Genomic DNA, 144,179 nt, shown 5'->3' with positions numbered 1-144,179 from the left:
CTTAAACTTCCTTTATCGATTGTTGCACATTTTATCAAAACCCTTTATCTTCTTTGAACTCATAATGCAGAAAAGGTTACAACTATTATTGAAAAACCACTAGATTGCTAGTCAAAAGCATACCTTCCAGGTGCTCCACAGATATAGTCTTCAATCGCTATAAAACTGATGGTACAACTCTAGATATGCGAATAAATGTGTTGGTGTCGAGCATGAAGAGAGGTCATCGGATTATTGACCATTGATGAATGTCGTTAACCAATGTGAGGCAAACTCGCCATTATTGTCAACGAGTGCTAATGTACCTAAGTACATCTTGTGAAGGGCAAATAAATTAGCCGGTGTCGAGCCACTTGCAAGATCTAACGATCAAGGGACATTGATGTATTCCCATGATTGTTGGCGAGAGAGCCTGTCATTAAGGCATACAAGTCTCAAGGTACTAATGAGGACTCTAGCCTTGGACCTAGATAATGTGTCGATGTCGATAGGCCAAGGCTTGTTAGAAGGAAGGCCTTAAGGATTCCTCCATCATCTAACACGAGCATGAAACAATGATTTTGAAGGAGTATGAATGGAAATTTTTGCAGTGGATCAAGGTTTATTTAACGGAAAGGAAAATGACAAGTGAATGGAAAGTAAAAGGAAAAATCAGCATGTAAGCAAGCTGAATGTCTTTATGAAAATGGGTTATGAGTTAGTGAAAGCAAGGTAGGAAAAAAAATGAGCAGTGAAGGAAAATGAGATGAGAATTTTATTGATTGACTAAGTGAAATGCAATGCGACTGCAAAGGAAATGAGATGAAGGTTTTATTGACTGAAGGAGTATGGATGTAATGGAAAAACTGGCATCTGAAAGGCTTGCAACTATTATATCTAATATGCATTAGCATGTGCTCATGCATTGATGTTTCATCTCTGTTGCTGCTTTGATCATTTTGTTGTGAAATAAATGTGGTCTTTGAGAGACACTATTTGCTTATGGTCATCTGTTCTTCCTCTTGGAACCTGTAAAAAAATAGTACTTCTTCTCCAATGGATTGCAAGGTTATCAAAATAGAGAGGTGATCAATCTCTTTGTTAATGACATTTACATAAAAAAATAAGAATCGGTACTATTAAACAAGTTTATGAAATAAAACCAAAAGAGTTTATACCTGTGTCGAAAGTAGTGCCTCAAGTTACCTATTATTTCTTTTCAGCAATTTATTCATTCTTTACTGTTTCAAAATCTGATAATAGCTTTCTCATTTTTTAGATCTGGTCGAGATCTTTCTATCGACGCTTGAATCAATGAATTTTTATGTCGTATGAGAAAGTTAGACTATTTTGAAATTTTTATGAAACAATAAAAATTGTCATGTAAAATGTGGCATGGGAACATGATGCTACGGTGAGAGATGATGTAAGCAGATGAAATGACATGTTGATCATGAATTTCTGGTTAGAATGCATTGTTTGACAAATAAATCATTGAGTTAAATGCAGAATGTGCACAGTTTCTGTAGCTAAAATCCTGAACAAACAACCCAAGTTAGTAAATAACCAAAAATGAATTCAAAGAGCAAGAACAATGTTGTGGTTTACTGGAGCCAAAATCCAGTGATAATTGCAATGCATATTTCAGAAAAATTAGCAATTTTTATTTATTTATTATCAAAAATAAACTATAATAATGAAAATGATTTTTTTTTTTCAAAAAAAATTATAATAAAGAAAATGATTTTTTGTTTTTGTTTTTGTTTTTTTTTTGTTTTTAGTCATGAGACACATAGGGAATGAGACACGTGTCTAAAATCAACTTTATTAAATCAGATCAGACTCTTAGACCTCATGCCATGTGGAACAAAGTTTGTTATTCACTTGGATTTTTTTAAAATCAAATTTATTAAATCTAATTGGACTCTTAGGCCACATGCCATGTGGAGCAGAGTTTGTTATTTACTTGGATTTTTTTGCTTTCAACTTGCCATGTTAAAACAGTTCAAAACAAATAATTTTTCCCTCATGCAATATGCAAAATAGAGCTATGAAGAACCTTGAATTTCTCCCAAATGGTTAGGAATACGAGGAAACAATTTTTGGGTTATTAAATTCATCCCATTCCCAAAGAAACCCATGTCCCAGGTTTTCTAGATTTGCCCTGGTTTGCTCAGAAATTTTGTTTTAAAATCGGGTGTCAAGATAGTTTACGTTTTCTGCAAAAATCAATTTCAGATTTCTCCTAAATGGTTTCAAAATTAAGGAAATCATTCTTAGGTTACCTAATTGCCCCTGTTCCAGAGAAAACCCATGTCTTAGATTTTGCTAATTCACCCTGGTTTATTCAGAAAATTCGTTTTAAAATCAGGGGTCTATGCTGTTGCGTTTTCTAGAAATGTTCTCATGTTTTTTGATTTGCAGGTTTTGAAGGTTGGGCTTGTGGCTGCATGGATGTTTTTTAGCAAAGGAAAATAGAAGATCTAACTCTTGCATTACATAGGTAAGGATTTTTGCACATGGATTTTCAAGTCTTACAGTAGCTAAATAATTTTTATGATATACTAACAAAACAATTTCATTTTCTGATCCTTCAAGTCACACGAAGTGCAGAAGGAGAGCATACTTGAGAGATTTATTTTGTTAGCATAGTCAAGATTTTATCTATCGATTCTTTTGTAAATTTTGTAAAAATAAAATGGAAAGGCTTGATCTCATACCTTAAATTATCGTTTGTGATCTTCACTTGCGCTCCTTGTTCTCAACCATTTGTTTTATTGCAAATTTTCCCTACAAAGGGTTAGTAGATGGGTGGTTCTTACTACACCAAAAAAACATCAAATTTATCCTAAAAACTAAAAAAATTTATTTTTATTTTTCCTATCAATTTAAAAACTATATATATATATATATATATATATAAGTGTATTCATGCTTCCAATGAAGCCATTTACAGATTAGAATTTTTGAAATGCTCATATCCCAACTTGAAAAATATATCTGATTATTTGTAAGGATATGTGAAATCGACTTGAACTTTCGATTTGCCGCAAGGATATCTTGAAGAATTGATGAATATTGTGGCGTAACTGATTCTTGATACCATTCCTCAATGTAGTCTTTGGGCTGCATTCTAGATCCTTTGTTCATAAATGGTTAATATCGCATTTTTATATATTTATTTTTTATAAAAATGATATGTAGCGAAAGGATTTATGCATCTACATGCTTTAATCATGCATCTAGAAAAAAATGAAAAATATGAACTCTAGACTGAAAGCTAGTTCCTATGCACACTTCCCTAGCAACGACGCCAAAATGTTGGGGCAAAGTGATTGCCTATCATTTAATTGTCAACCCGGTGGTTTCATAAAACTTGTGAAGTGTGCGTGCACTATATATGCTAGAAATTAACTTCCAATTTAGATCAATCTAACTACTAAACCAAATAACGATAAACCAAATTCACCTATTCTAATTCAACAATCAATTCAAAGGAAATTATAGTACAATGTTTGGAATTGAAATCTTAATCTATCACACTTGTAGGAATTGAAATCTTAATCTACCACACTTGCAAGAATTGAAGTCTTAATTTACCACACTTGTGGGAATTGAATTTCAAAAATGAAATTGCATGAAATGAAATCTACTCTAAGAGATCATGTGTGCATTATTAAATCATGATCCTATGAAATGAATAATCAAAACCACATTATATGAAATGAAAGCAAAAACAATAATTCTTAACATCTAGATATGAAAGCAAATAAAAACAATCACTCTCAACCTCTCACACAAAAAAATATATGAAATAAATAAATCTTAATCTATGAAAGAAAATAAAAACAATCACTCTTAACCTGTCACACATGAAAATATATGAAATAAATAAATTTTAATCTATGAAAGCAATAAATCTTAATCTATGAAAAACAATAAATCTCACACATTATGATGGCCAATCCAAAAGCATGAGGGATGGAAAGTTGAGAGGCTCCAAATACAAGCATAACCAAATCCAAATTCTATATTCAAAACATGAGCATGGTGCCAAATCCAAATTCTATATTCAAAACATGAGCATTTCCCCAACTTTACACATGCCTTCAAAGGAAAAGGCTCTCCTATTTATACAAAAACATAAGAAGCTACCCTATTTAGTGAGGATCCACTAAAATCTCATATAGTTACAACCAAATAGCTTATACTGAGACACATATACCCTAGGAATCTCATAGAGTTCTAATCCAAATAAGAAATGATGAGACACCTCATCGAGTTACAATCCAAATATGACACATATCTTTCTTTGACCTTTTATCCAAATCTCCTTTAAAAGGAATTCGAATTTGAGCATTGGAGGCCACATAAGGGTGCCTTGGAAGCTTCCAAATAACCTACACATGTCATGACACTCAAGCCACATATATAGATACATGAAACCATGTTAATTTCCTAGTTTTTAATCATAAATTCACTTTAAACACATGAAATAAATAACTTTGGTAAATAAGGATCCTAACCCATATATTTATGAAAATGGTGGCTAATGAAAGGTTATATGGTTATGGACATGTGACATGTGAGTGAAATGGTGGCGATAAAGGTGAAAGTGGATGTCATTTTGAAGACATTTTGGAGGCCCAACAATAACTGATGTGATGACAAACATGACACTGATAACCAGGGATGGCCGACTGAAATATAGGTCAAGTGACACCGCAGAGAGGCCGAATCAGGCTTACTTCCCTTGAACCAAAGCATGACTCAATGATGACTATATGGCAGCATATGATAACTCTGTATAAGTTCGTCATGCAGGAGGCACGCGCGAACTCTCCATATGATTGGAAGAGGTAACTAATCGGAGGAGAACTGACTCAATAACAAGGTTAAGGCGTACCTAAGTCAAACTAAATCCCGCCCAAAATGGAAGAGAGACTTTCTTTTGAGTGCTTTGTTTAAGGACAACACGACTGACTCTAGCTACCAACAATATATGGAAATGTTGTCCCATTCCCGCTCTTTTTTGAATATATAATTTTTTTGTCTTTTTCTTTAAGTTGGAAAAAGAATAAAAGAATGCTATAGTATAGTGGAAAGAACGAGTGTTAGAGAAATAGATGATCTAGTTCCTGGGATGGGAACAATCCTATGCTCAATGCAGGGAGGTGAAATTGGTCAAAGACACTCAAAGGGATGTTCCTTCCATGGGTCAAAGGATGTGTCAAGTTGTAGAAGCTAAGTGATTGCATGGTTGATTTTGCAGAAGACATGGTCAAATAAGTGGCTTAAACACGAGTCCAAGTGAAGCTGGCTCAAGGCCAAAAGGTGCAAATAGTCAAAATGCAATGCAGCAGTACAACTCAACGCAAAGGAGCCTCTAGGATATGAGGCCAAAAATAAGCGTAGAAGCAAGGAAAATGTGTCTTCAACGCACAAGTCATGGCGGGACTAAAGAGGACTCTCGAGCCTACTCAGTATAACAGCATGGGCAACCAATGTCAGTGAAGTTATAACTACAATGCCTATGTAAAGGATGGCTCTACCATCGCATCATGATTTAAAAATCGGTGAATGAACATGGTTTGCTAACCAATACATGATGGGGTCGACCCTATGGCTAATGTATCACTGAACGAAGGCTAGTATGCAAGATGAAATGGAAAAAATGGTTTCCCTAACCTATATGCCATTAAGTGAACAATACCTGCCATGACAGGCCAATGGTCATGGGAACGAAATAAGATCTCGAAAAAGTGTCCAAAATACCTTGAAACAATAACCCATTCTCGAAAATCCAACCCCACAAGTCAAAAAATTCATGAAACGAAAAATCAAGTTTTGAGAAAAAAATTTGAAATTTAAAAGCTATAGATTGACTTTTGGACTCACAAAATTTTTATTGTTGTTTGGAAAGAGCTGTGGACCAAAAATGAGCAAACTTGCCTTTGAAGAATTGGACTGTTCAAATCGCATCAAAGTTATCAGGTAACCCTCAAATCATGCCTGCAATGTTTTGTGATAGTTTTTAGAAATTGTCATTAAGATTTGACCATGGGAATTCATGTCAAAAAATCCATCTCTGCGTACACGTGGGTTGGCAGTGACCAACCCGCGTATACGATGGGCCTACACATGACTGTGTGTAAAGGGAACCCGCGTGTACGCGAGTTGAAATTCAAACACAAAATCTAACGGTTGAAACTCATTTTTTTTAGGATGACCATCACATGGAGAGAGAGAGAGCATACCACAATTGACAATGAGGTAATGAATGACCAAAATGCACTAGATGCATTGAGAGGGTGCGGCTTATTGAAATTCTTCAAAATGCCGAACATGAAAGCCAACACACGCCTGCTCGAATTGTTGATCCACTACTAGAGTGTAGAGGATGATGCCTTCATGATAGATCAGATGCCCCTATGGATAGAGGTGGAAGACATCTACTTTATTACAGGTCTCTCCTGAAGAGGGGAGGTTATGCATTTGACCAGCAGGACAAGGAGTAGTCTATTAGTAGAAGACTATGTACATATATACTGTCCTGGGCATTCAGAAAAGATTGGAAGTCAGATTCCAATAAAACACGTGGATAGTTTATCTCTAAGGATTCTGTTGTTTACCATTGCGAGGGTAAATGGATCAACTTCACTGCATCAGGCTTCACGAGTGTCCATGAGCCTGGCAGTGGAATGCCTAACCACGGTTTTCGACTAGTGCACACCTCTTTTGACCAACATGAAGAGCTAGTTGACCTCCATTCAGAAAGGTCAGACAAAGAACTTTGGATATGGGACTATTTTATGCTCCTTCTTCTTCGAGAAGGTACCTGGGCTATGTCCTAAGGTATCTATCTCCATCAGCAGTACACGAGATGCTCGGAGGGGTAGATGGGCTGACTTGATGAAACACCTTGGAGGCGGGGACGTGCCTAGGACGAATTTCGATGATGAGTTTTTCACCTGGTGGGACCAACAGATCATCGCAGTCGACGACTACCCATATGTTGGTATGGATTTCCGAGGAGATCCAGACTTGGTGTTGCCACCAAACGTAGCATGGGGAGACATAGTTGACATTTTTTAAGTTTTTGTCAATTTTTAAGATTTTTTTCTTTTTTAAATATGAAATGAACTTAGAGATATTTTTGATGGGACAAAATATTGACAAAATGACAAAATATTGATTATGTGATTTTGCCGAAGATTACTAAACAATGTTATGGATCACAGAAGTCTAAATTCCTTAAAAATGACCATGTTCCAGATGTGAGTCCAATGAGATCAGATGGATTTCTGAGGCACAGGCATCGCGGAAGAGGTGCGGAAGAGGCAGCGGCTGAGATAGAGAGAGTCCTATATGCAATTCAAAGAAACTTAGTGAGATTGACTCACCAGGTACCGATGATAGCCATAGAGGATCTACCTGAGGATATGTAGCGCCGCATGGTAGGAGTACCACAGGATTGGGTCCGCATACTTCGGTGCGTGGCCAATGCAGTAGTTAACTTCTTAGCTGCTCATCCTAAGCCGGGTCGATAGACAGACTGGACATGATTATGGGCATTTAGTCCCAATTTTGTATATTATTTTTTGAACACTTTATGTATACACAGGTAGTTTTATGATATATATACAGATCCAAATTTTTGATGTTTTCTTAATTTGATGAATGATTGATATGCCAATCTAATTCTTGATTAGCGATAGAGTCCACTAATGAATTCTCAGATCGTGGAATGTGCACATATGTAATATAAACAAATGATTGTTGCAACAATCTCACTCTCAAAAATTGGCGATATAAATAAGGATCATGAACCTGATAAATATTATTTAATTGTGACACTACCAGCTATGAGTCAAGATACACTACCAACGAATCAATTCCATAAGAAATTGCTTCGGATAGTAAATTAATAACGGCAGTATATTCGGCAATGTTATTTGAAGCAGGACCAATACATACTCCCCTTGACACCATCAACTGACCAGATGGATAATAAATCACCCAAGCTACGGAAGCAAGATTCCGAGTGTGCCGACTAGCACCATCAGCAAATCTGAAATATATCAAGTCATCCATCAACACCTACCAAAGCAGATCAAAAAAAGTCGATATCACAAAATTCCCACCAAATATATGTACAAAAATACAATATATGCAAACAAGCAATTGCTCAGCTGAAACCTAAGCAAAATACTTCTTAAGGTAGAGCCCATCTAGGGGCTCCACCAGCTTGTTCCTAGAGATGTTTATAGGTACAGTTCTTGAGATAATCGACATATCACCTTCGCTAGATAATTGTGTTGGAGCCAAAGGGTTTGAAACTGTACAAACATCACTAGTAAGCAAATTGGAGAACCTAGATTCAACTTCATGCAAAGGAGGACAAAAATATGAACGATGATGTAAATCTTCCCCTGGTCGATCTACAACTGTCATTGCTTCAAAAATTGCTTCGTCAGATGGTAAAACTGTATCTAAGAAATCCAGAGTAGAAGTAGAGTCAAGGGTCCAAGCTGGAGCCACATCACCATCTAACTCCTCCTCTGAGAAAGGAGTGGGATGGTTGTCTGTAGAGTTATCGATAGATTGATAGTTAAGTTCTACTGTAGTCCTAGGAAATGCTATTCCACCATCCTGCCCTCCATCTAATGTGGTCGTAGATGAAGGTAAGGTCCAAGGGTCTGAAAAATAATGAGTTCGAAAGAACTCTTTCCGTGAAGGCCCTTTGGAGGATGAAATTGCATTGATTCTAGCTATAGGAGGGGGAAGGTCAAATATACCCATTAAGGAAGAGTACATCCCAACTCCTAAATTCTCTATAGGTTGATGGGGATTATCCACCAATGGAATGGTAGAATCCGAAGTTGCTCGAGAGTCACCTGGAGAATAATCTAATTGATCAATTTTAACAATTCTCCCCTCATGAGGAAAACAGAGGATGTAGAATGATGCAGGATGTTTTTGCTTATAGATGTATAGAAAATAATAACATATAAAATTGCAGCTTAACACGTAAATTTGAATATAAGAAAAGAAGAAGTAAACACATAAAAGGCACAAAAGAGGACATCAAGGCCTGATAATGGAGTTTGTCCAATTCGGACTATGTCTTCGGGCCCAGCTCAACAATGGGGAGGCCTTTCTTATTAAATGGCATGAAAGGAACGAACTACATTCATCAAACTGTCCACAAAGAGGCTTATACCTCCACTCGGCAAGATGGCTATGAAATGAATGCCTGATGATGGAGAGGTAAGCAACACCAAAGCATCCCACAACAAAGAAAAGGGCTGGAGTATGTAAACTATCCAAAATAGACCAACATGTGCTCTCGGCCTCCTGCGAAACAACGTGCTGCCACCAAAATTGCCTCCCTCGTTCTATTTCCATCGACTGTGTTTTATAATGGATTCTCGGACATGATCCCATTTAAATCAGGGCTTGCCTGGTTAACTATGGAGGTTGGTAGTGTGGAATGATTGGTGGGCGCAACCATTCCTGTAAATGGCCTTCTATCGTTTGAAATGATAAAACTTAAAAAAAATGCAGAAAAACACTGAAATCCGCCCAAAAACCATATACCCAAACTTCATAAAACATAAAATCGGGTTTATTTTCCATATTGGATCCACGCTGGGGTTGCAAATTGGCATATCGGGGGTGTCCCTGTCCTAGTTATCGGGAATGTTCGATCGCCGATTGCCGATCACCGATATCGGCATTGGCCGATCACGTCGGCATCCCACATATATATCGCCCTGGGTGTCCCATAGTGGTTCCGCGATCCGATCTGATCACCGATCACACCCTACTATCGCAGATATGCATATAGGTAATACCTCTGATTGTGATTGCCTTCGATCCGCTGATCCGATCTGATCGGAGATCGACGATCAGGGATTCCATTGCCCAAAGCTTAAGTCCACCTCTTTGCAACCTTCGATTGCGATTTGGCCTTAAAGGCTTACAACCCATTTTCAAATGAAATCCTCATTATCTTAAGGATCGAAGAACCCTTCTTTGTGCGATAACTTCATCATCCGGACTCGGATTGAAGTACCATTTGCACCATTGGAAACAGGAAGACGAAATATCCGCTTTGGTCCCGAGTTGACTTCATTCCGCTCACTTTAATTTCTGAGTTTTTCCATGCCATTGTATTTGAAGATCCACCTGGATCACAGAATAAAGATGAAATTATGGCATCCATCTCGTAAATCCAATTCCTTCCTAAGAGGAGTCTGTAATCTAGGTTGGAATCAATGATTTTTACCTCAATATTAATGACCTTTCCTCCAAAACATATAGGAAAAGCCAGGATAATTCCGTGTGGCCTATGAGAATGACCATCAAATGCTGTTAAGAGAGTCGGTGAAGGAACAAATGAAGGCGATCCAATGGCCTTCCAACATGACATGGACATTATGCATGTGGAAGCTCCCTCATCTATAACTGTCTGAAAAATATTATTTTTTCGGTAAGTAGACTTTATCTGGAAAGTCATATGGTGAGGAAGTATCTTTTTGAGATTCAGCATATCAAAAGTTAGCACTAAAGAATTTTTTGGATCCACTGCCTCGATTTCCGAAAGCAAAGCACTTCTCTGAGTAGGACACGACTGAAGTACCTCCAATGTAGACATAGCACAAGGACTTTGAGCCAGATCTTCTACAATCGAGTAGTTTTGGGCTGCCCTAGAATTAGGGTTAATAGTCGAGCGCTTTGCAAAACTTTCCGATATTCGAGGTATAGACTCAAGAGAGGGTCACTCAATATGAAGTGGGTATGTGGTTTCGGGAACAGATTTACCCTTATATGTTTTCGTTTCACCATAATTGGGTGCTTGTGTGGCAACATCGACATGAGAGTTCATCATATACACATTTGAGGAATTTTCCCCTTCTTGGTTGCCCCCTATTGAGGTACCAACATTCGAGTTCGTGCCAGCAAGTAATTGCTGCCCTTCGGGAAAAGGGTTAGTTAGGACGGCTTGGGAGCTAGAGGACCCTTGCTGCACTAATAAGCGCTGAGCATCTTGAATCTTGGGGCAGAGGTGAGTCAAATGATCTCCATTTCATAACTTGCATGGAAATTTAACCTTATTTGGACTCTTTTCTACCCTCACTGACACCGTTGCTGGGCTTGTTCGCATTACCCTTTCCTTCTTGGTTCTTCTTCTTACCTTGTCCCTTTTTCTTCCCATCGGATTGTTGATTTCCTTTGGGGTTAGAAGTCTGGACGACATTTATGGAGGTAGGTTAGGAAGGTGAAGGTGTAGACAGTGCTACCTGGTTAGAAGAAGCAGTTTGTAGAGACAACTACTGCAATTGGTTCAAAAGGTTCACCGTATTTGCGTCAATTGATCCAAATATACCATCAGTGTGAGGGATTGGCTTCAGTTTGCCTAAATCAACCTTGGATCTAGGAGCGTCAGGTAGGATTTTCTAAAGAGTCCCAGACTAAGAATATATCAGTTCTAATTGCTGGGCTCGAAAAATAGCTTGCTCTTCCGAATAAACACCGGAAAGAGAAACATCCTTTGAGATCTCAGGTTGTAGAGATTTGAGAAACCATTCAAGATGAAACTCTAGTGGAATTTCAGCTTTGATAAGCCTCTTTCTCCGTCTCCATTCCTGGATATGATCTGAAATGTGAGTTGTCATGTCTTGATGAAAATTGGCCAGAAGCTCAGTTCTAGCTTCATAGCGGATAGGCAACTGAAAATGGTTCAAGAAAATATTAGCCAAATCAGCGAAAGAAGTAAAGGTGCCCCCTGGAAACTCTATATACCATTTGGCCACATTCCCAGTTAGGGTGCGCTGAAATAACCTCAACTTGATCGAATCATCGATCAGGGAGTTGGATGAGCACCATAAGTGGAACGTGGTCACATGGTTTCTCGGGTCTTCACCATTCTTCCCTTCAAATTTTGGAATATCCGATGGAAGTTTAGTTGGGACCGGAGGCCAAGCCAGATTGTACCTAATTGGATCATTCGTCAATTTAGTCAAGTCTGGCAGATTAAGCGTGGCCAGAAAAGGAAGTCGTGGAGGACCTTGGGAATTCCATCCGGACTGGGCGGGGTTCCCATAGGTCTGAAAAGAATGACCTAGATTTTGAAAGGCACCAGGTTGCCCGAAGTAACTTGTAGAACCTACTAAACTAAAGGGTGATCCTTGTGGTCCAGCAAAATTTGGAGTTTGACCAACTCTTGCCGAAAATCCTCCGTAACCGGTGAAGTTACCCCCTAACAAAGTATTGAAAGGAGTTGACAACCCCTGGTAAGGGTTCCAAGCATTAACAAAGGGTGAAAAACTTTGAAATGAATTAACCGAGGAATACAACACATTCCGTTATTGGCCAAAAAATTGATTCCTAGCTCCTATCCCTCTAACCGTAGGGTTTGTCCAACTCTGAAAGGGGTTACTACCTTGAATTGTAAAAGGAAAAGGCATTGACCCTACTGTCGGATTGGAATGTGGTATATGACCACTTCCAAATGGGAAACCCTAAAATGAAGCTGATACACTCATCATGGATGTGGAGGTGGTTGATGGTATGTTCAAAGGAACTGAAGGAATACCTTGAGAGGGGATTCCAAAAGGGAAAAATTCAAAATTGGATGCATTAGGTTGAGAACTTCCACTTGTCGATGGAATGGAAGTAGACCCAAATATAGATGTGCTGGGAGTGTTAGAAGGAATGGAAATAGTTCCTCCCCCTTGCACAGATATGGGAGTCTGCATGCTCGCAACACTCGTCGTGGATGCCATGCTTCCAGCAGTGGTCATCGAAGGGATAGATGTATGTGGACCTGGGCTCGAAGGCCTGTGAGTCGGAGTTCCAATGTATAACAATATGTCTAGATGATCAGGAGGGAGAGGAGAATTCAAAGCCACAACCGACTCTGAAATCTCTTCTACTTCAATACTATCTTCCAACTGGAAGAGTACTTGAGAAAGAACTGGTGTGTTCCTCTCTAACTCTGTAGTAGTACCAGGTCTATCTTGTGAAATAATGCCCCCAAGTGGAGGATCAATCTCCAATGCACCTGCTGCCACTGGTTGGAAACCACTGGCATAATCGCTCCTACGCCTTCTAGGAGAAGGCTCTGGACTCGTAGGTGAAAGCCCACAAAGTCTTCGAGACTGTCGAGATGGTCGGTCAGCCACTTTGAATTATTTTTATAAAATCTACTTAAAGACTCAAGAAAATTAAAAGCTAGGCCAACTAGGAGCATAGAACACTCACTAAAATGTCCCTAAAGATATCAACAATCAAACAACTTCCAAGTATTTCCGCTCTGGGTGATTAGGACCAGACACCAAAATACAAGAAAGTTAATAATAAGGGCCTTCCAAAAATAGACTGGGGTAATTATGCCCCAGGCCTACTAGCAAAGGTATCAAAGGTAGTTACACTGACCTCCAGACAATAGCCTTTTCTAGTGCAAGTCCCCAAGCTTTGCAAGGGTGCCCTCCAGAAGTACTGTTGAACGTGATGCAACATCAACCTCAGGTGCTATAGGATTCCCCTCCACAGCCACCTGTGTGGATCCCTAGGATAGGAAACTATGGTCACCAACTCGTATCAGAAGCCGGGCAGAACAGTCATGAGGTAGGATCCGACAAGTAAGAGAGGGGGTATCTCTCATCCTTATCTTCACGAACCCTCATGCTTAATGCCTAGTCACGGAGCTTTCCTGGTCTCCCTAACACTATTGGATTTCTCTCTTTAATCAAACTTCTATGTTTTACAATTTAGAGTGGCCTTGGAGAGTTAACTCTCCTCTCGCCTAATCCAAGGCCCTAATAAACCTAAACTTGTTGGTGTATTCTGATAACAATACAAAAGTTCTAGTTTATTTTATTAAGCACTTGATTTTTAAATGGCTGTTCTTTTAAGTCAAAGGGATAAATGGAAATGAAACCAATGGTGTTTGTATGACGCAAAATAAACCAATGAAAAACTAACTTATATGAATGCAATGGAAAAAAAAATTCTTTTATTTTCTTAAAACATACTTCACACACACAAAAACTAAAAAGACTATTGATGCTTTAATAATGCAAAACTACCCTAATGCAAGGTGTAAATGAAGATGCAAGATTCTAGATTACTCTAAAAAGGAATGAAAGTAATTGTTTATAACTATTAATAAGTTAACTTAAGTGTTTGAAAAGAATACAAATTTAAATACAAAATCTTCTCCAAATAGGAAGGAAAAATCAAAAAGATCACATTCAATTTCAAAAAATCAAAAGAAACCAAAATCAGACTCGGCAAAAGAAAACAAAAACAACGTTTTTCAAGAAATTTTCTTTTTCAAGAAGAAATGAAAACAACCTTTTGAAAGCACTCAAAATACCACTTAAGACTCAAAGATAGAAAGAAAAGCAACTTTGCAAGTTACAAATTCGACAACGAATGAAAACTTGAACAAAAAAAAGGCTTCAACTTGCACTAAATGACCTAAACAACAGCAAAGAGATTTGACAAACTAACCAAAAAGTCAGGAAAGAAACACTTTCAAATTCGTCAAAAAGAAACTTTCAAAAAGCAAGAAAAGGTGTAAGGCCACAAAATGATAGAAAGCAAAGCAAGTAAACCAATAATCAAGCTTGACACTAAGATTGAAAACAATCTACTGTTCTTAGACCAAAACAATCAAGAATCTATATAAGAAGTCTTGTGTGCCAAAACACAAATCATAAAACTCACTCAAAAGCAAACCTAGGCCAAAAATTTTCAAAGCGGAAGAGATTTCAAAATAGTAAGCTCGTAGAATAACAAAATTCTAAAGACAGAAATTGACCACTCAGAAACCAAACAGACCAAGAAACAAATCTTTCTAGGTAGAGAGATTTGAAAAAAGCATGCAAAAAAGGGTATACACGACTGTGTTCAAGCACAGAGGTGTGTACATGCGCTTCTAATAAAGGAAACTCGCATATATGCGGGTTCACTTCCCAGAAACAAGTGTGTGTATGCTACTGTAAATAGACTAAAGTGTGTATACTGAGTTTTGCAAGAAAAATAAAAAACAAAGTCAGATAAAAAAGATCAGACTTAAGGTCTGAGTTCCTACTGGACCAAACAATACTGTCATAGCAAGCAAACCAAGAACTGAGCCCTGATTGACACTGAACAACCCAAAATAGGAATAACAAGATTGTTATCCCCAGTGGAGTCGCCAATTCTGTTACGGGAATAAGTACCCTAGGGCTTTGGGTTGGAACCCCAACAGAGCAAGAGAAAACTACAGTAAGAAACACTCATACAACTCAGGCAACATGCTTATATAAACAAACTATGCGATAGCGACCATACTCGAATGTCCTTCATTTGGGTAGTTCCAGCAGGGTTCAAACCCTTTGCAACTCCTGATGATATTCGAATATGCAAATCAACCAATTCGAACATACATAGCAACATATAGATAAAGCATTTTAATGAAATCAACTTTATATCATATAAGAAAATGATTAGTTATACATCAAAATAACATTCATACATGAATTACAACAATATCTGATGCATAAACAAAGTTAATCTCAGGAACAAGACAATGCTTCTTTTTATTATAGAAAGCTATAACTAACACGGAGATAATTCACCTGAGACTTCTTCTTCCGGCTCCAAGTGAAACCGTCTTCCAGATTCGTCCAGTCCTAGTTTTCAACAACCTCCTTCCATAACCAATACCATGATATCTCAAACAAGAGGGAGAATATCAACAATCAAGGAAACAAGAGTTTCCTAAAACTTGGGGAAGTGCTTGAAGCATAGGGATACTTCAGACTCAGTCAGGGATAATCTCAGTATAATAATTCTATCTCTTCTCCCCCCTAAGGCCTTCCCATAGAAGTCTATTTATACTTCTCGCAATTAGTTTTTTAGTTGGGAAACAGTTGGGCCATGGGCACTAGGAGGTAAACAACAGGTAAAACTCGTGAACTCTGCCCATAATTAAGGAAATTTAATTTTTTAAAGTGTTTTAACACATATACGCAGGTTGAGTATTGACTAACCCGCGTGTACACGCTTTTATCTTTGGGCAAAGTAGCGTACAAGGAATAAAACACTGTTTTTAAAATATTTGGACCAAGTCTGGAAGGAGGGGTTTCCCTAGGCCATAAACCAAACATCACAAGTACCAAGGGTGGTAAATGGAGCTATAACAAGCATTTACGAGAATAGTCATTGTTATGAAACCAACTCAAGAAAAGATAGAAAAGAGAGATCAACGCCTTAGAATTCAGCCTCTTCGAGGGGGCAACCTCCTTTACATTACATAAATGAACAATTCTTGGATGATACAAATGACAAAACCTCCTTTCTATATATAGGAGTCTAAGGAGTCACAATATAATCCAGCCGACCTAACAATAATAATATAAAGCCACAAAAATAACAATAGAGGGATTCTATGGGGCACAGAAATAACAATATGGGGGTAATAGGGGCACAACAATATAAATAAGGGGTATAACTACAATAGTAATGGGGTAATCACTAGTATTATAGGGACCCAACATGCCCCTCTCCTTCAAAAAAGTGTTGTCCTCAACGCTTGAGCAGTTCTGGATACTTCTGCATAAAATTCTCATCCTCCCATGTGGAATCTTCAGCGGATAAGTTCTTCCACTTGATAAGATACTCTGAAATTGATCGATTTCGTAGCTGTCGAGTTCTTGTTTCTATGACTGCTTCCGGTTCCAATATAATTTTTCCTTCCTCGTCAAGTTCTGGCAATATTGTTTGAACTGGGAGCTTGTCGCCTATAACCTTCTTTAAACATGAAACATGGAAAACTGGGTGCAATCGAGAAGCTGCAGGAAGCTCCAATTTGTATGCCATAGTACCAATCTTTTCCAACACCTTGTACGGACCATAATACTTTGGTGATAATTTATTATCCTTCTTAGCTTGCTTTAGGGACATTTGCTTATATGGTTGTAGCCGTAGGAATACCCAATCACCTACATCAAAACTTCTTTCACTGCGATGTTGATCTGCCTGTTGTTTCATTCTATTTTGTGCCAACACGAGGTTATCCTTTAAGAGTTGGAGGACTTGTTGTTGATGTTCGATGTGATGTTCCACTGCCTGAACCTTAGAATTTTCTCTTAAATATGATGTGATTGATGGTGGTTGATACCCATAAAGTGCCATAAATGGGGTCATTTTTGTTGCTGTATGGAAGGAAGTGTTATACCACCATTCAGCCAGAGGCAACCATTTGACCCATTGTGTCTGTTTATCAGATACAAAGCAACGAAGATATCCTTCCAAACATTTGTTTACTATCTCAGTTTTCCCATCAGATTGAGGATGATAAGATGAGCTATGAGCTAACTGAGTACCAAGACAAGAAAATAATTCTGTCCAAAAATTTCCAGTGAAAATGGGATCTCTGTCACTTACAATAATCTTTGGGTTTCCATGTAGCTTTTGAACTGTTTCCATAAATGCAGTAGAAACTGTACTGGCTTTAAATGGATGTGATAATGCACAAAAGTGTGCATACTTGGTAAGTCTGTCAACTACCACCATGATGACACTCTTTCCCTCAGACTTGGGTAAACCTGTGATAAAATCCATTGAAACCTCCTCCCAACGTTGGCTTGGAATGGATAAAGGTTGTAATAGACCCGGTGTCTTAATTGTTTCAACTTTATTTTGTTGGCAAACCAAACATTCCGCCACAAACTTTTGAATATCTGATTTAAGGCCATCCCAAAAAAATTCCTTCTTAACCCTGTGGTAAGTTTTTAAAAATCCTGAGTGCCCTCCTAAGGGAGAAGTGTGCAATTCCATAAGAATCTTTTGTTTTAGCTGGGAATTCTTACAGAGGTATAAGCGATCTTTGTACCATAACGAATCATTTTTCCAGCTAAATGTATCAGAAGTACTGGAATCTTGTTGTAGCTTTCGAATAAGTGCCCACACTTCTTCGTCATTCTTCCATTCCTCCTTTGCTTCGTTTATCCAATCTGGTTGGATAATAGAAATGGCACACAACAATGCTTCCACATCCTCATCCTTTCTTGAGAGTGCATCTGCCACCACATTTTGCTTCCCTTTTTTGTAGATGATTTCAAAGTCATAACCCAACATCTTTGTGACCCACTTTTGTTGCTCTTCAGAGGATAATCTTTGTTCTAAAAAGTATTTAAGGCTATCATGATCCGTTTTTACCTTGAAGTGTCTTCCCATTAGGTAGGGTCGCCATTTCTTAAGTGCATGGAGTATTGCCAACATTTCCTTCTCATAAATAGCTTTGCTTAAAAACTTTCCCTTGATTGGACGACTTTCAAAAGCAATGGGTCTTTCATCTTGCATTAGAACAGCACCAATTCCATTTCCTGAAGCATCACATTCCACAATAAAGGTTTTTGTGAAGTCCGGTGTAGCTAAGACCGGTGCTTGGCACATTGCCTCTTTAAGATGTTCAAAGGCCTTTGTTGCTTCCGGAGTCCATGAAAATGAATCTTTCTTCAATAATGTTGTTAGAGGTGCTGCTATTCTCCCATAATTCTTAACAAACTTGCGATAATACCCTGTCAACCCAAGAAATCCTCGCAGATGCTTTATGGATGTGGGGATTTTCCATTCCTTAATGGCTTTAATTTTGCTAGGGTCTACCTTAACTCCTTCATGAGATACAATATGACCCAAATATTCCACCTCCTGGACTCCAAAGAAACATTTGGATCTTTTTGCATATAATTGTTTCTCCTCCAATAGTTGTAGCACCTGTCAACATGTTCAACATGATCCTTCCAAGACTTGCTGTAGATTAGTATATCATCAAAAAATACTAACACAAATTTTCTAAGGAATGGTTTGAAAATTGAATTCATCAAACCTTGAAATGTTGAAGGTGCATTGGTAAGGCCAAAAGGCATGACCAAAAATTCATAATGACCCTCATGAGTTCTAAATGCCGTTTTCGGAATGTCTTCAATCTTCATTCTGATTTGATGATATCCCGAACGAAGATCCAACTTGGTGAAGTAAATTGATCCATGCAATTCATCCAGTAATTCATCAATGACAGGAATGGGGAACTTATCTTTAATAGTGAGCTTGTTGAGCTCCCTATAATCTGGACACATGCGCCATGATCCATCCTTCTTGTGCACCAATACTACTGGAGCTGAGAAAGAACTTTGACTCGGTTGAATTATACCAGCCTCTAGCATTTCTGCAACCATACGTTCAATTTCACTTTTTTGGACATATGGATATCTGTACGGCCTGATGTTTGGAGGAACACTTCCTGGAATCAGATGAATAGCATGATCATGATCACGCATAGGTGGGAGACCTTTGGGAGTCTCAAATACCTTGGAATGATTGTCCAGGACTTTTTGGAGATCTGGAGAAATAGATGATTCCAATGTGGAAACATCTAGCGAACATAATTGTGCAATTACACCTCTTTGCTCCTTTTTTAGAAGCTTTGTCATGCCATTAGAGCTGATTATCTTTCCTGGTTTCCCTGCAATACCCCTTAATTCAACTTCCTTTCCTTCCACAGAAAATTTCATGAAAAGTTCTTGAAAATTAAAAGCTATTGTACCCAAGGATTGTAGCCATTGGACTCCTAGTACAACATCAGCACCTCCCATTGGAATGGAAAGCATTGGGCTAGTCAATACATATTCTCCCATGGATAGCTTGATATTATGGCACTTTCCAGAACAATTTATTGTTCCTCCATTTGCAATCATCACTTGACACTCTGGTGCTGGATATAGGAAGCAATTCAATTCTTTTGCTACCCTACAATGAATAAAATTGTGGGTGCTTCCTGAATCAATCAACACTATTACCTTTTTCTTCTTGATTTGTCCTTCTATCTTGATGGTTTGAGGAGTGGTAATTCCCGCCAATGCATTACAAGATATGGTCGGATTTATTTGTTCTTCATCTAGGCTTTGTTCCTGGAATATATCCTCTTCTTTTGACCTTTCTTGCTCCTTTTCTTCTTCCTCTTCACAATCTATGTAGAATAATTTCTTCTCAGCACACTTATGACCCTTTGTGTATTTGCTATCACAATTGTAACAAAGCCCTTTTGCTCTTTTTTCTTCCAATTGTTGTGGTGTCAACCTTGTAGGTTGTGGAAGACTATGGGCAACAACACTTCCGTCTTTATAGTTGTGAATGGTATGCTTCCTAGTTGCCATAATTTTGCTTTCCATTTTTCTTGCTAACCTGAATGCCTTCTCTAATGAATCAGGTTCCCAAAGGCGCACATCATGTTGGATATTATCCTTTAAAGACCCTATGAACACATCAATCCTATGCTCCTCTGGAATATCTTTTACCCTTATGTTCAATTTTTGGAACTCCTCAATGTGCTCCATTATTGAACCCTTTTGTTTGAGACTTATCAATTGGCTAAAAAAAGTGTTGCTTTTTGTATCCTCATAATGTGCTATCAATTCTTCCGTAAAAATTGCCCAAGTGATAAATTGTTTACGAGAACAAAGCCATTGATACCATACAAACTGATTTGGTTCCAAATATAAAGTTGCCATACGTACCTTTTGTGTGTTTTGCACATTATTGAGATCGAAGAATTGCTCCATCTGTAATATCCATGTGGCGGGATCCTTGCCATCAAACTTCCTCATATCGATTTTTGGAACATGGTGAGTCTTCGATCCAACATTAGAGTCTATGGAATCATGATTAACATTTCTTTTGTTCTCATCATGAGTTTCCTTTAGTACTCTTTCACCCTTAGTGACCATTTCTTGTAGCAACTTATTCATATTTATTTTCAATTCTTCCATCTTATCATCCATGCCATCAATTTTAGTGTCCATGCCATTCACTTGAGCTTCCATGCCCTTTATCTTAGATTCCACGCCATTTATCTTAGCATCTGTTAGCTTTTGTGAGCGTGACATTTGTTGCACTTGTTCTTGTAATTTTGATATATCATGTAGCATTTCTTCCTCTTCTTCATGAGTCATGCTAGAGCTTTCAAGTTCCTTACTAGGTGTTTGCATTTTCTTTCCTCGGGGCATCAGTTACCGATAATAATGCTTTACTATGCCCTTTGAATTCCTTCAAACCAAGCTTATGCAAAAATTAAGAAAAAAAACTACACACCTTTTTTTACTTTGTAGAAGCCTGATATTGAATCTGATGTATCTCTGTAATTTCGAATCATCTAGTTCTAAAATTGTGACCTGTAGTAGCCTTCTATGTCTCTTTCCAATGCCACTAGTCTGATCCAAATTGGATTCTCCAAGAAAGAGTTATGCACAATCTCCCGCAGTGACCTGATTATAGACTAGTTCAGTAGAGCGAACTTGTATGAAGTGCCACATGTCACTGTTTCAATATTTGACTCTAAAAAATATATAAAAAAAAACTACAGTCCGTCCTCTTTTTGTACCTTCTTACGAAATTTCAATCCGATGCTCAGAAAGAAATTTATGACGATTTTCCCCAGGTCACCTGTTTTGAGTGTAATTCAGGAGTCTGCAAAAAGACCAAATTCCTCAGATCATATCTCCGAACATATCGCGCGAAAAGCTCTGAAATTCGGATCCAAGGTTCAGCGCGATTTCTTATCAAATGGGTTTTTTTTACGACTTCTGAAACATCACAGAAAAAAAGTTATAGCGAAAATGCCACGATGACCTGTTTGGAGCAGCGAAACCCTAGAATCCAAAGCTCTGATACCAAATGTTATGAAACCAGCTCAAGAAAAGATAGAAAAGAGAGATCAACGCCTTAGAATTCAGCCTCTTCGAGGGGGAAACCTCCTTTACATTACATAAATGAACAATTTTTGGATGATACAAATGACAAAACCTCCTTTCTATATATAGGAGTCTAAGGAGTCACAATATAATCCAGCCGACCTAACAATAATAATATAAAGCCACAAAAATAATAATAGAGGGATTCTATGGGGCACAGAAATAACAATATGGGGGTAATAGGGGCACAACAATATAAATAAGGGGTATAACTACAATAGTAATGGGGTAATACTAGTATTATAGGGACCCAACAGTCATCAATGAAAATCGCAGAATACCTTTGCTTCGTTGTGGATGCCGTCGAGAATGTTTCACACACATCAATATGAACTCGCTCTAAGATAGCCTTTGCTCGACTGTCTCGATCATGAAAGGAAGACTTGGTGTACTTTCCCAAGGTACAACCTTTGCATGTGTCAACTTGCTCAAGTTTACCTTTGGGAAGTCTTGTAGATATATGTTGCATTATCTTCAAAACCCCATGATGAAAATGGCCCAACCACCTATGCCACAACTCGCCAATGTCTTGGCTTTGCACCAATTCTACTTTCATACTCAATGCTGCACAATCATCTACCTCTAGTTTATAGAGATTCTTCACCCAAATCCCTATCCTCTTGGTCTGAACCATGGCTATGTGTCTTAGGAACACCTTTCCTTTACTGAAGACAACATCGTAGCCTTTGTCCTCCAACATTGTGATCGATACCAAGTTCTTCTTCAGTCCAGGCACATACATCACATTTGTCAAGGTGAGAGGAGCTCCATGCTCCCTCTGAAAAGAAACCGTGCCCACTCCTGAAACATTATACCTTCCATCGTCACCCATATCTATGTGCATCTTGAGGTATTTCTCCTCCAAGGCATTAAATAAACTTTTATCACCGATCATGTGGAATGAGGCTTCACTTGTCAAGATACCAGACACAGCCCATCATCGATGACACCATGCATGCAATGAGGGTAAATTCCATTTCGAACTGAGAGGTTAATGCCTCACCTTCTGATCCTTTCGAGGATCCCTTCTTGGACTTCTTCGATGGGAATTTAGTTTCATAATGTCTTATCTCATGACAATTAAAGCATCTCACTTTAGACATGTCACCCTTCTTCCCTCCATGAGAAGAATTCGATTTGGAATGGGAAGCCTTCCCCTTCCCTTTCCTTGCCTTACTTTCTAAGGCCAGGTTTTCTTCATCATCATTCTTGGCTGAAGAACCATCTCGTATGCTCCTCCTGATCTCCTCCTGCATAAGATCTGACCACAGTTGTTACCAATCCGATAGTTTCTCCCTTCCATTCACAGAGTCCTGGTAGCTATTCCAACTCTTTGGAAGGCCAAGGAGAGCGAGGCTCACCATATCATCATCGACAGTAGTTATTCCCACACTACCAAGCTCATCTTTGTAGGTGGTAAGCTTGTTCAGATATGTGGAAATAGTATCGCAATACTCCATCTTGATTCTTCGAAGCTTATCCTTGAGCTCCAATTTCCTCTGGTCGCTACTGTTTTGGTAGAGGTCCTTCAATGTCTTCCACATTGAAAATGGAGTAACCTTCCCATGGAGACTCGAGACAATATGGTCTCTAACTCCCTCAAGGATGATCCATCTTGCCTTTGCCACACACTTCTTCGACTCAGTCAACTCTTCTGCATTAGTTGAAGTTGGCTTTGGGATTTCTTGATCAATGAAATCCTTCAAGCGATTGTCTTCTAATACAACCTCCAATCTATCTTTCCATGCTATGTAATTCGAGCTACCTTCCAAGGCATACTCGAGTCTCAAGCCATAGAACGCCATTGGCCAACCTTGAAGTATGATATGAATTTGATTTGCACCTGCAACCTTGAACTTCAAACTTCGAATTATCTTCTTAGTATACTGTTCACAGCTCCGATACCATGTAGAAAATTTCTACAAATCCAGCTTTGATACCATGTAGAAAATCTGATGCTAGGTGACCTGATAATGCAATATAAATCAAAGCAAAATACTATAACCTACTTCTACTATCAATTTACGGAAGCTTAAAGATCGAGCTGAACAATATATCAAGAAGAAGAAGAATCAATCACACAATACACATGAAAATACTTTGGGGAAAGATTCAGCTAAAAACCCCACTATCTGTATTATCATACAAGGTGCAAATACATAGGAATTATACAAAGCCTTAGCTCTCACAACTAGCCAGATCTTAGTACCATCCTCACAGATGCTCACAGGAAATCTTGGCTTCTCTCCAACCTTCCTCTTTGCCCTCCAAGATCCTATTTCCTTGCGTTGTTCCTCTAGGATGATTCTCTCTTACCAAGTAGAAAACTCATCTACCAAGTGGATGATCACCTAATCTCACACATTGTCCGAACTACGCAATCCTCAAGGAATTGATCCTTGATTGCATGCATGAGTTTTCTCTTTGAGAAAACACATGCAACTAATAGCCCATTTTCCTTGACTTTAATCTCAACTGGGTCTTTCTCAGAATAGACATGCATGAGTTTCTGATGAGGGAATCTTCAGTGAACTGGAGTACACTGGTTGAGTGCATGCATGCATCAACTAACTGTTAACTCTCTATTAGTTCCTCAAAACGTTTGGAACTAATTTAACTGGACTTAACTTAGTAGAATGAGTTAACTAATTACAACTCAAATATAAGTCAATCTTATCTCCTTAATTTAAGGGATAACTCTTGCATGATTTCAGAAAGACTTCTAACTTGAATTTCTCCAACTAATTAATTCGAAATGAATTAATTAATTATTTCCAGTTAGCTGTTAAGACTAAATTCGATTTTAATTCACAATTTAATTCAAGGACAAATTAAATTATAATATTCTTATTGCCATATTTCAACACGGCGCAACTATGTTTAAAACAGGCGCACTAGCGCCATGGATAGGGAAAAACCCTATTTTCTCAAAAACTTACTGTCGAAACTTAAATTTTAAGTGCCAAGGATGATTATTGACCCAAATTAATGGCTTTTGCAGGAGAGAATCACTGAAAATGGTGGACTAGAAAGAATGGGAACATGAAGATGTTGACACCCATCCAATGAATGACCCAAATTGCCTAGAGGCTTTGAGGGCTTACAGGCTCCTCAAATTCTTTCTTACGCCAGGGATGTGGGCCCAGCCTGAGTTGCTTCGGTACCTGATTAGTCTTTGGTAAATTAATCGGGATATCTTTGTCATTGGAAACCAGGAGCCGGAGTTGGAGATTTCAAATATATAATTCATCACTGGATTGTTCCGAAGAAGGGAGTCGGTGAACTTGTATGGGTCACGTCTGATTGGGGAAAGCATATCTTCCTTACTTGCCGAACACTACCTTGAGGCCCTGAAATCCAAGACTGGGAAGATAGAGATCTCTAGTGTGTAGGATATGACACTGAGGGTGCTTCTGTTGACTATCAATAGAGTGGTGGGGTCCCAGGCGAAACATGAGACTAACAAGTCGAAGTTCTTTATGCTATTGACTGCACAACTCCTACGGTCTTCAACTAGGCAGAGGCCATGAATATGAACATCAAGCGCCAACTGTCCAAAGCTAAGGCAGGGATCTGAAGCAATTTGACTTCGGATCAATGTTTGTGACCTTCTTCCTAGAACGATTACCATTGTTCTAGTGTCATCTGACTGAGGTAGATCCTCCTATGCCACTTAATCTGCGGATGGCCTCTAGAGCCGTTTGATGCCCAAGATCACTGGGGGTCAACACATGTCATACCGACCCGCATTCTTTTCATGGTTATGATGACAAAATATCATCGTGGAGGACTAGCCATACAATGGCACTAATTTTTTAGGAGATCCAAACATGTTCTTACCAGATGGAGAGGACTTCGATGAAGAAGGTAAAAAACCAGAATTTTTAATTTTGAGATTTTCTAATTGTTTTTTGTATATATGTGCTTATAACATTTCTCTTGTAAATGTTGATGTTGGACTAGACTGGCATGCTGGGATGTCCCCAATAGCTAGGCACGTCCCTTGCCCTATCGATGATGTAGCTCCTTATCAGGAAGGTAGTGACAACAAGGATGAAATCGCGAGGAACCTTGAGGGGTTGACTCTTGGTATCCCGGAGTATGCTCGGGTAGGAGACATTCCTCGTTAATACCAGAGACATACTGTGGGAGTTTCGTAGAGGATCTGTCAATTTCTGACTCATGTTGCATGAGCCATTTCATGCTACCACGATCACCATGCTAATTAGTTCCTAGGTCTAACATTTACATATTTTTTGAGGCCTGCGTGCCACGGATATATGAGGCCTGCGAGCCGCCGATGTTATTTTAGACACACATATTATTTTTTGGGGTTTTGATGTATCAAACATTATCACCATATATATATGTTGTATTTTACTGTCTACTATGGTACAAATGGTTTGTTTTATCTTTTACATGTTTCGTAAATGTCTATCCAACACATGATTAGCTAATGCATCTGTTAATGTATTCATGCGTCTAGGAATATGATGATATGTAATGTAATCAAAATGCCTTTCCAATAGATGAATACGAAGATACATTCTCAATATTTGAGGGTTTCTGACAGAATATTGCCCATTGATTTGAATAACGATAAGCTGGAATCCAGGTTGACAACCAGTTCTTTGATTCCCAGAGCAATGGTTTATGACAATAGTTCGATGGCCGCATTGTATTCAACAATGTTGTTGGTTGTGCAACCTAGGTAGATACCTTTAAGGTCAATCAACTCACTGTTAGGGTCATAAATAGCCCATTCCAATGATGATAGGGTTTGGGTACTACGTTAAGCACCATCAACGAAACCAACATGAGGAGTTGCAGACATATGCAAAGCAAGAAAAACATAGTAAACATGAAAGTTGTTTGAAAACTAACACACAAAACCACGCTGTACAAAAATGAATCACACACTAATGTACACAAATAACCATGCAAGATGACCTTAGAATAGTACTTCTTGAGGTGGGAGTCCATGTTGGGACTCGAGTAATAAATCAACAAAGAAGGACACTAGAGTTTTACCATTTTCATGACGAGTAAGCATAAACTCATCCAAATAATGGAGTAGAACTGATATAAGGCTTTTCCCCCATGCCCCCTGGGCGAGGGAGGGTTACGAGTTAGATGACAACCCCATTGCAATAATGGGAAATGGGTAAAAACTCGGGGAGGGAGAAAAATCCTGAATCCATGAAGGGATAAAGGTGCCCTTAGTTGAAAGATCTCGATCATGTTAGGATAGACTGACACATCAATAGAAAACTGAGAAGATCACTCTTCGAAAAAGGTAGACATGACCACCAGGAAAGGCAGGAACGAGGAGCGATGATGAGTATTGATCCAAGGTAGTTCCTTGAGAGACATGATTTCCATGATGCCTTCATCATCAAGGAAGGTCTCGGATAAGAGATCAGGCGATTCCAAAGTGCCAAGCCATGGGTATTGAGAGTATGTATCAAAAGAGGCCTTGGACATGTGAGAGTGGGATGCAGAGTTTGAAGCTGAAACAATTTCCACGTAATTGACTTCGGCGGGACTAAGAGGCATAACCTGCCCCAGGTATCAACCAGATTCAGTGTAGGTATGACCCAAATATCAGACTTAACCGAGATCATGTTGACGGAGGCAACATGAGGAGGTGGAAGTGGAAAAATTCCCATTAAGGTAGAATCTTTGAAGAGACTTGCCCCCACACTCTCATAGGGAGCACCAGAGTGCTTGACGTACAAAACATTGCCATCTAAGGAGGAAGAGGCAAAGAAAGACAGTTGGTCGATAGTGAGAATATTCCTTTGATGGGGAAAATGAATCATGCGAAACAAAGAGGAGGCCACGACATGCATGGCATGAGTCCAACTTCGGCCGAGTAGAAGATTATAATTGATATTGGCATCAATAATTTCTACTTCGACTTGAACGTCTTGCCTTCTAGGGTGATGACAAGATTAGGTAAGACACTGAAGGGTTTTGAGTCATGCCCATCGAAAGCTTCCAAAGTGTTCGGAGATTGGTTCAGTGCAGGAGAATCAATAGCCTTCCAACATGCGGTTGACACGATGCAGGTGGAAGCACCTTCATCGATGACAGTTCGGTGGATGGTCTTCTCATTGATGATTACCTGAATAAGAAAGGAAATCTAAGGAGGGAGCTGTGGAACATGGCTTTCTACATCAGAACATATCAAATTGGAATTGGTGGGATCGATGCCCCCGATAGTTGACATCAAAGATTTCCGCTGTGATGGGAAGCTTTGGAGTACCTCGAGAGCTGACATGGTTGACGACGCCTGAGCCAAATCCTCAACAATATTGCAATGCTGAGAAGCTTAGGCGTGGGGATTATATGAGGATTTCCGCAATACATCTCGAGAGGGTGGCCGCATAGTGGAATCAGGGTTAGGGTGCTCAATATGCAGAGGGCCAGAACTCAGGGTAGAAGAAGAAGGTGCAACTTCTTTATCTTTCTCAGCTACTGGAGTAGGAGTTTGATAGTCTTTCGACTTAATAACCACATCAATAGCGTACTCATCATGAACACTTGAGATCCGGAGGAAGTGGATTGGGGTTGGTCTACCATTTGGGTCTGTTAAGACTGAAACGACTCATTGAGGATAGTAGGGATCCCTTTGAGTAAGAGACTAACTTTGGATCGTCGAGGAAAATCCTTAGTGTAGTGATATTCCTCAAAAATTAAGCAGGGATACTTAGGTTTCCATTGCAAAGATTTTCCAGTAGACGATTTGGGAGGACCCTGTTTCGGGGCATCGGCTTTAGCTTTGCCTTTTCCTTTTTTCTTTCCTTTCAAGGATTTGTATGTTGCGGTAGACTGGATAGCGTGGACCTCTGAGGTTTTACCAGGGCTAGGTGGATTCTGAGATGAACTATTAGGAACAATATTTGAGACCAACTTCTGTTTAGAAGAAGTTTTAGCAGGGGTCTGGGATACTGAACCAATAACTCCATCGACAGGAGGAACAATTGGTGACGGTGATGCCGTGAGATCGATTGATGGCTGCAGAGAATTAGGTAATAACTTGTACAAAGTGCTAGACTGAGAGTAAACTAGATCTAAGTACTGGGCACGACCGATGGCCTGCTCTTCAGTGACGCATCCACCCATAGATATATCGCGAGCAATTGGGGCTACGAATGATTTGGTAAACCATTTAGTGAGCAACTGATTAGCAATCTCGAATTTGATCAGGCGACATCTACGTCTCCATTCATGGATATGATCAGAGATGTGTGTCGCAGTGTCTTGCTTAAGTGATGTGATCAAATAGGTGCCAGTTTCATAATGAACCAGCAGTTGAAAATGCATGAGGAAAGCCATGGCTAAAGAGTTAAAGTCATACTTCGAGGTAGCTCGACATGCCACTTCATTGCAGCACCTATAAGGGTTCATTGGAAAATATGGAGATGAATGGAATCATCCACGTACGTGTTTGATGAGCACTAGAGGTTATATGTCATCACATAGGCTTGAGGATGTTCTTTAGTTTTCTCATTGAACTTTGGGAAATCACTTGGTATCTTGGAAAACACTAGAGGCCAGTACGATGAATGAAGGATTTGATCATTCGTAAGGCGAGATAAATTTGGAAACTTGAGTGTAGCCAAGAAAGGAAATTGGGTGTTAAAAGGCATGGGAGGTCGATAAGCAGGCCATAGGGAGAAGCCCATCCTTTCTAGTAAGGATTTTGGCTCCACAGTGGGGGATTCTGGCCATATGGCATTTGAGGTTGCCCCCATTGTGGATTACCTTGACCATAGGGAGGAATTTGATCCTGAATACCTTGGAACTGTCCAGGAATAGGTTGCTGATAAGCAACGTATGGGTTAAAATTCTATTGAGCTTGTTGACCTTGGACATATGGATATGGGACCTATTGTCCTTGAACATATGGCTGATGAACTTGTTATCCCTAAACAAGAGGATTTTGGACCTGCAGTCTCTGGGCATAAGGTTGATACACTTTTTGCCCTTGGACATAGGGATTTTTGACCTAATGCCCTTGGCCAGTAGGATTCCGAACCTGTTGACCTAAGACATGAGGATTTTGAGGCTACTTCTGCAGGACTTAACCTTGACCCTGCCCCTGCAAGGGTTGACCTTGTTGATATGTATACAAGGGTTGCTGCTGCCCTGGTTGGTTTTGCTGTTGCAAGGGTTGACCTTGTGGCTACAAAATTTGTCCATGGGGATGCAGAGGTTAGACCTATGAGGACATGGGTTAAGAGGTGTGCAGAGCATATTGCATCTGTTGCTGCGTGGTTTGCTACAAGTGTTGCAAGGGATGACCTTGCGGTTGTTGCAGTTGACCTTGCTGCATGATCATCTACCCTTGCTATTGTGCGGAGAGATCTTGCTGCAACAAAGGTTTCCCTTGCGGTAACAAAGGTTGCCCTTGTTATTGTAGAGGCTGTCCTTGCTGTTGCAAGGGTACTTGAACAGTGCCCAGGAAATTATCGAACTGAATCTGGCCATAGCCAGGCTGGATGTACTGCCCAGATTGGAGGGTGTAAGGTTGATTAACCATTCCTTGAGAACCATATGGAACGTAAGGATTTTGGTATTGGACCTAAGCCCCATAGGGCTACTGATACTAAACATTTCTCAATCCAAATGGACCAACGAGATTCTGAACCTGTTGGTACTGGACATTGCTTGACCCAGTAGGATCAACAGGGTTATAAATAATACCAGAAGAAGGCTGGTTTATACCAAGCATGTGAGCTTGTGAGTCGCTCACATTAGTGGCACCTGACACCATAGAAACATTCAGGTTCTGCCCCCTAGGTGGTGGCACAACTTGGCCACTGACTAGTGGGATGGAGGAACTAACAGAGACAATCTTTGAAACTGTCAGTTGTGCCTGATGGGTAACTGGGATTAATGATACAAGGGTATTCGGAATGGTGGGTTGCACCGGGACTGAAGTAACAGCCTGTTGGATAGTTGTGTTCGTAGCGAATGGAACTAATAAAGGCTTGGAGCTTGATGCCCATACATGATTATGGTAAAGTGATGAGGCACTAGGTGTACCTGAAACCAACTGTGCCAAAGACACATAGTTGGGTGGAAAACTAGCGGGAATACCTTTTGAAAAAGGGAAACCCTCGGGAGGAAACTACAATTACAGTTCTTCCCCCTCAACAGTGTGTGGAGTAGAAACTTCGGACTCATTCGAAGATGTGGCTGGAGCATTGCCTTCGGGTTCCAGCTCTGAAAAAAACAATGATGAATGGTCGAACGAGTACGAGGGGATAGTTCCAAAGGAACACCCGGCTGGTCGTACGGACTGTAAGGACGTTGCGGTGATATCACAACAGGGTCAAACAGAGGGTTCGAAGGGTAGATAACCAGTCCAAGCTTTCTGTCAATGGTCAACGAGTTCTTTGGTGTTTGAACAGGATTGTCTGGAGATTCCAGGCCAAGATCAACAGATGACCTAGTATCGAAAGTAGGCAGAGGATGAGATGACAAGTGTTGAATACTTAGAACAATTGTGAGTTCAACATCTTGGTCCTCAAGTGACTTTGGTAACTCAGGGAATAGCTCCTCAGAAAATATTTCAGATGGAGGAGAGGAAGGGGAATTGGGTGAACCAGATGGTTCAACCATGATGACCTTGTCTTAGTCGACTGAACAATTAACTTCAAAGCTTTAAAATTTTATTTTAAGGGGAAACTCACGATTTCGTCTCAAAAACGACTAACAGGGTATTTTTGGATTGTGGGCAATCAACTATTAAGACGCATAAAAGACTGGTGCTCTTTCATTTTTTAAGAGTCGAGAAAGAAACAAAGATGACTTTATCACTTTCGATTGGAAACGAGCTCGAAAGGAGAAGTGCTCAAATGATATTTTAAGTTTAATGAGTCAAAAATATCAAATGACTCCTCTGGATGGTCTAGGTAAACAGGATTACCAGGCAACTGTGAACTGTAGAATACCTCCCGGTGAATCAAGAAGTACGAGCAAGCAATCTCCTCGAATGCTGTGTTCGGTGCATCACGTTTGCAAGGTAGCCGAACCGACTTCCTAAGGATAAAATGATTGTATCCTAGTGGGGATGATAGATGCCAGTTTTAAAGATGCTGGAACACGTCTCTAGCCTATACCTTCTAGATATGATTGTTAATGTCAAATGTGCCTTAGGTTAATTGAATTCATTTTAAAGTTGACCTTGAGTTATGTTTCAGTTTTCAAGTCTTAGCGATGTGACTCGAAAAACCTTAAATGCAACTAAATGAGACAAGACCCTTTCAATTCGATGAAATGCCTACACTAGATAGGGTAGAAACTACTCAATCAAATGCAAACAATCAAGCAATTGAAAATGAAATGATCTTTCACTACCTTACTTTTTCAAAAAATAAACTAATGAAAAATGCATTCCAATTCCTAATTTCCTGATAAGAACTTATCTATTAGTCCTTTCAAAAGCAAACAATTTCTCTTCCTTTTTCAAATGCCGATGCAATTCTAGTCTTTTAATGATGCAAGTTATCGTAACATAATGATGCAACAAGCTAGAATTTCATACTTTTTCATGAAACAACGAAACAAACTTTTCGCATACAATCTTTCAGTGAAAAGGTTCTCGAGACAATAATATCTTCAAGAAAATGAACATGTGAAAAGAGAAGCTCATTCAGACTAATGAAACATTGAATTTACCAATCACAAGACCAACAATGTAATCTATGCCGAAAAAGAAACGTTTAGGCAAGCAAACGAAAACTTTTCAAACTTGTGTACAGGAGGTCAAAGTCGTAAAAGGACCAAAAAAAAATGCAAAGAGTAAGTACACCTACAACCCAACTTACTAAGTTCTCAAACTGCTGAATGGATGACTAACTAGATGCCCTAGTGTCGCTGGCCACTCAATGACTCAATCAATCAAGCAAAAATATGATAAGCCAACAATCAAACAAAACCAAATGAAAAGTAGCTTTCTAATTAGGGAGAAAATGGTCCAAAAGACTTACGGGGTCAAGACCACAAGAGCAAAACACACTGGCCAATATTGGGGTCAATCCCCAATCTTCACTTATAGGCATTGACGTGATTGCCTAACTGACAACAAGTGCCAGAGGCTGGTCGACGCGAATGTTTCTCAGTAACTCGCATTGGTTGGCATGACTGTCAGCGAATTAAGTGCGTTGATCGATGGAGCTTAGGAATTTTTTTTTTTTTTTGAAACGGGGACCAGATCTGCTACTATGAATTTTAGACTCAAACCAGTAAGCAAGAGAAAAGAAACAGAACTAAAGGGAAAAAGTGGAACTAAAAAAGTTCTCACGAAATCATGAAATCCAAGACAAACAAAAGGATTGGGGTTCCCCAACGGAGTCGCCAATTTGTGGTGAAGTAAAATTATAAGTGCGGACACGAACAAATTCCTCTAGCCCAACGATGGGTCTAGCCACAACAGATACATTCTATGGAAGATTTCCTTAGGTTAGAACCAAATAAGAGGGCCTACCTCTCAGTCCATTTATCCTGTTTGATGATTTCCTTGCTTTCTCGCTCCAGCTATCTCTCACTTCCTTCTTCAAACACCTGAAACAAGTAAAAAACAACAAAAAACAAACGTGACTGTAGACAAATTGCAATTCAACCTACTTAACAAGTCAAGAAACATTAAGCCATGTATAATATAACAAAACATGTAGGAAATCAATCGATAGTTGCATATATTAATATTAAAGAGAGATTATGTTGCAGTCCTCCTCTGACAAGACCATGTTCCCACACACTTTTGCTAGAATTCCATGATGGCCTCAAGCAACAATAGTTTTAAGGCTCTTCCCTTTAGGTTTCACTCCAAACCAAATCACACTTTCTCCCTCACACAAATAGATAGCTACAACTAGTAATAACTTGTTGTCTACTCCAAACCAAAATAACATATGCACACCAACATCAGCACTCAACACTAGCTTGTGCTTGGGAAGAAGGGAGGTTTATATAGGAAAAATGGATGGGATATTGTAGAAATTCTCATTGTAGATCAATAGATTATGCAATATACTAAAGCAAAATACAAGATCTACTTCTACAACAAACTTTGCGGAAGCTTAATAGAATATGAACAAGATCAAATAGAACACATACAATTGAGAATGAGAAATAATTCACATGAACACAGAAGAATAACCAGGGAAAGCCTCAGCCTAAAACCCAAATCTCTGTATTATCATACAAGTGGAAATATGTTCAGATTACAAAAAGAATCAGCTCACAATCTATCCTGCTCTCTCTGCAATCCAACTACTGCTCATAGACAATCAAAGGATTCTCACAAACATTCTCCTCTGCCCTCCAAGCCTCCTATTTCCTTGCACAGTTTCTCTTGGGTCCTCCAGCTGTAACTTGTGTGATTCTCACCTCACACACAACACTGGCCTCTGAAATAACTGCGCAATCCTGAAGGAGTTAATTCCTTCTGCATGGATGAGTTTCCTTTATAGGAAAATTCCTCCAACTGATAGTACATTGTCCCATCCTTTAATCTCAATTGGGTCTCTGTCTGAACTGACATGCATGAGTTAATTATGAGAGAATATTCAATTATCTGGAGAACACTAGTTGCATGCATGCATGCATTAACTAACTGAACTCACAATTAGTTCCTCCAACTGTTTGGAACTAATTTAACTGGACTTAACTCACTTAACTGAGCTAACTAATTACAACTCAAATACAACTCATCTTTATCTCCTTAATTAAGGGATAACTTCCTCAATCAAAGGGATAACTATTGCACGTCTTCATAAAGACTCCATGTTTGAATTTCTCCAACTAATTAACTCAGGATGAATTAATTAATTATTTTTCAAACACCTAGTGAGACTGAATTCGAATTTTAATTCTCAATTTTGATTGAAGGACAAATCAAAACTGGAATATATCCCGAAATGCTGTTTATAACAATGCTATTTTTAGCATTTCTATTTTTTGTTATTTCCAACAGAGTTGGAGTATATCCTAAAATGCTATTTATAGAAATGTTATTTTTAGCATTTCTTGTTTCTATTTTCAACACTCCCTCTCAACAAGAAAGGCATTCAAATCGAACCCGATTCTGGACCTTTGGAATGTTCTGTATGCAACACTTCTCTCAAGTGTTCTCGCTCCAACAACTCTAGAAACACAAAAAATATCCAACTTGAATCAGATTGATGCCTCTGTCATCAAAGTCTCTGATTGCTATTGCCTTTGTCGACTGAAAACTCTGCACCTCTATGCTCTTCAGTATCTGACTGCTCTAGCCTCTGTCACTTTGATCTCTAACTGAATCAATCACACTGATTCCTCTAGCTGCATTCATGCTATTGTTGGTCCTATCTCCCAGCATGCATCTGCACTGCACCTCCTCTCATCATGTTGCATCGTGATGCCCACTGCTGCACTGCAACTCAGTTACTGAGAAGTAAGTAACTGATCTCCCAACTGACCTCCTTGTTGGGCTAGAAACATCCTCTGATGCTAAATCTCCCTTTGCCACTGATAAGTGCTCCCTCGAAGACCTCTACACTATGTAACAACTCCCTGCATCTCGTACCGTTGCACACCTCTCTCTGACATCATGCATTGGTGCAACACACCTGTGCCTCTCACATTGCTGCAACTTGCTAGCTCTGCGCGGTCTTGGGACTCCTGTACTATATCTCTCTCTGCCTCTCCATTTGCATTCATCTCTACCCACTTAGCCAGTCCTGCTACTCCTCGTTGGAGCTCTCGTAGCAAGTTCTAATCAAAGAGGTTGGGTACCTCAATGATCCTACCCCTATTCCAGCCTTCTTGGGATTGTCACTCCACATCACCCCACCTCCTACCTGGAGGTATGGATGCATGTGATCCCTCTGCCCACTTGGCTCGAAATTCCCCCCTACTGGAGGTCTCTACATGAGTGGATACCTCCATTTGGTCTCCTCTCGGCTTCTCTAGTTGTGGCTACTCCAGAACCTCCTGAAGCTACTTCACCAATTGTGGCTCCTCCACTATTGTCTAAGAATTCTTCCAGCGCTGCATGTTGAAAGGTAATGTACTCTCCCTCTCAACCACCAAGTCTCCAATAGTTGCCTTGCTCCTCAAGGCTTTACATGAATCTTGAACCTCAAGAGCATACAGGTTCTTAACTCGTGAACCGATCTGCTTCACCTGTCTCATGGTGATGTATCTGAGGAAAACCTTTCCCTTACTAAAGACCACATCATAGCCTTTGTCTTCCAACATTGTGATCATCACCAAATTTTTCTTCAGTCCTGGTACATACTTGACATCGGTCAAGGTAATGTGAGCTCCATGCTCCTTCTGAAAAACAATCATGCCTACACCTGAGACACTATACTTTTCATCATTACCCATCGCTATGAGTATCTGGAGATCTTTCTCCTCCAAGGTACTGAACAAACTCTTGTTGTCGCTCATGTGAAATGAAGCTCCATTGTCAAGAAACCAACCACATCCCACCATGGATGAAACCATGCATGTAAAGAGGGTGAAATCCAACTCGAACTGTGAGGCCAATGCCTCACCTTCAGATCCTTCCTTGGATCCCATCTTGGATTTCTTCAGTGGACAATTTGTAGCAAAATGGCCCACCTCATGACAATGAAAGCATCACACTTTCGATTTGTCAAACTTCTTCCCACCATGGGAAGAATTCGATTTGGGATGAGAATCCTTCCCTTTCCCCTTCCTCACCTTACTGGCTAAGGCTAGATTTTCCTCATCATCTTGCTTTGATGAGGACCCATCTTTGGTGCTTCTTCTTATCTCCTCTTGCATTAGATCCGACCAAAATTGTTCCCAATCTAGTAGTTTTTATCTTCCATTAACTGAGTCTTGGTAGCTATGCCAACCCTTAGGAAGACCAAAGAGTGCAAGAATCACCATGTCATCATCGGCTGTCGTGATCCCTACACTTCCAAGCTCATCCCTGTAGGTGGTGAGCTTGTTCAGATATGTAGAGATCATGTCACCCTTTTCACACTTGATTTTCCAAAGCTTGTCTTTCAGCGCCAGCTTCCTCTGATCGTTGTTGTTCTGATATATATATTTCAATGTTTTCCACATCGAAAATGGTGTCTCCTTCCCATGGAGACTCGAGACTATGTGGTTTCGAACTCCCTCCAGAAGGATTCTCCTTGCTCTAGCCACACATTTCTTCCATTCCACCAATTCTGTAGCATCAGTGGGCTTGGGTACTTCTTGATCAATGAAGTCCTTTAGACCGTTATCCTCTAATACTACTTCCATGTGATCCTTCTAGGCTATATAATTCGAGCTACCATGAAGGGCATACTCAAGTCTTAAACCGTTGAACGCCATTGGTGAAATTGAGATGTGATAAGAACTCGATTTCTATATTCAAGATCCTTAAACTTAGAACTTCTCCCTTCTTTTATATTGTTCTTCGCTTCGATCACTTTTGCTCTGATACCATGTAGAAATTCTCACTGTATATCAATAGATTATGCAATATACTAAAGCAAAATACAAGATCTACTTCTACAACAAAATTTGCGGAAGCTTAATCAAATATGAGAAAGATAAAATAGAACACATATAACTGAGAACAAGAAGTCAATCACATGAACCCAGAAGAATAACCCAGGGAAAGTCTCAGCCTAAAACCGCAATCTCTGTATTATCATACAAGTGGAAATATGTTCAGATTACAAAAAGAATAAGCTCACAAGCTATCCTGCTCTCTCTGCAATCCAACTGCTACTCATAGATAGTCAAAGGCTTCTCAAAAACCTTCTCCTCTACCCTCCAAGCCTTCTATTTCCTTGTGTAGTTCTCTTGGGTTCTCCAGTTGCAACCTGTGTGATTCTCACCTCACACACAACACTAACCTTTGAAATAACCACATAATCCTGAAGGAGTTAATTCCTTCTGCATGGATGAGTTTCCTTTATAGGAGAATTCCTCCAACTGATATTACACTGTCCCATCCTTTAATCTCAACCGGGTCTCTTTCTGAACTGACATGCATGAGTTATTTATGAGAGAATATTCAATTATATGGAGAACACTAGTTGCATGCATGGATGCATTAACTGATTGAACTCACAATAAGTTCCTCCAACTGTTTGGAAATAGTTTAATTGGACTTAACTCAGTTAACTGAGATAACTAATTACAACTCAAATACAACTCATCTTTATCTCCTTAATTAAGGGATAACTTCCTCAATCAAAGGGATAATTGTTGCGTGTCTTCACAAAGACTTCATGTTTGAATTTCTCCAACTAATTAACTCAAGATGAATTAATTAATTATTTTTCAAATAGCTAGTGAGACTAAATTCGAATTTTAATTCTTACTTTTGATTCAAGGACAAATCAAAATTGGAATATATCCTGAAATTCTATTTATAGCAATGCTATTTTTAGCATTTCTATTTTTTTGCTATTTCCAATAGAGTTGGAGTATATCCTGAAATGCTATTTATAGAAATGCAATTTTTAGCATTTCTTGTTGCTATTTTCAACAGAGATGGATCCTCCTCTCATGGGAAAAGGACTTATCCCTTGAGGTAGTTCCATCATTATAGGGGAAAGGAAGCCAAACTGACATCCTTGACCCCATCCGGCCAAACCATTTACCAGACTTTCGTTACGAAGATTCTAGAGTTGGAAGCTTTGGCTCCAAATTTAAAAAGCTTTCCAAAACTGGACCGACATGACTAGAACATAGCTTAGTCACACCGGTTGGTGCGAGGGATAGTGCTAATCTCTGCACATCGGTGTGGGGAAGACAAAGGTCATTAGCGTCGGTCTTGTAAATTGGGAAAAACAAAAGTTTTAGGGGAAATGGTGCAAAAGGGAATTGATTTGCTCATTAAGGGGGACACAATGGGAGTTTCTTCATGAAGGCAAAGCATGTGGGGTTCACTATAGAGGTCCTCCAGGATCAAGGAAAGGGGAGTACAAGGACAATGACAAAATGTTGTGTAACAATGATGGCCATGGAAGGGGGTAGAGATCATGTATTGGATTTTTTCCACATGCTAAATGTGTTTGTCCTGACCATATTTTGCATTTTGTGGTACAATTTCTTATTGAGTGTGGCCAATTATTTATTTTCTTTTCTTTTCTTTTGCATCAACCTCCTGGCATCGTTTCAAGCCCGACCCAAGGTGCGAGCAAAGGGGAGGGGGTGGTTGATCCTTTGTGGACCTATGTGGGGGGAGTGATGAATGGGATTATAATGAGTAGAAGGGGGGTGATATATATGGATCTGGGAGTGGGACCACACAACCAAAATCAAGGTTTCCCATGTAGTACCATTCCTAATGCCCAAAAGTCAATAAAATAGATCCATGGTACTAGGGTCGAAGGTTAACATCCAAAAGAGACCTAGGGGACAAGAGCACAGACTTAGTCCACTCTTTCCACTAGATCCCCCCATTAATCCATGCCCAAGAGTTTCCATGATAAGTAAACTAAAATATTCAATCACCAAATGACAAGGCATACCTTTAGGTTTGGGAGGCCCACCTTCAAATAGATGATCATGACAGATGGGTGAGGGACCACATGGTTGGATCAAGTGGCAAAGAAACGACACAATGAGCTAGTTGGTGGCTACTAGCTGCCGATTGAGGACCATCACAGAGAAAGAATTTCTCTTATGGATATCACCCACAAAATGGTGGGTACAATCTGGCTCCAACTGGGACATGACCTCTCAAACAAGTGGGCGAAGCTACTCGAACGAGAGGTCATGTGAACAATAGCAATCTATGGTTACCATAGAAATATTACCTGCACATATCAAAGACTAAACGCATGGGGCAACATGTTTCTATGGTGTCTTATGATCACCCATGCTTAGTGTTAGGCCATAAAATCAACACGAAAGTAAATATAATGCAAATTTAATCTAAATGTATCTAATATTCCATAAGAAATATCATATTATGTTAGTTCTAATGAGAAAATGAGCATGCAATGCATCCTACCCTAACATGCATACGAAGAAGCTAATATTAAGTGTAATCATAAAACCAGTGCAACCAACATATCATCAAATAAATATAAATATATATATATATATATATATATATATATATATATATATATATATATATATATATATATATATATATATATATATATATATATATATATATATATATATATATTATTATTCATGCAAAAAATCCCAAAGCGAATGCAAGCCCAAACATATGGAGGATGCTGCGGGCGGGTGGTGGGAAGATATGGTATATATATATATATATATATATATATATATATATATATATATATATATATATATATTATTCATGCAAAAAATCCCAAAGCGAATGCAAGCCCAAACATATGGAGGATGCTGCGGGCGGGTGGTGGGAAGATATGGTTTTCATGGGAGGTAAGAGGAATCCTTAAGAGAAGGAACACGAGTCAATCTAGAAATGCGGAGCCTTCCCTCTAAGTACACAATGGTGGAATGAGTGATTATCCTCAATAAATTCTTATCATAATCATTACTCATAATCTTGTGCTTTGTAGTTTCCCCAAGGTTGTGATGAGAGGGGAATGAAGGGTGAGGGAAACAAGGAGTGCAAAAAGAAGGTTGCTCAAGGTGATGGTCACATTGGAAAGGGGAGGTAATGGAGTGATGACAACCCTGAGGGTGTGTCCAAGGAAGTAAAGTATAATCAATGAGGGGATCTTCCTCGACACTATAATTTGAAGGGGGAAAGGGCTCATGGTCACTCGAGATCATATGAAAAAGGGGTGAGGGAATCAATTTATGAAGACTCAAGATGATGAAAAATAGAAAAGAGCAAATGGGAGGGTGAAGTCTCAATGATATCCTTTTCCTAAAAATCCAACTCTAGAGGCTCAAGTGATTTGAATATACTCCTAGAATCATAAGGAATGTAGGTATGAGCAAGGGCCTTATCAATCCTATCATTGTTGGTATCAAAGATATAGTATTCCCTAAAAGGAGAATCAATCATCTCCAATTTCTCCCTTTCATGCAAGGGAAAATGATAATTCTCCTTCAGAAGGGTATCAATGGATATGTCATCATAAAAAATTCCCAGGAGAAAGGGGAGGACCGCTCTCAACCTCATCCTCCTTGTTGGTGCCATAAATGGGAGAAAATTCAAATTGAGGACCAATAATTACCCATTTCTCCTTTTCAATATGGAAATAATTTCCAATGTCATTTTCCAAGGGGCTAGTGGGATCACCTTCCTCAAGGTTCTCAAAAGTAGAATGATAAGGAGTACTATCCTTGAGAAATGTCAGGTTAGTCTCAACTTCACTTTCCATAGACTCATTCTTTCCTACACACATGTTGTTAGAATTATCTTTTTCATTGTGCAGACCCAACGATAACTCATGTTCCTACTCGTTACTTAGATTCTCAATGTCCTGATGATGCTCAATGAAGGATTCCTCTTGGATAATTAATGCATGGGTATACTTGAAAGTGCCTAAGAAATCCATCAATGAACTCCTCAATAGATGAGATGCTCTCAGGCGCATGACCATGTAACCATGAGCTACAACCACTGAGAGATCCCATGAAAAATAACATAAGGACATATTGTTGAACCACTTTCTCTTTTGAAGCATGTGCACTAAATCTTTCTACATGGTCAATTGCGGAGAGTGGATTGTCATCAAACACGGGCATCCCACGTACCATCCATCTTGTGACATATTTAGGGTGGCCAGGGATGCTAGTGATGTCCAAAGTGGGAAAATAATCAAAGTAAGACAACCTATTTGAGATATACATGTAAATTATGTAGGAGTCACTAGGGTGAATTTAAATATCCCTAAAAAAATGCTTGCTTCACTCTACAAGCATTGGCCTTAAAGTTCAATGAAAAACTAGGGCTTCATTCTTCCAATGGAGTCACTAATAATTATATGTCAATATGTTGTATGGGAATAAAACACATGTCTCATATCCTCGACAACGACGCCAAAATGTTACTGCTCAAACTAGTAGGGGTCTTAGGAGGGGGGTCTTATAGGGAATCTACTAGGTCAAGGGCAACAATGGAGCGATAACCCACTGTCACCTCAACTATGGCTTCCTGCTCTTTAAGGACTTTCATCGATGGGAAGAGACCATGTATAATGAGGATAAAAAAGATGAACTGATCAATGATAGGATGAAAGGTGATCCTAGAAGCCTATTCACAAGAGAGGCTCAAATGTATGACTTACTTGCTTAGAAAGCAAGATGAAAGGCTCTCTAAGAAGGGCTTAGGGGAATTCCAAGGGCTAGGATTTGAATATATGACTTGTTAAGGAGATTTCTAGCCCCTAAAATCCTTGTGGAAACATAGGTTCCAAGTGGTCTTTGTGGATTGATCTTTAAAATGTTATGGGACCACATAGGGCCAAGTGGACCTAGGATTAGGTCAAGGGGATGGAATTGATTGACCAAGGGTGTGATTGACATAATTGAGGGGGAGAAAGGGATTAAAGGAGAAATTTTCTTTGAATTTAATGCAATAATCCCAATGAGGTCACCAACCAAGGGAAACCTAGGGCAAGAAACGATCCTCGAGCTAGGGCTTGCAATATCGTGAGATCCCACCATTGTATTCCCTTCAAATTTTGAGGGCATCTAAAGAAAACTATAATGCAGTTGTGGACAAAAAATAGAAGTATTTGAATGGCTAGATTGTGAGATAAGTGATGCCCTAGGTGAACTATGCAGGTTACGACTAGAAAGAAAGGGAGAAGGTGAGAAAAATATGCTTTAAGGTGATCACCTATGGAAGACCAATTCCTATTAATTTTCGAGAAATGGAGTCAAGAAGATTCCAATGACTAGGATGGTTTCATTCAGTCAAGGAGGCCTCTAGAACAATTTCGCATGACAAATAAGGCATGCTAAAAATTGCTTCAAGGTCTTTATAATTCAACGTGCAATATGTGATGACTTATCAAGATAAATTTCAATGAAATATCTCTAGTAACATTCACTTATTTAAACATGGCCCATAACATGATGAAATGCTAATAAAAGACAAATTTATACCCTTTCACCAAAGAAAAGCAACAAAATTTTGGCCTAGTACATCGAAAATCCTAACATCATTTATGTGACATAGAAAAGAATGAAAAAATAACATTAAAATAACACTTACATGTGATAAAAATTATATCCAATCATCATTATATGCCCATATAGAAGCTCCAAGACAAAAATGAAGATATCCAAACATCAAAATTCATCCATCCATCTAATTTCGTCCTCCAAAAAGAATAGTGAAAATCCCTTAAGAGAGAATGATTAATCCAAGTGATGATGAGAGAATGAATCAAATCATCATCTATTTATACAATGTCTAATGAAATTGATTTAGCTTATTTTGGCCTAATTTATCCCCTAGAATAAAATAATGTGCAAAATAACAAGTACTTTTGGTGACAAGCCCACCAAATAGCTTAATAATAAAGGAGTGAGCCTCTCAAGAGGTTCAATGATCAATAACATGTGTCGCTAGGCCTTAGAGGAGGCCTAGTGAAGTCCATAGGTGCCATAATGTGAAATAGGGCTTTAAAAAGAGTGGACAAGAGGTTGGCCCTTTGTTCTCCAAGTAATAAACCTGTGGTGCTACAAATAGATGTGGGGGCACACAAATGTCCTCATGAGTATCCAAACATATTGAAGATGCCTGTAGACCATACATAAGGGATAGGATGATGATATAAATGATGCCACATTCTCATACAGATCCTATACCATTTTCCAAGTGTATGGTGCAATTGTGGAATCAGTGGGTATGATGAACCGGGTGCATCTTGTTTGTCCAATAGGTGAACCACGAGCAATCTCTGAATGAATTTGGGGATCCATGGAATGTTTTTTCTACCGTTGTGGAGGCCCATGGTTCTCTACGCACACTCTACATGTGCCAATGGATGCCTATGGAGGGTTAGGACCTCATATAGGGAGACCAAACCCAAAATGGAGACCATCTGTATTCCTGCATAAGATCCAATGCGTCCCCTTGCCCGCCAGTACACCAAGTGATTAAAAAAATCAAGTAAAAGAGTTTACAAACCATGGAAAACAGGTGATAACTTCATAATGGCATGCCCTTCCATAGTGGGATTTGGCATGTGTAAATGTCTCCAAGCTCAAAGGAGGGTTAACCAAGCACCCTATTGGATGGTTTTCACTTCTAAAGGGGGTGGTATGTCCATGTTACATCCTTAAAATGGAGGTGGTATGTGATAAAGTGATGGAATGGAATAGGGCATTAAAAGGGAAAACCTCGGTCACATGCCATGGTACAAGGGTATCCAATGAAAGGGAAGCCCATACTTGGGTAAATGGTGTGTCAGAGGGAGAAATCGTGGTACATGAGTTACCCCAAACTTGATTTTCCACCCTTCTTCATATGCTTTTTTAATTTTATGATTTTTCTTTGGTTAAATGCTTGAGGCTCAAGGCAAGATTTGTAAAGTATTACAGTCTGGATTCCCCTTTTAAGGTGGGGTAGTTCATCACCCACTAGGGGTTGGGACAATCATGGGTTCTTGAATGATAGAGGAGGCTCATATAGGGCCTATAGGAACCAGGGTGATGACAATGGAAGTGGGTAGAGATCATGTATTGGATTTTTCCCACGTGCTAAATGTGTTTGTCCCAACCATATTTTTCATTTTATGGTACAATTTCCTATTGAATGTGGCCAATTATGATTTTTTTTTCTTTTGCATCAACCTTTGGGCATCATTCCAGGCCCGACCCAAGGTGTGGGAAAAGGGGAGGGGGTGGATGACCCTTTGTGGACCCAATGGAGGAATGTGGACCCAGGTGGGAGGAGTGATGAATGGGATTATAATGAGTGGAAGGGGGGTGATATATGTGGATTGGGGAGTGGGACCACACAACCAAAATCAGGGTTTCCCATGTAGTACCATCCCTAAATCCCAAAGGTCAATAAAAGAGATCCCACGGGACTAGGGTCCAAGGTTAACATCCAAAAGAGACCTAGGGGAAAAGAGCACATACCTAGTCCACTATGTTCGCCAAATCCCCCCATTAATCCATGCCCAAGAGTTTTCATGACAAGTAAACTAAAATACTCAATCCCCAAATGACAAGGCATACCTTTAGGTTTGGGAGGCCCACCTTCAAACATACGATCATGATAGATGGGTGAGGAACCACATGATTGGCTTAGGTGGCGGAGATATGGCACAATAAGCTAGTTGGTGGCTACAAGGGGCTATCAACTAAGGACCATCATGGAGAAAAACTTTCTCATAGGGATATCACCCACAAAATGGTTGGTAACACTTCCCATTGCAAATTGAGAGAGAGAAGCACATTGTTGAAGCACAAGGACAAGAAAAGGACCCATCCCATGGAGGGTGAACTACAAACCCGTTTTATAATTTCTCCTCACCAAGTGTATTCATTAATAAAATTATCATTTTTTCAAGTCCTCCATTTGTTATATATTACTATTTGCACGATCTCTTCTATTGTAGGGGTTTCTCTCATGTTTTATTTCATATCTGAAGCATAAAAGCAACCATCTTTTTTTTTTAGGGTTATAAGTCACCTATAACTTAAGTAAGAGATTTTCGCTCACTTGCAGAATACTTTACACTAACAAATGGCGACTCCACTAGGTCTTTAACTACTTATTCACTAATAAATAACGACTCCATTGGTGTAGTAAGTTAAAACCTTGGTGTCTTCTATTTCAACTATTTTCAGTGCTTTCCTGGAATTTTTATACCTGTCAATTTCTATTTTTAGATCTCTTCTATTTTTCTAGAAAATTTTATGTTTTTGTTGGAGTTTCATATCTTTTGGCAGGTCATAACTACCAACCGAGCAAGAGTTGACATAATCTGGGTCAGATCTTCAGAGCAAAAGAAGAGGAAATAGAGCACACTTGTTGGCCCTTTTTTAGCACCCAACACATTTTTCAGCCCAAAAACCATGCTTGGCTGCACTATCCAGGTCAGTTTCTTCATTGCAATTTTTAAGAGAAGTTTTTAGATTTTCCAAATTTTGCCAAGACTGTTGCGTCTGTGCCGGGAAGTGTTTATGTTCTTTCCCAAGCTACCTATCAACCTGGATCCACTTAGTAGTTTTTCATTAAGGAAGGAAAAATCCCCCTAGGGTTTAGAGTACACCTCTATCATTTAGGAAGAAAGTTGTTGAGTTGAGGAGTCTAGATTGCAACATTTTCAGCCACTATTTTTTAGTGCTTTTCCCACCATTTCACAACTATTTTGGACTATTTTTTACAACACTTTATTCCCTTTAGAATCTTGTGTTTCATTTCCCCCTCAATATCCCCTTGTGTATCCTTACTTTTGCAACTTGCCTATCTTTTTCTAGCCTTTTCACCTTTGTTTCTTGTTGGTTTTATGCATCATTTTCAACAAATTTTTTCCCTTTCAATCCCAGTCCCTTAGACAGTAGATATTTTGGCCATTTTTGTGTCTTTGAGTTGCTTGTTTGCCATTATTTCACTTGTTTCTTTATTTCCTTCTTGGGTGGGGGGTTGTGTGCTTCAGTTTGCTATTTATTTTACTGTTCATTTTCAGTACTATTTACAGTTTATGCACTTTATTTTTAGTAGTATTGACATCATCAAAACATGCTTAATTAACTCATCCACTTAACACATTTTTCTCACACACACACCCTAAGAGAATGTGAACTTGATTATCACCACCAAGACAAGACTTGAAACACTCCACCATAATAAATTAACTCACATAGATTAAACCCAATTGGGCACCAGGGCTAAAACAATCTTTATAGTTAGGTGTAGTATCAATGGGATAGGCTTCCAATAACATCCATTGATCGCTTACATTGAGACATAGAAAGTTGACATATTAGGGATCTTAAAATCTTTCACCATCCCACGGTCAAATCCAAAGCATGTTAGAAACCCTATTCAGAGGGTGTTAGGCTAGATCACGGTGCAAGTGGTTCTCCTTGAGATTACCCAACTCATGGTATGGAATTTTATGCCGTGTTTGATCACCAAGAAGCTCAAGACTCAAATTCCCCCTTAGGAATAAGGTAACCTTAGTGGCCATTCATATGAAAACAACCTATATGACTAGTTGTGGGCAAGCAGTTGGTCCTCTACCCCACCTTCCTCTAGATAACTCTGTGAGTGGGGATTAGATTCTATCAAGTAAGAAGTCTCTTGGAAAGCGATATGAAACAATAGAACTAGGACTTGTTTGAGGATCTAGATCAACTTTAGGCTAGAGGTCATTTTTTATTTGATAGGATGTGTTTTCTTGAATTAGAGTAGCATATCATTATAGTTAGTTTAGACTTGGAACCACTGCACTAGGCGTTTGCTTGTTGTTTGTTGCTATTGTTTCCTATCATCACCCTTTAGTCTCTGTGCCATATTTGTCTTAACGCCATTGGGCCCCTTAGGCATTTTTCGCAGCGACTTCATGGCCTTCACCCCCAGTTTCCTTTTGACATTCTCTTACTCCTGCTCATCGAGTTAGGATCCATCCTCCTAGTCCTCCATTGAGTCCACAAACTGACTCTAGTTCTTATGATTCTTCTAGTTCTTCCTCTGATTCCGCATCTTCCCAACCCCAAATAGCCACCATGTTAGGTGTAAATTTAGGTGGTGGAAACCAAGGTCCTAACTAAGGTAACCCCATACGCAGAACATCTTGAACTATGGTCACTAATCCTCCATTTCATCCCTATATGGCTAGTTTGAGCCTCCCTAACTTAAGCCAATTCATCAATGGTCCTCTTCTCCATAACCCGACTGGGCCTTCCATGCCCACCAAACTTCCCTCTAACATTCCCAAGTTCAAAGGTAATACTGGATAAGACCACACCAATCATGTTTGCTCTTTCCACATGTGGTGTTCATAAATTCTATTACCAAGGACTCCATCCGCCTTTGTCTCTTCCAACGTACCCTAACTAGAGCTACTGCCAAGTGGTATGTCGATCAACCACATGCCTCTCATTCCACCTTTGTGAATTTTGCCAATGCCTTTCTTTCATATTTCCAACTACCTCTTCGATATGACACTGGTACCGAACTATTGATCTCTTTTCGTCAAACTTATACCACCTGCCTTTCTGACCATGTACAAGAATGACGCAAAAGGAGGAGAATTTGTAAATCCCCTGAGTTTGAAGACCGTGTGTATATGGATTGGTTTTTGAGAACCCTGTTGGCCCCCATAATTAAAGATGTCACGTTTCACCTCCCTTAGACTGAGAAATAAGCCCTCCAGATAGCCTTGAAACATGATCTGATCTATGCACAATTAAGTTATGTTTATATTGTCCTCCTTAATCTACCTCAACCCGGTGCTGCTAATGCACCAAGGGCATCTCATACCACTAATGATATCGTAGGATCTCTTTCCCACCCTCAACCATCACCATATCCACAACCTTCTTTGGGTTATGGTCAATTCCGAGGGGGGACCAGTTCCTCTTACACTTATCCCCCTCCTGATCCTTCGCGTGTCAACTCTTACCAAGGTACAAGCACATCATATGCATTTCCCACTTGATTCAGTCAATTCTAGGGCCATTTTTTGGTCAACCTAGTTACCAAAATGTTGTCATAAATCCTTATTATCCTTATGCACCTCATAGTGCTCCAGCCCCACTGACACCAGTGCCTCAACCTTCCATGCCTCCCCCACCTCTGCCACAATAACAATGACCTCCTCAAGGTCAAGTATATTCTCAACCGAGTACTACAAATCTCCCTAACCACAAGAGAAGGAATAAGGGGAAAGGTAAATGAAACCAACGACCTCAAGATAACCAAGGCAATTAATGCACACAACCTAATTCCCCTAAGGGCAGCCAGCCTAAATTCATAACCTAGCAACTGCGCAGAAAACCCAAGTAGAACAAGGCTCTTAGAACAAATAAACCTTGTGCTTGTTGGAGATTTTTTGGCCATTATACTCATGAATGTCCCATTTTACCTTAGATGCGACAGGCATGGGAAGCTCAAGAAACTACCTCTAGAGGAACTTGGCCTATGGCTCAACCTCCTCCCCCTCCTGCTTCTTCATAACTGATTGTGCTTATTAATCCATTTACTCATCAAGGATATGTGGGTTCCAAACCCACAAAAAGTATCGTAGCACCTTTGTAATATGGTAATAACAATTAACAAAATTTCATGATGGATTCTCTAGAAATCAACCTCCAGACTTAGCCACGCCAATTTGACACTCCTCCTGATAAGTCAACGATTATTTCCCACTCCAAGATTTCCACATAGCTTCTATCATCACCAAATGGTATCTTACAGATCCTTCTACCTAAGGTAGAGGTTCCTCCTAAGATCCCCAAAGGTCCATTACATCGAAATGCTGCTTCTTCTAAAGCTGCCCATACATATAGTATAGTAGATGACTTGGCACAATCTAATGCTTCCATGTGAATGCTAGAATTTCCTCCAGACGTGTCCTTCCCAATGAAAGGATCTACTATCTGCTCTGGGCACCGTGGAACCCTCCAACAATTGCACGATGATTTTTGATGTTGATAAAGTGGACCATCCTCCCCTTCCTTCTTCCATTTCTTTTCATATACCAATCTCAATTAAAAATGCCATTGTCCAACAATTTATAATTGACAAAGGCACCTCCACTTTGTGATGGCCACTAATGTGTGGAAGCAACTTGGTTCCCCCAACCTATCACCATCCACCACCACCCTTCATGCATGGGATGGTCACCCCTTACAACCTCTTGGTATTTATCAGAATTTCCCTATAAATGTCATTGCCAAGATGATCATGATTGATATCAAATTCATCGATGCCACTTTAGATTATAAACTCTTTTTGGATCGTAGTTACACTTATGCCATGTAAGTAGTTGCATATTCTATCTTCCACAAGATGTGCTTTCCCCACAATGTATATATCCTTACTGTCAATAAAATTAGTTACTGTGAACCTTAGTCATAGACATCTCGTCAAAATGCCATCTCATCGATGGCGAGAAACAATACTACCACTACCATTAATTCTATCTCCCATGGAGTCTATAAATATTCCACGCTATTTGGGGCTTATAATGGCCCTTCGCCCACCCCTTCTTAGACTAGCTCTTCGATTTTTTGCATGCATCAAGAGTCACATGCCACTAGAAAATGGTCTGGTACATCTTCATAGCAGCCAACTCCTCCACAACTCCCTGCTTCAGACTCAAATCGTCCTTAAGGTACAATTCCTCCAGGCTAGTTCTCGTCTACTGGTATCTCGCTTGATCCTTTCCAACCAGGAACAGTTCCCCTAGGTCTTAACCACCTAGGATTAGTTCCCCTAGGTCACTACCCCTCTGGTTAGATACCTTTCCTATTCCCTCCAATAGGAATCTTTTATACTCCTGTAATGGTTACATTGAGTCTTCCTAACATCACCTTGGGGATTCCAGTATGGTACATTGATCCTCTTGAAAACACTCCTCCCAACCAACTAAAACCCTATATTCTTTGACCTCAGTTCAACCAGTTCCCACCACCCCTTCCTTTGCTTCAGTTCCACAAAAAACTCAACAAGAAGCCCCTACTATTGAAAAATCATCTGGTAAGGGGAAAAAGCCCATAAAAAGGGAAACAAAGGCAAGGAATCCCGAGAAACTCCCACTCCCCCCTAAACCGCCAAAGCCTTCTCCTCCATGTGCTTTGTGTGATGTTTTTGGGCATGCCACCAATAATTCTCTTGAAATTATCCATATTAAGAATGTGGTCTCTGATACTTTCCTTGACCCTAACATTCTTGAGGTCCATATTACCTTACCCGAGTCTGCAAAGAAAAACAAAACCTTACACATGAATCGCCCTTGTGCTTTATGTGATAATTATGAACATTATTCCAATCATTTTCCCTATCTCAAAGATTTTCGTGATACACTTCAAGTGCTTCGTGAGTTAGACACTGCTCGTAGTGATTCCAATTTTCCTTTACCTGTAGGTCCTAGCCCCAATGCTTCGCTAGGATATGAGGTTTCTCAACCCACCATTGTGATTTCCCCTCCTGATATCAAGATGATCGATAGTTCATCCCGTATTCTCTACCTATCATCATCCATGGGATCGATATTTCATACTCTTTAGGAGATTCCTATTGTGCTTCTTTCAAACCTTTTTTGGAAGACACTTTGGTCTCAAGATCTTTAGATGTCACATCTATTAGTCGTCCATCCAACCTTTCTGATGATGTGCTTGTGAAACTTGTCTCCCATGATGATGATTGGTTTAATCACCCCTTACTTTGAACCCATGAATTCATACCACATCAACCTTATGGCCATTACAATACCACTCAACTTTTGGGTAAGGGGGCATCCATTTTTGAGAGTCTAGGAGAAGTAATTCTCCCCAATCCTCTTATCGCATATGGTAGTGTTGATTATAGTCCCATCATTCTTCCCTGTGTAGAATAACTTATAGAGTCCCATATCACACTAGATCACCCTGGGGATGATCCACTTAATCATTCCTATATCTTCCATCAACAACCTATTCCCTCATACATTTTTGTCGTGCAACCCCATTTTCGTTTAGGTGAGCATCAATTCCTTATATTCAAATCCACTCTTTGGTATGGTGACACCATGTATGTGAACCTATAAATCTAGTCCCTTTGACTTGTTGAGAAATCAATGCTAGTAGAGTTAGGTTTAGATTTCTATTTCTTGATAATTACTTGTGAATTATGTTGGCTTATTTTACTTATTTGTTATATTATCTTTTGTTAAGAAATTACCAAATTATGTGTGTATGAATATCACAAAAACACAAGACATAAGATGTAGGCACTGTTGGGCAATTTAATTGTCTATTAAATCCCTGTCATTTAATTTGCAAACCCAGGGTTTCATAAACTTAGAAGCAAACCAAAATATATGGTGTTAGATCCTAGATTTACCTCAGGCTGAAAATGCAAGGTTCTAGGTCCACATCAAACCACACTCAGCCTCGTAGCTAGCCCTACGAGGATAGGAGAGGGCTCTCTCCGGGTCAATCTCAGCAAAAGATAATCAAATGGGGCTTGAGATGAATGATTTAACAACTAATCTTAGGCTAGGTATGAAGTGCAAGGATTTGATTTAAGTTTTTAAGGGTTTTTTTTGGAAAAAAGGGACAGGCAAATTTGGGTCCGGGGATGAGGCCTAATTTTTGCAGAGTTCTGATTGGGGCAAGGAAGGCAATCGTTTTGATGCTTTGGATCGAATGAATGGATGGATCAGATTGGTGAGAAGATAAGGAGGGAAAGAGGGTCTCAAGAGTTCTCCTCAAACAGATGAAAACATGAAGAATTAAACAAAATATCCAGGCAGAGCATAACAGTCCAATGAATTCTACCTTAATCACTCATTTGTTTAATTGCAGAAGACAAGAGGAGGGAAAATGATACACATAAACATCAGTGAACTTAAAAATACATAGAGAAGTGCACCATCAAAACATAGAGCCACATGGATCCCAACAAGTGCTGCAAAACCCTGGTCTTTCCTTTGCCAAAATTGCAGAAATCAAATGTACAATAGAGTGCCAAGAAATCCCAAGTGTCCAACCTTGAAAACAACTGAGAAATTACATGATATAGATAAGAATAACTCCTTCCCATGCCTCTAGGGGTCGAGCTCATCATTCTAGGAGCTATTTGAACCAATTCTAAACAAGGAACTGAAATCTAGGTAGTCAAACAACTTACCCCTATATGCTAGGAAATTGATTCATTCATTTAATTTTCACTTTTTAGTGAATGAATCCTCTAGAACAAGTAAAAATGTGCCAATATTACATCATGTTTATCAAATTACATCATGAAAAGTCAAGAATAACATCAAGAAGCAAAACTGGTCAAAACTGGGCGAATTACTGAGCTGAATAGTGAAAAATAGGCAAAAGTCCTCTATGCGTCGCCCCTGATTCTCTATGCATCGCGCCACTTTGGAGCTGATTTTGAGGCACTTCCTGAAGTCCAAATTGAGCCCAAGTGTACTTTTTGGAAAGGAATGCCTATCTACTTTCCAACCCAAGTGTAATTTCTAGATTTGGATGTCATTTGCCCCTCCAAAACTTCAATCTCCCAAGACTGCTTCCTGTGTGTCAAAATAGGGGCAGTGAGGTCATTTTTGAGTGTTTTTGACCTCCTGAGGACTCAAAACTTGCCCAAATTTCTTGGCCATGCACCAGAAACCATGATTTTTCATGAAAAATCTAGAAATGTAAACTTTTTGTGATTTGGAGCTCCCTAGCAAAAGCGCGCACCACGTGGCACGACACATAGGAAGAAAAACTCTGTTTTTTGTGCCAAAATTTGTTAAAATGCCAAAAATGCCCCAATTTTTTTGAAATTTGGGCTAGACCTTTTCCATCAAGTGTCATGCTGGGCTAAAGAGGCTTTGGCCAATATTTGAAGACGATCATGGTCCTTTTTCCGCTTTTGCTTCCTTATTGCCTTCTTTAATTTTGCCTTTAAATTCCTTATTTGTGCCTTGCAAACCTTGTTCCGTGCCATGTAGTGGAAAGCCATGTTTCTAAAAAATGCCTTGTCCCTTTCGGCCTTGTCCAGCAGTCCCTCTAAGTGGATGTTGATCCTCTCGAGCTAAGACTCTCGATCATCATTAATCTCTTGCTCCAATGAAGTGAGCTCAATCCTTCTCCTTTGTGCAGCTTGGCAATTCTCGCGGATGTTTTGTAACTCCATGATTGCTTGCTGATCTTCAAGCTATTTGTTCCTCTGCTCCAAGTATTTCATAGTCCACTTAGCCCTCTCCAAGTCAAGGGATAAGGCTTTGATCTCTGTTTGTTGCTCCTGAATGATCTCCCTAAGTTTGGCACTTTCCGGGCCCATATCTGTATCATCATCATGAATGAGAATGAAGTCGGTCTCTTGTTCACCTGAAGGCCCCTCATCCTGAATTGGCCTGTTGCCTTTGTCCTCTACCTGTGGTACTGATGTCGGAAGTGAGGCCCCTTCCACACCGGGTGGAGGTAACACTCGCTTCGCTGCTGCAAACAAATATCTAGTGCCCCTATGATATGTGATGAATACCGACACACTAACGGTCTCATGGCGCTCATACTGATGAGAAGGTCCACCTGTGTCATGCCCAACCTCTGAAAGCCCCTGTGAAGCTCTGAAGAAATCATGGGAGATTGAAATCATCCCAAGTGATGCCCTGTAATCCGAGCTGATGAACCACCAAAATCTTGATGAGAGAAAAATGATAAACACTATTAAGTTGCTGCTGAGGGGTTTTGTGCTGCAAAAGGGTGGTCATCCTCTCTATGTTACGGAAAATGAAATACGGAATGTTCATCATCTGTACCCTAGTGAAATGCATGAGCAACCTGATGTGATAAGTATATAAATGAGAGAACCGTCCCTCACAACTGAAATACTTCATGATTAATTTCATTAGTGGAGCATATTCATCTTTAAGATATCGGAATGGAAACACTCTCTTGAGCTGCCTCAAGAAATCGGTTTTAATATATGGCACATAATGCTGCCGGTCAATCTTTTTCCTCTTGGTCCATGGTTCTCCAATGTTGGGTATGCCGGTTGCCAGTGAGACAGATTCTGGTGTAAGTGTGAAGGTGACACCAGCCAAAGTAACTTGATCTCCATGTAAATGCAGTACAAATAGATGAGCCAACTCATGATGAAATTGAACATTAGCCACCTTCTCACAAAACTCATAGCATGACTGATGTTGAAAATAGAAAATGGCTAGAGGGTAGGCCTGTAATGGTCTACCTCCTCTATGAGGCCTCCGGGATGCATGTTCCTCCATGGGTGAATCACTTTGGGCTTCCACTTCATAGTCAGATGAATGCTCAGATGCCATGACTACTGTACAAAATGCCTTGGAGAAAAAGATGCTGGTGTATGAAAACTATGTTGGACTGCTCTTTTAGTGATGTGCCTAAACTCTGTCACCAAGGGAAAAACAGTGAAACAGGGACTGTTAGGAAGGGGGAAAAAAATAGTAAGGTATTAGGGACTATTAGGACAAATTTTATTAGGGAAATGTAGGAGGGTTTGAGGGGTTTTATGTATAGGGTTAGGAGAGTTTTGTAGGGTTAGGGTTTAGGGTTTGGAATTTGAGAATTTGGGACAAAGAATTTGGGATAGGGGTTTGGTGATTTTAGGGAGTAGGAAAACTTAGGAATGATGAAAATAAGGGAGAAATGGGATGGGGGAATGAATTTGGTGAAAACCCTAAACAACAATCTTCATGTGAGGATTTTGACATGGTAGGGTTTGAGTTTTTGTTTAGGCATTCACCACATCAAACCACATAATATACACCTTAAACTTGGATGAATGAACAGCAAAGGTGGAGCTCAACCTACTTGAAATCAAGAAAATGCATGCGATTTTGGCAATTGGAGACTGTTCTGGAACTTTTTGGGCCAGCCAGCTGTATGCGCTGCACAGTTTTCCCAATGCACCGCGCCTTCCCGGTGCGCCACGCCCGTGTTAATTTACACTGTATGATCGTGCCCAATGCGCCGCGCCACCTGCTCTATGCGCCACGCCGACTTTAAATGCAGCTTTGGCTTGAAACTTCACAATTTCGCCCTCTCACCACTAGACTTCGACCCTATTTGATCTCTTGGATGCAAATGAATGTTTTAAAACCATGAGAACATCTTATAGTGATGGATTTGATTTTTGTTTCTCACAAACCCACTTTGTAATGTTTTGACTTGGCACTTTTTTTCACAATTAATACAACTCTGTCTTTTTTGTTTCCTCTTTGATTTTTTGGCTCGAATGATGTTTTCTTTTGGCAATTTTTGCAGGGATAGTAGCATGTCTTGACAAAGGAATACTAGGGCTGCACCTGGAGAATTCAGCAACTGAAAAACTTTTGAAAATTACACGACAATTTATTACAAAACGAAATGACGAATTTTCTTCAAAACAGAGTTTTGAAGAAAAGTCATAGTCGAGCATATGATGATGAAAATATTAAAAATGAAAACTTATTAAGGACCTCCCTCATGGGTTTGCTGGCATTATTGGACATTGTTGAGGACAAAATTGACTAACCCTAGACCTAGTGACTGAAATGACTCTTGCTGATCAATAGACTAAAACAGGACTGTAAGTGATTTTAAAACTTGATTTTGATGAACAAACCTGAGCCAGCATGGATAAGGCATGAGTGTTAATGAATGAAAAGACCCTTCCGTCAGATTATGGCATGCTCCTAACGGAATGCAACTGAGTGAATCGAGCGAGACATCTAAAAATGAAATGCAAAAAGAGAAATGATCTCTGACGGAGGGATGACCAGACCGACTCTAACATATGGGACCTCAGATGAAACAGGCGTAGGAAGTTTGTTTAGAATGGAAATTCATAATACAAATCTAAACTATCAGATCTATTTTATGAAAGCATAAAAATGTTTGATCAATGGAATTATTTTACTTTAGAAGATAGAGAAGAGTCTCTTGTTCAAGAGTCCTGATTGTCCTTCTACAATCTTCCTATAATAACATTGCCAAACACCTAAGAAAGCAGGAAAGAAAGCATATAAATGAAAGCAAGTAAATATTGCTTTCAGTTCAGTTCTTAGCTCATGGAGAAGAGTCTCCTAACTGAGGAGATCTTGGTTGTTCTTCTCACATAAAAACTAGCTATTGAAAGAAAATCAATCTTCACATAAATGTAATCTAGGAAGGCATATGAGAAAGTAAATCTTGTTTTAGTCCAGTCCAGCTCACGGAGAAGAGACTCCTAGCTTAGGAGATCTTGGCTGTCCTTCTCACATAAAAGCTAGCTACTGAAAGGAGATCAACCTTCACACAACAAAAACATGGCCATAACGTGAATTCATACTGAAATTATCTACAAGTATTTACAACAAATAAATAACATGAACATTAGAATTAAAATTAGTATATTTACAACATTACTCTACAACAAAGTGTACTTATCTCAGTATGAGGATCCTTCCATTCCTCAATGAACACACATGAACAACTATCACACCTTAAGAATCAAACAACAATCATAACTCATGATTTGGAGAAAATGATATTATTCATGTTGAATGAACAATCATAAATCTGATGCTAATGAATAACTGATAACTGTTCTCCCTTCCTCCTTTTCCTTTTAAGGATGCTCCTCTTATTTATACATGAATTAGGGATATCTACTCAATAAATGTAGATCCCTTAAATATATACTAGAACCATACTTGTTTCAACTTATCCCTAAATACTAGATACAAATCCCATGACACATCAAAATCTCCATGATCTTTCTCCTTGGAATATGGTCCACCTCTTGAGTTGAAATTCGAATTCGATCTTGGGAGGCCACATAAGGGTGCCTTGGAAGCTTCCAAATGATCTACACATGTCATCAAACTCAAGCCAATTTTAGGTATAAGCAAATACATGTTATTTCTCTAACTTTTAATCATAAATTCACTCTAAATACATGAAATTAATAACTTTGGAAAATGAAAATATAAACTCATATGGTAATGGAAATATAGGGTTATGTATTGATAATATGATGAAATGAGGTGACAAGATGAGGATCAAGGTGAAAATGGAGTGAAAATTGATGTTAATTTGGTGGCCCAACATAGCCCCCAACTTAAGTTATTGCATGTCCTCATGCAATCTATTACATTGATCATGATTTGATCTTTTGAATTTTCTTGCTTTTACATGAACTTTGGCTGATATTGATTTTTTTAACTTCACATAATTTTCTTTTTGACAACTTTTTTCCTTTTTGCAAAGTCTTCTCTTTGAAAAACATTTGATTGCAACATATTATTTTGGTTGGTTCTTGTGTGACAACCAAAAGTTGATTAGTATTGGTTCTTGTGTAACAATACTTTCATTGTTTTTATGTTGCATCAAAATACTTTGAAAACATTTAATCAACCATTCATTCTTTGATCATTATTTGCAAAACATGTAACGTTTGAATCATAATGTAATAGTAATTGTTTGGAGTAAGTGTGTTGGTTAGGATGATATGTGTAGAAAGGACATATATGACATATGGAAGATGATAATGGAGTATGAATGTGAATATGAACATGGTGATTGTGAATGTGAATGAACATGGTGAAACATTTTCCAAAAATTATAATTTTAGTATTAAAGGAATTGTTTGATAAAAAGCTAGAAAAGAACATACCTTTACTTACCTGAGTGGACAAACTGTGTATATGTAGAAAAGTGTAGCTTCTGCTGTTGAATCATGGAATGAAGAATACAAGAATGTGATCTGTGTCTTGGTTGCATATATGATGGATGAAGTGGTGAATGTGGATCCTTTATTACTGCTACTGAATCTGTTCCAAAGTATAAAATAATCTACTCCTGAATCATATAGTCTTCGTCTCATCCCATATCATGGCACAATTCTTTCCATGTGAATAAATGTGTCGATGTCGAACATGGAAAGAAGTCATTGGATTACCAACCATTGATGAATGTCATTAACCAATGCGAGGCAAACTCACCATTAATGTCAATGAGTGCCAAGGTACCCAAGTACATCTTGCGAAGTACGAATAAATGAGCTGATGTCGAACCACTTGCAAGATAAAAAAAAAAAGGGACATTAATGTATTACCATTGTTTGTTGGTGAGAATACTTGCCATTAGGGCATGCAAGCCTCAAGGTACTATTAATGACTCTAGTATTTGTCCCAGATAAGGTGCTGAGGTCGATGGGTCAAGACTTGTTGAAAGGTGGCCCTTAAGGGATCCCACATCAGTCAACGCGAATTCGTACAAAATGATTGGTAGGACTATAGATACACGATGTTATGGTCAATCATTTTTTATGGCAAGGAAAACAAGGCAATGTAGAGAGATGGTTGGTTTATTTGTGAGGGAAAAAGATGAACTGAAAAGGAAGCGAAAATGTATGCGACTCAGAAAAATAGACATGTATGAAGTCGTGATGGATAAGGCGTGGACTTTAACATGGATGACTGATGAGGCTTTGAAGGAGAAGTGTGGGTAACATATCATGACAACAAAACATTTCTCTGTAGCGACAAATGTCACAACATTTGTAATTAACTCCTTCAAGCTTTCAATGATGAATGCGATTTCTGGAGATCACATCTGCAAGGACTTGGATCGTCGTGCACCTGTAAAAGCTTAGTACAAATCCTGCATGAAAATTGTAAGAGCTTTTTGAAAGATATAAAATGTAAGAATGAGTATGAATGCTTAGCAAACAAAATGAAATGAAATTTTTTTACCTGTTGCTTTTGCGCGCAATTTCCTTTGAAGTAACTCCAAGAAAGTATAAATTGTTTTCAAGAGTTATGAACCTCCATTTGTAAAAATTTTAATTTTATTTATTTGTTTTGTTTTTCAATTGTTTTGTTGTTCTTTTTTAATTGTTTTTGATTTTTTTTTTTTAATTGTTTTGATTTTTGATGTTTTTAATTCTTTAATTTTTTTTATTGTTTTGATTTTTTTTAATTGTTTTAATTTTTTTTTAATTAATTTGATTTTTGAATTTTTTTTGTATTTTTTTAATTGTTTTATTATTTTTTTATTTGTTTTGATTTTTTTTTTTATACTGAAATAAAAAAAAATAAATAAAAAATAAACTAAATTTATTTTGCCTTTTTTGTTTTTAATTTGTGTTTATTACTTTGATTTTTTTTACCACAAGTGGAAGACTGTATGAAGAGGAGAATCAAAAACATGTACAACTAAATGGCATCAAAAGAAAATATATACATTAAAAATTAAATGGCATATAAAATAAAAATCTAAATAATATATAAAAAAAAATATTGAAAGCTAAATGATATATACGAATAAAAATGAAAAATACTAAAATCTAAATGGGTGTATACGTATGCTTGAGATTTTATTCCTCATTAAGATTAGTCCTCCCTCTCAGTGACAGAAAGGGTAAATCGATGACTTCCCGAGGCTCAACGATTTCTACCGAGATGATACCAAGGCCACATCCATGGAAAACGACGTTTAGCTCTGTTAATGACTGACGTTGCAACAATTAATACCAAATTCACTTCTGTGTCTGGGTACACAAGATCTGTAGGAATATTTCTTAAAATATTTTTCTTATTTGGGGAAGCTCCAGCTTAAACTTCTAAGTGTTCACCTCTAGCTGCACAATGAAGAGGCTTGAAGAACTGCTCGAAGATTATGTGTTACAGGAGCAAGAGCTTGGTTGAGATAATGCCTTCCTATGTCTTTGAGATCATTGGCCACTTCGTTGTTCACTTCGGCTCCGTCAAGGTAAAGAATTTCCTCTTCCTGCAATATCTCCTCTATCAGGCCAGAACCTGGAAGAAACAACCAGTGAAAAACGCATGACTTATTGCATGACTTGCCTCTTTCTGAATCTTTGAAGGGAGCTAAATGTTTGATAAAACTCGGAAAAAATCTTTGTGTACTATCAAACACAGAGTGCCAAGGTTGGGGTAGAATTTCTTTGATGAAAAATGATATATCCATAATTGAAGAGTACATCTATTTTCCAGGGATTCGCACTCTAATCTTATCTCATAATCCAAGTCTTACATCAATCCCTGAATGTTTTTTTACAATATGAGATATCTCATTGTGTTGTATTTTAAGAGATACTTCAATCAATTCATTACCGAAATCTATCGAAAATTTGAGGACCTTGAGATTCTTGAATCTATCCAACACACAAATTGAGATCTTGCCAGAGTCCTTGAAAAATCTCATGTACCTCCAGTTTCTTGATGTTGGTTGCTGCTATAATCTAAAAAGATTGCATTCATAGATAAGGAACCACAGATTTATGCTACATATGAATATGGAAGGCTCTATGAATATATAGTGAGCTGGAGAGTCCCACGGTGATCGGTACAAGTTAAATAAAAGACTCATTGGTAGCTCTTGATGTATGCAATGAATTCTTCATCAGCCTTAAAGCTCGGGATTTAATTGTCAACATTTTGGCAACGATGCCAAAATGTTGGGTGATTTAATTAATTTGTCAACCCAGGGTTTTGTAAACTTAGAAGCAAACCAAAATATATGGGACCTCAGATGAAACAGGTGTAGGAAGTTTGTTTAGAATGGAAATGCGTATTACAAATCTAAACTATCAAATCTATTTTATGAAAGCTTAAAAATGTTTGATAAATGGAAGTATTTTACTTTAGAAGATAGAGAAGAGCCTCTTGTTCAAGAGTCCTGACTGTCCTTCTACAATATTCCTATAATAACATTGCCAAACACCTAAGAAAGCAAGAAAGAAAGAATATAAATGAAAGCAAGTAAATATTGTTTTCAGTTCAATTCTTAGCTCATGGAGAAGAGTCTCCTAACTAAGGAGATCTTGGTTGTTCTTCAAAACTAGCTATTGAAAGAAAATCAATCTTCACATAAATGTAATCTAGGAAAGCATATGAGAAAGTAAATCTTGTTTTAGTCCAGTCCAACTCATGGAGAAGAGACTGCTAGCTTAGGAGATCTTGGTTGTCCTTCTCACACAAAAAATAGCTAATCATGTTAGGAGAAAATGATGTTATTCATGTTGAATGAACAATCATAAATCTGATGCTAATGAATAACTGATAACTGTTCTCCCTTCCTCCTTTTCCTTTGAAGGATGCTCCTCTTATTTATACATGAATTAGGGATATCTACTCAATAAATGTAGATCCCTTAAATATCTACTAGACCCATACTTGTTTCAACTTATCCCTAGATACTAAATACAAATCCCATGACACATCAAAATCTCCATGATCTTTCTCCTTGGAATATGGTCCACCTCTTGAGTTGAAATTCGAATTTGATCTTGGGAGGCCACATAAGGGTGCCTTGGAAGCTTCCAAATGATCTACACATGTCATCAAACTCAAGCCACTTTTAGGTATAAGCAAATACATGTTATTTCTCTAACTTTTAATCATAAATTCACTCTAAATACATGAAATTAATAACTTTGGAAAATGAAAATATAAACTCATATGGTAATGGAAATATAGGGTTATGTAATGATAATATGATGAAATGAAGTGACAAAATGAGGATCAAGGTGAAAATGGAGCGAAAATTGATGTTAATTTGGCGGCCCAACATACCCTCCAACTTAAGTTATTGCATGTCCTCATGCAATCTATTACATTGATCATGATTTGATCTTTTGAATTGTCTTGCTTTTACAAGAACTTTGGCTGATATCGATTTTTTTAACTTCACATAATTTTCTTTTTGACAACTTTTTTCCTTTTTGCAAAGTCTTCTCTCTAAAAAACATTTGATTACAACATATTATTTTGGTTGGTTCTTGTGTGACAACCAAAATTTGATTAGTATTGGTTCTTGTGTAACAATACTTTCGTTGTTCTTATGTTGCATCAAAACACTTTGAAAACATTTAATCAACCATTCATTGTTTGATCACTATTTGCAAAACATGTAACATTTGAATCATAATGTAATAATAATTGTTTGGAGTAAGTATGTTGGCTAGGATGATATGTGTAGAAAGGACATATATGACATATGGAAGGTGATAATGGAGTATGAATGTGAATATGAACATGGTGATTGTGAATGTGAATGAACATGGTGAAACATTTTCCAAAAATTATAATTTTAGTATTAAAGGAATTGTTTGATAAAAAGCTAGAAAAGAACATACTTTTACTTACCTGAGTGGACAAACTGTGTATATGTAGAAAAGTGTAGCTTCTGCTGCTGAATCATGGAATGAAGAATACAAGAATGTGACCTGTGTCTTGGTTGCATATATGATGGATGAAGTGGTGAATGTGGATTCTTTATTAGTGCTACTGAATATGTTCCAAAGTATAAAATAATCTGCTCGTGAATCATATAGTCTTAATCTCGTCCCATATTGTGGCAGAATTCTTTCCATGTGAATAAATGTGTCGATGTCGAACATGGAAAGAAGTAATTGGATTACGGACCATTGATGAATGTGGTTAACCAATGCGAGGCAAACTCACCATTAATGTCAATGAGTGCCAAGGTACCCAAGTACATCTTGTGAAGTGCGAATAAATGAGCTGATGTCGAGCCCACTTGCAAGATCCAACAAACAAGGGACATTAATGTATTCCCATTGTTCGTTGGCGAGAAGAATTGCCATTAGGGCATGCAAGCCTCAAGGTATTAATAATGACTCTAGTATTTGTCCCAGATAAGGTGCTGAGGTCGATGGGTCAAGACTTGTTGAAAGTTGGGCCTTAAGGGATCCCACATCAGTCAACGCAAGTTCATACAAAATGATTGGTAGGACTACAGATACAAGATGTTATGGTCAATCATTTTTTATGGCAAGGAAAACAAGGCAACGTAGAGAGATGGTTGGTTTATTTGTGAGGGAAAAAGATGAACTGAAAAGAAAGTGAAAATGCATGCGACTTAGAAAAATAGACATGTATGAAGTTGTGATGGATAAGGTGAGGACTTTAACATGGATTACTGATGAGGCTTTGAAGGAGAAGTGTGGGTAACATATCATGACAACAAAACATTTCTCTGTAGCGACAAATGTCACAACATTTGTAATTAACTCCTTCAAGCTTTCAATGATGAATGCGATTTCTAGAGATCACATCTGGAAGGACTTCGATTGTCGCGCACCTGTAAAAGCTTAGTACAAATCCTGCATGAAAACTGTAAGAGCTTTTCGAAAGATATAAAATGTAAGAATGAGTATGAATGCTTAGCAACCAAAATGAAATGAAAATTTCTTACCTATTGCTTTTGCGCGCAAGTTCCTTTGAAGTAACTCCAAGAAAATATAAATTGTTTTCAAGAGTTATGAACCTCCATTTGTAAAAATTTTAATTTATTTATATTTTTTTTTTTTTTTTGCCTTTAATCGTTTTGATTTTTTTTTTGTTTTGATTTTTGATTTTTTTTTTTAATTTTTTTATTGTTTTGATTTTTGATGTTTTTAATTCTTTAATTTTTTTATTTTTTTTTAATTGTTTTGATTTTTTAATTGTTTTAATTTTTTTTTAATTAATTTGATTTTTGATTTTTTTAATTGTTTTATTTTTTTTTTATTTGTCTTGATTTGTTTTGATTTTTTTTTTTACTAAAATAAAAAAAATAAATAAAAAATAAACAAAATTTATTTTGCCTTTTTTTATTTGTTTTTATTACTTTGATTTTTGATTTTTTTTTTACCACAAGTGCAGGACTATATGAAGAGGAGAATAAAAAACATGTACAACTAAATGGCATCAAAAGAAAATATATACATTAAAAATTAAATGGCATATAAAATAAAAATCTAAATAATATATAAAAAAATATTGAAAGCTAAATGATATATACGAATAAAAATGAAAAATACTGAAATCTAAATGGGTGTATATGTATGCTTGAGATTTTATTCCTCATTAAGATTAGTCCTCCCTCTCAGCGACAGAAAGGGTAAATCGATGACTTCCCGAGGCTCAGTGATTTCTACCGAGATGATACCAAGGTCACATCCATGGAAAACGACGTTTAGCTCTGTTAATGACTGACGTTGCAGCAATTAATACCAAATTCACTTCTATGTCTGGGTACACGAGATCTGCAGGAATATTTCTTAAAATATTTTTCTTATTTGGGGAAGCTCCAGCTTAAAGCAGCAACTTCACGACTTCTAAGTGTTCACCTCTAGCTGCACAATGAAGAGGCTTGAAGAACTGCTCGAAGATTATGTGTTACAGGAGCAAGAGCTTGGTTGAGATAATGCCTTCCTACGTCTTTGAGATCATTGGCCACTTCGTTGTTCACTTCGGCTCTGTCAAGGTAAATAATTTCTGCTTCCTGCAATATCTCCTCTATCAGGCCAGAACCTGGAAGAAACAGCTAGTGAAAAATGCATGACTTATTGCATGACTTGGCTCTTTCTGAATCTTTGAAGGGAGCTGAATGTTTGATAAAACTTGGAAAAGATCTTTGTGTACTATCAAACACAGAGTGCCAAGGCTGGGGTAGAATTTCTTTGATGAAAAATGATATATCCATAATCGAGGAGTACATCTATTGTCCAGGGATTCACACTCTAATGTTATCTCATAATCCAAGTCTTACATCAATCCCTGAATGTTTTTTTTACAATATGAGATATCTCACTGTGTTGGATTTTAAGAGATACTTCAATCAATTCATTACCGAAATCTATCGAAAATTTGAGGACCTTGAGATTCTTGAATCTATCCAACACACAAATTGAGATCTTGCCAGAGTCCTTGAAAAATCTCATGTACCTCCAGTTTCTCGATGTTGGTTGCTGCTATAATCTAAAAAGATTGCATTCAGAGATAGGGAACCACATATTTATGCTACATATGAATATGGAAGGCTCTATGAATATCGAGCGAGCTGGAGATTGTGGAGTCCCACGGTGATCGGTACAAGTTAAATAAAAGACTCTTTGGTAGCCCTTGATGTATGCAACGAATTCTTCATCAACCTTAAAGCCCGAGATTTAATTTTCAACATTTTGGCAACGACGCCAAAATGTTGGGCGACATAATTGTCTATTAAATCCCTGTCATTTAATTTGTCAACCCAGGGTTTTGTAAACTTAGAAGCAAACTAGAATATATGGGACCTCAGATGAAACAGGTGTAGGAAGTTTGCTTAGAATGGAAATGCATATTACAAATCTAAACTATTAGATCTATTTTATGAAAGCATAAAAATGTTTGATCAATGGAATTATTTTACTTTAGAAGATAGAGAAGAATCTCTTGTTCAAGAGTCCTGATTGTCCTTCTACAATCTTCCTATAATAACATTGCCAAACACCTAAGAAAGCAGGAAAGAAAGCATATAAATGAAAGCAAGTAAATATTGTTTTCAATTAAGTTCTTAGCTCATGGAGAAGAGTCTCTTAACTGAGGAGATCTTGGTTGTTCTTCTCACATAAAAACTAGCTACTGAAAGAAAATCAATATTCACATAAATGTAATCTAGGAAAGCATATGAGAAAGTAAATCTTGTTTCAGTCTAGTCCAGCTCATGGAGAAGAGATTCCTAGCTTAGGAGATCTTGGTTGTCCTTCTCACATAAAAACTAGCTACTGAAAGGAGATCAACCTTCACACAACAAAAACATGGCCATAACATGAATTCATACTAAAATTATCTACAAGTATTTACAACAAATAAATAACATGAACATCAGAATTAAAACTAGTATATTCACAACATTACTCTACAACAAATTGTACTTATCTCAGTATGGGGATCCTTCCATTCCTCAATGAACACACATGAACAACTATCACACCTTAAGAATCAAACAACACTCATAACTCATGATTTGGAGAAAATGATATTATTCATGTTGAATGAACAATCATAAATCTAATGCTAATGAATAACTGATAACTGTTCTCCCTTCCTCCTTTTCCTTTGAAGGATGCTCCTCTTATTTATACATGAATTAGGGATCTACTCAGTAAATGTAGATCCCTTAAATATATACTAGACCCATACTTGTTTCAACTTATCCCTAAATACTAGATACAAATCCCATGACACATCAAAATCTCCATGATCTTTCTCCTTGGAATATGGTCCACCTCTTGAGTTGAAATTCGAATTTGATCTTGGGAGGCCACATAAGGGTGCCTTGGAAGCTTCCAAATGATCTACACATGTCATCAAACTCAAGCCACTTTTAGGCATAAGAAAATACATGTTATTTCTCTAACTTTTAATCATAAATTTACTCTATATACATGAAATTAATAACTTTGGAAAATGAAAATATAAACTCACATGGTAATGGAAATATAGGGTTATGTAATGATAATATGATGAAATGTGGTGACAAAATGAGGATCAAGGTGAAAATGGAGTGAAAATTGATGTTAATTTGGCAGCCCAATAGGCACTCTGCTAGGGAAAAATCCCTATCTAGGGGAAAACCTAGTCAAAATATCTTCCTTCAATAGCCTTGAGACTCTTCAACCTAGACGCAAACCTCCTCCAACCACCAAGTCAGCCTCTCCTTCCAGCAACTTGGATCTAGATCTTCGACCTTGCAACAACAACACTTCGACCAAACAAATCCAGAATTGTGGCCTTCCAACAGTAGAATATTTGACCCAACACTTCATAATTTCAACTCTTCCAGCAGTAAAACTTTGATAAAAAAATTGGCCCAATAACTTTGCATAAGAGAGAGAAAGAGATACCCAAAACCTTTGACATTGATCCTTCAAACACTTCTTGTTCTCTTCCTGGAATTTCACACTTTTTTTCTGCCTCCTTTTCTTGGATATCAAACTTGTGAGAGAGATGCTCCAAAATGAATTCGAATTTCCTATATATATACCCTTTAGGTGAGGTTGAATTGCCCAGTTTAAGGCCGAATTGATCTCTGAGAGGCCGACTTGGTGTGGAGGTCTCAAATACCTAATTTGACTCGATAATAATTTTTTTTACGTGATTCAAAAGCCCAAGAAGGGTCTCATAAAATGTACAATGACTCTAATGACTCAATATAAATCCTAGGAGTCCACAACAGGGAATTTTACTAATAAAAGATGACCCAAGAATGAAACCCATGCTTTAATAAGTCATCGTAATAATAATAGTTTTTTTTCTTTTTCATTCGTTTGACATGTACATTACATAATAACTCAAATACATTTATGAAGACTGAACTTAGTTACATTCTTCAACACTCCCTCTTAACTGGGGAGGTATTCATAATAACAATTACAAGGAAGATCTCAAAACATATGAATTATGAAGAGTTTAGGCACCGTAGTGCCATGGACTAGATTCCTTACTAGGGAAATCTATCCAAGTGGGACTAAGATGGACTAAAGCTTTCAACCTCTCTAGGTACCATCATACTTGCTTGCTAACCATCAACCCAGGGATCCAAGTGCGTATCCAGGGTCATAGCTCTTTGAAAAATGCCACCCTCCTTACTTCCTGAAAGAGCAACAACCATCTGCAGATCTTCCCCCCAAACACAAACTTATTGACCAGGTATTTTAGAGAATAATGGTTTCTATACATCTTGAAGTGCACACCTAATAGATAGTGCTGGAATATATATAGCACTTACACCATTGCCAGTCCTTCGCACTCTGTAGTTGAGTAGTTCTTCCTTACCTTTGACAATTTCCTACTCGCAAACTCTATAGGATGATCAATATCGCCTTCACCTAGTTGGGTCAGCACCGCACCTAGCACAATACAAGAAGCGTCCACATGAACATGAAACTCCTTTTTCCAATATGGGAACACTAGAATGGGTGCAGTGACCATTTTCTCCTTCAAAATGTCTAAATTGTTCTGACACTCTTCATCCCAACAGAATGTCGCATCCTTCTTCAATAGTTTCTCCATTGGTGCAGTGATTTGCACATATGCCTTGATAAACTTTCTATAATACCCCGTATGGCCCAGTGTCATGCACAACTATTTTACATTCTTCGGGGCCTCCAAATTGAAAATAATAGCTATCTTTGTAGGGTCTACCATCAATCCCTACTTGCAAACCACATGACCCAACAATATTCCATAAGGAACACAAAAGATGCATTTTTTCAGATTCAGGGTGATCTGATGTCTGCGATAGGTATCCAACATAAGGCACAAACTTGCAACATGGTGCTTTACCAACCCAAATATAGTCCAATCATCAAAGTAGACTTCTAAGAACTTATGGATAAATTCCTTAAAAGTTGCAATTACTACCCTTGAGAAGATCGTAGGTGCATTCTTTAGTCCAAATGGAATTACTGTGTATTGAAAACACCCCCATTCCATTGTGAAGGTGGTCTTGTTGCGATCCTCTAGCACGATCTTGATCTGATGGTACCTCGAGAACCCATCAGTGAATGAGTAGGCTTCCTTCCCTCCAACATTCTCCAGGACTTCATCTGTAAATGGCGTTGGAAATGGGTCGTGGACGCATGCATCATTTAGCTTCCTCAGATCAATGCATATTCAAATTTCATCTTGTTGCTTCTCTTCCCAGACAACCATAGGAGTCACCCAGTTTGATTCCTCCATAAGCTCAATGATCCCAGCCTCTAGCATTTTGTCCAACTCTTTGTGCACCTTTTCCTTGTATTTGGGATTCAAATGGTAGGATCGTTGTTTTACAGGTTTCACATCTGGCTTCAAAGTAATATTCATAATGTCCAGGCCCCCTACTATCCCCTTCAGATCTGAGAATTTGGTGGGAAATAGGTATTGGTATTCGCGCAACAATTTTGCAACCTTATCAACTGTATCCTCATCCCAATAGTCGCCTATTTTTGCAAACTTCGGTTGCGCATCTGATCCAATGTTTACCTGTCTAGTATTCAAAGGCTCTTCTATGTCAGGAATTGCTTCTTTGGGTCCTTCAACTTCACGCTATCCCTCAAACTCCAGAATGCTGATATTTCTAGGGTCATCTTCTTCTTCTTCTGCAGTCACGTTATAACATTCCAGCGCATGGTGCAACTATGTATTCCAGTCTGGTTGAACCCATTCTACTGATTCCTCAGGCATTCTAAAGATTGCAGCCTTAATTTCTTGGAGCGCCTCATCAATACATTCAAATCCATCCTCAAAGATGAAGGTCAACAGGAAAATTTCCCTCAGGATAGCCCACTCAGCTGTCCCATGGCACAACTCATTTTCTAGGTACCAGTTCATCAAAATGGTATCCAAAGTGTGACAAAAGATGTGCACCCATTCAAGTTGAGGTTCCTCTCCCCAAGCTTTAGTCCACTGCGCCAATTTCTCACGTGGATCATATCTTCTTGCATATTTCTCTTTCATACGGGTATTTTCATACCTGAACATCAGCTTCATCATTCGATTGTATTCTTTGCAATCAACAAAGCTACCCTTATGTGTACCCCACCAACGGGTAGGTGTAGCACGCAACGCCAGATCTAGTGCTTGGAACCGATGCTCTTCTGGCACCTCCATTTCAAACTTATCCAAAAACAAGTTAACATCATCTAAACCATCATAATGAGGTAGATTTTGTACCTTCATGGATATGTAACGAAGCAATTTTGTCAACATGTTGCAGCATAGCGAGGAGACTTCATGTAATATTTTCTGCCAATCCTCAAGTTCTTCGTCGGAATTTGAGGTGAAAGAGTTATCTCTATCCCATGTAATTCATCCATCTTCTGTAGGATTGATCCATTCCTCATCATGCATAGTAATCTTATATTTATGAACCAGATCGTCCTCTTCTTGATAGTCACGGACTAGTTTCGTGTATTACGCACCTTCAGTTGGATCCAATGGAACAATAACTCAGAGCGCCTTCCTCTCAAATGTCATCCTGTGCTTCTTAAGATTAATGATCACATCCATGTCGAAGGCCCAATCAATGCCCAATAGCACAGGGTAAGGATTACTATTGTCCACTATCTCGATCACTTCAAAGTCAGCAAGGCGCTTCCTCCTTCAATATCCACGGTAACCCCATATAGGCACCCCATAGGAACTATCTTCTGTTGATTTTCCATGAGTAGTGGGTAGGTTACCACTGCAGCGCATGTATTCCCATCCTCTCCCAAGTTTATTTTTGTATCACATTCACATCGGATCCTAGATCGAGAATTACCTGATCCATTTCGTACTCTCTAATCTGTGCAGTTAGCCTCATTTTGTGACCTGTTCATTTCTTTCTTTCGCCCACTTTTCGTATGGCAGGCTGTTTTGGAGGATTCTTGACCTTACCTGTATAATTATCAGTTAACTCTTGGAGCCCTTCTATCGCTTTTCTATCTCGCAAAATATTCATACAAGTCTTCAAAAAGGTAGCTAATAGCGAAGGATCTATATCCTACGCTTCATTATTTCCACCATACTTCTTCTGACTTCTTGAGGTAGAGGCCTCACCGAAGCTCTTTTTGGCTTTCACAAAGGTTTCCTTAACCCGGTTTAGATCAAATCCAATTTCCTATTCGGTAGCCTTACGTGCTCAACCTTCAATTTCCGGCCGCTTTCCTTTATCTTCTCCAATGGCAATACCACTTTGCATCACTATATTAATGCTAATCTCTTCTTCGCGAGGCTCTTCCCTCATCATCTAAATATTATGCGTAGGTGTTCGATCCTTTTTCTCCTGCATCTTGGCTATTAGTACCAGACAATATTCTATAACATGATCAAACTGTCGGCAATACTGATAGGAGGGATGCATTGGGTTCTGATAGTCGCGCGCAAAATGACTTGCCTCCCCACAATTATGATAAATGACATGTTTGCGACCCCTTCTATCCCCTCCTCCTCGTCCTATTCCTCGACCATGGAATCCTCCGCGCACTGCACCCGCGCCCTGATCTTGAGGCTAGTTTTCCGCTTGCATTATATAGGTAGGAGTCTGCTCCATCATCAGTTTGTAGCTTCAATAGTTGCACTCATCATGCCCGACTAATTTATAGAAAGTACAAAATAACTAATGCGGATTTTGCACAAACTTTTATAGGAGATGACAGTTATTAGTCACTTTCTTCCCAGCTATCTAACACATATTGCACCATGAGGCTACCCCTGCGCTTGGTTGAGTGATATTTTTTGGCTTTAGCAGAACAAGACCTCCCCAATGAGGTAGTTCTGATAGATTGGATAGTGGTCTTTATCATGACCATGGCCCTTACATTTCAAGCACCAAACTTATGCACGCACCTTAGGGTGGAATTCCTTTCCTTTCTTAAGGCTCTACAACTCCATGTGAAATATTTCCAGCTACGACTGAATCTGTTGTACCCCTATATTCGTGTCCTGCACTGGTGAAGCTTCTAATCTCATGGAAATATCCATTTCTTCTTCTTACATTCCTATTTTCTACTGTGAAAATGGTAATCTCAGATGAAGTAGGAGCGAAGCAATGTACCAGTCTCTATGATGAGTATCTATAATGATCATATTAGCTTGTTGAATATGACACTTTAATCTTTGATCGAAGTCCCACGCAGAATCGTTTACCCTCTACTGAATCTCCTTAAGCTCTGTCACAGACTGGGCCTGAGATTTGGGCTTCTTGAACTCATTGTTCAATGCTTGTTGGGTTTCTAGCATAGTCGCGTTGGGTTTATCTATGCAGAACTTGATGTACCAACTCAGTGCTTTATCCTGCAACACTGTGACTAGTTGTGCTTTCTTCATATTATCATCAGTGATCTGTTGTGCCTTCCATACAACATCTACAATGAACCAAAATTGTTCGAGGTCTTTGGTTCCCAAACCCCTAAATACTGAAATCTTCATTGTGTTCGCCATGCTAAATGGTTGAGGTGGGGGCGAAGGTGTAGGTGTGTGAGGCAGAGGTGGAGGTGGAGGCAGAGGTGTAGGTGTGTGAGGCAGAGGTGGAGGTGGAGTGGATGGATGAGGTATCCCTGTGATACCCTGACTTACTATCTGCAGCATACTTCACGGTGTTCTCAGAATATTACCTTCATCGTCGCTATTAGGAGATCCTAACAACGGACTATATTCAGAGCCTGATTCTTCATTCCTTTTGAATGCTCTCCCACTTCGCGTAGTCCCAAACATCAATTTAAAGGCATAACCCTCTTTTCACACAATAACATCTTAATCCAGGTCTTCAGAGATTTTAGGTACTTACCTCTTGGTCCCTTGAAGAACTTGCGCTCTGCTTCACTGTAACTGGTGGATGTATCGATCGTGAACTCAGTGATGAATCCTCCTAGAATACAATTGATCCAGTGGTCGACGACCTGCATGATGTTATTTTCTGAAGCCTCCAAGAACTTCACCAGTTCTAGGGTCCACACAATAAGGTCGTCAAGCCTCCGCGTACCCTAACTACTTGCTAATTTGGACAACCACTTGTGAAAGTCACAAGGGAAAGAGCAGAATAATATTTTGTATTAATCTGTGAGTATGTATTTATTCAACCACTCTTCCTTTGACAAGTGCGGATTTCTATTCTCCTAGGATGCAAACACGTGAAACTTTTGATAGATCCACTTTTCAATTTATTTCTTAGTGGGGAACCATTTATCACACATTCCTTAGCAAGATACCGGTCTCGACAACATAACCATTTGTTGGCTTGATGGGCCCTGACCCAGGTTCAAAGTTAGCTGCGCCAACCAAAAAAACCCTTAACTGTTGGCCCTTTCGACAACAACTTGCGTAGCGCAGGTCGGAGTCTCACTCGAAGCAATATTGGGGGATGACGAACCAAGTTTTTTCATCCATAGGTTTGTGTGATGGTTTCCTGTAGCTCTTAGGGCTTTGTTCTGTCTTCGTGAACCCTAACCCTTCTGGAATAGTTAACAACAGTAAATCTCAACAACAACAATTATATCTTCGTGAAGGTCATTAACTAGTCATAACATGCATAATTTATACTGATCTACCACTTTCGTGCATTAGATAAACATTTATTCATATACTTTCAGATATAGAGCGAACACACATAATTGTAGAAATAAATACAGATGAACAAATATGCAAAGTATGGATCAAAATTGTCTTTATTAGATGTGATCTTCAAAGTATAGACTCTTCTTCCCTGTGCACTTAGCTACAGGGGCCCACGCACTCAGCTTGCGGACTTACCAAGGTCTCCGCGCACTCAGCTGTAGGAACCTTCCCCTTCGCCTAAGTATAGGAAACAAACTTTCCTGCCTTAGCTTACTTTCCCAAAACAATAATCTTCTATTCTTCGATGATCTCCTAGACTCGCTATGACTCTTCTATTTATAGCCTTTCCTTTTACAATACCATGGTCCACGGTCCATGGGCAGGTCTCAAAACCTTCTTAACACCTAACAACCTAAGGGACTAAATCCCTTTTGAATCTTACTATATTCGCGCTTTGCTTCCACAAATCGCAGAGAATTTACACTTAAAAAAAAGGAAATACAAAATTTAATCCCAGGGACCCCATCCCAACACGATCCTTGAAAGAGTTCACTCAAATGTGTGTGGACCATTCTTAACAACCTCCATGACCAAGCACAAGTATTATGTAATATTTGTAGATGATTTATCATGTAAGTGTTGGATTTTCTTCATGCAAAAGAAATGCTAGATGTTCTCTAAATGTTTTGAATTTAAAGCAGTTGTTGAGAAATACCATGGCAGGAAAGTGAAGGTTCTCAGGAGTGATAACCATGGAGAACATGTGTTGAATGAATTCAAGAAATTATGTGCATTAGAAGGCATTTGATGGGAGTTAATAGCACCCCATAAACCATAACAGAATGGGGTGGATGAAAGGAAGAAAAAAAGTATCTTGGGAGCTACACGAGAAATGTTACATGATCAGGGCCTATCGTTGCACTTGTGGGTTGAAGCATGAAACATAGTTGTATATGTGCATAACATGATTCCTCATCGGATTATGGGGATGAGTACACCAGAAGAAGATTTTTCAAGTAAGAAAACAAATATGGCACACTTCAGGATATTTGGTTCACCAGTTTACTGTCATGTTACCAAGGATGCAAGGAAAAATCTAGAGCCAATAGCTGAGTTGGGCATATTTGTGGGGTACACTGATACACCTCACAACTATCGGGTGTACCTTCCATCTCATAGGATGATATTTGTTCATAGAGATGTGAAGTTTGATGAAGAGAAGGCCATGAGATGTTCCCTTGAGAGGGAGCTTGAGTTACATGCACATGAAGAGCTTTTAGCTCCAAAGGAAGAACCTTAGGATGATGTGAAGTAGCCACATGCAACAGAGCAAAGAGTGGAAGCATCCACTCATGCAGAGACTTACAGAGATGGAATGAAGCACACCAGAGAGATTGACATATTTATGTATGATGCTAGAGAGAATGTGGGAGCACCCACATCACAGCGCAGGTAGAGGAGGTCACTAGATTGGTACATTGGATACATGGCTCTGATGAGTGAGAGAGTAGATATTGAGCAATCCTCATTCGAGTAAGAAGTGAAGAAACCAGTATGGGTTGATGCCATGGTAGAGGAGTATGACTCCATTATCAGAAATAGTGTTTGGGAAGTGGTCCCAAGACCAGTAGACAAGTCAGTGGTGAGTTCCAGATGGCTTTACAAGGTAAAGCAAGCAGCATATGGGAGTGTGGAGAAACACAAGGCCAAATTTGTGGCTAGAGGGTTCTCTCAGGTGGAGGGAATTGATTACGAGGATACCTTTTCTCTAGTAGCAAGGTACTCTTCAATCAAATCTATTCTATCACTTTTAGTGCATATGGGATAGAAGATACATCAAATGGATGTGAAGACAGAATTCCTCATTAGAGTGATTAAGGAAGAGGCGTAAATTGAGCAACCGGAAGGATTTTATACCTTCAACAGAGATTCACATGTGTGTAGACTCAAGCAAGAATTTTATGGATTGAAACAAGCACCTCGTGCTTGGTACACCAGAATTGACAATTATTTCACCAGGTTGGGCTTCACAAAAAGTGAAGCAGATGCAAACATTTACCATATTGTGGTTGAAGGTAAATTGTTGATTATAGTATTATATGTCAATGATTTAATTCTAATAGGTGATGAGAAGCTGATAAAATATTGCAAAGAGGATATTGCAAGAGAATTCGAGATGAAGGACTTGGTGTTCATGCATTATTTCCTTGGTATGGAAGTATGGCAAGGAGATGACGAACTATTTATCTCTCAAGGAAAGTATGCCAACGAGATACTAAAGAAGTTCCACATGTAGAGCAACAAACCCATGGAGACTCCTCTAGCAGGGAATTGGAGGAAGGAAGATGCTACTTTAGGTGAAGCAGTGGAGGCTACTATTTACAGGAAGCTTATGTATTCACTTATGTATTTGGTGAACACATGATTGGACATATGTTTTTCAGTTAACCACCTTAGTCAAGAAATGGTTAAGAAAACCAAGCTCTATTGGAAGGAAGCTAAACAAGTGTTGAGATACCTCAGAGGCACCACTCAATTTGGTCTTTGGTACAGATGGGCAGAGGGGGTAAAGCTTCAAGGATTCACAGATGTAGATTTGGCAGGGATTCCATCCAACAGGAAGAGCAAATAAGGGGGAATCTTCACTATTGGGTCAGCAATAGTTTCTTTGTACAACAGGAAGCAGAGATCAACTGTACTCAGTTTGGAAGAAGTAGAATACATGGTTGCTAGTCAAGCAACTTGTGAGGCTATCTGGATGAGGAAGATCATTGTTGGGTTACTAAGTTATAAGATGGATCCTACAGTGATTTACTGTGACAATCCGAGTTGTATCAAACTCTCTAAGAATCCAGTTTTTCATGATCGGTCCAAGCATATTGACATCCAGTATCACCATCTACAAGATTGTGTGCAGAGGAGAATCATGTTGTTGGAGTACATTACTACAGAGGAATAGGATGCAGACATATTGACTAAGGCACTGTCAAGAGGAAAATTTAAGTTTCATAGAGGCAGGATTAGGGTATCTGATAATGAATTTATTGTTGAGAGGGAGTGTTGAAAATGCAATAATAAAATTCTAATTTAATTTTTTTCCTTGAATTAAATTAGGAATAAAATTGTAATTCCACATCACAAGACAACTTGTACGAGTTAAATAAGTTATATTAACTTAGTTGGATCAGTTAATTCGAGTTAAGGGTCTAAATTGAGTCATGTAGAGTGTCTCCTACATTATACGAGCCGTGATTGAGTTTGTTTTGAGTTGTAATTAACTAATTGAGTTTAACTAAGTTAAAGCGAGTTAAAATAGTTCCAATTGATGGGGGAACTAGTAGGAGGTTAGATGGTGGGGTGATGCTTCACGTGTTCAACCAGTTAACTAATGATCCACTCATAAATAAGTCATGCATTTCAAATATTAGAGTTACCCAAATGAGATTGGAGTTTAAGGATAGTGTACTATTATTTGTATAATCATCTGAGTTGTACAAGTGGTGCATGCAGTCATAGGAAGGCCTACGAGAATTGTGAAATTCATGTTGAGGTATTTCCCTAATTAATTGGGGGCTAATTATCAAGGGAACACCGTAAGGAAATAGGGACTTGGGAAAGCCAAAATTTAGTTAAGTATTGGCCTGGGCCCTTCTAGGAAGAAGTGAGACAGATAGATAGTGCAGAGGTTGCTTGGGCTTGAGCAAAGCATCGTAATCTTCTCATATTTTTTTACTAATGCAATATACAAATAACAAGGGTTTTTAGCTATGGATTTCCCTAGGAAATCATTGTGTAATGTGTTAATTGAATTATTTCTCGTGTATGCTTCGTGATTTCATGATCGTTTAATTGTTTCCGTTGATGAGTAGAGTAGATTCAAGTCTATTTTTTTAGTAAATTACCGTTAGAACTTTGAATCTACAAGGAATTTATACACATTCAAATTTAATGATCATTTCCTTTGCCTCATTGTATGTCTTGGAATATTTTTACTTAATGATGTATGAGAAAGGTCCCTTAGCATCTTGTGTAAATTTTTCCAACACAATTTCTTCAGTGGGATTCAACTTATCCAACATGTCCCAATATGCACTTTCAATTCTTAGAAAAAGGTCTTGTACATTTTCATTGTCATTTTTCATGATATTTAGGAACTTGCGAAGTGCCATGGATCCATCAAGGTGATTAGCCCCCCACTTCTTAAAAAATCATTCAAATGTTTTAAAATTAGGAATACTTCACTCTGGTAATCATGTGCACCAATCCCTAACTTTTCCCTCCAAAAATGAGGCAAAAAGTATAAGAATAATGCCTTCTACCCCTCATTGATGTTTTTGAAACTAATTTCCTATATGAAGTTAGAGACATGTTTTTCAATACTTTTTGTACCATCCCCACTAAACTTAGGTAACCGCAAATGATATTTTTTAGGTAATGGGTGAAGAGCATTGAGATATAGATCAAAGTTCAATGGCTTGAAGGATACCACATGCCACCTTTTGGGTTTAGGATGGTTTTGATTAGAATTATAATTATTGGAAGTGGCATTTGCATTTACATTTGCATTCATATTGTGGTTATTCATGTTGATGTTTGCATTATTATCAACTGTAAAAATTGCAAGAAATTTCCTACTGCTAATGAAATCGAACTAAAATCAAGAGACAAAAAATTATTCTACTATTCTTCTTAACATAAAATCCATGATAGAAACACATGAAATAATACGAAACCATCAAAAAACAAGGAAAAACATGATTTTATAGGGGAAACTAGCTAGGAAAAACCCCTCCACTGCTTTGCATTAATTTAGATGAGAATATGGATCAATTAAAATGTCTTCTTTCAATCTTGAAGCACACCCTGCACTGCAATTTTGATCTCCCGCTCTGACCAAAACTTATCTAAAATAAGCCTCTAATTTCCTCCTATTTTGTTGCACGATCCTAGAGGTAATTAACCCCTAAAAAATATGAGAAATTCTCATGTCCTTACGTAAAGCCTAAAGGAATTGACCACCTGCTTAATGCAAAATCATTGTACACTCAACTAGTCTAAAATTAATAATCACAATGTGCCTTTTCATCCACTCCAACTAGAAAATTCGAATTCCATGCATGAATGGGTCTAGTTTTAGTAAATTGATCATTTAACTAAGATATTAGTGAGTTAAAAATTGTTATAACTTCTCAACTGAAGTCCTATTGTTGTGATAAGGTCCGTAGGGTCAGTTTGGGGGTTAGTTAACCCAAATTTTGTATATGTTTTTGTAAAAGAAGTAAAGTCTTCGCGATATGTGGATGCAGAGCGTGTAGATAAATAGGTGTCAACGGGGTCTTAGTCCCTTGTTTGGATACATAGTTAAGTTAGTTTGGAGACTCACCCATGGTCTGCGGACCATGGTACTGTATTGAAAAGTCTATATATTCGAGTCATAGCAAGTTTAGAAGAAACTAGTAGATAACGAGGAATCAAGATAGGAAATGTTTGGAAAGTGCTAAGGCAGGAAGGCTCTGTTTTCTCTACTTAGGCAAGAAGGGGAAGGCTCCTGCATCTGAGTGCGCAGGAGGACTTTGTAAGTTCGTAGCTGAGTGTGCAGACCCCTACAACTGAGTGTGCAGGGTAGAAGAGTCTGTAAATCTGAAGGTTGAAGATCAATAAACACTGATTTTTGAGAAACACTGTGCATTTCTGTTGCTTAATGATAGGTTTTTATGAAATAATGAATGAATGTTGTGCGAAATCATTGGATCTGTCTTATTTATGCAGGATATGAGTAGTTATCTATTTTCGTGAAGTTAAAATCTATTTCTGTTATGTTTTTTGATAAATTAAGTAGATCTGCATGAACTCAGATCTAGGGTTGTTTATTGATGTGTGGAAGTAAATAAATCATCTGGTCAACACCGTAAAGATTGATTGTAGACCTTCACAAAGGTCTAGAAGCCATTTTAACTTAGTTAAAGTGATAAGCCATAGAAGAATATCGATCTACACGAAGGCAGATCTGAACTATCAGAGCCTAAGAACCGTTTATCACATGTCCCTGGATGCAAAAACCTAGTTCTAGCATCCCCCAATACTACTTCAGGTGAGACTACAACCTGCGTTATGCAGGTTGTTTCTGAAAGGGCCAATAATTAGGGTTTTGTTGGTTGGCGTGACAACTCTAAACCTGGGTCAGGCCCCCTTAAGCCAAAAAATGATTCCGTTGCCGAGACTGAGATCTATCTAAGAGATGTGTGATAAATGATTTCCTACGAAGATAGAGCTTGATAAGTGGATTCATCAACAATCGCATGCATCTGCGGTTCAAGAGAACATAAGCCCTAAATTATCTAAGGAGTAGTGGTTACAGAAATTTTTAGACACGGATGAGACCGATGTGTTCTTCTGTTTCTTCCATGAATAGCTATATGAGTGGTTGTCTAAGTTAGATGATATTCAAGGGATGTGGAGGCTCGAAGGCCCTACAGTGTGGACTCCTAGACTAGTGTGACGTATGGAAGCCTCAAAAAGCAATATTGTGCGGGCTGTGGATCACTGGGTTGATTGCATGTTAGGGAGTTTTGTGACTTATTTTGCGATTGACAAGAACATAGTCTATAGTGAAGCGGAAAGAAGGATCTTTAAAGGAATGCAAGGTAAGTATTTAAACTCACTAGAGACTTGGATTACAATGATGTTATGTGAAAAGAGGGTTATGCAGTTACCTTGATGTTTGGGGCTATGTGTAGTGGGAGTTTCTTTAGAAGAAACATAGGATCCAGGCCAGAATATAGTCCACTCATTGAACCTCCTTCAAGTGATGATGAAGGGATGGTGTTGATTATTCCATGAAGTGCAGTTCAATTAATAAATCAAGGTATTATGAAGATATCTCATCCATACACTCCACCTCCACCTCCGCCTTTGCCTCATACACCTTCACCTACGCCTCCACCTCCACCTCCACCATTCAACATGGGAAATGTGATGAAGATGCCGATTTTTAAGGGAACGGGGGATGAAGATCCATAACAATTTTGGTTTGTTGCAGGAGTTGTTTGGATAGCGCAACAAATTACTTATGACAATATTAAGAAAGCATAGTTGGTTACATCCTTACAAGACTACGCATTAACATGGTATATCATGTATTACACCGATAACCCCAACACATCATTGGCAGATACCCAACTAGCTTTGAACAAGGAGTTCAGTGAGCCTAAGTTAGAGGTGCAGTTAGTAATCGAATTTAAGGAAATCCGATAGAAGGTCGATGAGACACCTTGGGACTTTGATCAGAGGTTGAAATGCCTGATCAAGCAGGCTAATATGAAAAACTTGGATTCCAAGCATCGTGACTAGTTTATAGCATTGCTATTGCCACATTGGAGAATACCTCTGTCACAACAGAAGATAGCAACACGAGCAGAAGCCTTGGAGATCGTGATGAGGCTACATGCATCTCCTATTCAGGATACGAACCTCAGAGTTCAACAGATTCATTCGCAGCTAGAAAGCCTGCACTTGGAGCTACAGAGCTTGAAGAAAGGAAGGGAAGCTCAGTCGGAGGTGCACGCTGAGATCTAGTGTCTGAAATGTAATATCCATTGACATGATAAGGACCATTTCCCAGTCTTTAAGAATTATATTATAGGGGGAGGGCATGTGTCCTTGAAATCAGAGAATAATGTTGGGACAAGCGCGAGAGCTACATTGTGGTTTGCCATTTATCAGTTTACAAGACAACATGCTACTGATAACTGCCATCTATTGCAGAAGTTTGTACAAACCACTCAGTAGTCATTTTTCAATTTCTGTAAATCCGTGGGGCATGATGAGTGCCATTGTAGAAGTTATGAGTTGATGATGGACAGAACCCCTACCTACAGAATGTAGGTATAAATTCGGCCTCTGGATGAAGGAGCGGGAGCTGCGCACAGGGGATTCCAAGGCCGAGGAAGAGGAAGAGGCGTTGGACTAGGGTGAGGGTGTGGGTAGGTGATCTGCTATAACTGTGGCGAAGCAGGGCACTTCGCACGCAATTTTTGAAATACCACTCATCCCTCATGTCAATATTGTCAATAGTTTGACCATTTCATAGAGGAATGTCTAGTCCTTATGGAAACAATGCAAGAGAAGATGGCGTAGCCCATGTAGAACATTCAGATGATGAGGGTTGAGCCCCGCGAAGAGGATCAAAACCTAAATATCATGCTGAGAAGTGGTATTACAACTAGAGAAAATAAAGGTAAGCAACCTGACGAAGGTGGATGGGTACGTAAGGTTGTTGAGAAGGAAGTTGACATTGATCTGAATTGCGCTAAAGAAATGTTCTTAGAAGCAAAGAAGAACTTCGCTGAGGCCTCCACCTCAGGAAATCAGGAGGAATTGCTAGAGACTAATGCGATGCAAGAATTAGATCCTTCAATACTAGCTACCTTTCTGAAGACTTGTATAAAGATTCTGTGCAATCATAAATTCGTCGAAGGATTGCAAGACTTAATAGACAAATGTGCCAATAAGGAGACGACGCCTATCGAACAATGCATAGTAAGAAAGATTGGTAAGCATAAGGCATGAAAAGGGAGCGAGATGAGGCTAACCGCGCAAATAGGTGAATATGAAATGGACCAGGTAATCTTGGATTTGGGGTTTGATGCGAATTTATTGCCTAAGCAAACATGGGAGAGGATGGGGAGACATGTGCTACAGTGGTATCCTATTTAGTTGTGCATGGAAAATCAGTAGAATATTATTCCAATGGGGTGCTTATATGGTGTAACAGTGGACATTGAGGGTGTGGGTGCGTTGGCTGACTTTGTGTCATTGAGATAGTGGATGGCAGTAACCCATACCTCGCATTTTTATGAATTGACTGGGCTATTGATATGAACAGAGTAATCAACTTGAAGCGGAAGATGTCATTTGAGAAGAAGTTGCTTAGGGTCATAGTGCCGTTAGACCCTGCAGAAGGATCACGTTACACTGAAGGTGTGCGTAACTATATAGAAAGTGACAATGATCTCGATCAAATATACAAGATAACAATGCGAGATGTAGATTGGATCAATCCTACAATAGATGGACAAATCGTGTGGGACAGGGATAGCTCCTGCGCTTCCGATTCAAATGAAGAGCTTGAAAACTAGCAGAATAGGTTGCATGAAGTATCTATGCTCTGCTGCAACATGATGACCAAGTTGCTAAGGTGTGTTTCGACTGAGGTAAGAAACCTTCCATATTATGATGGGTTGAATGATCTGGAATTGTTTTTAGATTAATTTGAAAGAGAAGTACCGGAAGAGCATCATTCTAGGCACTGGAATTAGTGCTGCGCACTACGCTTGCCTGTTGGTGGGGTACGCACAAGGAAAGCTTTGTTGGATAGAGGGAATACCATAGAATGATGAATTTAAGGTTCGTCTATGATAATACTAGAATGACAAAAAAATATATTGGGAGGGATGATCCACGCGATCATTTAGCACGATAGACTAAGGTCTAGGGAACAAAACCACAACAAGAATGGGTGCATATATTTTGTCATACACTAGATATGATCCCAATGAACTGGTATTTGGAGACAAAGCTTTGCCATGGGACTTTTGAATGAGATGTGTTAAGGGAAATTTTTCTATTAAACTTCAGCTTCGAGGATGGCTTTGAAAGTATTGATGAAGCATTGCAAGAAATAAAAGTAACTATATTCAGAACGCTGAAGGAACCGGTAGAATGGAACAAGCCAGATTGGAGTACACAGCTGCGTCATGCGCTGGAATGCTATAATGTGACTATTGAAGAATGCTATAATGTGACTACTGAAGAAGAGGATGATCCACGGAATATTAACATTCCTGAAACTGAAGGACTGCGCGCAGTCAATGGACCAAGGTGGCGAACCCAAATATATCAGAGCCTTTGAAAACTCAATAGGTAAACATCAGATCTGAAGAAGAACCTAAGATCACGAAGATTGGAGATTATTGGAATGACAATAAGGTTGATAAGGTAGCTAATCTATTGCATGAGTACCATGATTTATTCCCCATAAAGTTTTCAGATTTGAAAGGGATTGTCGGAGATTTAGGCCTTATGAAGATTACTTTGAAACCATATGTGAAGCCTATTAAGGAGTGACCTTATCGATTGAATCGAATGTCTAAGGACAAGGTGCGCCTAGAACTGGATAAGATGTTAGAAGCTGGTATTATTGAGCGTGTAGAAGAATCTGATTGGGTAAGCCCAATGGTGGTCCAGGAAAAGAAACAAAAAGGCAAAATCCATATATATGTAGATCTAAGGAAGTTGAATGATGCTTATGTGCATGACCTGTTTCCAACACCGTTTACTAACGAAGTATTATAGAATGTTGGCGGACAGGAAGCATATTCATTCACTGATGGATTTTCGGGTTATCATCAAATAAATATTGCACCAGAGGATCGAAGAAAAAAAACCTTCACGACGGAGTGGGGTTTCTTCCAATATACAGTTATGGCATACGGATTGGAGAACGCGCCTGCAATATTTTCCTGAGTAGTGATCGCAGTGTTCAAATAATTTAGTCATAAGTTCTTGGAAGTATATTTTGATGACTGGAACGCATTTGGATTGGTAAAGTGACATGTTTCAAGTCTACTCCTCATGCTGGATACGTGTTGAAGATATCCGATTGCGCTGAACTTAAAGAAGTGTGTATTCTGTGTGGCTTTTGGGATTTTTCTCGGCCACATTGTATGTAAGCAAGGATTGATGGTGGACCATGAGAAGATCATCTTTATTATGAATTTGGAACCCCCTAGGAACGTGAAACAGTTGCGTGTGACATTGGGGCACAATGGGTACTACAAGAAGTTTATCAAGGCATATGCCCAGATAATCGCGTCGATGGAGAAATTGTTAAAGAAGGAAGAGATGTTTTGTTGGGATGAAGACTATCAATGCAGCTTGGATGTTTTGAAGGAGAAAATGGTGACAATGCCTATCTTACTGTTTCCAAACTGTAAAAAGGAGTTTCATATGCATGTTGATGTTTCTTGCATTACGCTAGGAGCAGTATTAACACAGGAAGGAGAGGGAGAGATTGATCATTTGATAGTTTTCGTGAGCAGGAATTTATCCAAAGCTGAGAGGAATTACTCCACCATAGAGCGCAAAGGGTTGGTGATGGTCTACGTGCTACAGAAGTTTAGACATTATTTGTTTGGTGGACACTTCAAAATGTATACAAATCACTCTGCGTTGAAGTACCTAGTCAATAAGCCTGTGTTAGGGGGGGGGGGGAAGATATGCTGATGGTTGCTATTGTTCTAGGAATATGACTTTGAGGTGATTGTGAAGCATGGAAGGTTGAATGCAGGCCCAAACCATCTATCAAGGATTGAAACAGGTGAGGAACCCAGTAATTTGGAGGAAGGGTTGCCAGAAGCACAACTCTTTGCGGTGCACGTCATGGATGATATTTTGCCGACATTATTCAGTTTTTAACGACGGGTAATGAGCAGGGAAAATTTTAAGAACCCCCCTAAATTTATATATATAATAAATGGGCAAATCCCCATGATACATAGGAAAAATGGAAGGCGATTTTATCAATAATATAATATGTATATATAATTTTGTTGGCGAATCTCTCACCAAATTATATTATCTTGTAAAATCATGGTGAATCTTTCATTGGATCATAAAATCTTGTAAGATCTTGGCGAATATTTCACTGAATAATAAAGGCTTTGTAAAGGGCTAACAAAGTTCATAATGAGTATTTCTTCTAATGGCTTGAAGCCTTGCTAATCAATCCATCAAGAACCAAAACAAGTATATTCCTTATATGGAATATAAAGATATTTCTCATGGAAAGTCAATTACGTTTAGCGCAGGTGGTAAGGAGAAATCCTACATGTGACAATGTGTTGGACTCATAATGAGTATTTCTTGTAATGACTATGAGCCTTGTTTTCTAAGCAATCCCTCGAGGACTGCAATATGTATATTACTCATATGGAATATAAATATATTTCTCATGATTTGGAATATAAATATATGAGTGATAAATGGGAAATGAGCCATAATAAGTCCTTAGAAAATTGACATGAAGAAGATAAGTGCAAAAAATAAAAAAGGTGAAAATGGAAAAATTGAGAAGAAATACAAGGGAAAAATGGTGAAACAACAAATTAATAATCCATGGGAGGAATAATGATTAGAGATAGTGGGGGAAGATGTTCCCTCAGCCTAGGGGTAACAAAGGTAGACATTAGAACTCTCACTTATGCAAGTGTAGCTAAACAAACATTAAGCTCTATGTCAGTCATGAGAGGGAGGAAATCTGGGAAAAAAATGTGAGAACAAGAATTTAAATGGAACAAAGCATTGGGATTACAATCCTTTCTCGTTGAGTTTGGGTACTTCCTTTGAGGCCTATTAAAAAATTAGGAATGATCTATCTATGTATCTTGTTATATAATTAGTTTGTAAAATAGTTTCCAAGTAGATATGTTAGAGCATGGATTTTGTGAAATGTTTTTTACTCATCCTACCTATTTTTAGATGGATATGAACAAATACGAGTATTGGAGATAGAATTCTCCGATTTTTTTTGTTGTAACAAATTGTATAGGTATAGCCATGTCCATCATTAAGTATGCCCCAACCATTTCGACAATATTCCCAAACCAAAAACTTTTTAGTACTAAAAAGCATAAAAAATCCAACATTACATACTAAAAGAACATATTAATAAAATCTGCATGGTGAAAATCAGCACGAAAGGTTATAGCGCATAAAGGTTTGCAATAGAAATCAGCCTTAAAACTCCTGCGGCCAAGCAAAACAATGATAATAAGCCCGCGTCTCCCTTGGAATTTTATGTATCAAGATGAAACCCCAAAACACAAAGCCCTAGCCAAAAATAAGTGAGAACCCCTCGCATCAGTCAAAGAAGAGGTTTCTGCCCTGCAAAAATGCTCAACATTTCAAAGTGACGTCCTTAAAATGTAGAGCCCTACATATATTCGCAAGAGCTAAGAAGGAAGATGAGATTTTACTATTTGCGAGCAGGTAAATAGCCTGATCATGATTTAAGTAATGTTTTGTTAAATTTCAAGGGTTGCAGCTTGCAATTCAACTCAAAAAAATTATAATGTAATTAGCTTATTTATTCTTTATCTTACAGTATTTTTTGAATTGCCAATTTTTACATCTTAGTATCATCCTCTCAGCAATCTGAGTGCAAAGAAGCCTATCATGTGGCAAGGAATCTTTTTTCTACTAGGGTTTTGGATTTTAGACCATCATTAGAAAACTTGGCTCGGTGTGAATAAAAATAAGTTTTGAATATTTAGTTTTTAAATATGTACTAATTAAAAAAGATTTTATATAACATTTGAAACTAAGGAGAGATTTAGTTTTCAGTTTTGAATATTTATTTTTTAAATGTATATTAATTACAAAAGTCTAGGGAGGGATGTAGTTTTGAGAGAGATTAGTAGATAAGTGTTGTTATGATTTTGCATAGTGAATTTCAATTTTAAAATTGTCTATATTGACAAAAATTATTACAAAATATTTAAATTTTAAATGAATATACATTGTCACATTAGGTACTATGATTGCTTCCTTAACATGATAAAAAATGAACTAGCTAGAATCTAACAACACTTTAGGATACCTCTAAGGACACATAAAATAATAATTATAGTTATCATATTAAAATAATAATTTATGTTTTAATTTAACAGAGTCAACATAATATTATATAGCATGATGGTTAGTTTTCATATATATATATATATATATATTAGACAAAACCTTGTAACTTGAAATGACCTCTTTAGTTTTTGAATTAAATAATATATATATATATATATATATACATATATATACATACATACATACATACATACATACATACATACATATATAGATATATATATATATATATATATATATATATATATATATATAGATATATATATATATATTATGTTTTGTGAGTGACCTCCTTGTGGAAAAATATCATGTTTGAGTGATGATTATATAAATAAACCATTACAAATTTAATTATATCTCAATTCAGAAATCGAATCGAAAATGAAGATAATCATTCACTCACAAATTTGGACAACTTGTAATTATAATTATCAAATCATTTTCCCTTTATATAATATTGTCTCATCAATAATTTTTATATCAAGTTAATTAATTATAATTTAAATGAATTTAAAAAAAAATTAACCATTAAGATAGAAAGTGATTAAGTCGTTAATATACCATATTTTACTGTACACAAACTATAAAATATAAAGCAACAAAAAAAAACATTTTTCTCATGATATTAGAAAACCTGAAATCTCCCAACAACTACTAGTGTTTCTAACTTTTTTTTAGCCCCATAATTGATATTTTCATATTATTGATTTTTATTTTAATTTAAAATGAAAAAAAATATTAATTAAGTGGATAGATGCCTTTGTTTTGGAATAGGGTTTCACAATCATGATCAACCTATGCAAACCTCCCAAGTGATATGTAGAATATGGGCACTTAATAGGCAAGGGTCATAGATGCTTCACCTGATCAAAACCATAATCAAAAGTAAACCATATCCCTATATAAAAAAACCTTACATTTTGCAAATCAGAGTATACTACTTTAAGAATTCACAATATACCTCTCTTTTGATACACACCAACCTAGATCCATCCTTAGTTAAGGTGAATGGGAAATGAGAATCAAAACCTAGTGAGTGGGAAATGAGAATCAAAACCGAGGGTTTCGAGGGATACCCAGAGGAAGAGGGAGAAGATAGATCTAGGCTAGTTTATGAGAATCAAAACCTAGCGAGTGGGAAATGAGAATCAAAACTGATGGTTTCGACACATAGGAAGAGGAAGAGGGAGAAGATGGATCTAGGCTAGTTTAATTCCCCCTTTAAAAAGACTATATTCCACATGAATATCATGGGAAATACCATGGGTTCTCATAAACCTGGAGCTCAAAAACCACTGGTAACTTCACAGAACAAGACAACATCCTTGGATGCAATAAAAAAACCTCCCAAATGATAGCTAGAATATGGGCACTTAATAGACAAGGGTCATAGACGCTTCACCTGATCAAAACTAGAATATAGACACTTAATAGGAAAGGGTCATAGATGTTGCACCTGATCAAAACCATAATCAAAACTCATCAAAACCAGAATATGGGCACTTAATAGGCAAGACCATAATCAAAAGTAAACGATATCCCTATGTAAAAAAAATATTACATTTTGCAAATCCAAGTATACTACTTTAAGATATCCCTATGTAAAAAAAATCTTACATTTTGCAAATCCAAGTATACTACTTTAAGAATTCATAGCATACCTCTCTTTAGATATACACGAGCCAAGATCCATCCCTCTCTAAGCTTGAGAGATCGACAATTAAGGCTAATGCAAAATGTGAATCAAAATTGAGGGAGAGAGAGAGAAAGAGGGAGAATGAGAAGATGGATTTAGGATGGTATAATTCCCCCCTTTAAATAGACTATATTCCACATGAATACCATGGGTTCTTATAAACTTTGAGCTCAAAAACCAGTGATGGACAAAACAATATCTCTTGATATAATAAAAAAAATAATAATGTAGAATTTTCATTTTACAGAGTTATTTTTATTTTTATTTCAAGTTTACCTTTACTCAACAAAAATTGATCAAAAAAAAAACCTAAATTTTTTACATAAAATAATAACGTAGACTTTTTATTTTAATATAGTGTTATTAATTATCAAATCTCTAGATAGATCCAAAGTTAAAATGGATCTAGGTTTGTTTAATTATTAATTATTATAATTATTAATTTTAATTTTTTAATGTAATTTCTATTTTTATGTAATTTCATTGAGTCAAAATATTTTAATTTTTAATTAATTAATTAATCATTTTTTTTTCAATTTGATTGAGTCATAATGTTTAGATAACATAACATGACATTACAATATCTTTTCCATACCAGAAATGTAATAACATTAAATTTCAAAAAAAAAAAACTATAAAATATTTTGATTGTAAAATAAGAGACGGTTTTTGGGCATGTGGTATTGATAAGTCATGGTATTGCCCCATGGTATTGTAACAAAGCATGTTCACAACTTAATATTGTCCATGGTAAAGTGGGGGTGAATATCCACGGTTAAAAAAATTGTTATATTATAAGTATTAAATTTTTATGTGCTTATTAATAAAGTTTAAATATGATTACAAAATTATTAGACTAACTTATATGGTAAAATGGATCTTAATTTATAACTATTATTTATATCACATATATTTGAATGTGATAAGGGATTTAGATATATCTTTAAAGTAATTATAATATTTTTGCTTTTAAATTTAATTAAAAAATGTTATAAAATTAAATTCAAATAAAATATTTATAAATATTTTGATTGTGAAATGAGAGATGGTTTTTGGGCATGTGGTATTGGCCCATGGTATTAAAAAAAATTGCACTCAATGTAAGGTATTAAATCATTTTAATCTCCCAAACCAGGGGCAAATATCAAAATTCGACAATTTTAAGGGAATACACCAGCCAATGGGGCCAAATGAAGGTTCGGTTAGTTTATTGGCCCATTTTTTTTATTTTGGGCTAAAATAAAAATAATAATTATTTTTTAAATAAAATTGGGGTTAATTATATGAAAAGTGGTTTTAATAAAAAATTCGCTCTCTTGAAATGTAAAAAGCCTCAAATTTCGCCTTTGGGCTATAATTCGCCCCTAAAATTTACCATGGTGATGAGGCTCATCAATGGATAAATTATATGGACCTTAATGCACCTCCAGCTTACTAAAATCAACTTTTCTAATCATTCTTTACATGTTTTAACTATGTTTTGATTAATGAGGAGAGTAAAGATGAGATGTCATGTCTAGTGGTTTAATGTGCATTGATTGCAGGTTTTGGAGAAAATTTTGGCTAATTAAAGTGCAGGAACTCGAATGAAGACAAGCAAGAGGGATTATAGGAGATAGGATCTCCCTCAATGTTGAGAATAGCAACAAGAAATGCTAAAAATAGAAATGATAAAAATAGCATTCAGGATATTCCAATTTTAATTTGTCCTTGAATTAAAATTCGAATTTAGTCTCACCATCTGCTTAAAAAATAATTTATCAATTCATCTTGAGTTAATTAGTTGGAGAAATGCAAGCTAGAAGTCTTTGTGAAGTCATGCAACAGTTATCCCTTAAATTAAGGAAGTTATCCTTTAATTAAGGAGATAATGATGAGTTATAATTGAGTTGTAATTAGTTAGCTCAGATAACTGAGTTATGTCCAGTTAAATTAGTTCTAAAAAGTTTGAGGAACTAATTGTGAGTTCATTCAGTTAATGCTTGCATGCATCAAACTAGTGTACTCCAGATAACTGAGGATTCTCTCATAAATAACTGATGCATGTCTATTCAGAGAAAGACCCAGTTGAGATTAAAGACAAGGACATTGTACTATCAGTCACATGAGTTTTCCTATAAAGGAAACTCATCCATGCAGAAGGAATAAGGTTCCTTGAGCATTGCATAGTTTTACAGGGTGTGAGCTCAGTGTGAGTGATCAATGTTACACTTGGTAACAATAGGATCACCTAGGAGAAACAACGCAAGGAAATAGGAGGCTTGGAGGGAAAAGGAGAAGGTTTGTGAGAAGCCTTGTTTTCTTGTGAGCATCCAGTAGAATGTACTGAGAGTTGGATAGTTGTGGGAGGTAAGGCTTTGTGTAATCTTGATGTATTTCCACCTTGTATGATAATACAGATAGCAGGGTTTTTAGCTGAGGCTTTCCCCAGAGTATTCTTTTGTGTTTCATGTGTGATTGATTCTTCTTGTTTGTTATACATGTTCTGTTTGATCTTGCTCAAATCGATTAAGCTTCCACAAGTTTGATTATAGAAGTAGATTAAGTATTTTTCTTTAGTACATTGCATAATCAGATTAATCTATAGTGATAATTTCTACATGGTATCAGAGCAAAGGTGATCAGAAATGTGAACAACATATTGAGAAGGGAACAATTTGAAGTTTGAGGTTCTTGATTGTAGGTACAAAATTGAATTCTTATAACACCTCAAAGTTCACTAATGGCATTCAATGGCTTGAGACTCGAGTATGCACTGGATGGTAGCTCGAATTACATAGCATGGAAGAATCACATGGAAGCGGTATTAGAAGACAGTGGTTTGAAGGATTTCATTGATCAATAAATCCCTAAGCTAGCAGTAGCTAATGCCCAAGAATTGGTGGAATGGAAGAAGTATGTGGCGAAGGCGAGGAGGATTCTTCTGGAGGGAGTTCGAGACCATATTGTCTCGAGTCTCCATGGGAAGGAGACTCCGTTTTCAATGTGGAATACATTGAAGGACCTATATCAAAACAACAACGACCAGTGGAAGCTGGCGCTCAAGGACAAGCTTCGGAAAATCAAGTGTGAAAAGGGAAACACTATTTCTACATATCTGAAAAAGATCACCACCTGCAGAGATGAGCTTGAAAGTGTAGGAATAACTACTGTCGATGATGATATGGTGAGTCTTGCTCTCCTCAGTCTTCCTAAGAGCTAGCATAGCTACCAAGACTTAGTGAATGGAAGAGAGAAATTGCCGGATTGGGAACGATTATGGTTAGATCTGATGCAGGAGGATATCAAGAGGAGCACCAGAGATGTTTCTTCATCTAAGCATGATGATGAAGAAAATCTAGCCTTAGGCAATAAGGTGAGGAAAGGGAAAGGGAAGGCTTCCCATTCAAAATCGAGTTCTTCTCGTGGTGGGAAGAAGATTGACAAATCTAAAGTGAGATGCTTTAATTGTCATGAGGTGGGCCATTATGCAACTAATTGTCCATTGAAGAAATCCAAGAAGGGATCCGCCAAAGGATTAGAAGGTGAGGCACTGGCTTCTCAGTTTGAATTGGATTTTACCCTCATCACATGTATGGTTTCATCGATGGTGGGTTGTGTTTGGTACCTGGACAGTGGAGCCTCATTCCACATGATCGACGATAAGAGTTTATTTAGTACCTTGGAGAAGAAAGACCTCAAGATATGCATAAATATGGGTGACGATGAAAGGTATAGTGTTTTAGGAGTGGGCACGGTTGCTTTTCAGAGGGAGCATGGAGCTTCTATCACCTTGACAGATGTGAAGTATGTACCTGGACTGAAGAAGAACTTGGTGTTGACCGCGATGTTGGAGGACAAAGGCTATGATGTTGTCGAAAGTAAGGGAAAGGTTTTCTTTAGACACATCACCACGAGACAGGTGAAACAAATTAGTTCATGGGTACAGAACCTATACGCTCTTAAGGTTCAAGATGCATGCAAAGCCTTGAGGAGCAAGGCCAATGTTAGAGACTTGGTGGTTGAGAGGGAGAGTAAATTACCTCTCAACATGCAGTCCCAGAAGAAGTCTCAGACAATTATGGAGGAGCCACAATTAGAGTTAGCAAAGGGATCACATGCAACCATACCTCTAGGTGTGAGGTGGGGCGATGTGAAGTGATAGTCTCAAGAAGGATGAAATAGGGGCAGGATCCTTGAGGTACCCAACGTCTTTGATTAGACCTTGCTATGGGAGCCCCAACAAGGAGTAGCATGACTGTCTGAGTGGGAAGATACATATGTGGATGGAGCAACAAAGGGAGCTTCAACATCAGAGGGTGTTTCTAGCCCAACAGGGAGGTCAGTTGGGAGATCAGTTACTTACTTCTCAGTAACTGAGTTGCAGTGCAACAGTGGGCAGCATGATGCAACATGATGAGAGGAGGTGCAGTGCGGATGTAGTGTTGGGAGAAAGGACTAGAAGCAACACGGATGCGGTGGGAGGAATCAATGGGATTGATGTAGTCAGAGATCAAAGTGACAAAGGTTAGAGAAGTCAGATATTGAAGAACACAGAGAAGGATTGACAACAGTGCAGAAAGGCCGAGTCAGTAGAAGCGTAAAGTTTTCAGTCGACATATGCAATAGCAGTCAAAGACTTTGATGATAGAGGCATCATTCTCATTCAGGTTGGATATTTTTTGTTTCTAGAGTTGTTGGAGCAACAACACTAGAGAGAAGTGTTGCATGCAGAACATTCCAAAGGTTCAGGATTGAGATCGAGTTGAATTCCTTTATTGTTGAGAGGGAGTGTTGAGAATAAAAACAAGAAATGCTAAAAATAGCATTCATGATATTCCAATTTTAATTTGTCCTTTAATTAAAACTGAGAATTAATATTTGAACTTAGTCTCACCAGCTGCTTGAAAAATAATTAATTAATTCATCTTGAGTTATTTAGTTCGAGAAATTCAAGCTAGAAGTTTGTGAAGTCATGCAACAATTATCCATTAAATTAAGAAAGTTATCCTTTAATTAAGGAGATAAGGATGAGTTATAATTGAGTTGTAATTAGTTAGCCCAGATAGCTGAGTTATGTCTATTTAAATTAGTTCCAAATAGTTTGAGGAACTACTTGTGAGTTAAGTCAGTTCATGCATGCATGCATCAAACTAGTGTACTCCAGATAACTGAGGATTCTCTCATAAATAACTCATGCATTTCTATTCAAAGAAATACCCAATTGAGATCAAATACAGGGACATTGTACTATTAGTTGCATGATTTTTCCTATAAAGGAAACTCATCCATGCAAAAGGAATAAGGTTCCTTGAGGACTGCACAGTTTTACAGGGTGTGAGATCAGTGTGAGTGATCGGTGTTACACTTGGTAACAGTAGGATCACCCAGGAGAAAAAACACAAGGAAATAGGAGGCTTGGAGGGCAGAGGAGAAGGTTTGTGAGAAGCCTTGTTTGCTTGTGAGTATCCAGGAGGATTGTACTGAGAGCTGGCTAGTTGTGGGAGCTAAGGCTTTGTGTAATCTTGATGTATTTCCACTTTGTATGATAATACAGATAGTGGGGTTTTTAGTTGAGGCTTTCCGTAGAGTATTCTTCTGTGTTTCATGTGTGATTGAATCTTCTCCTCTGTTATATGTGTTCTATTTGGTCTTGCTCAAATCGATTAAGCTTATGCAAGTTTGATTGTAGAAGTAGATTAAGTATGTTTCTTTAGTACATTGCATAATCAGATTAATCTACGGTGAGAATTTCTACACTTAACTCCTTACTCACTCGAAGATTCCTCAATGAAATCTCATCAGCTTGGAGTTGCAAGAAGCCAAGTCATGAGGTTCATTGGTAGCCAAGCCAGTGATAGTTAAAGACCATTTAATCTCGAGATTGGGAGCCAAGCTTTCCTAAATTTAAGGAAGTTGTTGGTAACTTCAGTTATATAAATCAAGAGGCCTAGAGCCTCATTAGGATTCAGATTTTTTTGTGCAAGATAGCTAAGAATTTTTTGTGTTGAAGCATTGTAACCAAGCACTGTTGTGTATTTCTGATATTTTAATGAAAATGAGCAAAATTCCCTTGATCCAGCATTGAGTTGACTCAGAGGGATTAATCTCTTGGGTTAGGGCCCAACCCTAGCAGCAGGGATTCTTCTTGTTGTATATGTATGGCTAGGTTATACTCATAGTTAGTTGCTAAATTGATTTTGGTGTTGTTAATTGGCAAGTATTGGTAGGTTTAATTAGTTTTCTTCCATTTGTGGATAGTTCTAATTGTAGCATTGTAGTGATAAGAAGATATTCCAAAAAGCCTGAAAGAAAGTGGTTTTCACCTCATTTCTCCCTTTCAGGGATCATGGCTTGAGGAACACTTCCCATCCAACCCAAAAAGACAAAATTCTTGCTTTTCGTGTAATCTAGGGTTTTCCTGCTAATTAGGTCATTATCTTATAGTTTCATAGGATAAGTTGCAATTGGTATTTCTAATCCATTAGGTTTTGTACTGATTTCATGTCGCTTTTATGTTGGTTTCAAGCACTTCCATGCATGAACTTGGCAAATAAATGGTGATAATTCTGTTTTCTTCTATTTTGAATAAACCCTTCTTGTTTTTAGATGAATTTATGTGTAAATGAAAACACTAATGTGTGTTGTTGCAGGAGTTTCTACATTGCAGGGAGACCTCGTCTCATCAGCCTCATCCAAGCCATATCCACCCATGATTGCCAAAAGTCACTAAAGTCTCAATCCGAATTCTTGATTTATGATGAAAACTTGCCATTTGTGTTGAGTAAAGCCAGCCATCTTAAAGATTTAGCTTGAGTTCCGAGTAAATTTCTACCACTCCTATGCCTTATTCCCTACTTATTCACCTTTTCCAAATTCCATCCCACCTTTTAGACCACTCCCTAAGCTTTCGGCATGTTCCTGTAGTAAAATAGGGGATCCTGTAGATGAACTATTACATCCTGTAGGGAAACTTGTAGCAACCTTTTTTGAGCCCGAATTGTGAAAAGTCATCACTAAAGCCAGGATTAAGCCCCTACTTGACCTCCAAGCCATTAGAACCATTTTACTCCTCTTCCTCCACACCTGTCTCCCCTGCCAAAGAACCAAGAAGGATCAACATTTACATTTTTCAGGAAAAAAGATAATAGGAAAAAAGTTATATTATATCTATTCATGCACACAATAGTTAGTACTCTCTAGATTAGAATTCATGCTTAGATTAGTTAAAACCTCACATGTGTTGAAGTAGGGTTCTTTTGCAAGAAAGGTATGTTAGCAAGTAGATAGAGGATTTCATGTTATTTTGCAAGCATTTCTTTCATTCTTTCATTCTTGCAATAGGCAACATTTATTTTCTCCCAATTAGGCTAAATTTCCCCTCTCAAGTTGGTAATCAAACTTCTTCTAGTCAATAGAAAGCTGGTTTGAGAAACCCTAGTGGTCTATCACCCCAACTTAGCAGTGGAAAAGAGAGACCAATTACATCTATTTTTGTATACAAAATTGTCACCTTTAAGTTTGTACGAATCCCAGGTTGATGAAGTAAAGTCAGTAGCCCCAGGAGTTGCAGCATCCTTATTGCAATACTGGTACTCATCGTTTTTTGGTGCCATTTCCGGAAAGGTGTCTGAGTAGATATGATTTATGCTTTCTTTCTTCCTTTTCTTATCTCTTTCATTCTGCAGTTAGTTTCATTAAGCAAATAGTTGCAATTTTGTTATGTTTTCTTTCAATTTTGCAAGTAGTTTAAAACTCTAAAAAAAAAACACTTCTTTCATGCCTCGTAGGAATAGGGATAACTTGAGGAAGTTTCTTCCAAATACCCCCACCACTTCAAACAACCAACCTTCCCTCTTCTTTGGTGGCTGTGAGCTAGAGGACCCCTTAGGCGAACAACTAGAGATTTTTGAAGAGCCTATAGGGGAAGAAGAAGAAATCATTCCACCAACTAACACAATGGATGAAAATAGAAGTGAAAGGGGAGATAGGGAAAGAATTAAGGGTGATTTTCCCATCAGGAAAACTAATGGGGATGCTAAGATGAAAAACATAAGCCCCTCTGCTCTTCCTCACTTCCATGGCCTGACCTTAGAAGATCCAGATATTTTTTTGTTTGAATTTGTTTTCATATGCAGAACTTATGATTACATCTTTGATGATCAGAAGTTGAAATTATTCCCATCCACTCTCAAGGATGTAGCTCTGCGCTAGTTCATGGGTTTACTTGGGGATAGTATCACCACTTGGGCTTAGATGCAACAAGCTTTCAACAACAAGTATAGGGACTACTACAAGTCTAAATATACAAAAGAGGAAATTTTTAGAATGACCTTAGGACATGATGAGTCCTTAGAGGATTATGAGGAAAGGTTCCAACTCAGCTACAAAAGGGCTAGGTGCACCCTTGATCCTGAATCACTTAAGTTAGTCCTTCTCAGGGGGATCAAGGAAGATCTCCTAGAAACCATAAATTTATTGTCAGGAGGGGACATCTAACAGTTATCCTATGATGATATCAAGACAGTTTTCAAGAATATTTCTAGGGAAGCTAGAAAGAAGCATAGGGCTAGTCAAGCGGTGGCCAGTTCATCCTCTTCCAATACATCCATAAAAAGTGAAATTGGGAACATGTTGGAAGATTTTAAGAGTGAAATGTTGCAAACCCTTGCTCTACAAATAGACACTATGCAGATCAAAAGAAAGCAAGAGGAAGAAGAGAGAGCATTAGCCATCTTATGCCCTAGATGTACAAGGAGGCACCCTAGGAATGAATGTCCATTTAACCTTATAGAAATATTCTCGGTCTATGAGGAAAACCACTCCACAGATAAGTTCCCTTCTCTGTTTGGATTAAAATTTGTGTATTAGGGAACTGAAGGGGTGACTGAACAACTTTGCTACATAAATCAAAGGAGGCCTCATGGACCTCGACCATACCAGCAGGGCATGCAAGGGTCATCCTATTCATATTACAACCCTAATAAAAACACATCCATTCCCCCTTGGTGCCCCCTGCTTATCCTTCCTGGTCTACACCTTCTCCTTGGTCTTTTGCACCTCAATACCATTCCCAATCAGCCAACCAACCATTTCATCCATATATTCCTCCACAACCTTAGTGGAATGCACCACCCCAGGGGTGGAGGCCCCATACAACCAAGCTCCAGCTCTATTGCCTTCACCTCCATCTCATCCATAGCTCCTACACCTTGCTCCACCTAAACAACCTCAGATGCATGTTCAACCAAACCCAAACCTGAACAACAGACAGGCACAACAGGTCTACAATGGAGAAACATCCTACCTTGCCTATGATGTGGAAATTCATGAAATTAACATTAGGTCTGGGAGAGTGCTCCCAGATAACCAACCTCCATCTCCACCTAGGGAGAGTGAGGAGGAAAGAGAGGAAAGTGTGCTTAGAGTGAATCCACCCCTCTTTCTTGAAAGGTTAACCCATCCAGTCCAGCACACCCTAGAAGAGACTGAACTTCTGGGTGAGTTGAAAAATCAGTGTGTCAAAATCTCGCTTCTCCAAGCTATCAAAGATGTCCCCATTTACAACACTTGGATCAAAGGGAAGTTGTTCAAACATCCATGAAGGAAAAATAAAGACACCCCTACCATTAATGTCATTGGACATCTGTCTGACTTAATGCTGGGGCAGGTAATTTTCCCAAAGTATCTAGATCCTCGGAGTCCTATAGTAGATGTACATATTGATGGCACCATTGTTCCCTGTACCTTGATTGATCTTGGGGCTGCCATCAATGTGATGACTAAGGACACTATGCTCAAGCTGAACCTCCAGGGATCATTAAGGAAGACCACAACACTCTTGCAGCTTGCAGATCAATCCACAGTAGCTCTTGAGGGAATTGTTGAGGATGTGATGGTCTCCTTTGATTCATGGGAACATCCTGCTGACTTCTTATTTCTCCAGTCTAAGACCAAATTCATTGGTTATCCTCTCATCCTTGGGAGGCCTTGGTTAGCCATTGTCGATGCCTACATAATCTGCAAGGCTGGAAATATGACCATAAAAAATGGGCATCTGTCCAAACAATTAGTCATGTACCCTCCTACTCAACCATCCCTAGAGCATGACATACCTTTATGGCTAGACGAGGAGGAAGAAAAAGAATTCTACTCCTCCCAAATCTATACCCTAGAAACTATCATAGGAGGAGGATAGCTTGATCAAGATGACTTTATTGAACACATCCTCCAAAATCAAACTCCCAACACCATGTCTCTGGAGGAAGTAGTGAAGGAAGCCAAGGAAAACCATTGGATTGATCTATGTTCAGTTGACTCAAACCTTACTTGTGTCAAGACAATAGAATACGACCCTGAAAGAGCATTGAAAATCAACCCCTCTCTCTTTGTACACCAAGAAGAGGAGTTATGTAACATGCTAAGAGAGCATTTGGATTCCTTTTCTTGGAATTACAAAGAAATGAAGGGAGTGCACCCTTCGGTGTGTAATCACCACATTTACATCAAGAATGTTGCAAGCCCCGCCAACCCCAAAGGAGAATGAATCAAACCCTCAAGGATATAGTCAAAGAGAAACTGTAGAAGTTGTTGGATGTAGGATTCATTTACCCTATCTCGGACAGTGAGTGGGTGTCTCCTCTAGTGTTGGTTCCAAAGAAAAATGGAAAGTGGAGGATCTGTGTGGATTACCAAGAGCTAAACAAAGCCACAAATAAGGACCATTTCCCTCTACCTTTCATTGACCAATTATTAGATGATCTGGAAGGAAAGAAGTTCTTCTCTTTCTTGGATGGATTCAACGAGTACAATCAAATCCAGATTAGCCTAGAGGACTAGGATAAAACCGTCTTGACCTGTCCTTGGGGTGTTTTCTCTTATAGGGTCCTTCCTTTTGGTTCATATAATGCCCCTGCTACTTTCTAGAGAGCAGTCCTCAGCATCTTTGCAGAGCTAGTCCATAATGCAGTAGAAATTTATATGGATTATTTCACCCCTTATCGGTGTGATTTCCAGGAGGCTCTCTCTAACCTGGGAAATGTGTTAAACAAATGCATTGACATGAAATTATCCCTTAGTCCTGGAAAGTGTGAATTCTTAATGACTGCAGGGACTGTTCTAGGCCACTCAATATCCCAAGAAGCACTGCAAGTAAACCCAAATAATATATCCATCATAAAAAGGGTCCCTACTCCATAGAATCAGAGGGATGTCAGAAGTTTCTTAGGGTTAGCTGTATACTATAGGAGATTTATAAAATATTTCAGAAAGTTAGCCTCTCCCTTATTTGGATTATTGGCCAAAGACTCTGAATTTTTATGGTCAAAAAGCTACGAAAAGGCCCTAGAGACCCTAAAGGACAAATTTACTACTGCACCTATCCTCCGAGGCCCAAATTGGGCTCTTCCTTTTCACATTCATGTGGATGCCTCTCACTAAGTTATAGGAGGAGCTCTAGGCCAGGTAGATGACATGATACCTTATGTCATTTACTTCATCAACAAGAATTTATTGAAAGCCGAGCTAAACTACACAGTAACTGAAAAAGAGCTCCTAGCTATTGTCCATTCATTGAATAAATTTAGAAATTACATTATTGGATGCCAGACATTTGTACATACCAACCATGTTGCAATTAAATATTTGATTAGAAAACCTAATGTAAATGCCCATATTATTAGATGGTTACTTTTATTGCAACAATTTGATCTAACTATTATTGATAAGCCTCGCAAAGAGAATGTAGTTGTAGATTTTTTATCCAGATTGACTTTGCCTACAAGGGAGGAAGGAATGGTTTATGATCAGCTACCAGATGAACATTTATTCACCATTTTAGTATCTCTCCATGGTTTTTTGACATCCTTCTGGCCTGTCATGATGGGCCTTGTGGAGGTCACTTTGCAGCCAAAAGAACATCATTTAAGGTACTACAAGTTGGCTATTACTGGCCCACTCTCCATCAAGATGGAAAAAGGTGTACCAGCCAGTGTGATCGGTGCTAAAGGATGGGGAAGCCTACCCCCAAGGATAAAATTCCTCTGCAACCTCAAGTGAATTTTGAGCCATTTGACAAGTGGGGCATGGATTTCATCTGGCCCATTAACCCTCCATCTAGACAGAAGAAGTACATCATTGTGTGCACTGACTACTTAACAAAACGGGCTGAAGCCAAAGCCATCAAGGTAGAGACAAAAGAAAAAGTGGTTGAATTCTTGAGGGAGAATGTGTTTTATAAGTTTGGATACCCTAGAGAGTTGGTCCTTGATCAAGGCAGTCAATTTACATATCACATGATTGAAAATATGTTAAGCCAACATAAAATCAAGCACATAAAGTCCACTCCTTACCACCCATTGGCTAATGGGCAAGTGGAAGTCACCAATTGAACATTGGAAAGCAGACTGACCAAAGTGATTAGTAGCAACATAAAGGATTGGGCAGTCAGATTGGTGGAAGCCACTTGGGCCTACAATACTACTTGGAAGAGCACCACTAGCTTCACTCCTTATGAGATGGCCTATGGGAATAAAGCCATGTTGTCCATTGAATTTGAATACACCACCTTAAGGATGACAACACAATTGGATCTAGATGTCACAAGGGCACAACAAGAAATATTGCTCCAACTGAATGGGTTAGATGAATTTAGGATGCAGGCCCTCCTGCACACAGAAGTGACTCAAGTACAAAGGAAAATCTGGCATGACAGAAATATCAAGGAAAAATTGTTTCAAGAAGGTGACTGGGCCTTGTTGTATGACTCCCAGTACAAAGATTTAAAAGGCAAGTTAATGACCAGATGGTTGGGACCATATGTGATAGAAAAGTGCCATGATAATGGAACTATTCAAATAAGAACCATCAATACAGAAGGTATTCCTTTGCTTGTCAATGGGTATAGGTTAAAGGTCTACAAAAAGCCCTTATCAAAGCAGGAATTTGTCAGTAGCATCAACAAGGTAGTGATGGTGATTGAAGAATCCTCAACTTCCACCTCACCAAGTTCTTAGAAAAAAAGAAAAAAGAAAATAAAAATAAAAATAAAGGGACCTAGGTGAAAAATTCCATGACGCACCTAAGTCCAACTTTTGGGTTGAAAACCTCTTGAGGCAGCCCAAGAGTATTAAAATAAAAATAAAAATAAAAATATCTCTGAGTGAAAACATCTTTTGAGGCACCCAGGGTATGGAACAAGGATGAAAAACTCCTTTGAGGCAGCCCAAGAGTATTAAAATAAAAATAAAAATATCTCTGGGTGATAACATATTTTGAGGCACCCAGGGCAGGGAACAAGGATGAAAACCTCCTTTGAGGCAGCCTAGTTGTATTTTAAAAAAAAGAGAAAAACATACAAAAATAACAATTATGTTTTTTTCAGGTTTGCAAGAATATGATGAGCACAAGATACAGAGGACAACAAGCCCTACCACAAACTATGTTTTCCTTCATCCATCTCATCCCCTCCATAATCCCCGTGTTCTTCCATCCATACTCAACTCCAGATTCCAATTCCAAGCAATTTTGTGTTTCCTATAGGATTCCCTATAATACTACAGGAGTTTCCTGTAGGTATTACTGGAGGTCTTGAAAAATTATAGGAAGGGAAGTCCAATGGAAAAATGGTGACACAAGCCTATTTTTGAATATGAAAAGATCCATTAACCTCAACACACCTCAGCCAACACCCTTCATGACAATGTCATCCCTGTATCCATAAAAAAATCAAGTTAGAAAAAAAAGGAAGAAGAGAAATAAAAAGAAAAAAGAAAAAAAAGGGGCATGCCAACAACAACATACCTCATCTTCCACTCCATAACCACATCCTCCACACATTGAAATACCCATTCCACTTCAGAGCAGAGAAAAATGCGAAATTTCAAGAAAAAGGCAACTACAGGACATCCAGTAGGAATTCCTATAGCAACCTATTCCACAAAAAAGGCCACAACAACTTCAACTCACATTCAACACAAGGACTACAGGAATGAGGAAGCTCCTCCAGTTCTCAACAGCAACAAGAAGCCCAACAAAAACAAAATCTAACACCTGTAGATCATTAGAGGAGAAAATCATCAACAAAAGAAGAAAGAAACACAGTTGAGAATATGCAGCTAGGAAAGAACAACAAATTGACACCACTCTCTAGCATGCATCAGCAAGGCAAAGGACCCACAGGTATGTCATCTCACCAATACTCCCTCATAGGTACGAATATGATTAAACTGTAGGAATATGCAGGAAGTTGATTTTATAAGCGAAGGTGACCAGTTAACTTGGCCACCCTCGGTCAGATAACAAGAATAAAAAGGGTTAGTCAACTACATACGTGGCAAGGTCACATAAAAAAAGGGGAATGAATAAAAAAGTGGTTAAGTTACGATGAATAGAAGTGGGAGATGATTACGAGGAAAGGTGATATGATGAACTTGTAGTGGGACCAATGGTCCAAAAGGAGGTATTCGTACTCGGCCAGCCAACACATCACCCAACGAAATCATCCACAAATAGAAATAACCACTGATTCCCATGCTAAGTATTGGTTATTTTGAAAATATGAAGGCAAAGGAAACCTTGAGGAGTCATCGAAGGAAAATTTACTCTCGGCCTCCCTGCAGTTAGCACCTATAGGAACAGTCAACACCTACAACAAAAAAGAGCACCTACAGGAAACTACAGGAAAGCTACAGGATACAGGGAGAATTATCACATAGAGTTGTAAGTGGACACCAAGGGCAATCAATTCAAGAGTTCTCATCACCAGAGCATAGAAAAGGGAGGTAGGTGCCATACCTTCTGTGTTTCTCATGTAAAAAGAAGAAATCCTCATTTCTTTTAAGTATTTGCAGTATGCATAAAGGTAGAAATATTTATGTGAAGGTCAATTAAGGATAACTCTGAAACCTCATCACCTACCAAAGTTCTTAAACTATAACCACCCAAAACTCACTCAGAAAAGAATTTCCAGAAAATATGACAAGAGGTTTCAATAAAAGAGATCCCACCAACACAACCAGAATACACCAAGGCATCAATGGATGGGGTTCTTTGTGCTACTGAGGGGATACGATGATGATGTGGCTAGAGAATTTACAATGTCACTCATACCTCTCACTAGAGCCAATGCCACTGCTGTAGTGAAGGGTTTTTCAATAAAAATTATCCCTGAGAGTATTAGTAGGATAACTACACTCCGCCTAGGGTTGCAATGGATAAAAGAGGACAAGACTAAAAACATTATTGAAAAGAAAGGTTTTTTCTTGGAAGGAGAAGAACCAATTGAAGACAAAAATGGGGTTAGAAGGGAAAGCATTCCATATCCTTGGAATGAGTTAAGTTATCACATCATTAAGTATATTTCTCATGAAGGTAGATATAGTGTAGTGTATGGGTACCACTTTAGACTCCTCCATGAGCTAATATTTGGAGAGGAGACACCTCCTCATAATAGGCTTAGCGTACCTTATTTTCTGTTACAATCAATAATAAACATGAGCATCAAGGTACAAGAAGGGAAACATCAGCAGCTAGCACATCATGGGTTGATCAAAATCATCTTGGAAGATGCTTTAAAAAATTTAAGAATCCCCATTGCATGGTCAACATTTGCAGACACCATCACTTACGGTTGAAACACGTTGATGGAAGCTTGAGAGCTCTGCAGCTAGGGTTCTGACCTAATCCTCAGACGGCGCAGATTGTACAGACGAGGCAACCATCACGGGCTTGACCTCTAGTTCTCTTTCGATTGAGCAGTACCGGGTATAATCGCAGGGCACATGGATTCCTCCCAGGGGGGCATCAATGCCCTCCCCCAAAGCAAATACCACGCAGCCAAGGCCTGAAAGGACGATCGTGTTCGGTTCTATTGATGAGGAGGCAATTAAAAAGGAGATCCCGCAGCGCTACGGGTATAATGAGATAGGTAGTCAGGCGAACAGGACAGGCGTTACTCCTGTAAAAAGGACAAACCAGAGGAAGGATCGAAGATCTCTTTGAATACCTGCAAACCAATAGCAACCGAACGACCCAGAATAGAGTTGCTAGGCTAGAATATTGACGAACGGATCCAATACATGAGGGATCATGCCCTCATCGGGAAATTTATAGGGTTCTGGCCGACAGAAAAAGCCCTATATGGATGGATCGCAACTAAATGGAAGCCCAAAGGCGACGTAACACTGCAGCTAGGACCAAAGGGGTTCTTTACTGGATTTTCTTTTGCCTAGAAAACAAATACAGAATCCTGGGCGAAGGGCCATGTTTTTTCAACTTAGCCTGTTTGTATCTAAGGGAATGGGTAGCAAGATTTAACCCGGACAAGGAAGACCTCACCTGGGCTCCAGTCTAGATCAGAATGTATTCACTTCTAGATGAATATTGGGATGAATATATTCTCAAAGATATAGGAAATGGATTAGGGGAATACATAAAAGCAGCAGAAGAAACAAAGCTGCATAGATATACATCCTATGCTCGCATCTGTGTTTTCATGCACCTAGACAAAGCCCTACCAGACTCGGTAAGTCTTTCTCACCGCGATAATGAATGGATTCAACCCTTGGATTATGAACATGTTCCTTTTCGTTGTCGAAAATGCCATGTTCTCGGGCATTTATTTAGGGACTGTCCCGTGAATGCCAAAACCAATGCTCCTGAACCCTCAGACTCTTTGACCCATGATGGCTTCACCAAAGCACCCAGCCGCAAACGAGCGCACAAAAAGCCTTCCACCAGAAAAAAGCCCCAGTAAGACAATGTCTCTGGCCCTGCTATTAGGAACAGCTTTGAAATTATAGCTCAAACCTTGAAAGATAAAATCGTGTTCTCCAAGCTCAGCTCTGCACCCACCTCCTCCTCCTCCTAGCCTCCTCTTTCGAACTCCCCTTCTGAACATCAAACCCCCAGAGCTGCTCAGGCTAACCCCAAGGACATACAAAAGGAACCTGCAGGAAAAGATAATGATATGGACGTGGATGGAACTCCTGATCCCCCCAAAGCTTAGACATATCCATAGAAGGAATAAGCCAGGTGCAACAGATGGAAGAAGAACCAGAAAGTATAGATCTGAATGGACTAGACATTTTAGAGCTAGAGTTAGCATGCAAAAAGAAGGATTACGACAGTATCCCAGAGCTTCAACTCAACAAACTGGAAGTGGTCATCTCAAGGGCTTATCAGTAGAAACAACTAGGCATCCAGCCAAGAAGCCATTGGGATGGAGGCCTTCCCCCAAAAGACTCCAAAAAAAGGGGAAGAAGAACTGATCTCCAGCGAACAATAGAAGTAGGGAAAATCCTGGTGGACTCAGGTAGGTATGCAAAATTGACGAAGTACTACAAACCCTCTATTAATAGTGAATCATGAAGCTCATTTCATGGAACTTAAGGGGGCTCAACAGCCCAGGGAAACTCAGAATGTTAAAAAATATGATAAAAATGGAAAAGCCGCAACTATGCTTTCTTCAGGAGACCAAGTGTAACAACTCTACACTAGGCAGCATCCTTTCTAAAGCATGGCCAGGCTGTCAATCGGTGGCAGTGGATGCATCTGGAGCATCAGGGGGGCTTGCGGTTGCATTGGAACACGCAAGCGCTTACTCTCTCCGACTTCCACACTTCTCATCACCTCATTCAGGCTGCCTTCCACATTTTAGGCACCAATATACATGGAAACCTCAAAAATGTTTATTTCCTGCAGGAAGCAAGAAACAAAATAGCTCTTCTCAATACTATAGAAGCTCTGAATAACAACAGATTGCATCCTCTATGGATCATTGGAGGGGATTTTAACATGATCACCAAGTTGGAGGAAAAGCTTGGGGGAAGAACCAGGTTGGAATAGGAAAACACCCACTTTAAAGACTTCATCCAGAATACCTCTCTAATAGACCTGCAATATTGTAATGGCACTTACACTTGGAGTAATCGGAGAGCAGGAAAACATCAAATCGCTTCCAAACTGGACCGATTTCTCATATCTGATAATTCGGTTAACTTAGGAGGAGACATAACTGCTGCTACTCTACCCCACTCAGGCTCAGATCACTGGCCAATCACCCTCCAGTGGCAACGACCAGGCAACTCCACTAGAAGGCCCTTTCGCTTCGAAGAGTTCTAGCTCACCCACCCCACTTTCAAAGACTTTGTTAGAACAACTTGGACAACCTTCACACCGCCAGAAGGATCCAAGATGTTTCAGTTCCAACAGAAACTCAAATATTTAAAATACCATTTAGAGCGTTGGAACAATGAGACCTTTGGAAACATATTTAAGGCACAACATGACTTAAATAAGGAAATGGCAGATCTCCAACAAAAAATAATCACAGGGGGTCACACAGAGGGGACCCTAGAGCAGGAGAAACGCATCCAAAATCAGCTGGAAGAGAGGAGAAAGCAGTAGGAGATTTTATGGAAGCAAAAGTCCAGGATCAGATGGTTGAAAGAGGGCGAACGAAACACCAAATTCTTCCACCAAACCACTGTTCAACGAAGACTGCACAACAACATCCCCTTCATTCAAAGGCAAGGGGGGGCAAGAGTAGAATGGCATGAAGAAATTGAGGAGGAGTTCCTAAATCACTTCAAGCAAGTTCATCTAGAGCCCAATGCAGACAGGCGACCTGCAATAGAAAGAATAACACATAATGTGCCAAAACTAATCACTGAGGAACACAATGAACTTCTCCTTCGTCCTATACTAACTCAGGAGGTGGATACAGCCATGTCCCAACTCAAGGGGGGCAAAGCCCCTGGTCCGGATGGCTTCACCACAACTTTCTTTACTTTCTGGGAGCTGATAAAATTGGAGGTCTGGCAAGTAGTGGAGGAATCGAGAGCTCTTCATTGGCTGCTTCCTTCTCTCAACTCAACTTTCATTGCCCTTATACCAAAAGAGCCGGAATCCATCACCCAGGACAAATTCCGTCTGATTGCTCTCTGCAACGTCATATACAAAGTTATCTCCAAAGTTATAGCCAACAAGTTAAAGCCCCTCTTGCCACTGCTCATCTCTCTGGAACAGTCTGGATATGTGGAAGGGAGACAGATCATGGATGGCATTATCCTCTCGCATGAGATCATACACTCCCTCAAGCATTCCAAACAGGCAGGTATGATTCTAAAGCTCGATCTTTCTAAGGCCTTCGATAAGCTCAGTTGGACTTACATTCAGCAAATGCTAATTGCCTTTGGATTCTCTCCCATGTGGATCCGTTGGATCATGAGTCTTATCTCCTCCTCCTTCTTCTCCATTCTCGTGAATGGGATCCCATCACGACCCTTTAGTCCCTCTTGAGGAATCAGGCAAGGTGACCCTCTCTCCCCCTTCCTCTTTGTTTTAATGGCTAAAGGCTTGGGTCGTCACATCAAACAAGCCCTCCTCTCGCAAAAACTTAAAGATCTTTCCATTCACCACTCCCCAGCTATATCTCATCAGCAGTTTGTTGATGACACCATGCTCTTTGGCTACCCATATGTCCAGGAAGCCTCCCGCTTCAAAGCCCTGTTCAATGACTTCTCTGAGGCCTCAGGAACCAGCATCAATAACTCCAAGTCACAGATCTTTTTCTTTCACACCCCTCCTGTCGTTAAGACTATTGTTGCTTGAATTTTGGGATTCCCCATTGCCACTCTCCCTTCCAAATACCTTGGATCCCCCCTTACTGCATTAGCCATCAAGCATTCCTCCTGGCGTACTCTCATTGAGAAGCTCGAATCCCGCCTCAACCTTTGGATGCACAGAACATTGAACTTAGCCAATCGTGTAGTGCTCATAAAGTCAGTTCTTCAGGCAATGCCACTCTACTTATTCTCAATCCTAGTGGCGCCTAAATGGGTTCTAAAAAGAATTCAGGATCTTCAGCGAAGATTCCTTTGGGGAAACTCAGCTACAAACCGCAAATGGGCCCTGGTAAAATGGACCACTGTCTGCACGCCCAAAGAAAAAGGGGGCATTGGCCTGAGAGATCCCACACACAGAAATTCCATCATGAGCGCAAAAATTTGGTGGCAATGGCTCTCTAACCCAAAAAAACATTGGGCCACCATTTGGACGGCCAAATACGCCAATCACAGACCCCAGGAGGAGCTCATCGGATTCACTCCCAATGTCAGAGGCTCACTAATTTGGAACGCGGCCAAACATCACTTCCAGTTGATACAGCAGCATAGTTTTTGGGAAGTAAGAAATGGAAGAACAACGCAATTCTGGACAGATGCCTGGAACCAAATGCCACATCTTAGCCACATTCTTAATCCACTTCCAAACTCCATTGGAGAGGAACAACAACAAGAAAAGATTTGGCAGTATTGGACTCAGGAGACAGATCAAGGCTTCAGGAAATGGAAACAAGGTAACCAGCTCATTGGAAATGAGAATTACCAAATCATTGAGGATCTGGAAAGGGAGCTACGCAAAAGGATCATCAGACATGCCGAAGGCAGAGACATTCTACGATGGGGGTACTAGCCTAAATGTGCTTTTACCACTTCTGAGGCTTATAAATTTATGTGCAATAACCCTACTCCCCCTGACCCAATTTGGAGCAAAATCTGGGGGTTAGGTTCTTGGCCTAAAGTCTCCTACTTCCTTTGGTTGGTAGGACATCAGAGAATCCTCACCTGGGATAAACTTAGATGCAGAAATTATCATGGCCCCTCTATTTGTGTTAATTGCAAATCCCAAGAGGAAACTCTCCAACACCTCCTGGACTCTTGCCCCTTAGCCAATCAGTTGTGGGAGAAGGCAAGCTTTAGATGTCAAAGAAGATGCAGACTTGAGGAAGACATAACCAACTCATTGCGTCATTGGCAACAAAATCCATACAAAAGTGAAGTTCTCAACCATTTATGGAACATAATCCCCGTGCTCCTCTTATTGAGCGTATGGAAGGAAAGGAACAAACACATATTCATATATCAATGCTCCCCAATAGATAGTATCTGGAGCACGCTCTGTGGGAATCTGAAAGAGACGTTGATGCTCCGCTCATGGACAAAGGAGGACCTTCCGACTCTAGACAATGAGAAAACCATTTTGGAAAACTGGCAAATGCAACTCCCTAAGGAATCTCACAATAAAGGCCCTCCTAAAAGCAGCAACCTAAAAATGGTCTCCTGGACTGCCCCTCCAAAGCATACCTTCAAGCTCAACTTAGATGGCGCCTCAAAGGGCAATCCTGGAAATGCAGGCTTTGGCGGAATTTTTAGAAATCATGAAGGCACGCCCTTGCTGCTCTACTATGGAAACATTGGGTGGGACACCAATAACTCAGCTGAGTTAGAGGGACTATGGCAAGGTCTCCTTCTCTCATGGAGACACAACTTCCAACCCTTGGAGGTGGAAGGAGACTCTCAAATCCTTATTAATATGGCCAAGCATCTCCTAAATGGATCGCATGCAAGGAAAATAGCCACCAGTTGGAGGCTCGAAGCAAGACTGGAAGCCATAGAACAAGCGCTCCACAGTAACAGGGCCATCACCTTCAATCACATAAAGAGGGAGGGAAACAAGGTCGCTGACCTTCTGGCCAATTTAGGGGTGGAAAATGAGAATACCCTACTCATAGGAACTCTGGACATTATATTGAATCATGATCAGGCACAGGAATGCACTCGTCTGGTCCAAAGCGATGCTACTCCCCCGGATGCGGGTGATTGAAGGGATGGGATGGGTGATTAATTGTGGCCACCTGCCAACCATGCGTAGTAGACCAGATCACACATGGGGGTAGGATCGTTATCAGCTGTGCGGGAGTGGGTTTTATGGCATCCAGCAGGGGAGCATAAATGCTCCGTTCGCCTTAGCACACAAGCCAGGGTCCGGCTCCTCGGCTCACATGAAGGCTGCAGTAATGGCGGGAGGGCCTCGAGGCGCAGGCAGGTGTGATATATGCGGTTGTGGGTTGGGCTTCACGGCGCAAATTCATGGTCTGTTCACTATGCACATTCATGGTATGTTTATGCAGTCTCTGGAGCTGCGAGCAGCTCCAAGCGTTTGCCTCTCTGTTTGGGCTAATCCCCCGCCTGCTTTTGGTCTCCCCGGGACTGTTCTGGAACTCAATTTCGCATTGAGCTCTATTCATTTGGGCCCTGCAATCATGGTTCGGCCTCGACAGCGAATGCTCAGCCGTCGAGGCACCTCCCGTGGAGGATCTTCGCGCCCCCCTGTCGACGAAATTTCTCCCCATTGCTGCCAATGCCATTGCCATCGCACTCAAGAAGTAAACCCCCTTCAGTCCAGTCAATTCCTGGATTCCAGCGCTCCTGATTCCACTTCCTCGCCCGCCTTTGGCTCTACCATTTTCAACTTCAACAGTTCTTTGAATTGTCCCCGAATCAGCGCCCATGTTTCGGTGCTCTTCATTGAGGAGTACCCTGATGGAAGTGATCCGAGAGACAGTCGGGGGGCGATGCCAGCTGAGGGCTCCACGAAATCCATGGAGACTCCCTCTGCAGACCCTGTGAATGCTTCAAAAAGCCCTCTTGTTGGTCCCTCGGGAGCTCAGGAGGCGATGATCAGCCAAAAAGAAGATGTCAATATGGAGACCGTTCCAACTGAAGCGGAGGTGGCGGAATTCAGGTGGTGCAGGGTAGTGGAGGAGGATCCTGAAGACTAGATGCGCCTTCTTACCCAGTCCTTGTGGCCCATCTGTGAGGGCATTTGGCCACTCTTGTTGTTTTTCGGATATGTTTTGGATATATGTTACTGTCTCTATGTCTCTGTGTCAATGCTGATGGCAAATTGTCTATGTTTGGGTTATGGAATTTTTTTCTGTGGATGGAAAGTGTGTGTCTCCCCTGTGCGGGATTAGTTTGTTGTTCCACTGGCACCCCTGCGTGGGTTGGTTTTTTTTTGGTCTGGTAAGTCCTCAAAGACTGCAGTCTCAGTTGTTCCACGCTGCCATTACTTCCAGGCAGCTGGTTCTTTCTGTTTTGTAATGATGTAATTGTTCTCTGTTTATGTATATAATAGAATAGTTTTAACGAGAAAAAAAAAACATTTGCAGACATGTAGGAAGAAGGAGAAATTTGAGCCATTGAGTATGACAAAAGCCCTGCTTCTAGTGATAGAGAAGAAGAAAAAGAGGATGAAAAAGAGGAAGAAATAGAGGATGAAAAAGAGGAAGAAACAGAGGATGAAATAGAAGAATAAAAAGAGGATGAAGAAGAAGGTGAAAGATCGGATGAAAAAGAGGATGAAGTACAGAAGGATGAACAAAATTCTGAAAAACAGAGCAAGGAAGAAGGAGAATCACCAAGGGTGTCTCTAGAGCCTGCAGAAAATGAGGCAAAAGTTGCTCTAACTGCCCTAAGTACACTTGTTAAATCAAAGGGAAAGAAACAAAGGCAAACTCCCCTTTACTTCAGGACAAGGAAGAGCACCCAGATTAAATAAGGGAGACCTCGAACCCCTACCAAAATTCCAATTATCATAGAGGACTCACCAAAACAACAAGAGAAAGTAGTCCCTCTAGAGAAGGAGGAAGAAGAAACATCAGAACAAGCTTCTCCTAAGTCACCAATCACTTATGTAAGGAGACCCGTCACCAAGTCGGTCTCAACAAAACAAGTTAAACAACCTTTGATACCTTCGCAAAAAGGGAAAGGTCTCCTACAGGAAACATAGTCAAAACTACATGAAGCTGAAACAATCCTATAGGTAACCCTATTAAAGCTGCAGGAAACATAGAAAAAAGACCAGGAAAGGTTGCAAGGGCAAAGGGAAGGAAAAGAGGCAGAAATTACTCAAGAAAAAATAGAGGAAGAGGCCCAGGAGCTGAAAGATCCTAGCCCACAGCCAAACCTCAGCTCCTACTATAGATTCATTGAAGGAGGTAGGGTGATACCACACAAATTTTCCATCCCTCTATTCTTTGAACTTGAAAAAGATAGAGCAAGGACACATCGGTGGATGCAAATTGCTAAATCAGAAGGGGTGGAGGATGTAGGCCACATGGAGGAGAAGTTGCAAGAAATGGGTAGAGAATTAAGTAGCATAAGAGACAAGGAAACAATGATGAAATCTCAATTGGAGGCTGAGAACACATGGCTAAGAAAGCAGCTACAGGAAAAGGAAGGCCAATTGGAAACTATGGCAAGTTTATCCATGGAGGCAATTTAATGCAAGATGCCAACAAAATCATATGCCTTATACCTCAAAGAACAATGGCTACAGTTTTAGATGAAAACCCTAGCACAAAAAAGAACTGTGCTTTTCCAAGACTACAGGCAATTCATTGACCTCTATGACCAAAGAACCCTAGAGGATAGGGCACATATATCTGAATTCTAACAACAAAATTTATCTCTGACATATTAAAATGTGTGGGACCCAAATCCAAAGCTAGGGGACTTACAACTAATGGACTCGACATCTTGGATGAGTCATGAGGAAGCCAGAGCTACAGAAATGAAAAGGGTATTGGCAAGAGAAGAAGCATAACCCCTTTTCATCAGAGCAAAACAACCTAACTCAATGGTTGTCATCAGCACTCACAACCTCATTGCAAATGATCCCAAGCTTGCACCACGATACCTTGTTGTACAAGAACAAGCAGTCACTCATTTTGAAGACATGCTAATATTGCTAGGAGATGAGAACTAGCAAGCCTGCCAAAGGAGATGGAACAACTTACACAATAGCATGAAAATCAAATAATATAATTCTCCTGATAGAATGAGGGATGCACTAGAAAGAGTCCCAATGTATAAGAAAACATTACAGAGACTCAAAGTCAACTGGATTGGATTGAAACTCAGCCCACCATTGCTTTTAGGTATGTTAGAGGGGAGAAAGGAAGAAGAAGAAAGAAAGTAGTGGGAGGAGATAGAGAGGAATGTAGGGTTTTATCCACAAGAGGAGGAGACTACAGTAGAATCCTAGAATGTCAGGGAGGCCACCAAAGCAATGAAAGACATGGACATAGATTGAGTTTCTCAGAGGATGAGCAACATTTTTAGTAGGGGGTGATGATGAGGTTCATCAATGGGTAAATTATATGGACCTTAATGCACCTCCAACTTACTAAAATTAACTTTTCTCATCATTGTTTACATGTTTTAATTATGTTTTTCTTAATGAGGAGAGTAAAGATGAGATGTCATGTATAGTGGTCTAATGTGCATTGGTTGCAGGTTTTGGAGAAAATTTTGGCTAATTAAAGTGCAGGAACTTGAATGAAGACAAGCAAGAGGGATTCTAGGAGATAGGATCTCCCTCCTTAACTCCTCACTCACTCGAAGATTCCTCAATCAAATCTCATTAGCTCAGAGTTGCAAGCAACCAAGTCATGAGGTTCATTGGCAGCCAAGCCAGTGACAGTTGAAGACTAGTTGATCTCGAGATTGGGAGCCAAGCCTCCCTAAATTTAAGGAATTTGTTGGTAACTTCAGTTGTATAAATCAAGAGGCCTAGAGCCTCATTAGGATTCTAATTTTTTTGTGCAAGATAGCTAAGCAGTTTTTGAGTTGAAGCATTGTAACCAAGCACTCTTGTGTATTTCTAATATTTTAATGAAAATGAGCACCATTCCCTTGATCCAGCACTGAGTTGACTCAGATGGATGAATATCTTATGTTAGGGCCCAACCCTAACAGCAAAGGTTCCTCTTGTTGTATATGTATGCTTAGGTTATACTCATAGTTAGTTGCTACACTGATTTTGGTGTTGTTAATTTGCAAGTATTGGTAAGTTTAATAAGTTTGGTTCCATTTGTGGATAGTTCTAACAATAACATTGTTGTGATAAGAATATATTCCAAAAAGGCTGACAGTGAGTGTTTTTCACCTCATTTCTCACTTTCAGGGATCATGGCTTGAGGAACACTTTCCATCCAGCCCAAAAAGACAAAATTCTTGCTTTTTGCATAATCTAGGGTTTTCCTGCTAATTAGGTCATTATCTTTCAGTTTCATAGGATAAGTTGCAATTGGTATTTCTCATCCCTTAGGTTTTTCACTGATTTCATATCACGTTTATGTTGTTTTCAAGCACTCCCATGCATGAAATTGGCAAATAAATGGTGATAATTATGTTTTCTTCTATTTCGAATAAACCCTTCCTGTTTTCAGATGAATTTATGTGTAAATGCCAACAATGATGTGTGTTGTTCTAGGAGTTTATACATTGTAGGGAGACCTCATCTCATCAGCCTCATCCAAGCCATATCCACCCATGATTGCCAAAAGTCACTAAGGTCTCAATTCGAATTCTTGATTTATGAGGAAAACTTGCCATTTCCATTGAGAAAATCCAACCATCTTAAAGCTTTAGCTTGAGTTCTGAGTAAATTCCTACCACTCCCATGCCTTATTCCCTCCTTATTCACCTTTTCCAAGCTCCATCCCACCTTCTAGACCACTCCCTAAGCTTTCGACTTGTTCCTGTAGTAAAATAGGGGATCTTGTAGGTGAACTAGTACATCCTGTAGGAAAACCTGTAGCAGCCTATTTTGAGCCCGAATTGAGAAAAATCATCACTAAAGCCAGGATTAGGCCCCTACTTGACCTCCAATCCATGAGAACCATTTTACTCCTCTTCTTCCACACGTGTCTTCCTTGCCAAATAACCAATAAGGTTCAAGAAAAAAGATAAAAGGAAAAAAGTTATTTTATATTTATTCATGCACACATAAGTTAGTACTCTCTAGATCAGATTTTATGCTTAGATTAGTTAAAACCTCACATGTGTTAAAGTAGGGTTCTTTTGCAAGAAAGGTATGTTAGCAAGTAGATAAAGGATTTCGTGTTATTTTGCAAGAATTTCTTTCAGTCCTTCATTCTTGCAATAGGCAACATTTCTCTTCTCCCAATTAGCGTAAGCTTCTCCTCTCCAAATTGGTAATCAAACTTCTTCTAGTCAATAGAAGGTTGGTTTGAGAAACCCTAATGGTCTATCACCCCAGCTCAACAGTGACAAAGAGTAGACCAATTACATATATTTTTTATACAACACTATCACCTCCAAGTTTGTACGAACCCCGGGTTGATGAAGTAAAGTCGGTAGCCCCGAGAGTTGCAGCATCCTTGCTACAATACTGGTGCTCATCAACAGGAACTGCTCTGGAAGACTATTCCACTCAACAAAAGAAGGATTTAGTAGTTCACGCTGTATATTTTTCGGTAATTGCGGGTCATTTGTATAAGATGGGGTCGGATGAGATATTGCATAGGTATGTTCTGGAATTTGAACGCACTAGTATGCTAGCTAAAGCTCGTGGAGGGGTGGCAGGAGGCCACTATGCAGGGAAAGCGATCGCACAGAAAATTTTACGTGTTGGATTATGGTGGCCTACATTAGACAAGGATTCTAAGGCATACTGCAAGGCGTGTGATGCTTACCAAAGGACGGGGAAGCCTTTGCGAAGGGACAAATTGCCTTTAAATCCTGAAGTCTCATTACAGGTATTTGAGAAATGGGCCATTGATTTTATAGGTCCCATACAACCACCGGGAAAGAAGACGGGCGTGTGGTATATTATTACTGCAAAAAAGTATTTAACCAGATGGACGAAAGCACGGGGAGAGAGGGATTGTAAAACTACCACTGCTGCGAAGTTTCTCTTCAAGTATGCCTTAACAAGGTTGGGATGCTTGAAGATTTTGATGATTGATAGGGGTACACATTTTTTGAATGAAACGATCAGTGTGATGTTAGAATAATTCTAGGTATATCATCAGAAGATCACACCCTCTCACCCATAGGCAAGTGGCACGGTGGAAGATTTTAATAATATATTGGGGAATGCATTGACAAAGGTATGCAACTTGTAGAGGAAGTATTGGGACATGCATGTACTGGTTGTGTTATGGCTTATAGGATGACCTGCAATAAATTGACAGGAAAAACACCATTCAAGTTGGTTTATGGAATTGAAGCAGTCATGCCGATGGAGTATATTGTGCCTAGCTTAAGGATTGCAGCCTTGACTGAGATGGCGGACCGCGAGACCTTGGAGGAACAGCTCGCGCAGCTCATGGAGTTAGAAGAAGACCGCTTCCTTGCAAGATTTCATCAGCAAGTGAAAAGGAATGTGAGAAGGCATGGCATGATTGGCATATTAATCTGTGCACATTCAAGTTGGATGATTTCATGTTGTTATATCACAACAAGTTCACGAAGTTTCCAGGAAAATTTCAAATGCACTAGTTGGGGTTGTATGTTATTAAGGAAATCACGAATGGTGGCACAGTTTAAATCATGAAGCTGAATGGGGAACAATTCCCTGGAAAAGTGAACGGAAGTAGGTTGAAGTTGTACACAGGGGATCCTACCCCTGTGTGATAACTATATAGCAACAGGATAGTCTTAGTAATCCAGGAAGTTGCAAGGGATTGCAAGACTATAAACTACGCTACCCGACAAAGTGAGGAACATGGTAGAAAGGTTGGTTGATGCATGACAAGGGTACGACAGGTAAAGCTGCATTAGATGTGTTGTGCCATGGAGGATGGTGCCGTGTAGGGGGATCCAAAAGTAACCATTGAGGTTATTATTCATAACTTGATGGGCAAAAATTAGTTAAGAGGAGCGGGTAGGCACTATTTCTGGAAAAAATATTTGAAGATTTGTTGCCAAAGGGGCATTTATTATCAAAATTTGGGGGGAATGTTTGGATTTGAATTCCAAAATCCCTATAAATCTCACATGTTGGACCATCGAAGAACACTTTGCATTTTGAGACTTGTCTCGACAATTTGCTGTCTAAAGTTAATGAGTTGTCAATTTTGGGAGGATTTCATGGAAAGCCCATCATTTGCTGCCTTACCTGCATGGAACCAGAAGTCCATTCTATAGCAGATGATTGCCACCAACCTCGTCGAAGCTGTGAGTTCTGAAGCTATTGTGTCTAACGTGTCGAGCCCTGAGATTTCGAGTATGGAAGCTTCAACCCCTATGCCTACCACATCAAGGTCACCAAGGCCACAATAATATACCACAAAAGAGAAACAACCAGTTGCAAAAGAGAATCAGAAGAAGCTGGTGTCGGTGAGAATGTCACTGAGGAAGAATCCGAAGGGGCAAGAGAAGGAGAAAAAGGAAAACCAACCGTAGCAAGTGGTGGATTTAGAAGAGGAGGAGTACCAAGGTGTCGAAGAAGTAGATGTTGAAGAGATCGAGCCTATCTCAAGGCTTCCTGAGTATATCCCTCCACGGAAGGGAAGAACCAAAGTAACCAAGGATCCCAATACTGGGAAATTCATAGTTTTGACACCCCTACTATTTGAGCAGGTCAAATTTGAAGGCCCTAGGTTAGCGCGCATTCAATACGGTGCCGCACTATCATTGCTCAACTATCAATATGGTGTGTGTGTGTGTCAGATCCTCGCGCTGGTGCATGATGGGTGTTTGTGGCTTGGGCAACCCATCCCAATAACTGACATGTTGATCCATAGGATAATGAAGTTGCCTCACAAAGGAGCAAACCCTTCCAAGGAGTTTGGAGGGAAAACATGGAAAAGAACTTGGCGGATAAAATGAAGAAAGAGTATGGTTTTGTTAAAAATTCACGTGGATACTCTATCCTCTCAATTCAAGACCAGGCAGTGCAATTCGTTACCCAGATTATTGTAGGAAAAATCATGAGGAAGTGTTGTGCGAATGAAGTTCCAGCGTCAGTAGTGTCACTTGCAGCACAGTGCATGAAGGGTGTCCAATATAATTGGGCAAAGTATCTATGCCAGGAGTTCCTTGCGAATTGCCGAGAAGCCCAAGAAGAAAGCAAGCCATTTCATTATGCTTGGCTTTTATTGTCTATTATGTTAGTTGTGTGGAGGTTGCCGGAGGATAGTCAATTTCCCCTGCACGAGTAAGATTTACCCGAGGCAACACAGTTTGCCTCACTGTGGTATACAAAGGATCGAGAACGAGTTAAGTAGATGAAGATTTTCTAGATCCTAATGGAAATGGACCTTCAAATGGTGATTAATCAGAGGCCAAGGTTGTCCGCAACCTTGTTCGAACAATCGATGGCCTATGGGGATTTTAAGGTTGATTTCCACAATGTGTTAACCAGAGTGCGGAAGGACCCAGAGAACACATGGCATCTGTTGCCTTATTTGGTATCTGAGACAGATGTATAAGAGGTTGTGGGGTATTGACCAACAGAGTGGCGCAAACCCACGACATTGGATGTGGGAACAAGCAAAGGTGCAGAGAGATCTGCTGCGCAGAAGCGAAAGGATGTAGCTCAAAAGGTTGCACGTGCCTTGGTTGAGCAGAAAAAGAAGGAAGTTGCTAAGGCAGTTGTGCAGAAGGAACGAATGGAGAAAGCATGCATTACCAAAGAGAAGGCTAAAAAAGATCATCATGATACAGAGGAAGGCGACAAGTTGGCCTCACAGCACACAGATGAGCCATAACTGTCAGCACATGAAGGAGGCAGTGGTGAGGAGCAGTGCACTCTTTTCACCTTGAAGCGGCGTGGCAAGGAGAACACTGTTGGACAAAGGAAAAGCACAAGTCGGAAAAGCAGGCACACACCGACCCAATGGTGCTGACAGAAGGTGATCTCGATGAGATTGGTGATGAAGTTCAATATACGATGACGGAGGTGCTGCAACAATTTGAGTATGTTGGCATTATGATTCTGGTATGGCTCTATGTTACAGATGTTGTACTTGATGGCAACACCCTCAAGTGGCAATGCTCTGAAAAGGCTCTCAAAATGTTGGAAATAAAGAGGTACGCAGGAGAATAGTTCAAAAGGTGCGTACCCGCAGGTATGCCGTGAAGGGACTGCGGCCGCACACGCAGGTCACCCGTTCAGAAGGTGCGTACCCCCAGTTCACTTACTTCAAGGCAGAGAAGCGCGCTCACGTGGGGTTTCTTATGTTTGGCCCGTGGTATTTAGCCCACCGTTCTTGATTCTATGGTTTTGGCCCGTGGTATTGTTTTATATTATTATTATTGAGCCCCATGTTTTTGGGCCCCTTGTATTGGTTATCTATGGTATTGATCCATGATTTTAGGAAGAGCTTGCCTATATAAAGCAAAGGAGATCACTTGGCTAAGTATCTTTTGCAAATTGAATATCTTAAGATCTGAAATATTGGGTTATTGTTTTAAAATCTTGATCTATATAAAAGTGAAGTTGAAAGCGAATCTGTGAAGGGTGATCTCTCGAGCGCATGAACAGATCTGAGCATCTGACTATCTGTGGCACACTGGGGAACTGCCAATTCGACCCTAATTAGAGGTACGCGGGTGATTAACGGTGCAAGTGCGTGGGTACGCAGAGCAGAAGAAGGAGAAGTGCGTGGGTACGCAGAGCAGAAGAAGGCGCAGTGCGTGGGTACGCAGCGCGACAGGGGTTCAGGTGCGTAGGCACAAGGAAAGTACGCGGCGCTTCAGAAGCCGCAGGTGCGTAGGTACGCGGCGCGATCACATCTGTGGGTGCGCGGCTACAGTAACAGTACGCGGCACGATAGTATCTGTGGGTGCGTGCCTACAGTAACAGTACGCAGCGCAATTGAGGAAACAGTGCGTGGGTACGCGGTGCAACAGAAGGCTCTCTGTGGGTATACGCAGGGGAGCAGAAGGTGAAGTGCGTAGCCACGCAGGCCAGAAAAAGAAAAACTGTGTATCTGTCTTAATATCTTTTGTTGACTGAATTTTTTCTGTTGATAAGGTGTTCTGGGTTTAGTTTACTGTTATTGTGGATCTGGTTACTGCAGTTGACTGGGTGATTTACTTGTACTTGTTGATCTCTTGATGTGTATGGATCCAGTTTGAAAATTTATGAAAAGTGGTCCTTGAAAGAAAAGAAGTAGGGGGTTGTAGCTCCCTTCAAAGAGAGACTGGAAAACGAGAGAGAGTTGTAGCTCTCTACAGGTTGCAGCCTGCGTACTAGTAAAGGACTGCACCAGTACAAAACCATTGTAAAAGGAGTTTCTAATTTGAAATAAGATAGAGACATATTGCAGCAGGTGGTTTTCACCCACATTGGGTTTCCACCTTACATCTGGTGTTCTTTGGTGTGACTCTCTGTTTTCTTTGTTCATGCTCATTATTTTATGGTACTGACATGCAAAAATAATTCAAAGTATAAATAAGGAAGATTTATTAAAAGAACTAGATAATACTGATTCACCCCCCCTCTCAGTATTATTTCCAACAGAGTAGCAATATATGTAGATGTTAGGGAGAGTCCAAAAGTATCTGTGCGAGCTGCAGATCCAGGAAAACATGATTTAGGCGAGTGGCGGGTAAGCGAGCCTGACAAAAGGAAGTGGAACAGTGCCAGAGCTAGAATGGACTCTAAACCTGTTGAATCGTTGAAAATCGCTACTACAACTTGGGGAATGACCACCCGGTCCGAACCTTAAAACAACTCCTTTTCTGTTTGGAATGGTAGTTCTAACTGGTTCAACTAGGTCTAGTTACCTTCTCTTAATCTCTAATGGCTTTTAAAATATGACTTTCATTCACCAATGGAGAAGAGACATCAGATCAACCCTCTTGCTGATCAGGCAAGAAAGTGATCCTTAAACTGATTTGGGCCTCAACCAATCCACTACTAAAGTTTGCCTCTTTGGAAAGAGAACTTAAAAGAATGTAGAAATTAATCTTAATGAAAACTTATTCTAAGATGCAAGCAAAAGGAACTATCTTAATCCTATCTCAATTAGGTAGATATAGATCTAGCCCAACCAAGAGCAAGATATTTAAAATAATGGGATTTAAATATGTTTTATTTATAATTAATATCAAGTTAATAAAGTAGTTCAATTAACTGACATTATGGATACCAAAACAAATCCTATTGAGACCTCTTAACTGAAATAATCAATCAACAACCCTCAAGAAGAAGTTCTGAGAATGATTTTGATCATTTAATCAGTAACTTGAATTATTAAATAATAATATGCGGAAGAAGTTCTCAACATATCACTATTCAACAAATCAGTTTTATAAGATAGATTTCTGAGTAAATAGTTACTCAGAAATCAAAATTCAACCCATAAGAGTAGAGATACATAATAACATAAAATAGAGGCAAATTACTCATATCGACAAAAGTGCACAAATATGAAAGTAAATTGACACATTCCTGTCATCATAAAATGAAACCAGCATTTAAAATAATAGTATTTGAAATACCAATTTATTGAATCCATTTCTCTAGCTCCGGTCTTTAATAGTCCTTTACAATGTCTAAGCTTATGCTTTCAAAACCAAAGCTACAATAGTGCAAACTCTGTTCGTTATACATAAATCACAATGTAGAAGAAAAACCTCAATAATCCACAGACCTGAGATTCCACTCCTCCTACCTACAACTCTAAATCCCTATTACAGAAGTGCTTTTAAAATTCAAGAATTGCAGAGGAGAGCAACCTCTAATTACATTCTACAATTTGTCATTTATAATATTTCTAAAAGTATTTTGAGAGGAGAGTTTGTTGAAGAAAAAAATTTCTCAATCTAATTTTATTTTCTCAAAATTCCAATCATTAATTGCTGGAGCATTTTTATTGATTAAGATCTTTTTCTCCATATCCCTTCTACTGCTTTCCTGCAAAAAGAAATTAAAATAAATTAAGATGCAACAATAAAATCAAAATATCATTTCTGGCATTAAAACAAATCCAATCAAATTCAATTTAAATAAATAATTGAAAATAAAATATAAGCTCCATATTGATACCTGGGATGGTTTAATTGGCCAAAGATATAATTGACGAATGGATCTGTAATTAGAAGAGGCTTGGGCAAATGAAAATGAAGAAAATAAAACTCAGAAAATTGATTTAGTTTAAAAATCCGGAGCTTAATCTTTTGTTTGTTTTTCGACCCAATAAATGACCAAATATGTTAGTGAAACCTCCCCAGAAATGTTCTCCTTGATTTTATCTTTCCAATGAGCTTTCATGGGCCTCATTTGGTCAAGTAAAACTCAATCTATGAGCCTCGAGTCAAATCTGACACAATTCTTGAATTTCTATTGCTCGGCTAAAAAATCAGAATTTTAATTAAAAATCCAATCATAAATTAGACTTTAATTATCTAATAATTAATTATTAATTATAAACTAAACTAATTATTTAATAAACTATTATTAATTAATAATAATCTAACTTATTAATATAATTAACTATTTGTTATTAATTAATATCAATCTAAATAAGATTTAAATTTAAATTTAATTAAATTAATCAAATTTTATATATTAATTAATTTAAAATTTATTATTTAAATATTAAAAAAAAAACCTAACTTACTTTTCATTTAACTTATTGCACTCACTCACGTATGAGCGAGTTTGGAAACTCAAAAACAAAACATAAGGTTATGCAAACCAATGCTTCCAAAAGCTATCGCATTTAGGCGATCGGAGATGGGAGGCTATCGGGCGTTTTAAAAATGTGTCCATTGAAAAAGTCCCAATGCAATTACATCTTTTGATTCGATTAGAAGTTTCGATCGAAAATTTATTATTATTATTTTATTTTATTTTATTTTATGTATATTTTAATTTAATTAATTTAATTATATTTTAAAATAATTATAATTTAAGTATATTAATTAATTTAAAATTTAACATCCATTTTTAATTTTGGTTTTATTTTCATGAATTTTTGTTTTTAAATTACAACCACTTTGAAAATTAAAAAATAATAAATAAACCATAGCCATTTTGACATTTTGATTTTTCGAGATTAATAATTTATTTGAAATATTGGAGTAAATTACTAAAATTTCGTTGCTTCATGATTTGGCTATATAAGTAAAAAAATGAAAAATGTTAATAATAACTAACTAGGAGTTAATATTTAAAATAAATGCATTATTGAACTAATTTATTTACAAAAATGAAATATTGTACATTTTATACATTTTTAACCTAGGGGACATCCATTATTAGACTTCAAAAGAGTGTCATTTACAAACCAGTTGACCAAATGAGATGAAACAAGTATCAATGGGAAGCTTGCCAAAAATCAATTTCAACAAAGCAATCAAAACAATAATCTAAAGAAAATAAAAAATTAATAAAATTGTAGGATAATCAACTTAATAAAAATCATAAAAGGCATTTAGCCAAAAAATTTATAGAAAGGGTCCCCATTATTTGAAGTGAACAAGTCAAAAATTGGGGGCGGGGGGGGGTTGTGTTTTACCACAACAATGGCGTCAAACGAGAGAATAATCAGTTATATATGTTTGATACGAATGAGATTTTCCTAAAATTAAAGCAAAAATAATTAGAGAAGAGAAAATTATTTTTCGAATACTTGACTAGATTCATTAATCTGAATAAAAGCAAGAATCATCTTATTGTAATTTTTCTTAAAATTCCTCATAAATTAAAATATTTCAAAACTCTATATCAGTCCTTAATTAGTTATAGAGATAAAACAATGGGTCACTTTACAGCTTAGCTTTTAAAATATACTGATTTGTCACAGGTAGAGCTATTGCTGCCAGCAAACATCTATAGTCTCGACAGAGTTACTTTTTAATCATAAATGATTCAGAATCTCATCTATTTAAGAATTATTAATCTAGAGATAAATCCATTTATATATGTTTATTTTCTTTGAATTTGTATTTTATTTTTATTTTTTTTATTCTTAAAAGCCATTGTACTAGTTTGGTAGCCAGATAGTTGACAATGCCATTCACTGGTTATAATTGGACTGAACAAGTTGGCTCGTGATGAGACCCCTTGTCTTATAATTGTTTGCAATCATAAGCTATTATCTTGGTTTGTTTAGCAGTGTTGGTAATGTCAGCTTATTTTTTCCCTATGATCATGGTAAGTAGGCTCATGATGAGACCTCTTATCTTTTAAGTTTAAATATATTTCTGGATTATACTCTAGAAAAAATAAGACTTTTTGGGAGATGGAGAATCATTGACTCCTTAAGAGTTAGAATGACAATTTCAGAGTTAAAGGTGCTTTGCTGTAAAGTGTCTTTACTTGGTTAACAATAACTTTTCTTGACTGATAATAGAACGTTGAACGATCTTAATAAGATTTCTAAATCTCAAAATAATTGCAATTTTGATGAAAAAAGAATTTCTCAGATTTTATGATACTTTGTCAACTTATCTTGTTTTGTAATCTCTTCCTTAAGTATGTGTACCTTTATAATAAGAAAATCAAACTTTATTAAGAGATTTTAAGAAAAAGTTAATAAATGACTATTAACAATTTTTTCCTATGTATGTCAATCATTGTTCGGTAACAAGAAGTCCTTCCATATAAATCATGACAAAGTCACCAAAATCAAAACTTAAAACTAAAAGAAAAGAATTTTTAAGCCAAAGTGAGAAAAGAAATCAATAAACAAAAATAAAAATAAAGAAATTTTAAAAATGGAAAGAAAAATCCAAGTTCTGAAAAATACCAATGTCTCAACAAAATGAGGTAAAGGAAAATAATCATATGATCATTCTTTCTTATGTCAAGATTTAGAAAAATCATACCTTGCAGGGTTGTAAATGTTTTAGGCTTTATATAGCAGTGATGATAAAATTCAGCCACAATGAAAAATTTCTGTCTGATGTCAATCTTCTTATTTCAAAGCATCATCTTAATCATTTTCTAAAAAATGGATGCTTAAAGAAACAGATTAAAGGTTCAAAAACTTCCTAGTGTAGTTATTTCAATGAAGATTATCGCTACTTCTTGAAATAAAACCAGGAGAATTGTATATAACTTCGAAAATATGATCTGGCGGAGGATTGAAAGCTTTTATGCAGAGCTGCAAAACAAATTTTTATATCAGCATAATTTAAAAACAAAAATGAAACTAAAATAACAAAATGGAAATTAATGAAAGTGGGTATATTAATCTTACCATTGGATAATTGCTCTTGATATTACCTGAAAGGTATAAGTTTTTCCAAACTAGCTGACTTCTTATTTTAATTAACATTAAAAACATGAAGAAGTCAATTTAACTAAAATCCTATAACCCAAAATCATTATTTATTTTATTTAAACTAAAACAAACAGAAAAATGTAAAAAGGGAATGCTTTGTGTTCAAGGGAATCGAAATTAAAACAAATGCATCAGAAATGAGAATGAGAATTTGCAGTTATGGATGTTTCTCAAAATATTATAAGTTTCATATAAACTCCATGATTTTTATAAATTGTCCAAAATTAAGACCAACTCTAAGCTAATGTGAGGAGAGAGAAGTCTTAAATTTCATATTAATTATGGAATCATTTAATACCGAAATATATGAGAAATCAAAATGATTTAAATATGCTGCAAATTTGTTATCAATTGCTTTAATACCATAGCGGTTACTCAAGATTGCTTTAAAATATTCCATACAACGCAATACCTTATCGAATGATCCGCATGACATGTTTTTTTACTATGCTTAAAATTCGATTTGCCAAAATTTCATCTTTTGCTGATATGCCATATATCAATTAAATGTTAATGGCATAGAGGCATGCGTTGGAGTCTATCACATCGAAAGTTGCAATGGCAAAATGGCGATATGAGAACATGCGATGAGAATATATGCGATGAGATGGAGTGATCAAAATATTGAATAATTGTTATATCAAGGATCAGGGAATATTCACATTGTGCTTTATACTTCGCACATCGCACATTGTGCATTGTAGATTCAGAATAGTGATATGATCATGAATAAAAATGCGATGAAGGAATTGTGATATCAGCATATCGGAATAAATAATCATGTCGGAAATGCCAATATGATTCTTGTGATAGCGATAATGCGATGGATGACGTGGCTCTTAGGTGGGACCAGCCTAGGACCTCAAAATAAATTAGCAATCGGCAAAATGAAGTACAAGATGTAATATTCTTGATACGCCGATATGCGATGAAGAATGGACCTGATAGATTTATTATGAGAATTTAATATCATATCAGATCCGAGACATAGGTACTTTTAAAATTGTGTCCTTACCATTATTGCGATTGAACGGACGCGATATTTCTTATGAACTTGATTTAAATTTGATATCGGGTCCCAAATTATGTGGACATCACAATGTTGATAAAGTCATTTTATTGGAAATCGGTGATTCAAGATAATGGAAGTATATTCAATTGAAAACCTCTGATATGCGAAATGCGATATGGCATTTTATGAGAGAATGAGTGAGGTAACACATCAACGGTTTTGCATTAGAAATTTGTTATTAGAATATGCTAAGAGCTACTTCTGATGAAATATTACGATACAAATGGTTGTGATATGGATGATGTGATATCAGAATAAAATAATGGGTGAAGATGAGGGGATGGAAATATTGCGAATATATATTCACTGTAGTATCAACAATATGAAAATCAAGTTGAAATGTTTTAGACATGAATCTTTCGATACTATTTTAAATTTCAATTGGGTTTTCTAATGAATAAAAACAAAGTTAAAGAATGCATAAATTCTAATGAATCACAAAATAAAATTTCCCTGAACCTGTTGCAAATTTGAAATGGGTTTGCTGCTTACTTCAAGTTTTGAAAACAAATGAAAACCTGCAAATAAAACATAACAAGAATAAAAAATAAACTAAGGAAAAGAGAAACTAATAATAGATGAAAATGAACTTATAAATGTGTACCTGGAAGGAAATTGTCTATAGATTTTACCTCATGAATCTTCAAATTCTTCCTTTGATTTATCAAAATTCTGACTTTGTTCAAAATCATCTCATTATTTATTTTAAATTAGAGTGAGCAATCAAGCTGAAGGAAATCAATTATTCATGTTCAGGAAATCTGAAATTCATAAAATCCACTAAAAATAAATATGACAATATGCTTCCTTTTGAATTGCAACAGTAATTTATTACCTCTGCTCATTCCGAATTAACTTGAGAAAAATATGTATTGTTATAGTGACTGTTCAATAATGTCTTTAATAAATAAATATGATGCATATTGCAGCATCAGATAATAAACTAAAGATCAGAATGGGATAAAGCCACTAATTATGAAAAAATATCAACACATATTTGAATGTGTGCACACAGCAAAATGGACACCCTTAAGGTCATTTTAACAAATTTCGAGGAAGATAATATGAACTTCATGTGATTACAACAAAAGGTTAGACTGACTAATAATGATTGAATTGGAATTAAGCTTATAATAGATAGTCATATATTTCATGGAATAATGAGATCATGAAGCTTTATATCCTCAAAACCTTTAACAAATAAATTTCAGAAGAAAATCTTACAAGGAAATACGAAATGGATAAAATTGGCTTTGAGGTGATGGGTGTCAAGTGCACACTCAATTAAATTTACTTAAGACATTATTCGGAATAGGTAGAGATATAGTTATGGGTAGAAGTATTGCTGAAAGAAATTTTGATTTAAAAATGGGAAGCAAGAATTAAAAAGTTTTTGATGAGAAGAAAATGTTTCCCTGAACATGCATATGATATGAGACGACCCGATTGCTCGCTTTATTTTTTATCTGCAGAACTATTAAGAATGAATTAACTACATAAAACAAACAAACTAAATTAATTCTACTCCTGTTCTAACCATATATATGAAAATGATTAGGTCTATTCATATTTCCAGTGTAACTATTCTCTCATTTTTATTCCTGCATATATGTACAGTTCAAATGTTAGTAATAAAAATAAAAATCTAACTAAACTAAGGAAGATAAATCTGTAAATAGAATTTACAGTTATTGTTAGCAACTTAATTAAAATCTCATTCTCTTGAAATTTTCTTTCAAATTGAATACCCATTGGATCATAGAAATCTGGATGGATTTCTATTAATGATTGAAAAGGTTTGAAAAGAGAAGATAACAGGCTAAATTGTGGATTTGAGCTTTTAAATTCAAAGGCCTAGAAAAAATTGTTAGTGTTATTTACAAATGTTAAATTATTAACAATTTTCCATGAAGGAAAATTTTCGAAAAATTTTTCAAATGAATTAATGAAAAATAGATGGAAATTTGTTAAATATAATGGAAGATTATTAATTGAATTGGATTGCTAGCCAGATTGTAAAAATACATTAACTTGTTGACACTGCCTTTGAGAAGATAGAAGCTTCTAATGTTCATGATTATAATATGAAACTTCAATTTCCCAATAAGGCAATGCATCAATTGAGTGTTCACTATTAAAGTGCTCAATATGCCAGCGTAAAGCATCAAAAATCTGAAAAATAAAATTAGAAATAAAATCTGATTTTAAACAAAATAAGTGAGGAAACTAATGGTACAACAAATGTTACAACACAATTGGGATTGCTTTAAAATAATTTCTTTTTTACAAGGATTGGTCAGAATAATAGAATCTGAGTAATTGCCAATTCCAACTTGTGAATTAGAAAGAGAATTATGATTATGAGTAGGAATGAGAGCTTGATCATGATATGAATCATAAATTGGAATGTTTTCTCGAATGGTGAAATCATGAAGATAATTTGCTGCTCCAGAATGAGTATTGGTTGGAATAATTTCTAAATTGAAACATTCCTCATTCTCAGATGTTATTTGAATTTTAACATAAGCATTTTCTTGAGAAGAATAAAAATCAACATCCTCACAGTAATTATCATAAACGACTTCACAATATTCTCTAGAATTCCCTTTGATTTCGTCCAATAGATCAAAATAAGGAGGGATAAAATTTTATGTTCATTAGTGGCAAAAGAATGATCAATAATTGTTTCTCTATCTTGATAAAAAATTATTGGTAATTCATTTAGATCATCCTCTTTATTTTCTGAAATATCATTTATACCAAGAGGGGAAAAATTACCATCACTAAAAATATCAGGATAAAAGGAAAAATGTGAATCTGAAATAATGCATTTAAAAATGTATTTGTTTGAGAACTCTTGTACATTATGCTCATTGTAAATTTCAGATTGTAGATCATTCCTTTATGTACTCATGCTTTCTTGAAGAAGGCTGCTTTGCTGCTCTGATTTCGGCATTTGTTCATCATGGAAAAATTCAGAAATTTGTACAACAGTTTGCATTTTATTATTTACTTTGATTGCTGCTTGCACTTGTTGATTTGTGATCTGATTTTCTGAATTTAATACAGAATAATTTTCAGATTTCAAGGAAACTCTTTCTCCAAAATTGCTACTGTTGTCTTCTTGCATTTGGATAGAAATATTTTCCAAGCTTTGTGAGACCACTTCATCATAATTTATTTGCACATCCATATTGGAATTCTCATTTATGTTGGAAGGGGATGAAACAAAACTTAAACTAATTTCATATGGATTGGGAATGGGAGGAAGAGAACAAATATATTCAAACCAATCTAGTGATTGTTATTCTATAGGTTTATGTTCGATTTTGAATATCAAACAATTCAAATGAAATCGAATATTAAAATCTCTAAAATACTCATTTTCAAATCTTCGCAAATATTAAATTTCATTACATACATGTTCATAATCATAATCGTCAAATTTACAAATGAAAATTGTAACAAATTGATCCCAACTGTGGATTGAGGCAATTGGAAGAGTTCTACATCAGTTTTTAGCTTTTTCCACGAATGTGAGAGTAAAAGTTCTGCATAAAATGTCTTCATCAATTCCTTGAAAATAATAATTCGAAACATTTTGAATAAATTGAAAGACGTGATTAAAAGAAAAAGAATTTCTCTTACCATTGAACTTTACCTGAGACAAGAGTCTTACCACTTCGGGTGGAGTATTGGAAGATGCACGTCCATGGATACAACTCCAAATTGGAATTTTAAGAGGGGCCATCATGATTAAATAAAATGTTAAAATTGAAAATACTCCAACAGACAACAAGTTTCAAGCCCTCCTTCTAGCGCCAAAATGCTGAAGCCGTGAAAATCGCTGCTATAACATGGGGGATGACCACCCGGTCCGGACCTGAAAGCAGCTTCTTTTCCGTTTGGAATGGTGGTTCCGACTGGTTCAACTAGGTCCACTTACCTTCTCTCAATCTCCAATGGCTTTTAAAATATGACTTTCATTCACCAATGTAGAAGAGACATTAGATCGACCATCTTGCTGATCAGGCAAGAAAGTGATCCTTAAGCTGATTTGGAGCTCAGCCAATCCACTACTAAGTTTGTCTCTTTGGGAAGAGGACTTAAAAGAATGTAGAAATTAATCTTAATGAAAACTTATTCTAAGATGCAAGCAAAATGAACTATCTTAATCCAATATCAATTAGGCAGATATAGATCTAGCCCAACCAAGAGCAAGATATTTAAAATATTGGGATTTAAATATGTCTTGTTTATAATGAATATCAAGTTAATAAAGTAGTTCAATTAACTGACATTATGAATACCAAAACACATCCTATTGAGACCTCTTAACTGAAATAATCAATCAAAAACACTCAAGAAGAAGTTCTGAAAATGATTTTGATCATTTAATCAGTAACTTAAATTATTAAACAATAATATGCGGAAGAAGTTCTCAACATATCACTATTCAAAAAATCAGTTTTATAAGACATATTTTTAAGTAAATAGTTACTCAGAAATCAGAATTCAACCCATAAGAGTAGATATACATAATAACATAAAATAAAGGCAAATTATCCATACCGACAAAAGTGTACAAAGATGAAAGTAAATTGATACATTTATGTCATCATAAATTGAAACCAACATTTAAAATAATAATATTCGAAATACCAATTTATTGAAACATTTCTCCATATCCGGTCTCTAATAGTCCTTTACAATTCCTGAGCTTCTGCTTTCATAACCAGAGCTAGAATAGTGCAAACTCTATTTATTATACATAACCCAGAATGTAAAAGAAAAACCTCAATAATCTTCAGATCTGAAATTCCACTCCTCCCACCTATAACTCTAAATACCTATTACATAAGTGCTTTTAGAATTCAAGAATTGCAGAGGAGAACATCCCCTAATTACATTCTACAATCTGTCATTGATAATATTTCCAAAAGTATTTTGAGAGGAGAGTTTGTTGAAGAAAAAATCTGTTCAATCTAATATTATTTGCTCAAAATTCCAATCGTTAATTGTTGGAGCATTCTCATTGATTAAAATCTTTTTTTCCATATCCCTTCTACTGTTTTCCTGCAAAAAGAAATCAAAATAAATTAAGATGCAACAATAAAATCAAAATATCATTTTTGGCATTAAAACAAATCCAATCAAATTCAAATTAAATAAATAATTGAAAATAAAATATAAGCTCTCTATTGATATCTCGGATGGTTTAATTGGCTAAGGATATCATTGATGAATGAATCTGCAATTAGAAGAGGCTTGGGCAAATGAAAATGAAGAAAATAAAACTAAGAAAATTGGTTTTGTTTAAAACTTCAAAGCTTGATCTTCTGCATGTTTTTCGACCCAATAAATGACCAAATCTGTTGGTGAAACCTCCTCAAAAATGTTCTCCATAATTTTATCTTTCCAATGAGCCGTCCTGGGCCTCATTTGGCCAAGTAAAATTCAATCTATGGGCCTCCAAAGTTGATGAGTCAAATCTGGTACAATTTTGAAATTTCTGTTGTTAGGCTAAAAAACCAGAGTTTCAATTAAAAATCTAATTCTAAATTAGACTCTAATTATCTAATAAGTAATTCTAATTTAATTATTAATTATGAATTAAACTAATTATTTAATAAATTATTATTAATTAATATTAATCTAACTAATTAATATAATTAACTATTTATAATTAATTAATATTAATCTAAATAATATTTAAATTTAAATTTAATTAAATTAATTAAATTTTATATATTAATTAGTTTAAAATTTATTATTTAAATATTTAAACTAATATATAAAAAAATAAACTAAACTAACCTACTTTTCATTTAACTTATTCCACTCACTCAAGTATGAGTGAGTTTGGAAACTCAAAAACAAAACATAAAATTCTGCAAGGTATACTTAATGCTTCCAAAAGCCATTGCATTTCGGCGATCGGGGATGGGAGGCTATCGGGGTTTTTAAAAATGTGTCTATTAAAAAATTCTTGATCCGATTGCATTTTCCGATGCGATTGAAATTTTTTTATTATTATATTTTTATTTGAGGTATATTTTATATTTTAATTTAATTTAATTAATTATATTTTATATATTAATTAATTTAAAATTTAACATCAATTTATTTTTGGTTTTATTTTCCTGAATTTTAGTTTTTAAATTACAGTTACTTAAAAAAAAAAAAAACGAAAAAATAAACTACAGTCATTTTAACACTTTGATTTTTCGAGATTAGTTATTTATTTGAAATATTAGAGCAAATTACTAAAATCTTGTTGCTTCATGATTTGGTTGTATAAGTAAAAAAAATGAAAAATGTTAGTAATAATTAACTAGAGGTTAATATTTAAAATAAATGCATTATTGAACTAATTTATTTACAAAAATGGAATATTGTATATTTTATATATTTTTAACCCAAGTGACATCCATGATTAGACTTCAAAGGAGTACCGTTTACAAACCAGTTGACCAAATGAGGCGAAACAAGTATCAATGGGAAGCTTGTCAAAAATCGATTTCAACAAAGCAATCAAAACAAGAATCTAAAGAAAATGAAAAATTAACAAAATTGTAGAATAATCAACTTAATAAAAATCTTAAAGGACATTTAGCCAAATTTTTTATAGAAAAGGTCCCCATTATTTGAAGTGAACAAGTCAAAAATGGGGGGGTTGTGTTTTACCATAACAAGACCTCAGAGTCATACCCTTTCTAGAAGGGTATATTCGTGTAGAGTCCAATGAGGATTGTGTTGTGATCAACACGATAAAGGACATAGGGATGAATTTATTTGCACTGCCACTCCTGACCCTCCATGCGCTACATCAGAGGGTTTCAGATGAGTTGAAGATCAGAGAGAAGCACACACTCATTGTCATCAATTCGTTTAAGGTCAACAACGAACAAATGTTTGCAAATAAAACCTAGGCACTGAAGGAAAAGAAGGAGTTGCAGACAAGTCGTCAGAGCCTAGAAACAATGAGTGAGCAGGCCTATAAGTCAGTACCTAAAATTGAACATACTAGAGGATGCAGAGGTCTCTGCAAAAGTAAGGAAATTGCCTGCTGCAGTTTGAGCATCAAAGGAGGAAGTTGACAAAGTTACATTTGATTTCTAGATTAAGATAACAAAGCTGAAGTTGAATTTGCAGCCCACGACTCTGCCAGAGGTACAGGAGTAGCTCGCAACAAACATCAGGGAGAATATGAACACCTTGGATGCCGCAGTTAATGACTGCACATCGATGTTTGATGTCGTGATGGAATTATGGACAAATCTGCAGGAGGACCCGAACCTGAAGAAGCTGAACACCGATGTACGAGAGACGCAACAGAAGTATGATGAGGTCCGAGCAACTGCACGCACTTTGGTTCCAGTGCAACGCCTCACAAAGTTATAAGAGGGAAAGCAGCTGTGAAAGCACATGTGGAAGAATTACAGAGGAAAGAGGTCGTAGTAAAGACCAGATTACAGCCATGGCTAGAGGAAGCTTGTCAGCTTACTCTATCACTAGAGGAAAAGCTAAAGGTGCTACAACATATGCATAAGATAATGAGCCTAGTAGTGGAGGGCCCAAAAATGGAGAAATTGGTCGAAGAGGTACAACAGGCAGCGATGCAGAGTGCTGTTAAAGTTGTAGTATTGCAGGTTGAGCTGGGTAGTCTTCGCAGCAAGATCGAGGCGCCAGCTGACTGACTCAATGGCGAGTCACGATCTTTGTGTTGGGGGTCTGTTGGGATAGGGTCCCTAGGGTCAGTTTTGGGGTTAGTTAACCCAAATTTTGTATGTTTTTGTAAAAGAAGTAAAGTCTTTGTGATATGTGGATGTAGAGCACACAGATAGATAGGTGTCAAAGGGGTCTTAGCCCCTTGTTTGGATAGATAGTTAAGTCAGTTTTGAGACTCATCCATGGTTCGTGGACAATGGTATTGTATTGAAAAGTCTATTTATTCGAGTCCTAGCAAGTTTAGAAAAAAGTAGTAGATAACGAAGAATCAAGATAGGAACAGTTTGAGCAAGAGCTAAGGCAAGAAGGCTACGGTTCATGTACTTAGGCGAGAAGGGGAAGGATCCTACAACTGAGTGTGCAGGAAGCCTTTGTAAGTCCGTAGCTGAGTGCGTAGAGTAGAAGAGTTTGTAAATGTGAAGGTTGAAGATCAATAAACACTGATTTTTTAGAATTATTGTGCATTTTTTCTCTTAATGATAGGTTTTTATGAAATAACAAATGAATGTTGTGTGAAATCATTGGATCTGTCTTATTTATTCATGATATGAGTAGTTATCTATTTTTGCGAAGTTAAAAGCTATTTCTGTTATGTTTTATGATAAATTAAGTAGATCTACGTGAACTCGGATCTAGGGTTTTTTATTGACGAACAAAAGTAAATAAATCCTCTGGTTAAGGTTTGTAAAGACTGATCGTAGACATTTGTGAAGGTCTAGAAGCCATTTTAACTTAGTTACAGTGACAAGCCCTAGAAGAATACCGATTTGCGCAAAGGCAGATCTGAACTGTCAGAGCCTAAGAACCATTTATCACATGTCCCTAGATGCAGAAACCTAGTTCTAGCATCCCCCAATACTACTTCGGGTGAGACTGCAGCCTGTGCTATGCAGGTTGTTGCCGAAAGGGCCAACATTTAGGGTTTTTGAACCTGGGTCAGGCCTCCTTAAGCCAACACCCACAGACTCCATTAAATACTAGAGCTTAGTTAACTGAGTTTAAATAACAATAACTTCACTAGATTGCTAAATTTTAGCAATCAACCCATGTACAACTCTTCTTCTAGCCTATAACTCAAATTCACTGATTTAACTAGGATACAAATCCATATCACTCCAGCTAGTTGCAATCCATGTTATCCTAGTGATGTGGAAAATCAAATTTCTCCATTTGACTAAGGCACAAGTCAAATGAAGCATTTTCTTGCTACATTTTAACACTCCCTCTTAGCAAGAAAATTGTTCTTCACCACCCTTATCCTAATCCTATGGAACTAAAATTTTCCTCTTGACAAAACCTTTGTCAAAATATCTACATCTTACTCCTCTATGGGAATGTACTGCAACATCATGATTTTCCTCTACACACAATCTCTCAAGAGATGGAACTTGATATAAATGTTCTTGGAACTGTCATGAAATACTAGATTTTCATATATTTTGATACAACTCTGATTATCATAGTAAATCACAGTTAGATCCATCTCCTCACTAAAAGACCAACAAGAATTTTCCTCATCTAAATTGCCTCACATGCTACTTTACTAGCATCCATATACTCAGCCTCTGTTGAGTTGAGTGCTACATACCTCTCTTTCCTGCTATACTAGGAAATAGTTGTTGAATCAACACTGAAGATAGCTCTTGAAGTGCTTGTCCTATCTTATGGACTCCCTGCATAATCTGCATCAGTGAAGCCTTGGAGCTTCACACCATCAGTCTTCCTTTACCATAACCCAAAATTTGTTGTGCCTCTAAGGTATCTATGCACATGCTTTGCTACTTTCTAGTGAATCTTTGCAAGCTTCACCATAAATTGACTCAGTTGATTAATTCATAACATATGTCAGGCATTATGTTCACCAAATACATCAAGGACCCCACTATATATCTGTAGATGGTGGCATGTACTTCCTCTCCTATAGAAGCATCCTCCTTCCTCTAGTTGGTAGCTAGAGGAGTGTTCATAGGCTTGCAGTCTTGCATATGGAATCTCTAAAGTATTTTAGAGGTATACTTCCCTTGACCCATAAACAACTATCCATATCCCTACCACACCTCCAAACCAATGAAGTATTGCATTAAGCCCATGTCCTTCATCTTGAACTCTCTTGCAAGGTCCTCCTTGAAAGACTGGATCAACTTCTCATCCCTTGTCAGTATCAAGTCATCTACATACAGGACTAAGATAAGCAATTTTACATCTACCACAATGTAGTAGAGATTGGCATCTGCTTCACTCTTGGTGAAGCCCAATCCATTGAGATATATGTCTATCTAAGTGTACCAAGCATGGGGTGCTTGCTTGATACCATAAAGGGATCTCTTGATTCTACATGTTATGCTCCTATACCAATAGGTGTCATATTTCATGATTGACTGGTAAAATCCCTAATATGTTCATCCTTTCCCTGCTACAAAGGTTCCATATTTTTAATAAAATCAAAAAACTTAAAAAATGTAAAGAGGGTATGTCCTAAAATAAAGATCAAAGGGCAAAAAGAATGAAATGGTCAAAAAAGAAAAGAAATGAACCCCAAAGAAAAGGACCATGAAAGTGTGCTAGTCCAAAATGCTACTACTAGTCTATTTTTGCAAAGAATCTCATTATGTGCAGTTAGGTGACTCTTTCCATAGTTGATGGATGGCCAAACAGCTTAATCTTGACTAGTTCATGTTTGAATTTCTTGTTTTAGAGATAGAGAATAAAATTTGTCCAAACAGTTCAATCTTGACAGATAAGTAGATAAATAGAGAAGCAAAGGAGCTCAACAGTTAAATCTGAGCCCTTGGAAGAAATAAGGGTAGACTTAGATAGGATTCCCATGAAAAGAAAAGAAAATTTGTAATGGTTTTCTAGTCAAAGTGCACCCATGTAAGAGGAAGAAAAAGTGTTAGGTACTGTAGGCTGGGTAGGTAGTTTTGGCGTTGCAGAAGCAGGCTTATGATTAAGTTTGTCTCTCAAAGATGTTCACCTTATTGATATCATAAGTACCTTGGCAACTGTTTGGTTACAAATCAAGTGATGCATGACTAACTTCCCTTCAAACTTCTTCCTAAAACACTTACTAACCTCCCCTCAAGGATATTGAGATCTGCTCAATACTCCTAAATCACCTCATTTCATAAAAAAGCCTGAGTAAAATAACATTCTTGCTTTAGGCAAAGAATCCACATTTCTTGTGTAAAAATCCTTTTGTTCCCTCAACCTAAGTTATCAAACTTTATAACTTAGCATTTTTATTTTTATAAACCCATATTAACTGCTAACACTATTATATAAATCCCTTACAAATTCCCCTTCCCCTGTATTAATATATCTTTACAATAAAACCCTCAATGTGTAATAATCCTGCCCCCGGTCGATTACGGCCATATTTCTGTTTAAACAGGGATTATAGGTTCATCAGGAACCATATAATAACCCTCCCCACATGCAAATATTCAAAGATTAATTAACATCTGGTTAATTAACTGTTTAAAAACCCCGACAGCCAATCAAACTGCCCCCGATATATTTAAATCATTGTTGATATTACATGGCCCCGCGTCGTAACCCCAAGCCACCTCAGACCTCCGCCAACTGTTGGATCCGGGCTCGCTGATCGGATGGCTCATGATCATATCACGAGGCCCTTCGCTGCCGATGTTTACCGCCTGGGGAGCCGGCGGTATTGCCGCCGTACCTGGGACATGCGGCACCCTCCCGCCATGCTCATGGCCCCTCCACCCAAAACCGCCTTGGGTCATAAGCGGTGTGGGCCGATACCACTTACCACCCTCCTGCTGATGTCATCGCCACATCACTGCTGAGTCAACATCCCGTACCCCTGTGTCGCAACAAAACGTCACATCTCGATGATGTCATTCGACTGAAAAGCGCCAAAGAATCCCCGTGAAGCAAATTTTTATTAAAAAGTCATAAAAATTGTCATTTTCGCCCATTTTCATTCGTTTGCTTTGTGAGACTATTGCATGCAAACTACGTCCAAGCAACTGCAGAAGCTCCAGTCCGCCACCCGGCCAAGCAAAGACCAGCGTCCTGCTCCGCACCTCGTTAGTCAACCTGTAAATTACATTGTTTCGTCTCCAAAATACAGGTATTTACCCAGTCCCACATCCCGAACCTGTATTTTCGGTTTTCCTCTGCAAATTATATCTATAGGAGCCAAATTCAAGCTGAAGCAATCCATAATTTCCATACCAACCCATCCAGAACTACTCTTTTGCCCTTTTTTCCACATAAACTTGACCTCCAGTTAAAAACGCGAAGAACTGAACATGGAAGCCCCTGTGGCCCTCAATGTAATGCCCCTCAATGCTCCTCATAATGACCATAATCATCTACCCTTAGCCGATAGAGATTTCCAAATAAAAGACCCTTCTGGTTGCCAAAATCATCTTCATAATTTCTGTCTCATCAGAAATAGTCATTTGAACAACTATGATATCTATGGAATATGGGAATCCAATCTCCCCAGGTATTACCTTCCCTCATTCAATGTGTTCCCTGATATTATTCGCCACTACTGTGCAAATTATGACCCTGTTAGTAAAGCAGTTATGACCCCATCACAAACTGTTCTCTTTTACATAATTGCTGAATCTATCAATGAGATGCTACATTTCCATCCAGTTTAGCCTCTTTCTCCTCTTTCCATGGGATTTTTGCTTGAGCAAGGCTCTCAACTGTCCGGTGCAGAAATAACCTGAATTGCTAGGTTATTCATGAAACCAGATTGCCAGCCCCAAAGCCCACCTCCTTATTTATATGTCTGGTTCAATGAGATTGGAAGAATTATTCTTGACATGATATCAGTGATCTTGGGATTTAGGTCCAGTGAATATGTGGATGAGATGGTCCTGGTTCTGTTATCCACCTTTACTCCAAGGCAACCCCCTGCTATTAAGTATGACTATGCCTCTTTCATTGCTGACAAAATCCATGCTCAATTTATGAATTTAGGAAGAGAATGAGTGTTTAAATACACAACTTTCATATACCATATGTTGTTGTATTATCATCCAAACAATTTTATATTTCCCATAAGGAAATTGGATTCCAAAGGAGAGAGGAGGTCTGTGATCTTTTGGACCTTGGTCTTCTACAAAATTGGTGAATCCCCTTATACCTACTGTGAATTCATTGACTTTTTTGTACATCCTGCTTCCACTCTATTGATAGGAGCTCCTCCTCCTAGGCTCTCTGGTGACATAAAGAAGATTTTACAGCTCTCCAAGAACTACAGGATAGGTGACTGGTACTTCTACCCGGATCACACTGAAATCAGGATATATGGCTGTGAACTATGCCCTTATAATCTGCCCAAATATGTGCCCATGAGACCGTTTGCACTAGAGTATTTCAGGTAACTTATCAATGCAGATTTAACTCACTTTTGTAATGTAAAGAAAAGGCTCAGCGGAGGATAAGAAACCAGTTGGGCCCTTTTATTATTAACAAGAGGGAAGCATGGGAAGATGTTGAGAAGATATTAGGAGAAGACTTTAAATTTAAAAAAAGCTATTGGTGGGTACCATAGACCCAAATATCTTTATAAGTGACAGAAAATTAAAAAACCGGCTGTCAACTTACATACATCATAGGATCCCTGAAGTAGAACAATATGTTAATCATGATGAGTGGGTAGAGGGTACATTAGTAGAAGAACTTACTCAGCAAGAAAAGATGGAACGATTTATAAAAGATTTAGAAAAGACCCTTGAATTGGACTCTTTTGGATAGGTATCTTTCAAGCTGCCTCAGCAAGCCGAAGTGGGTACATCTTCTGCTAGAACTTCACAACAACCTATACAAGAAACCAGCGCACCAGTTTCAAGCTCTTCTAAGGGCAAGGAAGTAGCAGGCACGGAGCAGCGAACAATCACTGACTAGCGGGAGAAAATTCCTCCAGTACAAACTAAAGCACCAGAGATACTAGCATTACATACTCCTCTAAATGAGGAAAATGGCAAGAAAAGAGACAGAGAAGAGGCCACACCCATCAGTGGATCTGTAGAATATCCAGGTGCAAAAATGCAAATACTGAATCATTTATCTGAAGAGGAAATCATTAAAGAAACAATAGAAAGCCTAAGATGTGAGAGGGCAACCAGCCCACAGACCTCCCCAGTGATAGAGACATCAACCAGCTCACACAGGCAGGAGCTGGAAAGGCAGCATAGTGTGGAAGTTTCATCCACTAAACCACCAAGTAAGCAGACCTCTGATATCAAAAGAACATTCACAAAGATAAAGTCTAGAAATGATCGATTGAGGTTGCAAATTTATAACCAATATCTTAAGATGGCCCCCAAAAAACAACAAATATTAATGTCAGCATATGACATTAAAGAAAGGAAAATGATCACGAGCTACTTCAAGCCCAAGGTGCAGCAACCACAATCGGCAGCTGACTATATAAGGACAAATATGGAAGCCTTGGCCAAGGACATTCATCCAATAGACCATATTGATCTGCACAAACAAACTGGAGAGATGGTGTATTCCACACTAGCTAATAAAGCAATGTTGGCTCATAAATTGCAAAACTCATTGGAGAACACCTCTGCTCAGCTAGATTTAGAGAAAGCTTCTTCTCTAGCAAAGGACAATAGGATTAAATCCTTGGAGGATATTATCATTGAACTGGGACATGATCCCAAAGATGCCAAAGGCATAAAAGCACTAATGAGGAAAAAGGAAGAGGACATTGTTGCCCTCAGAAAACAGCTCAAAATGCCTCCTTCTATGCATCCACAGACAACAAATGTTGTACAGAAAAAATCCGAAGAGGACATGATGGACCTGCTCATGAGGTTGAACGAGAGATTGAGTGAGACAGAGCAGGAATTGGAGAAAGCACTACAAGAAAAGCAGGGGGAGTCGACCTCCTAGCCACCTGAAGTAGCTCCAACAGTCACAACTGCCCTTCCCACAGTTATAATAGTAGTGCCTCCCACTGTCCCGGCGTCAACAACAGAAATCATCACAGGAGAAACATCAATATCAACAACACTAGGTAGCAGCACTATTATGACCACAGAGCAATTAATAAAAGCCATGGAGGAGCTGAAACTCCAAGCATATGAATTGAAGCAAGTCAAAGAAAAACTAGCAAAAGTGGAGCAAAGCTATGATAAATCCAAAATGAATGTGACAGAGAAAACAAGGGAGGTCAAAGCATTGGAGAACAAGGTAAGAGCCTTAGAAAAAGATCTCTCTCTGCATAAGCCTCTGGCAGAAATCAGAGGAATTTTGTGGACCAATATCACTCAATCCCTTAGTGATGTATGGAGGTCTATTCTGACCATTTATGAACATATTGATTTGATTAGAGTAGCCCATGTGGAAATTCAGAAAACAAGAGCCTTATTGGGACAGATTCCTGAGCAAGCTAATAGGCTAATACATTTTTTGAATACCAAGACCAATGAAGAACTGGAAGCACTAGATATTAGAGACAGAATAGGTACCATTTTGGACATCAAGAGAGTTCTAACCATGAGAAATCTAATGCAAAACTTGGACAGAAGATGCCAGGACATGCAGGTAGAGATTGACTCTTTCAAAGTGAAATTTACAGTCCTGCATCAAAAAGGTTTGCCAAGTCCTTTGGGAGATAATGAGCGTCTGATGAAGCACAAGGACTATGTACATAAATTAAATACATATGCTGATAATCAAGCTAATGCATCTTCAAGTACTTCAGGATAAAAAGCACTTCCATCTGGCCAGTCCCTTTGTGACAGCCTGGAAAATCTATTCTACATAGAGCTTGAGGTGAAGCATCTGTTCACAATCCCACCTAATTTCTTCAGGTACACAGAGACTGACGAGACGTTAAGGAAGCTGAAGAGACATAAAATACCAGGACCAGAGTGGTGGCAAAGCATGTTAGAGATCCTGTAAATTATCTTTGGTCAAATACAAAATTGTGCACCATCTGCTATAATATGGAGAACAGAAATAAATCATGGTCCTGCGGGTCAAAGCGCATCACATCAGAGTTAAGGAAAGTCTGACCAAAGCAGAAAATCAGCACAGAGGATCAATAGAAGACAGCTGGGAACCGACTTGCAACACCTACCTCCAGTACATCTCATAAATGCGGATCAACCAGTGCAGCATGAATTTATTGCATCTATTTATTGCCTCCCTGTTTTTGAGACTGTCTGTCTCTATCTGTGAAAAAGAAACATTAATTATCAGCAGATATTATTTCTATCAGATATTTTGTATGATATCTCGACATTTTTGTATAAATACCCCCCCAAACGAAGTATTTGGGGTTGGTTGATTGGGATGCTTTCTCAGACTTTGCTGTAATTCTGAATTTTTGGAATAAAAGGTTGTTGGAACCATTTTGTCTAGCTCACTGGATGAATAATTGATGCTAAGGACCATATTGCAGAATTCTTGAATTGTTTTATGGATCAATAAGTCCTTTCTAACTTGTGTCTTACAGTTTTTGTGTTTATTATATCATCTATGCTTCATGATCTAAATAATAGAGAAAAATAATAACTCAGAATTTGCTTGTTTGCACTCCGTGTTCAGTCTTTATTATTATTAATGTTTTCTTCAGAATTAGCATAAACAGTGAATTCTTAATTGCTCTTGTTTCCCCTGATTCTTTCATCTTGAATATCAGCTGAGGAATTATTAATTGCTCCTTAGCAGTAATCATCCATTTTCCCCCTGTCAACATGATGAAGGATTCTTAATTGTCCTTCACCCATTGACTCCATTCCATCAGATTTCAGCCTATAAATTGTTCCATATTTGAGTACCTTACTCTGTAATAAATCCTTTGATAAGAAACCTAAACCAAGAAGCCATCATTCTTTGACTCCATCATGCCCAATGGACTAAAATGCTTCAGCTTTACCTCACTGTTCTATTGAAACTCCATTCCTCCAACCACACTCAAAACAAAACCCTGTACTTCATAACTAGCCTAATATACCTCAAACATAGCTAAATCATAAAGAGAGAGCTCTCTCTGGATGTAGATTGGCTAGAATCTATACTAAAAAAATGGTCTGTGGTTACCTCGGCCGTATTCCCTTTCTTACAACTTTTGGGAACAACCTGAGTGATAACATCATTGGCGACTCCACTGGGGATCTGAATAATTGTTTGTCATTGCTATCTAATTTAAAAAAAAAACTACAGATGGAGCCTGAAGTTAGCTAGGTAGCCTTTGAAACTGCTTTTTCTATGCAATTGCAGGAGTAAATAAAAGTTGCTTCAGTCTATCTCTAGTCTAGTTTTAGGCTTTAAACAATTGTTTTAAATACTTGATCAGTTCCATGTTTCAATAGATCTTTAGGAAAATTCAAAACTCCCATATTTTAAAACTTCCTACAAGACACTGTTAAAGTTGTATTGTTAAGATATTTCAAGAGAAACAGAAATATATTCAGAAGCTGGCTCCAAAGAAGAATATCTGTTACACTAGATCAAAGCCAGATCCAAATCCCCCACCTGTGTTTCAAAATCCTAATCTGATTCCTAAAAACCTTAGAAGCCAACAAAACCTTATCCAATCTGAGCTTACTCCTGGAAAAGTACCAGTGCTTTCTGCCATTACTGTTGCTTCTCCTAGTTCACCACCAACACTTCAAATCATCTTTTCCACTCCCCCATCCACGACACATATTTCAACTGGTATCCATGTTCTTCCGGTTGTTACACTTATCTCTGCAAATATGGCAAACCGATATGCTCCCCTGCAATTACCTGCAAATCCAGGGGCTACGCCTCAAGATTATCAGAGAAAAATCACTTATTTTGATCGTACTGGCACTTACACAGCTCAACAACAGACCAAGAAAATGATGGATTATTTTTAAAACTATGAGATTGATGATGATGATGTAAGAATGAAAGT

The sequence above is a fragment of the Pinus tabuliformis genome, chromosome 7, assembly GCF_031772625.1.
Source record: "Pinus tabuliformis cultivar Carrire ecotype Pingquan chromosome 7, CPIR1, whole genome shotgun sequence".
Taxonomy (NCBI): domain Eukaryota; kingdom Viridiplantae; phylum Streptophyta; class Pinopsida; order Pinales; family Pinaceae; genus Pinus; species Pinus tabuliformis.
This window is presented reverse-complemented; position numbering follows the sequence as displayed.